At 37.8% G+C, this 119,117-nt stretch overlaps 8 protein-coding genes across 14 annotated transcripts; 3 read left to right on the top strand and 5 right to left on the bottom strand.

Annotated features, from left to right (window-relative positions):
- Positions 1-2,324: 2,324 nt before the first annotated feature.
- Positions 2,325-6,370, bottom strand: nrros (negative regulator of reactive oxygen species). Of its 2 annotated transcripts, XM_088402176.1 has the most exons (4): positions 6,165-6,370; positions 5,108-5,225; positions 4,191-4,315; positions 2,325-4,067 (listed from the first exon to the last, which is right to left on the bottom strand). In XM_088402176.1, the coding sequence occupies exons 2-4, from the start codon at positions 5,210-5,212 to the stop codon at positions 2,378-2,380; spliced, it is 1,920 nt and encodes a 639-aa protein (XP_088258302.1). In that variant the 5' UTR covers positions 5,213-5,225; positions 6,165-6,370; the 3' UTR covers positions 2,325-2,377. The 2 variants fall into 2 exon arrangements, with proteins under 2 accessions (XP_088258302.1, XP_088258301.1); XM_088402175.1 differs by having other exon boundaries at positions 2,325-4,315.
- Positions 6,371-9,119: 2,749 nt separating this feature from the next.
- fbxo45 (F-box protein 45) lies at positions 9,120-11,424 on the bottom strand. The gene is made up of 3 exons (XM_088441860.1): positions 10,957-11,424; positions 10,456-10,812; positions 9,120-10,377 (listed from the first exon to the last, which is right to left on the bottom strand). Exons 1-3 carry the CDS (start codon positions 11,275-11,277, stop codon positions 10,192-10,194), a joined length of 864 nt encoding a protein of 287 aa, XP_088297986.1. The 5' UTR covers positions 11,278-11,424; the 3' UTR covers positions 9,120-10,191.
- Positions 11,425-12,030: 606 nt separating this feature from the next.
- On the top strand, positions 12,031-17,246 carry fam168b (family with sequence similarity 168 member B). Of its 3 annotated transcripts, XM_088402411.1 has the most exons (8): positions 12,031-12,172; positions 13,607-13,691; positions 13,776-13,859; positions 13,990-14,132; positions 14,223-14,247; positions 14,308-14,421; positions 15,444-15,574; positions 15,660-17,246. In XM_088402411.1, the coding sequence occupies exons 2-7, from the start codon at positions 13,622-13,624 to the stop codon at positions 15,560-15,562; spliced, it is 555 nt and encodes a 184-aa protein (XP_088258537.1). In that variant the 5' UTR covers positions 12,031-12,172; positions 13,607-13,621; the 3' UTR covers positions 15,563-15,574; positions 15,660-17,246. The 3 variants fall into 3 exon arrangements, with proteins under 3 accessions (XP_088258537.1, XP_088258534.1, XP_088258536.1); XM_088402408.1 differs by having other exon boundaries at positions 12,032-12,172; positions 14,223-14,421; XM_088402410.1 differs by having other exon boundaries at positions 12,153-12,292; positions 14,223-14,421.
- A 512-nt stretch (positions 17,247-17,758) lies between these two features.
- rbbp8 (retinoblastoma binding protein 8) lies at positions 17,759-24,796 on the top strand. 4 transcript variants are annotated; one of them, XM_088402489.1, is made up of 20 exons: positions 17,759-17,865; positions 18,318-18,442; positions 18,604-18,646; positions 18,749-18,844; positions 19,016-19,107; positions 19,300-19,369; positions 19,517-19,692; positions 19,796-19,885; positions 20,096-20,163; positions 20,263-20,327; positions 20,535-20,664; positions 20,776-20,923; positions 21,019-21,107; positions 21,447-21,543; positions 21,635-21,763; positions 22,117-22,159; positions 22,519-22,606; positions 22,691-22,832; positions 22,902-23,010; positions 24,392-24,796. In XM_088402489.1, exons 2-19 carry the CDS (start codon positions 18,352-18,354, stop codon positions 22,997-22,999), a joined length of 1,755 nt encoding a protein of 584 aa, XP_088258615.1. In that variant the 5' UTR covers positions 17,759-17,865; positions 18,318-18,351; the 3' UTR covers positions 23,000-23,010; positions 24,392-24,796. The 4 variants fall into 4 exon arrangements, with proteins under 4 accessions (XP_088258615.1, XP_088258614.1, XP_088258612.1 ...); XM_088402488.1 differs by having other exon boundaries at positions 20,460-20,664; XM_088402486.1 differs by having other exon boundaries at positions 20,421-20,664; positions 21,022-21,107.
- slc35d4 (solute carrier family 35 member D4) lies at positions 23,193-29,090 on the bottom strand. The gene is made up of 15 exons (XM_088402490.1): positions 28,887-29,090; positions 28,083-28,129; positions 25,938-26,015; positions 25,775-25,856; positions 25,610-25,687; positions 25,427-25,452; positions 25,261-25,312; positions 25,136-25,184; positions 24,842-24,887; positions 24,719-24,754; positions 24,614-24,648; positions 24,445-24,514; positions 23,842-23,935; positions 23,669-23,733; positions 23,193-23,389 (listed from the first exon to the last, which is right to left on the bottom strand). The coding sequence occupies exons 1-15, from the start codon at positions 28,956-28,958 to the stop codon at positions 23,329-23,331; spliced, it is 891 nt and encodes a 296-aa protein (XP_088258616.1). The 5' UTR covers positions 28,959-29,090; the 3' UTR covers positions 23,193-23,328.
- Positions 29,091-29,347: 257 nt separating this feature from the next.
- Positions 29,348-46,813, top strand: nsmaf (neutral sphingomyelinase (N-SMase) activation associated factor). The gene is made up of 31 exons (XM_088402043.1): positions 29,348-29,455; positions 30,760-30,846; positions 31,590-31,668; positions 31,813-31,874; positions 32,115-32,151; positions 32,296-32,346; positions 33,111-33,182; positions 33,283-33,330; positions 33,407-33,459; positions 33,548-33,677; positions 33,772-33,843; positions 33,921-34,029; positions 35,685-35,861; positions 36,275-36,354; positions 37,880-37,970; positions 38,046-38,109; positions 38,541-38,592; positions 38,698-38,818; positions 39,355-39,486; positions 39,552-39,594; positions 40,577-40,743; positions 41,815-41,926; positions 41,996-42,054; positions 42,118-42,185; positions 43,179-43,246; positions 43,322-43,445; positions 43,521-43,604; positions 44,962-45,112; positions 45,963-46,065; positions 46,165-46,274; positions 46,394-46,813. The coding sequence occupies exons 1-31, from the start codon at positions 29,418-29,420 to the stop codon at positions 46,486-46,488; spliced, it is 2,739 nt and encodes a 912-aa protein (XP_088258169.1). The 5' UTR covers positions 29,348-29,417; the 3' UTR covers positions 46,489-46,813.
- A 110-nt stretch (positions 46,814-46,923) lies between these two features.
- On the bottom strand, positions 46,924-56,381 carry LOC148407746 (cyclic nucleotide-gated channel beta-3-like). Its single transcript, XM_088402044.1, has 18 exons — positions 55,936-56,381; positions 55,618-55,774; positions 54,357-54,408; positions 53,230-53,393; positions 52,862-53,161; positions 52,589-52,797; positions 52,463-52,513; positions 52,308-52,394; positions 52,165-52,229; positions 51,927-52,049; positions 51,677-51,818; positions 51,421-51,580; positions 49,707-49,804; positions 48,665-48,748; positions 48,420-48,538; positions 48,028-48,180; positions 47,731-47,860; positions 46,924-47,554 (listed from the first exon to the last, which is right to left on the bottom strand). The coding sequence occupies exons 1-18, from the start codon at positions 56,026-56,028 to the stop codon at positions 47,537-47,539; spliced, it is 2,205 nt and encodes a 734-aa protein (XP_088258170.1). The 5' UTR covers positions 56,029-56,381; the 3' UTR covers positions 46,924-47,536.
- A 275-nt stretch (positions 56,382-56,656) lies between these two features.
- On the bottom strand, positions 56,657-65,133 carry LOC148407745 (cyclic nucleotide-gated channel beta-3-like). The gene is given in 19 exon segments (XM_088402467.1): positions 56,657-56,818; positions 56,909-57,053; positions 57,149-57,301; positions 57,393-57,511; positions 57,596-57,679; positions 57,756-57,853; positions 57,954-58,113; positions 58,327-58,468; positions 59,959-60,081; positions 60,180-60,244; positions 60,316-60,402; positions 60,488-60,538; positions 61,948-62,156; positions 62,232-62,549; positions 62,675-62,829; positions 64,295-64,352; positions 64,543-64,585; positions 65,001-65,084; positions 65,086-65,133. Coding segments are annotated over 19 exon segments (2,160 nt in total). The 3' UTR covers positions 56,657-56,800.
- Between the last annotated feature and the right edge of the window lie 53,984 nt (positions 65,134-119,117).

The following is a 119,117-nucleotide window of genomic DNA, read 5'->3' as shown; positions in this document are numbered from 1 at the left end:
CACACCACTTCTGCATATGTTCACACATGAAGCACACAACTAAGCACATGTTCGCACACAAAGCAGGGCACGGCCACAGTTTTACATTGAGGTACCAAGAGGTTGCGGTTTTAAACCACTCTCCCAACGGTACATGCAATGGGAACTGAGATCTTCTATGTAATGGCTGAAATGTCAAGGCCGATGCTTGTTAGTGTATTACAGTTAGTGGCTGGCCATGCATTTCAACCCTCTGCCTTCAGTGTGTCATATTTTTTTCCACCAAATAAGTCTAATAATAACATCAATGTGACATCACAGTTTGAGAATCCACATATATACGTTACATCATCCTTAATATAGGCTAATGGTCCAACATTATTTCCAGCGCATTTAAAATTGTTGAATGAAAATAAAATTTATCTTTCTTTCTTTCCTCAAAAAGACTTCAATGGATCTGTTGAGCAATTCATCTGTGCGTTTAAGGTCCATCAGCAAGTTTCGTTCTATGGACATGGAGGCGAATACTCAAAGCTGCATCTGTCCGGTCATGTATTTTCCGTTAGTTTTAATATACTTCGATGCCGAAAATGAGCGTTTAATAGTCTATTAATAGTTAATAGTCTGTTTGCCATGAGTTACTGTCCAAAGTTGCCCTTATGAAAATGATGGACGAAATATTTTCCATGTTGGGATAAACTATCTAGCGTGGAGGTTGACCGACCTCTGCTCACAATATCAATTTTTTCTTGGGAAGTCCATCATGACACGAAGTATATCTGCAACCAGATCTACCTCTTCTACTCCTTCTGCCATGTGGGGAAAAAAAACAAAACTCCAAAAAGATGTGTTGTAGCAAGCAAATCTCCTGTTTCAAATTCACTGCATTTTGAGGCAAAAAAAAAAAGTCAGACTCCCAGGAGAGTTTATCTAATCACAGATCATGCTTGTGTTGGTTTCTACTTGGGCCTAGCTCGCTTACTCTCAGATCACAATTTTGCGAGATGATTGGTCCGAGTGCTGCAAACTTCTCTTTTCAGAAGGCTCTGGCTGATTTTAGGGAACCTGGCAACGCTAGTTAGCTGAAATATGATTGGATAAAAAAAGTGTATCCACATTTTTAAATGTAGCACTGGAAGCACTGCCTAAAAGTGAATATAATATGTCCAGTGAACAGACCGAGGAGAATAGTTTTATTTTAAATGTATTTATGAATAAATGCGGTGTTCTCAATATGTTTAGACCAGCAAACAAGGCCTTGCTTGCCCCAAGGACACCTTCACTGAATACAGGACATCATAAGTGACTGGATGTACCACAAACAATTTCACTGATTAGAAATTTCAGAAGTCCTTACAGTAAGTCAATTTTTTCAACAATCTCACCTTTTATCTTAGTGAAATATTAAACTCTCAACATTTTAGGAAATTTTTATTGTTACATTTTGCTCTTTGAATTGTAACCTCCCTTATGCTACCCCCGAACTCAACCCTGTACAGTATACGAGGAATGGGACGAGATGCAAATCCCACGATTGATGCCTCACAACATTGCGTCTTACAAGACTTTCACATTTCTAATCTATAATAATGCCTGATATCAATTTTGCAGTTTTCTCTTTCCTTTTTTTGTTACTGGCAGATTACAAGAAAATTATTGATTTAGCATGAAAATGTAAACATTTAAGAAGGGTCAGGCTAATGTTTCAGCGGCAGCTGAAATCTTTTCTCGACAAAATGATGTAAAAACTACACAAGACACATTTGACTCAGTGTTCAATAGTTATCATTAGCAATAGCATCGCATCAGGAAGTCAGCATCTTCCACTGCCTATGAAAAGTAATCCAACTGGTCTCTGGAGTGCTGTAGCGCAGCTAGCTAGTGACTAACTTATGCGGGATGCCGCACTAAAATGTTAGCTACAGATGCCGTACAATAAAATATTAGCGTAATTAAGTCAATTTTACTACTCTGAATTGGCGATTGAATGTGATTTCAGAATGTTGTGCTGTTTTCATCGGGAATCGAGACTCATGACTCATTCATAGATAAATCAGTCAAGTCACGTCATTAGAATACACAGCCAGGAACCACTTCAAAATAAAAGCATGGCAAGGGGGTCGTACTCATATATTATTTGGTGTAGAGATATCTTTTGGCGTTCTAATATCAAGATGTCTTGAGACCTTCTCCCATTCCTAGTAAATTCCCTCAGAACGCGTTATGAATGCTCGACAAACAGTATACCTAAAAATGATTTGATTACCCAAGACAAATTTAAAAAAGTTTGACTTTATTTCTGACAATCAGGCAATTTTCCTGCCTATTATGACAATGGCTTTGTTTTGAGACTTTATGCTTTATGCTGCTTTAACCTGTATTTTGGGTGCATAAATCATCAATAGGACGTTGGTTTAAAATATTTCTTTTTGATTGGTTTCTGTATCACCTTTGGCTTAAGCGTGAGAAATAAAATGATTAAAATACCTACTAAAGAAACGCAAACGGGTACAAGAAGGAGAATGTACCAAAAAATAGATTCTTCATCTTTTTCATAACATAAAAATGACTGGTAATGCTGGATGCTGCTTTTTCGGAAGAGATCTGTACATTCAATGTCTGACTGTCCCACTATATGAATTGTCTTTGTTGTTGTAAATGTCCTAAACCACTCAGTCTGGCAGCAGTTGAATGGATTTCCTGTGAGGAAAACAGTGTCAAGTGTAGAGGCCAATATGTTGGCCTGGGCTGAGGGAATAGTGGACAGCTTGTTATCCCTCAAATCCAGCTGTTTTAAATCCATACGTGAGACTGAAGCTGGAAGATGTGTGAGGAAGTTGCATGAAATATCCAGAGACTTCAGATTTAGAAAATCTGCAAAGTCTAAATCCCTAAAGTGTGTGTTTCCCAAACCTAAGTGGCGCAACGTTGCGCTTAGACTTTTGATCGATTCTATGCCTCTTAATCCCGGGTTATCAGATAGTTCTAAATGTGTGAGAGACAGCCCAGAGAATGCAGAAGGTGGAATTCTTTCCAGGTGGCATCCCTTTAGGAAAAGCTGCCTTAATTTCACTGTGGTATTCAGTGTTACACTTGCATAGGACTCAACTTCCTCAGGAAGGCATTTTCCTATGTTGTTGTAACTGAGGTCCACCGACCCAAGGTTTGGCAACTTAAACAGTCGACCCAAGGATAAGCAATCAAGATCATTCAGGCTAATGTTAAGGTATGTCAAATTGCTAAGAGTTCTCAGCGTTGAGTCGTCCGCTACAATCTCATTCAGTCTGTTGTTGCTAATGTCCAACTCACACAAGCTTCCAGAGAAATGCTCCGCTGTTAGATTTAAGTCTTTGAAACAATTGGAGCTCATTTGGAGTCTAGACAGGAATGGCATTTTGTGAATAAATCCCTGAGGGAAGTACTGCAACTGGTTTCCTCGTAGGTCCAAAATCTCCACTGAGGAGATGTCGCCGTGAAGGCTATCGTCCCACAGTTTAGCCGTGATGTTGTTAGTGTTCCTCCTCAAGTTGTAGTACTTGACAGTCGTGGTGAAGTTGGGATACATGGCACTGTCCAACAGGTGCTCATAAAAACTCAAAATATTGTGTGACAGGTACAGATTCCGTAAACGGTTCACATTGGGTAAGAACGGAAAGAATAGCAGTTTGTTATCAGATAGATCAAGCGTCTCTATTTGAAAAGTGACATTGATGTCCTGCCTGGAGATGAACCACTCGATGAAGTTGTGGCTGGCGTTGAGGACCACCAGCTGGGTCATGGCAAAGTCAGTCAAGCAAGGTAGATAATTGAAAGCCAAGTTGAGCCGTTGTAATCTGGGAGTACCATCAAAGGCATCATCAATCTCGTACAGGAGATTCCTCTGCAGGTCAAGTTCTTTGAGCTGGTGAAGATCTCTGAAGGAAGTCTCATCCAGGCGGCGTAAGAGATTCCCCGAAAGATTTAGGTACTCCAGCGATGTTAGATTTTGAAGAAGGACAGCAGTCATTTCTTCATCAAGCGTATTCTCTGATAGATCTAAAGATTTGATCCTGGACAGTGTTTTTAAAGCATCGCTGGTTTCAAGGTAGCTATTATACAGATTATTATTTGCCAAATTAAGACTTTGTAACAACATGGAATACTGAAAAGTGTTTGCATGCAATAGCTCTATGTGATTGCAGGCTAAACTGAGGGTAGTGAGGGAGGGATACTGAAGAGCGTCGCCTTGTAGTGTTTTGATGAGATTGTGATTGAGATGAAGCTCTTCAGTGTTGACTGGTAGTCCCACAGGTACTGACGTGAGGTTGCTATTGTTGCAGAGAGCTGTTCTTTGTGTCTGCAGAGAGGGAGAGAGAACACACAATGCTTAGATTTTTAATTCTGAAGAATATGAGCCACAGGTTTAACGAAAAGGGTTCAATGATTGACCCTTGAGGGACTCTACGTTATGGATATTTGAATAATATTCAAAACTTCCACTGTTCACAAAATAACTCCTTTGCTCCAAGTAAGAATTCAACCATTTTAGGAGTGTTCCATTTAGTCCTCCAAAGTCCTTCTAAAATGGCCTGTAGTAGTAACATAACTTAATTGCCATTATTTTGGTTTTTGCGGCACGTCATTGACATATAATGCACATACTTGTGCACAAACATGGCGGCGATACGTTACAGCACCATTGAGCATACATGCACAGTACTCTTGAATTCCACACACTCTGAATGCACATATATTTTGTCTGAATAACGCCTGACTAAATGCAAGATAAAAAGCTGAGACAAAAAGCCAGTTTTGCATTTTCTGTTCAAATAAATGTAACCGATGTCACCTTACTTATCAAGCTGTGTGTTTACTTCATCAATTTATATTTATATATAGTTTATATGTATATTATATTCTATACATACATACATACATACATATATACATATGTGTATATAAAATCTCAAATGTTGTGTCATCTACTAAACTGAAACTTCAGAAGCTTGTCAAGACGTGAGGTAGTAATCGCACAAGCAAAAACAAACTTAAAAACATTTCTATTGTGTTTTTCTATCCAGGGACCCATGTCCAAGTAAGAATCCTAGTGTATGTAACTCACTAAATTGTATGAAAAGAAGAAGCTTACCATCTTGCACTGAGTGCGTTGTGGATGACTTGAGGCTGGTGCAAGAATGGTCCACGTGGATAGTAATAAGTAAAAGAGAATGGAGGAGGAGCTGTGAACTAACATTTTAACATCGTCACTGTTGAATAGAAAAGAAAAGAAAGAGGTCATTTTACAGAACGGTCTATCATCCCCCAATTTTTGAAAATGTAATTTCTAATTGAACAGCACCTTAAGTGTCTTTTGTTTTAAGGTGTTTAGTTAATACCTTAAAATAAAATAGAGTAATATATATTACATAGTATACTGTTGTAATATAGTGGCATACGTCTGGCATCTTATGCCATTATGTATAACGCCAAAACCCGCTAAACCCTCACATCATATCAAATTTGATATACTGTACTGTGAAATAATCTATACTACAATTCATAAAATGTGCCTATTTATCGTTTATAGTTTGTCTTATTTTCAAACCACCAAATTTTTAATCTGTCTTGTGATTGCCACTAATATTATTCTCTGTGATCATATCCCATCATACATTTAATTTACTTGTTGTTGGTAACATCATAATGGGTGAAATGATATTTCAATGTTTTTGGAAAACAAGAAAAAACACAGTTTTTAGTCAGAAATTGGGATTTATGTTTGCTTTCCTATATATTGTATGAAAACACTGAACCAACTGTGTAGGTAAGTAAGAAAAATACCCAATTAAAAAATACCATGCTATACATAATATGCTACATCATAATAATAATCTTACATTTTAAAATATCTAATATATTCAATATTAACTTGCTCTGAAATGAATGCCCTCTTGTGCATTCTACTTAATAATCTTGATATAAAAATCTTTATTTAATTTGATTCATTTCACTTTGTGATTTTCTGAGTAATTTGGAAATTGTATTTCTTCGAAAAAACATAAACCTATGATAACAATATTATGAGACTAGAGAATGAGATCAACAATGTGCATCAAAAGATACACATATAAATAATCATTATGATTGCTTCTTTGTCCATATTTGTTAGTGCTCCGATATTAAAAGTGCATAATGCATGAACTTACAGTGGTGGTTAGGTGTGGATCCCCCAAGCCACTGTTGCCTGCTCCCCTGATCATATCGCTGCCTCCCTCTCCGCCGTAGTACGCGTTCTCGAGCGTGATCTTCATGTGCTGTCCTCTTCGCAGAAGCAGCGACACCTCTGTTTTACTATTCACGGAAGCATGCAACGGAAATCAAGTCACATGGACAAGCTGCAATCAGAGAGAGGTTCTCAAGCTCAAGGGACCACAGGAAGGCAAGTGCTGCTCAACTTTTTTTTTTTCTTCTCACCAGAGCCCAAGCATTGTATCTCACATATTAAGGGTTGTGGTTGTGAGCGCAGCTGCCACCACACAAACCCTGAGAGAATACACCCTTTGCACTCTTTAACACACTCTCGGCCTGCTTCGATCAGCCAACTGGAGAGGAAACCAGTCAACGTTCACACCCTTCCTGCTGGGTTTGAGGCCTGCTGTTACAATAGAAAGAACTGCTAGTATTGAATTATTGGATGGATGCTATGAATTGAACACTTGTAGTCTCAATGCTATTGTTTGACCTCATAGAAAGACACACAGGGCAGTGAGAAAGAGTGAATTACATTAAGCAGAAATCTTCACTCCAGGTGATTTTTCCATTATTGCCTCTGGAGTTTTGACCCAAATTGTTGATCCTTTGTATCCATCCCAAAGAGCAAAAATAGGGAACAAGGAATCGGGAAGTGAAGTGCCTTGCGGGGCATAGGTCATAAGTGTGGCAACAGATGCACGTGATACCTTGTGGTGAATTTATTTTTTTGGGCTTGCTGGTATCTCAACACCAATTGTTCTCCTGTACATATTGCATAGGAATTATGAGAACTTGGGTGTCTAAGCATGCATTTACACCCTCAGTTGAAAATTGCGTGTGATATACATTTTGTACTCTGTCGGTGTCCTCTTAATTTACAATACCATACCAAAATATTTTAATATAGTTAATCTCGTGGTAATATGAATAATGAAGATGTATAGTATCATGAAAAAACTATTCATTGATATGTTGTATTTTATATTAGGTACATTCTCGGTTTCCTTCAGTAAAACAGCAAAGTAAATTGCATCCCACCCAAACACTTGAGATATCATTGGCAAGACCAGGATGTACAGTACTCCAATAAGCACACTGGCATTTAGTAAAATAAACTCATTCTGCAGACCTGCCATTCAAAACAAAGAAATCTCAGTTTTTACAGCAATGATTAGGGGAGCAAAGCAAGGAAGTTGTGCAAATAATCAACCTGGATGTCATTACTTTCCACATAACCTAAATTCACACTTTAAGAAAAAAAAATGGAATACAAAGGGCAACATAGATTAAATATACATGTGTCAAATATAAAACCGACTCAATTACTAGCAACACAAATACTTATGACATAAATTCATGCATTGTGCTATGCAATGCTTTCTACTAAACAAAAAGGAAAGGTTTTTTTTTATTTTAAATAGAATATATTTACTGTCAATGACTGCTATTCTGAAGGAATAGTGACCATGCCAGCCTGTGAAAAGTGAAAATCCCCATTTAGACACCTATTAAAATGCACTGGGAGCTAACAAATGCCAATATTTTATTCGACATACGATATTTATAATTACAGTAATAAAAAATGAGTTGGCCCATCAATTGGTCAACATCCATCCTCCGCTGACTTTGGATGAAGCAGAATACATTCTGTTTTTTTCACCAACCAATCAGGGCATACTCATTCACACATACAGTATACAGGCAATTTTGAACGCAACCTTATTGACAGGTAGGGGAATTGGAGCACAGATTTGAATTTTTAGCTTCAGAATTTTGAGGTGGGTGCGCTCACAAGTAACCACTTGGCAAATGTGCATTTCCAATTTTAACTCCGTTCAGTGTCAATGACAACTTGGGACGTTAAAGATCCATTTTTCAGGGCTCCAATGACAGCTATACAAGATCTATTTTAAAGATTGGCATTGAATGAGTTACCACTGTTAAATTAATTTTCAATATGATCATTTTTTGCAGTATTTTTAGTAGTTATTGTTTTGATGCAGTTGTAGCTTACCTCATTGTTTTGTCTGTGTAATACAAAGTAGCTGTCGTCCAATTTCTTAATATGTTAATTTCCATGCAAATACATTTTGGTTTTCTTGTGTGTGCCTCAATTACTATATTTTTATTTATAGTACTCATTTTAGTTAATATTCTACAGGGTTATACTTTTACTTTAATTGTTTATACTGTTGTTATGTTTGTTTCAGGGACATGACTACAAGAAGTGATGAAGTTGGTGAAAAGTAGTTATTAGGAGAAACTGTAATCAGAGCATGTCTAATGTTGTGTTGACTAAAAATTATTCTTAGGCATTATTGTTTGCTTAGCTTCGGGGATTAAGGCTGTGATGAGGAACAGCACAATATGTAAATCTGCATTCTATTTTTGTGGAATGAGGAGGAGGAATAGTAGTTTGTGTAGGAAGGGTATGGAAGATAATTGCCTGCAGTGCTTTTTTTACTGATGTTTGGTGTTTAAATATACCCAGCAACATATTTTCATTGGTTTATTATTGTAGCAGCAGGGTAAAATCGCCTGCATTGAATCTGTCATGTTGCAATTATAATATGGAAAATATTAGATGATTTTCAAAGTAAGATAAGGGTACAGAACCGTTTTTTTATGGACCTTACTGTCTTTCTTTTTTACTTTGTACGAATTAAGTAAAGGAGTCGTTCATTTACATGTGTGTACTTTTGCCACCTCTGAATGCTTTGATCCAAATTCAAAGGGAGAAATTTATGGAGTTTGCAAAAATAGCTTGCACAAGACAATCGCTGCACTGACCTCTTGTGGAAACGTTCTAAAACGACAGATCCTAATAAATAATTCACGAGTTCAGTCTTTTAAAATGAGTAAACACCATTTCAGTGAGTTCCGTAGAAGACCGTTAGAGTAGCGATACATCTAGTGGCACCATATTACTTTATTCTTCAACTTTTAAACCGTACAGAAAAGTACCATAGATAAAACTGAAATAAATAGTAATAGTGTAATACCATTGTTGCACACTAAAATTGGACACACTGACATGACATTCTTTTTCCACCATTACTGGATGGAAGTAAACTCAAAAATCTTTTAACATTGGTTTTCTTTATGCAGCCACACTTGTCTAAATACAGTATTTTGGTTAATATTCCACTTGTGGAATATAAATTAGGCATGAACAACTTCCTGTTTTTATCCATCTCAAGAGAGCAGCCGTTATGCCACTTGCTGTCAACTGAAGATGGCATCACAGCTGCTCAGGGCGCAGGTAATGACCAATGCTGTCATACAACAAATTCAGAAAAAATGTGAATGATTTTTGGTTGTTACCTGAGTTCTGAACAATTGTGACATCATTTTCAGTCAACAGCATGCAGCACACTGGCCGCCTCTGAGACAGGCAAAAATGGGTGGATTTTGCCCCTTAATAGTTATTGCACAAACATGACATACATCTGAATTCTATGTTTAGACTAGCGGGGGCACAGAGAACATATTATTGGAAAGAACCCTTTTGAGTTGACTTCCTTTCAAAATGACTGATTTCATGCAGAACTACTAAATCGTGGTGTTGATGTGGCATAAATATAATTCAGAATAAACAAGGGAAGGTATATAATAGATTGGTACACAATGAAATGTTTGCTGAAGTCATACAACAGCAAGCTTTAATATTTTACTATTTAGCGATGTAGTGTTTGCCGCAGGCTGATGTTGAATAGTTAATCCAAACCTTCAAGCAGAAGTCAAATTTGTGTTCAGCACTGAGTTGCAAAATAACTGTTTGTATTCTGTGTTTTAATGTCCTACATGTAAAACGTGGCCTGGTATCGAAACTGTAAGTGTTACTTTCCACACTGACATAAATAAACACACAGTCCTTTTCACAGTCAAAATTCGGACTCAGGATTCATGAGCTGCTGAGGCGATGTTGAAATGTCAACAGTACTTGATTTGGCCTTCACAACCCTTAGTTAAATACAGATCCTAGCCATCCAGTGGCTTCCCCAAATACACCATAGTGACCTCAGTGTTGCCATACACTGCAGAGACGGCAGGGAACAGGCAGGCTTTGGGCAGTCCCCGAAATGCTACTCCCAGAAACTCAAAACCCCTCTCGAAGGCTAGGGTCTTGTCATCCATGTCAAGAATCACTCGTATTCTCTCTCCAATCTGCAGGAAACAAAATTAGGCGATGCTGTTAATCAACAGTTAAACCTTATACATAGATAACTGCTCAGTGGGTTCTACCTGATACTTGGGTGCATTGTTACACTGTGGGAAGTTCCCGTTGACCTCCCCGTTGTGGAGCAGGTTGTTGTCGACCAGGTTCCAGCCCCAGCTCTGGTCATCGCTGCCCAATAGGGCCACGTAGCCTTGGCATTGCATAGATGCCCGCTTGGTAGCGATGCCAATCACCGCCACCGTGCCCAGTGGGCCTTCCCACCAAATCTCCCAGGCGTGGCGCCCTTCAGAGAAACCAATCTTGCCCCGTGCTCCATCTGTGCTCTGGGCGATAGGATTGCGGTGCAGGGTGAATCCATTCTTCTTGACGTACACGTTGCGAGAGCAGTCATGGGAGCTCAGAGCGTGCTGGAACGATTTGATCTGGAAACAAATTAGATTTGGAATATTATTTTACACGAGGCCGGGATCGAGATTCGAAATCTTAACCCTGTAGAAGTCATAGAACAGATCAAAAACCTTGGTGATGACCCACGTCTCCCAATGAGACCCAAACGATAAACCCACCTTGCCCTTGTATGAAGGGAGGTTGCACAGAATGTCAGACCGCAGAGCTTCATCGCTTAGTGTTCGAGCACCCAGGCTACGCCATACCTCGCTGTTTTCATCGGCCAGAATATTGTTCCAATGCCAGCACACCAACGCGCATCGAGTCAAATCGGCGAGCTCTAAATAAGAGAAAATATGCTCCAGGACCCGAGCAGGTAGCCTCCCGGCCACCCCTGCTCCTCCCCCGGATGCCGCAGCGTAGTGAGGGCTGGCGGAGCTGCAACTAGCTCCTGCTGCTGCGCCCAGACAAGCTGAGCTTCCACCGGCCGCGCCCGACATAATAGTCCCACCGTTCGCAAACGAGTGAAAACTGTCACCTAACAACACAGAATGACCCCGAATTATTCATTTGATTTCGACATTTTAGCTATTGACAATATACATGGGTGCCACTGGAATCATAACAGTATGGATCCCGATTCCAGTTCAACCGCTGACGGGAAATGATGCGGAAAGTCCTAGAAGACAAAACTACACAAATAATAAATAAAATCATATCCAGCTTTTGTAGTTGAAATAACTCTTTATCATTTTTATTTATATATTTTAAATACTTAATTGATTGTGGTAGAGTGGAGAAACAACACGAATTTGCCGCCACAGTTAAATGTTTTTATTTTATGCGAGGACCTTCACTGACGTCACAACACGCCCCGTGGCATTCGTTGAGCTGTCGTCGGCAAATGTTGTAATCTTTTTTTTTTTTTTTTTTGCACAAATTCTGTCAAGGATTACGTTAGCGAACACATCAATAACGTTGATAACAATCCAGTCATATATAAGAAAAAATACATATAGTAAACAATGAATAAATTTTATTGTATTTTTTCCAAAATAAGGACACGCAATCCCTAAAATACTGAGTGTAACAATCCTGAATAAATTCGCAACACGTCCTGAGAATAACTTGAATAACTTTTTTTGTTGAAAAACAAACAAACTGCTTTGTTGTTATGATACTTTTTTTTAAATAACCGTAATAGTTAAGAACAACAAAAATATGAATTTACTAAATCTAAATACGTTATCACCCTTAATCACGTGACACTACACGGAAGTGACGCGGGGCACTCAAAAGAGTTCAGCATCTGGGAGCAAAACACCAGCCAGCTTCATTTTATTTGCCATCGGGGACTCAAAGAAGCGTATTTGCTGACGGAAATAACGTCTACTAGTAAGTTATTGTATTTGTTTACAGCATTTTGCTTTGCGTTGTGTCGTGTGCCATTCCGGGACAAGCAGTGGTGCAGAACACAGCTGTCCGGCTGGCTGCCTGCTGAGTTGCGGCCTGGCGGTAAGCTGCCTCCTTCTGGCCGCTGTGCACTCTCTCCAGAGGTTGTTGTTGTTGTTTTTTTCTTTGCATAGCCAGACAGGTTGAATGCATGCCCATCACCTGCAAAATTACATACCATGACTATTTTATTTTCTCGTTGCAAAGTACAAATGAAAAACTGAGATTAAACCGCTAGTTCGGTTCACGCGTTGAAGCTAGCTAATGATAACAAAGCGTCGATGGGTTCACCTTCGCACACCTTGCCGAAATTCCTCCACAGCATCTTCACTTCGGCAGGGAGTACAAGCCAACCGCGCTTGAAATAACGCCAATAACGCACATCAAACTGCGATCCCTCGTCGTCTTTGAAGTAAAATGTACAAACAGTCCGTCTGCAGTCAACTTCTTATCGTTTTAATCGAATTCCTCCGTTTGTTTATGGCTGAAAATTGCGATGGTATATGTTTGTTCGTATTTATAAAAAAGATTTAATAATAGGCATGTAACGTTGCATTTTGTGGCATTGTGTCTTCAGACACGATTAGTGTATATTTTGATTTCCACAACTGCGTAACTGACGTGTGTAGTCATTTTAGCTCCCGAGCGCCGTCATCGTCTCAGCTGTCGCGCAGTGCACAATAGCCACCGTTAGAGGGCACGCGCGTCTTTCTTTCTTTCTTTCTTTCTTTCTTTCTTTCTTTCTTTCTTTCTTTCTTTCTTTCTGTCTGTCTGTCTGTCTGTCTGTCTGTCTGTCTGTCTGTCTGTCTGTCTGTCTGTCTGTCTGTCTGTCTTAATCACCTGTGTTACTTAGCGTTAAAGGATAACAACATCGTATCAGGAAAAACAAAATGATCTGGTTGCACTTTGCACTCCCACAGACTCTGTCAGATATTTATGCTTTTTTTTTTCTTTTGGGATGTCTTTGAACAGTGACATCCATCCGATGCCTGTTATTAAAAAACAGCAAAACTCCACGAAGCAAAAGATGACTTATTTGGGTTTAATTCTTTACGCTTTAGATGGTGGGAGATGCTCACTGGAGTTTTACGTTAATTTGATAGTATTTGGGTAACTCTGAACACAGGCACATTTTCAATTGGGGGTTATTACCTTTTTATATAAGGTATACCTTTTCACTTTTGTTTTGAGGGATTTCAGTTTTTCCCCTTTGAATTGTATAGGGTATGTTATTGGTCATATTTCCTATGGATAGAAAAACATGTTTTTATCAAATAACCCCTGGCCTTTAACTAGAATGTGTAGACATTGTATTCTGAGGAACATTGTGAAAAATGTATACTGCATATAGATTTACAGATTTTTTTTTCCCCTCAGGATTTGGTGGCTATAATGAATCCAGTGTACAGCCCTGCACCAACAGGGGTCCCCTTCACCAATTCCAAGGGTATAGGCTACCCAGGTATGGTACTTGCCTCATAAATGTTTTAAATAATGATAATTTGCAATTATTTAATGTTGTCGTATCTGTTGTTTGTAACGATAGCTGGCTTCCCAGTTGGTTACGCAGCAGCTGCCCCAGCATACACTCCAAATGTCTACCAAGGAGCAAATCCGGCCTTCTCAAGTGGTATCTATCCAAGCAATTTTTGTCTATTTTCTTCATTCATATCTACATATGTAGATGTGATGATGTGATGTAGATATGTAGATGTGAACAGTGAGTTGTCTGTGATCCTTTGCCAATTTCTGTGATGTAGGTTACGCCCCTGGTGCGCCATTTAAAGTGTCCTGTTCTCCCAACACCGGAACTGTCCCACCATACTCGTCCTCCCCTAACCCATACCCAGCTGCTGTATACCCAGTCAGGAGCACCTACCCCCAACATAACCCTTATGCACAGGTATGTACTACTTTGTGGTGTTGTTACCTGGCTTTTAAAACACACCAATAAATCACTGTCTAATAAAATGTTCTACTTGGTGTGATGAAGGCGCTGATACCTTCACAGCAGCAAGGTACTTATTTCACACAGCCACTGTACGCGGCTCCACCTCACGTGATCCATCACACAACAGTGGTCCAGCCCAATGGGATGCCGGCAGCCATGTATGCCCCATCTATCCCTCCTCCCCGTAACAATGGGGTTGCCATGGGCATGGTGGCTGGCACCACGATGGCCATGTCAGCTGGTGAGTAGCTTTAGTATAGCCCGGTGCTTGACAAGGCCATGAGCCCCAAACATGACAAATACTGTGAGATCCTGTGTATTACACACATCTGTGCTCAACCCCCTCCCCTGAATCACCTTTAAAAAGCAATTTTTATTCACTGTTTTTGTGTATAATTCATTTCCTTAAATTGCTGGCATTCTTTATTATACTGAGAACCAAATATATTTAAATTATTTAGTTAAAAAAAATGTTTTTATTCATTAAAAACAAATATTTCCTCATGGATTTTTACCTGTGAGATCATTTATGTAAGCTTAGTTCTTTTAAGAAGTGATAAGTCGGAACAGCACCTGTCGAGCTGTCAGCGTCAAAGTGTGTGTGATCCAAGACAAGATTTAAAGTGGTCGTGACGAGTTTTAACTTTGTAATGATGAGTTTAAATCTCATTGTGACACCAATGTAGCACGTTAAAATTGCAATCAATTAAGTTTGTGCAACAGGGAGCGAATGTTTGTTGGGTGGCATGGAGAATGCACCTGCAGCGACTGTTCGCCAAAGTTAAATCAATTTAACTTGTGTTGCTCTTTGTGTCATGGCAGCCAGGTAACTTCAAGAACATTCAATGTCACACACGGGACAGGTTTTACTCATGGCAGCTGGTTTGCGGACACTCAAACACAGCCACCTGAGCTTTCAAATCTGGGGTAAAGCAGGAATTTGGGATATCTGGTATATGCAGTATTCTTTTCTTCTAGCAGCTATTGAGCTGTAGTTACTGTGCCACAATAGCAATTGTGCAGCATTAACCAAAGTATTTGTCACTTTTTTGCCCAACTTGACTGTTTACCTGCTTACTGCTTGCTTACTTACTGCAACTTGACGAAATAGTTTTGTGCATCCATGTATAATCCGGTGGGAGCATTTAATATGAAAAAGATGTGTGCCAAATCAAATGAGATTTTATTGTTGTACAGTTCAGCTTTGTTTGAAGTCAAAATTCTGCATTCACAATGATATTGATTGCGTTTGCCGGACATCAGGAACTTTGCTGTCGACTCCGTCACCAGCACCCGCTGCTCTCGCCCCGCACCCTGTCACCATGCCCACATATCGGCCCGCCGGCACACACAGCTACAGCTATGTGCCCCCCCAGTGGTGAAGTCAAAGCAGAGTGAGTATGGCGGATTGACAGTTAACATGTCCACTAAGTGCAGATTTTTTTCATGTTATGTATCTATGTGTGTGTGATTTTGCAGGTGAGGTAGAAGATATGCATTCACACGCCACTCCAGTGTTTTTAGCGGTGGTGGACCAACTCTGCCAGCATCTGCAACCAGTTTGTCTTCTTCCAGTATAATGTGAATCTAAAATCATATAGGTCCATTAGGATAGAAAGGGGATCAGAGGCGTCCTAATGGAATTAGGTTTCATTCCACGCTGCACCCCCCCCCCCCCCCTCCCCCCACAAGCCTGTTGCATATCTCACATCTAATGGCCTAAGCCTCCATGCGGTTATTTATGCAGGCTGTCATGCAAATTTTAGAGTTTTAACTAGCTTGTGGTGAAATTGGAGTTCGGAGTAGTTTATCCCCAGCTATTTTGGAGATGCGTCTGATGTTGAATGCATGTTTCTGTATGTTGATATGTTAAGTAATGCTAGCTCAATCGACCTGCTGTGACAGATAAAAACTCCTTCAAAAGGAGCACATCCAAAGGACGTTAAAAGTAATAAATCCCCGATGCTGACTTGCCAGTCGCCCCATCTTAAATGTGAAACAAGCTAGGAAGTCTTGTCATGCAAAAAAAAACAAAAAATGGCAACACTGCATCATCGTGTGCAGAATCGAACTTTTTTTTTTTCCATAGCTTTGTGTTAATTAAGTGGCGCTTGTTCGTTTTATTCTATACTTTCAGTGATGCAGTACGTGCACTGTGTTTGACCGTTAGCATATTTTAAGGAGAGGGACTTTGTGGCTGCGGCTGCTTATTGTTCTGACTAAATCATTGAAAGTTGTCAGTCCCATTAGTATCTTAATGAGGAGAGTTCTGAATTCATGCTCAGGCTGAAGAAGCATTTTGGTCTCTGCATGAAACCATTTTGGGTAATGTTTGAAAGAAAACTGATCTGTTTCATCCAAGGACACCGACAGTATTTATAGAGTGAACATGCAGAAACTATTTCATGTGTGTGTTTTAATTGGATACAAAAAGAAAAGCTGTCATACAGGCTATTGAATTGTCTCCTTTAGTTTGTTCTCAAGTAAGTTTAAACACTACACCCTGGGCTCCAGAGTAACTTTTTTTTCCCACTATGTGCACAGTGAACATATAATTTTAGGAGCACAGATGAATAGTAAATTGACTTGCAAAGTAATTCATATTTCTACTCATTTTTATTGTTTTGGGCAATTGGGTAGATTGTGGAGAAGAAGCTTGTCAGCAATAAATATTCAGGACTAAATCAGCAAATGCAATGGTCACTCATGTGCAAATAGATTTTTTGTTTTTGCGTTGCAATGCCTCATACATTAAGGGGCAAAATGGCACCATTTAGGGGCAGCCTGGAGACCTGACTACACCACTGCTAATAACTAAAGTTGAAGAAGCCCATTACTATTAAGCTGCATCCGCAAATAGCACTACTGATGGAAAGCACTAAGTAATTCCAAGCTGTTTTTGACATTGCTTGCCATTGTAGCATCAGCTGACTCCTCAAAACCACTGTCCCAAACTTGCTTTACGATGTCGCCTGAGTTCAATAATCTGTTTTGTAAGTTACTTTTATTTTGGTTCTTGTTTTGTATTCTAAATAAAGGAGCAAAAATAAAAAATATAAGAATGAACTTGCTTGTTGCAATCCTTGATGACAATATTGTTTGTTGAATATTTAAATGTTCATTTCATATCATTTGATTGTTGCATCAAATGCCTGGCTTTAAATTACGTTGACATTTAACATTGTATTGAGCCCTTTTTTGTTAAGAAATGTGGTGAATGTACTTTTTTTAAAGAACAGGCAAGAATTAAAACTAAAAAGTAACGAAGATGAAACTGAAGTGAGATTTGAGAATGATATAAAGGAAAGTGAAGAATAAAACTGCTGAGAAGTCTGATATCAAATGTAATGCAAACAATACAGCAAACAATAAATATTGATATCATAAAAGCAAAAATGTTGAAAATTTTAAAACTGATGTCAGAATGCGGTACAATCTAAAAAACGATCATGAAAATTATTGTATTTTGTTTTATAAAACTCGCGCTTTTGTAATCAAAGCAGTACCATTCCAGATTAATCGAGGGCGCTATTGCCCCATAGTTATTGGTTAACACGATGTAAGGAATACGAAGAAGAACGAAATATAGGTTCTCCAGCATTCATTTCGGCGCGCGAATTTGGAATTTATTTTTGTCAACAACATTCTCATTAATTCAATGCTATATACGACATATGGAATTGACGTAAGTAGTAGCCGATAAAAAGCTTGGCGTTCTTGTCATTGAATATCCGTGTAGAGTCTGGTGTGTCATTTTTTGTAAATAGTACACTTTAACTAGTTGTGTAGAAAATGTTCCAATAACTTTCCTGTTTGTGTTTTGTTGTGTAACAACAACAAGACTGTTTTTAAAATGGTAACTTCTGATTTCTAATAGTCTATTTTTTTTATCACATTGTGTCGTCGTCCTAGTAAGTTAAAAATAACAAGCCAATGGGGAGGCGAAAGTACAGATGCATTTTCTGTTTTCAAATACGAATGAGTAAAAGTACTGTCAGGAAAACAAAGAAGCAAAATACAGTTATCAGAAAAAATACTTAATTACAGTACATAATGAATTATTTGTTTTTTTTCCTCGTGCCGAAAGTGTTACACTAAGAATGTGCTTCCACTGAGTCAAATATTTTGGGCACACAGGACTGATGTTGTCTGAGTTTGCAGCGAGTTTAGGATGAGCAGCCCAACAAACACACCCAAACCAGATGACCCGTTTCACAATTTATGGATACAACTACGGGAATGCCACCAAAAAGAACTTCAGGGTAACACATCTTTGCACTGTCAAAAACATGTCAGTTCCTGACCTCATTGAAATAGAGAAATTACGTTAAACTCATATTCTAAATCTGTAATGACATAGATGATTGCCACTGTAGTCGAACTGTGTTTGTTTGACACTATATTTGGATGTTTCTGCTTTTAGAACTTGAGGAAAAAGTGTGCAGGTTGAAAAAAGATCGTCGTCTGTGAGTATAGTGTTTTACCCTACTTTTAAAGAATTAACACCATCAAGATTATTTCATTTTAATTCCCATTTAACCAAGCCAAACTGACTGTGTTGGTCACAGAGATGCAGAGAGTCTTCAGCTGTTTTATACTCAGAACCAGAAGCTGAAGGAGCAAACCAAAACTCTGCAGGATGCCAACAGTCTCTTGGAAGACAAGTAATCCCAAAGACCGATACATTTTTGCATCCTGTTTTGAAGAAGCCTATACAACACACGTTAACACTTATTTTTGTCAGGATGATGTTTAATAAAAGTAGAATATAAAACATGCAGAAAGCTCTGTAGTGGCACAAGGTGAAGACTAACCACCTTTTATGCTACTTGCAGGCTGAGAACAAAAGAATGTGAACGATGTGCAATCTTGCAAGAAAACTTGAAAAACTGCAGAGATAATAGCGAGCGGACCATCACCAAACTGAGTGAGCGCTTGTGTGTGTTTATTGTGTGTTTGTATATACTGTATGTACGTATATATCTCTTTTGTACTTCTCACTTTATATCTGAAAAACTCTATTTTACTAATACAATAAAACAAACCAATGCAAAACAATTATATGGCATCTGTCTTATATCAGTATTGACAATACTGTATATTTTTTTTCCTACCTCAGAATATGAAAGAAATTGCCTGGAGGATGAAAACCACAAACTGCGCACTGAGCTTCAAATATTAAAGACATGGTGATTCATATTTCTTAAAAATAAATGCACACAAGTTTGATTTTGTTTGCTCTCTTGGCTCTTTAGTGAATTAATTTTAGTTGTAAGCGCCAACTTTCAGTTCCCTAGCTGACCTCTGCAGGTGTGTGATATTGTTGTGGCTTTTAGCTCTGAACCACAGGTGGCCCTCTCCCCAGACCACGAAGATGGCATCATCCCAGACTCACCGGTCCTGGCCAGCTCACTTCCTGTGGCCATCAAACTGAAGAAACGTAAATTCATGAGCAACAGCAAACATGTTGACTTTGAGCCCTCACTCAAGTTCAGCAGATCACTCTTCAAAGGTAACTTAAAAATATTCATGTTTGAACTGATTAAGGTATCTGAAGTAGTACATCAGGTAAAATTAAGGTGAAATTTTGTATTTGTGTGCTTTTTTTTTTTTAGACAAAGATTCAAGTGACGCTTCAAAAATCATTAAACCTGCACACGTGTTTGTTCCAAATACGTGTGAAATGGAAACAGCTCTGATTTTAGGTAAGCTTTGATTCAGCAGTATTGTAAGTTAGTGTCATAAAATTATTTCTGAGATGTACAAAAATCTAAAACCATAAAAATGAAAAACTGTTAAATAAACATGTTGGATGTTAGTTGCTCCCATTGCCAATCAAGGAAATGTTGTCAAATGTCTATCCTCAAATTTTGATCTGTGGGTTTATGTTACACTGGTTGTGGGTCTAATGCCAGAAGAGGAAGAGAATGAGAACGTGATAGCAGAAACATGTGGCCTTGAACTTATTAACACATGTCATATGGTAAGTTGTGTTCGTCCCTTCATAGTAAATATTCAAAGAAAAAAAAAATAAAACCACTTAACAAATCACTTAACCTTCATATTCATTTCCTCTTTTCAGAAAACCACAGCTGCAGCAAAGCGATACAGTTCAAAATCTCCCTTGTTGTCTGATGTTCATCTAGAGTAAGGGCTAAAAAATATTTCTGACATACAATTTATCAAATATTATGAAAACAACCTTCACAATTCAAATTTTACTTGTGTCACCCTGTGGAGGCCTCATCGTAACTCTTCGTCATTCGCACCCATCCAAAGTCCAGATTCAACCACAGGAATGTCACCTGCTGTTCTTTCTTGTGGTAAAAAGCTGAATGATATCGAATCTCTCAGCAAAGAAAAAATCACAAAGGAAGACAATGAACCAAAGGGGCTGGAGAAGAGCAAAAGGTGTGACCAGGTGATGAAACAAAACTGCAAGACCATCAGCACTCAAAGCTCCAATGAGCCACCTGGCAGCAAGGTTAGCTAATATCATCAAAATATGTTGCTATATGCCAACATCAACATTCTGTTTTTACTAGATGTACAGCTAGATCGTATGTAAGCCCTGATTGTAAAATCTCTTTAACAGTTTCAAACGCTCAACCAACCCCAAAGTGCTGATAGTGGAAGTCCAGCTTTTAAGAAGCCGAACATAAGACCTAAAGAACAAGCTAAACACAAAGAAAACCACCTTCAGGTCCAGAATGCTCCACACAAACATGTTCATCAAGAGGATGGTAACTTGCCTTGCTGTTGTTGTCCCGCTTGCACATGTTCAGCCTTTTCAAAATCGTTTAATTCTAATTGTATCATGCAAATCCTGTTCTTTCAGCAGAGATGAAGCACAAAGTGGAGAATATGTGGAGCATTGACCCTGCGCTCACCCTCTCCATGTATGACAGTGACCGAGGAACAGATGAGGTACAGTATAATCACATGACACAAATTGGGGCAGCGTCCTCTTGAGCAACTTGGAGGAAGAGATAAAAATGTAACTTTGTGAGGAGCTGCAGTTGAACCCATTGCTATTTCTATGAATGCAATTCACCAGTAAGTCAAGTTTGTATTTGCACCAGTGCTACAAGTACCAAATAATGCTTTGTTGCCATCTTAAGGCACCTCTAGGCAATTACAGTATACAGTAAACCTTTTTAGGAGGGGCGTCGTCCTCATAACAATCTCTTTGTGTTTCTGGAATTACATCTAAAAATATGATAAATGATTTGACTTATTAAGATTTTTTTTGTGTGTGTTAACAAGCACAATGAAGAATTATTTGATAGCGACTGCACTTGGATCAGTCACAGTGTCCTCCAAGCTAGACGCGAGAAAGCTCAGGATGAACACCATGTGTCAGGTGATGCACTCGAATCCCTTCTCTGGGCAGTTTCAACATTTATTGTCAAATCCAGACTCTGAAGAATGACTCTTGTATTTTATTCCCGAAGGAATTGGTGACAAGGCAAACGACAGCCTGGATCGAATGTTTGAGGCCACTGCCCATGAGGAGTACATATCTTATAACAGCTCACAAGTTGCCGGTCACCCCCGTGAGGAGGAGCAGGAGGAAGAAGATGGTACATACACACTCACCACTAGCATCTGTTTTTAGGGATGTTTAATGCTATTTTTTCCAGACCGATACCAGTATGAATTCTGAACTCTTGAGTGGTCACCTGTACCAATACCACACATACAGTGCTTTTGATGCACAAAATTTCACCCCCAAAAGGAACAATGATCATTTAAAAGAAAGATCTACTCAATAAAAAAAAAACTTCAATTTTCATGAATTTAACAGTGGTTTATCTAATTTGTCATTTCTAGTTTGTGTTTGTGAAACATATGAAACTATATGTGTGTGTGTGTGTGTGCGCATTTGTATATTTCAGAAGTTTCTGTCTTTTTTTTTTTCCACCTCTCCAAATAGAACAAGAGTCTCCAGAAAACTCTCCCCGAGTGCAGAAAATGCAGTGAGAAAACTTTTCATGCTACCAACTACCAATAAATTGAGATTTTCTTAGATGTTTGCTTACATCAATGTGACTTTGTAGATGAAATACCATCATCTTATTTTCACACTTGTATTTCATGTCAAATGTTGTGGATTAACCATTTGGTGGTATTTGTCCTTTTTTTTCACTTTTACTGTCCAAAGAGTAGAGAAAAAGTCATGAAAGGTACCATATGATATGGCTGAATATTTTGAAAGTAAAATAAATAATAAGTTATCACACTTTTTGTTTTCATGAAAAAAATACCACCTATGTATGGGTTAAGCACATTTGACCTCATTTATGTCATATTGTTGAAAAGTTTGCCTCTGGTCTAGGCACCCAACATTTCCACACGTGGCAGTGGTCCGCAAGAAAGATGAGAGAAGGAAATTAAAAGGCACCACTTGCAAAGAATGTGAAGTTGTAAGTCTTTTTTGCATGTCGCCTACACAGCATTCATTGCGCTTTTAAATATCAACATACTGTTTTTGACTCTCCCCCTGCCAGTATTACAACTATCTCCCAGAGGAGGAGAAGGCGAAGAAATTGTCCGAATGCTCTCGGCACCGCCATCGCTTCCTTCCTTCTAACACTCCTGAGCACTTCTGGGAAGTCGGATTCCCATCTACGCAAACTTGCATTGAAAGAGGTATCGGACTATTTCATGTTCTTGAAAATGAGAAAGGCGGAAATGTGACCAGGCTCTCTGTTTTTATAGGTTATATAAGGGAGGAAAAAACACAGCAGTCTCGTTTAAGGAGAAAACAGCCTCTCAATGCTCTCTTCTCCCCAAAGAATAGCCAGCAGAAGAGCTAGGCACAAAGCAGGTCTGTTCAAACTGCACCATTTTGTACATTGTCATTTTATTATTAATAACACAAATATTATTTTGTGAAATGAAATGTGAAAGCTTACTTTTCTTCCCTTTCAGCCTTACATTTAAATTGAGAGTAACTAATAATGACAATTGTTTTCATCTTTTACCTCTAAAATAAAGATACAAATGAGACTATGTAAACAAATATTTTATTTGGTCAGTATCTTATCACAGTAACAATAAGGAAGTACAAATATTAAAATACAACAAATATGAATAACATTTGTTTAGAATTTGCAGATTTTTGGTCCATCCAGAAGTGGTGACATTACTGCGTTTCTCTCTCAAAATATACCAGCAAAGCCTCACTCACATGACTTACTGCCATACTGCAATTGAAAAATGACATGAAAGGAGCTTAATTAAAAAAACAGGAAGTACCCAACAATGATTCTCAATGTGTCATGAAATGCAAAAAAATGCCCCATTTTCACTCTAGTGAAATTGTTACTTACAATTTATATCTTTGTTCAACTATATGTAGTATGCTAGTTACTGTCTCAAAAAAAGGTTGGGAAACACTGCAATTGAGTGTTTAAAAAAAAATCAAAATACACAACTCTTTTAGAGGGGACTTTTCTAATATGTGTCAGCTATTTGCCACTTACCAAATTATCGAAGGGGTATTCATGTCCATATAGAAAATAAGAGGTGACAGGAACATGGCCGTAACCTGGTACAAATAATAGAGTTATTTATATTGTGCTGAAGTATTGAGTACAGTATCACATTTGTCTCTTAGCGCAAGTGAGCACTTGCTAATTGTATATTTTGGTTTTACCTTGGACATAAATATCCACACAGCAAAGTGTTGGAGGGACAGGCCACTTTTTAATTTGACTGTGGCCAAGAGCAGCAAAAATCCCAGCAAGGCACTGTGAAATGACAATTCAGTGAATACAGCGATCCATTCATTCTTCTTTTCCAACTAAGTCTGAATCCAACAGCTATCATTTATTCGTTTTACCTGTACATCACTTGTGCAAAAAACATGGCAAAGTGCACATTTTGTCACTCGTTAATGCTTTAACATTCATTGCCATTGATGGCTATAGACGTTTAAGATTTTTTTTAAGTTTGGCTAGCAGTGAATAGGTTAAAATAACGTTACTTTTGTTGAATGTGATTTGCAGTTATTAAAAAAATGTTTTCAGAGGGCAATGGCCATTGAGCTAAGAGTTATCAGCAGGCTGCAGAAAAAACTTAGAAGCTAATAATTCAGTATACAGTATCTTTTGTAAATTTGCTGTTCAGCTCCTTCCATTAAATGTGAGCATTTTATAGATACAGTATATTATATTTATATACTGTCTGTCTGTCTGTCTGTATAGCTGTCTGTCACCAAGAACCACCTCTGCTAAAATGACTGGATATGTTAGATCACCTGGCACAGCAGCCTCCGCGAAAGGAGTAGGACTGAAGAGAGGGGAATTCCAAGGCACTTGTGAGGTCACCTGTGAAGGAGCAAAGGTCGTGGGGTACATTTCAAATTGCCACTGTACAACATCAGAGAAGAACACGCTCAAACGTGTTAGGAACTAGATCTTTCTCACCTGTAGGGTGAGCGGCCATTGCCAAAAGCAGAACGCTGTTACAAAAAGCTCTGTTTTAGTCTCTATTCTTGTTAAAATGCATTATTCTGAATGGCTTGTTTTTACCTGAACAAGTAGTTAACACATTGCTGCTCAATGTCGCTATACCAGAAATGTTGCAAGGAAAAATAAAGTTGTGGCAAATTAGAATCTGAATCTTCTACTGCAATCAAATATTCTCACCCATACCTCAGATTACTGGATTTGTAGTGAACTTGAAACACCCTGTAAGCCCCTAAAAATGCAATCAAACAAACATTAAAAGTAGTCACGGTTCCCATTCAGGCATGCACAAAAGTGATGCTTAACTCATGCGTGGTATTTTATTATATATTTATGTTTGCTTTCTTTTGTGACTGGCATACCAATCATACTGGTCCAAAAATATTTAATATTTTTTCCCCCCACTCTTTGGATATCAAAAATCTCAAAAATTGACAAATATCTCAAACAGATTTAAAATAAATAAAATTCAAGACTTACCAACACAGACTAGATGAGCGATGGCCCACATGTAACCGGTGAAGTCAAACTATAAAGTAGAACAATCCTGTCATTTTAGCGACAAATAATGATATATGTGGTATTCAAATAAAACAAGACGTTACCTGGGGATCATAGGCAGGGAGGTTGATGGCTGAAATTAGCATGAGACACACGCTAACAGAGAAAGAAGCAGATCAGAATCTTACTTTTGTGTTAAAAAAAAAGTACCTTCTGACCCTACAGTTCATTGACAAATAAATAAAAACAAATTTAGAATAAATCACATACCTGATGAATTTCAGCCATTCAATTTTCTGTGATTAGAGAGACAAATGATATTGTAGAGTTGTTCAAAGTTTATTAAGACTAACCTAAAACCTCTTAAGTATTAAAGAATTTAAGTGTCCTGTATGGTGAGAAAAATATGGAAACACTGTACTCAATTAAACAGCATCTAGCACATAATGTTACCTCTCTATGAACAGCCTTCAAGATGACATAACTAACGACATGGGAAGAGTTCTGCAGAGTGAAGAAGAAGGGAATCTCCTGCAAAGGGAGACAAACGGGACTATTAAATCGATCACTCCGTACTTTGCATTATAAGGCCCAGTGAAAAACCAGCATGTGACTCACGAGACGTGACAGAGCTCTGGATCCTGCATAAATGTTTCCTACAAACAGGAGGGAGCCTGGAAACCAGGCAAAGGCAGCTGATCTGAAAGGCAGCATTGAAATGGGTCACACAAGCCGGGCTGCTAAAGCGGATGTACTTGAATTTGATCCTTTTGTAGTGTACCTGGAGATGCGGCTCATTTCCACCCATCCCAGCTTGCCAGAAAGTAGGAGCAGGAGTGCCCCAATAAATGTCTGCCATCTTAGATAAAGACATGGAATTTTACAGAGGTGGTCCGTCATATACAGTACGGTCTGTCATTTTTAGAGGTTTACTCGAACTGTAATCGTCAGTCCGTCGGCCAAATGTAAATGGCAATTTTGTCATCGTTTCCAAGTACAAAATCAAACCATCATCCTAACACATAATCCAAAGCTAAACCTTCACACAATCATCCTAACAAGGTAGACAACCTTATGACAAAAAACACTACACTCACACCACAATGGCTAGCATGCATTCACCAACAAATATGCCATACAGTGGTTTAATGTGTATCCCTGGCACTAGATTGCAATTAGAAATTATATCCACAAGGGGTCTTTTACATGATTGTGTTTCAGATAGCCTTCATTCTTTGGAGTCATTCTTTCGATGGCCATTCACAGAAACGGTTACATAGGACAAAATTCACATTTTGAGCACACAACATTTGTCACATACACTAGAAGTACAAACAACGTTTTGCTGAGCATTACAAGATAATGTCTTTGTTCAAAAATGTCTATTTTGCATTTCCCGACTAATGCTGCGTTCAAACCGGATGTGTGGTAGATGGAAAAACAACACATTTTGAATTCTTGTTTATGGAGTTTGCGCATCATGGTGCAATAGCGCGTTGGGTGACGCGAAGGACACATATGGAGTGACGCGACACGGAATGCGACATAAAATTCCATTTGTTTTGCCTGGTTGTAAGAAGTTAAACATTTTTAACATTTGTCACACTTCATATCACTACAGCCAATCAGCTTCGCAAACATTCAACAACTCACACGGCAGGAATGAAATATGGCGGCCGGTTTGCAGACACTCATAGCTATGTAGCAAAGCTGAAATTTCAATACAAAAACGGAGCAAAACAAGAGCACCCACCTGGCTTGTAAATAGTTGGAGGAGGAACTTAGAATACCTGCTATGAGCAGTATTTACTTCCTCTTTTTTTAAAACAGCTTTTGAACTGTAGTTACTGTTCTAAGAGTGATAGTGCAGCATTTACAGTGCAGTATCAGCCACTTGATTGTGCCGTTGATTTTTTTTTTCTTCTTCTGTCAGATGAGTTTTGCCACAAAGCGAAAAACTGGTGCTGTAGGAGAAACGATTGGTTCCCCTACATCCTAGAAAAGGAGTGTAAGTTCTCAGTGGTGCTCTCCTTTCCTGATCCACTCCAAACTGCACCCCCCCCCCCCCCCCACACACACACACACACATGCACGCACACACACACGAATATATGAAAAAGCCAAGAATTAACACCCAATGACTGAAAGTCTAGCGAATAAACACAGCAAAATGAGTTTTTGCGTTCGTTCTGAATGCAGCATAATGCTAAATTCACACCGAACATGAAATATCGTGTCGCTACGCTCATTTGCTTGGCTTTTGGCAATACCCTTCTGACCAACAATAAAAAAAAACGTCGCAATCAAGTGTGATAAATACTTGTGCTAAATACTGTGCTGTCAATGCTGCATTATCACTAACTTGGCACTGTAACTACAATGCAACAAAAGGAAGTAAATGCATCCCAGTTATGCTGGTTACCTTCAATGAAGAGAAAGTGTTTCTCATTGCAATTTGTTAAAGACTCTTCCTTAATAGTAGCAGCTACATTCTAGTTCTGAAGAGCTCAGCTCTTTAATCTTGGGTCTGTGTATGTACGTTTGCTATTTGTTTGGACTGAGGTTCCACTTCCATGCTTCCAAGAACATGGCAGTTTACATATTTCTCAGAAATATGGAAGATTCCACTGGGTGAGATGACAAACTGTCACCAACTGACAGGCGAGACGGGTAGTGATCTTATATACTGTAAAATGGATTCAAATGGTGGACAAAATCTACTGTTGTTTTTAAAAGTTTTACAATATTCGGTGGTCTGTCAGCAAAACGTTGGTCTGTCACTGATGGACAGAGAGTCTGTTGATACCAACAAATTACTCATCTCTGAATTTTGCAAATACAACCATGTTAAATTTGTGTTCTATTATTTCAACCATGGATGCAATAAAATAAAAATAAAATATCCATTACAAAATAGACGACTCACCCTTGAAATAAGGTTGGATAGGTGAAGTTCATTACAGACAGGACAAACTGAAAAACAGAGCCATGTTGTTACAAGTGACTGCATTGCTAAAAATGGAAAATAAAAAGCCAATAAAAGTAGTTGATTGAATCTGACAGTTGATTGTCATTGTTGCTCAGAATAGTTTACAGTACAAGTAGGTTTAACCACAAGTAGGTTCAGACTTATAAAAACAATAAATCACTTTTTCAATGACCACAATGCCAGATAACTGAAAAAATGCAGTGGAGCACCATCTACTGGCAAAGAAGACGGTAATTGCACATCCCTCATTATAATTAAATCTAGTAAACCCATTTCATTTTCTAATCTTATGATTCGTTTTAATACATGCATAAAGTTTTAAGATACAACATTAGATTTGAGTAAATAACCGTAAATGCCAATTAAAGTTACATAATCCACTGAATCATTACAATAACTTTTTTTTCAAATGCTCTACTTGTGTTACCGCTGTGCTTTCTTAAGTATACATTATTCATTTTATTCATTTAAATGAGAAGTCGGAAACATTCTTAAAGAAACAATACTGCTAAATTCTTAACATTGTATCTATAGGTACAGGTACAGTGCGTACGTGCAAAGGTACTGTACGAGGAAGTAGAAACTTTCTTTTTAATTAGCCGGTGAAAACCCATTAACGAAAAAAAGTCGATCAAAGTGAATGTGTCTCAAAACGGACTGTCCATTTATAACCAAATTGCTATTTAATGTTCAAATGTCCTCATTTCCTCTAAAAACGTGATATTCGTGAAGTGTACTCACCTTATTTGTGAAATACGAAACAATGAAAAAGAAGCTAAAGACGAGGCCGCTGAAATTTCGTTTCCACTGCATTTCGACCTGCTAAAACGCAGCATGACTTCTGCAGCGCAAACACTAGTATACTAATATTATTCGCATATTTCAACGTACTGTAGATACTGTACTGACATTTCGCAACCTGAAACTTCTCTGCTTTTACCTCACTGACACGTCAAGAAGTCGTCAAACAAAGATCGCCTATTCAGTGTGCACAACTTGCTGTCACTCGTGACATGGGACACTTTGCATCGAAAGATGAATGACTTGCTTCCCCCTCTGTAATGCATGAGTGTAGAATACAAGATTTTATTTATGTATATAATCGTTCGAGTTATTATATTAGAAACATGTCTTTCGAAGTAGTGTGCGGTTTGGATGCTCTTGTCTTCAACAAAGATCGTAAATGTAGGGTCACGTGATGCGGCGGAAGCTTCCTTGTTTACAGGCGTGTGACTGAGCTTCTTGGGTCCCACAGGAGGATGTTGTACAGTCATGGCCTTTATGAAGACTAAAGAGCGAACTAGGGAAAGGTCTGTATTCGTGATGTTTAGGCTTTGCGCGGTGTCACTGTACGTGCTGCAATGACTGAGATGCTACCGCGGCTTCCCGAATGTGTGGATGAAATGCCATTTGAACAAAGTCATACGGCGCGGCCAATTAGATAATGAACGATGCTGAAGGTCCTTGTGCCGCTAACCCAGACATGCTTACCATAATTCAAATGTGCAAGTAGACTGGGTTCTGAAGATAGAGGGGTTATGGGAAATGTAGTTTTAGATTTTAATGCCTAGCATGTTATCCATATGACGCTCAGTAGGACAATATTCGATACCTCTGATGATTTTTTGTTTTAAATTACATTTTGGTTATTTATTTATTATTGCAATTGCAGATTTGCTGGCATAATGCTCTTGCAGTATACAGAGCGATAATTAAGTCAATTATTAGCAACAAAGCGGGCTATTTTATTCTGCAGCATTGCAACAACACAATAGATTATAAACTTAAAAAGAGTAACCAAGGAAAAAGAAACGCATCCTCCTTGCATGCAGGTCTAGTGATCCTGCTCTTGGGTTGCATTAATTGGGTTGTGACGTCACGTGAAACTTATTAGTTTGCCCGATGCTGCCATAATTAATTACCAGTTTAGCAAGGATACGTTTCAACATGCCCATTTTTTGGGGAGTCAAATATTTACTCCAATAATGTTCCAATAAAGTTGCTCCAATTTTTTTAGAAATCTAAGATGTATTTCGAGGTGGGATCTTTTTTTCTTGCTTTCTTTTTTGCTAAACATATTGAATGCAATTAATTTAATCATGTTTAATGGATTTGCAAAAATGATTTTCCTAAAACTGCTTCAGTATCCCATGGAAATGTTCAATAGATTATTGTACAGTTGATTTAGTTTAAAATGTACTCATATATAGAGGAACAAGTACAATCATTTGCTTCGTGACAGAACGTGACAGCAGAAAAAAGCCAGGGGAGAAAAAACTTCTAGACATTAAAAAAAAAAAAAAAAAAGTTTCGGTTCAAGCTGGTATAAAAATAAACTGGCATTACATCATTGTTTCATTTAACTTTATACAAAAGCACTGTTGGAGCAGTTAGAAGCGATCAAACCAGAACATCCAGTATGACACACGCACCCACCTTTCCACAATGAATACAGCGATTGATATTTAATTAATCTCCTATAATTAACCTGACAATGCAAGTTCAGGCTAAATGGACTGGTGTAACAGTAGAGTGTGAATAAAATGACCTAACTGAACGTTTGCATATCTGGAACAAGAAAATGTCTTAAATATTTGTTTTCCCCCTCTTTTAGGTTTTCCCTCTTGTTGCTGGATTTGAAAGAGTATTATTTTGAACAGCACACTGCATACAATGTGACAAGAAGCTCATCAAAAAAGAGGTAACTCCCTTTATCTACTATCACTAGCATCTGGGCTGTTATATTGTTTAAATTCAGGAACATCCATGTGGACAAACTTGAGCAGCTGTTCAAACATAATCCAAACCAGCCATATTTATCTACCCTATATTTTATTTCTAAACTCAAAGTACCACTTAGAATATGAAGTGTGTAATACAAATCGGTCGATGTTTAAACTATCTCAAAATACAGACGTTGAGTAAGATGTTCAGTCAAATGAAGATATGCCGACGCACAAAAAAAAGAAGACAAAAACACAAAGTTTGAGAACTAACCACAATTTTTAACCCTTGAGCAGTTTTTGGACCATTTTGGGGTCATTTTCTTCCACATCATTCTTACAGTAATTTAGCTGAGTGATTGCACACTCCTGCTAGTGTTATAATGAAATGGTTGTGCCAATTTGAACTTTAACATGTCATCATTTGCGTGAAATTTAAATTACCGAGTGACTTCTTTCAGTGCTCTTTCCCTTTCATGTAGAGGTCAACAAATTGGACAAAATATCAAACAAGGGTTAAACATCTAGGAGCGGTGTGCAAAAACAGAAACTGTGACATAAAGGCTGGAGCTGAGATTTGAACCCCAAACATCAATTGCTGAAATTATTTTAATAAATAAATCACATTGTATTTTCATTTATTGTGATTGTTTGCATAGTACGTTTGTGCTGTCTACCAGTCTCGTTATTGAAACAACATTGTCAACTGTTTTCATCCCAGAAAAATCCGAGGCTCATTCAAGGTCTGTTCCGGATCAATCATTTTTGACCCAGAAGATTTTACAGAGCCAATTTTAAAGGTTTGTTTTGTTTTTGTTTTTTCTTTATAAACCATGCCAGTAAACAAGCATCTGTTTCAGAACAACTCAGTCCACTATATAATTTATATATGTCTTACACACAATATAAATTTACAGCATACATATTATTTTCCTTTTTGAAAGATTCCACTGCGGGACTGTAACCAGATTGAGTTAGTGGAAAAAGAGACCAACCCTTTCAATGAGTGAGTATATGTTAAAAGCATGTCTCTTCTTGTTGTTTATTTTGTCAAACTGGTTTCAATCCTTCCAACCATGTTTGTCACAACTATATGCTCAAAATAAGCGCACGCATTTCATACTGATGCAGAATAAAAAGGTCACTGATGCATTAAACATTACCCTTGAAAGCTGATACCGGATGAGCGTATCAGATATTGTAAAACATGTTTACACATATTGTTATATTTGTTTTTCCTTCATAGACCCAAACCCCCTTCCATTTCAATTCAATGTGAACAGGTAGGGTTATCGTCTCAAAAATACGATCGATTCAAAATGTATGCATGGCCATGGCCCAATCATTTGGACCTGTCCACTCTACTTCTGTTTTGCTTAAAGAGTTTTGTATCCTTAAAGTCAACATTTTCGAACATTTTGTTGCAGGTTATTTACATCAAAGAAAACTGCATCATTTCACCCTACAGAAATGAGAGGGTAAGTCTGATGTGAACCTACTGTCGACTTTCAGTGTGCTTTTGCTCTTTTTGCTGAGATTATTGATTTACTGTGTATATATATATATATATATATATATATATATATATATATATATATATATATATATATATATATATATATATATATATATAGAGAGAGAGAGAGAGAGAGAGCTGTACAAGAGCTATACAAGAGCTGTATTGATATACTAAACATTTTGAAAAAAATTAATGGGGAAGTCCTCCCCAAGATTTGGCCCTGACAAGCTGTGATATAATTTTTAGGCACCAGCCAGTGACAAAATGGCCGCCACCCGAGATGGTTTAAAAAAAAAAAACAACTACATTTTGTTGCTTCATTCATATTCCACTAACACAATATTAATAATCATGCCATGTTTAGAATAGTGGATAGAGCACAGCATTGTAAAGAAAATGTTTGCCATCTCATTTAGAAATATTTTTGTAATGGTGGTCATAGTTTATACCGAGCATGTTTGTCTTTTTTTTTTTTTTATATATACAAAAGGTAAGATGAGAAAAAAAAAGCCAAATACATATGCATTGTTGTCTTTGTAAAGGGTGATTTTGATACACTTCTTGTATTGCATCACAATGAATTGTGCATGTGTACCTAATGAATAGTCGTTTTACTGTATATTAAGTCCAGCAAAGCTACTTAAAGCACAAACCTTTATTTCTCACACTGTGAAAATGCAAAATTTTCTATTTGTAACTAACCTCATTTGCTTTGACTGAAAGGGCACAAAGACTGTGAATTTTCAGCTGGAAGTGTGGCGTAAAACAGAGGATGTCGTTCAAACTCTGCATCAAGTATGTAGGACATTCCGGATATTTGGAAACTATTGCATGTTTAGCTGTGTAGAATTATATTAAATCATATTAACATCGATGATTTGTTTTCATTTTCCAGCTGCATAGAGCATCCTGTCTGGAAAAGCTTGGTGACCAGACTGCCATGGTGACTTCATGCACACTGATGTTGGAGTAACAGTAGTCATACAATTACACATTTCCTTGTGTGTGTTTTTTTTTAGATTACAGCCAATCTCCAATCCCGACTGGCAAGGACATCCTTCGACAAGTTCTGGTTAGTGCGCTCAATGAGATTTGAGTTTTATCCCATGAAACGCACTATAAGAAAACGAGTGTCCCCTCCACCAATTTTCTATGTGAAGCTTTCAAAGTGTTGCCGAGAAGCCTCACATGGAGTGTGCGGTGGAGATGGTCCTACCTCTGGTTTCCAACCCCGGCCACGTCTGCATTACTAATGAGAATCTCTACTTTCAGCCACTCAATGGATATCCGGTAAGCTGTCTGATATGCTGAAAAAGTGTGCATACTAATTGTGGGCTGCAGTACAATGCGGCTCAAGAATAATGCCCTTCCTCACTCACTTCAGGAGCAAGTCATTCAGATCAAACTGAATAAAGTCAGGCGGATCTACAAAAGAAGACATGGGCTCAGACCACTGGTCAGTGCAAATACAAGCACGCCTGCATAGCGCACTAACAGAATAGTTACATTGAACGTGTCTATCCTCTCTTGCAGGGGCTCGAAGTGTTCTGTTCGGAGAACGACTTCTGCTCCGACATCTATCTCAAGTTTTACAACGCGGCAGACAGAGATGAAATTTATTACTTCATTGCCACATTCCTGGGTGAGTCAATGAAAGGCTATGAATAAATGCTCTCCTGATAACACAATCCTCATATCAGACACAACAGAACCGGAATCTGGTTTTGTTCACCAGCAGGAATTCCAAGAGTTTATCAATGTGCTACAATGACGATCGCAGAGATGTGGAACAATATGAGTAAAAGTATTTTAGTAATTAACAGAAATGTGCAAAAATGATGGGAAATTTTTCACTTAGGTGCCAATTATTTTCTCATTTGAGCATTACCACATTTTTTTAGCAATAAAAAGTTCATATTTTGTGTCAGTAAATAAACCTAAATGTGATAAAACATTGTTTTGTAATACACAAATTGTACCTACAATGATCAACAAAATAATTGATTATAAAAATCTTGAATTGTAACAGCCCCTCTCATTACCTGAGCCTTGCGCAAATGTAATGTCATTTTCAATATTGGCTGATGGAAAAATGGGATTTTTATGGTATTATGTGTACAGGAAAAAGAATGTATAAATTATATTTATTACAGAGAAAATATTCACTTTTAACCGCTGAAAATATTCAAATGAGTTAATTGTACCTTTAATTTATTTCAGTATAACACAAGTGTGCAGAAAAATCATTTGCGTGTCAATTTTTCTGTCATAACGTTTTTAGTCATCACACGTTAGCATTGCAATCTTTGCAAAGACAGAATACATTTTGGATTGGATCTGGATGTTGATGTGCTGATAATATAGTGAGTACAGTGCATGTGTATGCAAATACAATTTATGTAAAGCTGTAGTTTCATTAACATGGATTATTTCCCAGGTTTTTGCCAGAACCATTTTTGTGTATCAGAAATTTCCATAATCCTTGGGGTATAACAACATACATATTTCCAACGAATAATGTAATATTTTAGTCCATTATTATATTACAGTGGGCCCCCGGTTTATGAACTCCCTCTTTTACGAACTTTTCGATTTACGAGCAAGGACCGCAGCGTTTTTTGTCTCTCTCTTACGCACAAACCTTTCGTCTTACAAACAATCCGACATGCCGACATGCTGGTCAATGTGATCGTACAATTATTTTCGCTTTGCTGCATCAACGAAATCAAATGTTCACGCTTGTCACGGTAACGCTGAACGCTATTGCTCTTACAATGTCACAGTCACTGTCTCAGTCACGGTGGCAGTCACGGAGTCAGTCACGGAGATGCCGATATGCTATTGGTCATTTAAGGTCACAGTCCCGGTCTCACTCATGGAGATGCTATTGGCCGGCGTCACGTCAATCACAGAAATGCCAATATGCTATTGGCCGAACGCCTTTATCTAGCTTGATGGCACAGCTGGTCGGGATGGAAGGAGAGAAAATGAGTGAAAAACGGAAGGAAGGAATGTTGTGAAGACTTTGCAAACTTTATCTGTTAGACATGGCTTCTAAAATTGCAAGTGGCGGTAAAGGAAGAAGTAAGAGGATGATGACAATAGAAACCAAGCAGGAGATAATAAAAAAATACGAAGGAGGTGCACGCATAGTTAACCTTGCTCGTGAGTATGGCCGTAACCGCTCGGCAATCTTCTAAGGGCAAGACTTTCCTTGCCAGGGGGACGGACCTCGCTCGACAACAAAATGGAGAGGCTTCATGAATGTTGTGTTTTATTTTATTTTTTTTCTACCAGAGAACCACATGACAGAGCACACAGCAGAGAGTTACATGCTGCAATGGCAGCGCGGCCACCTGAGTAACTACCAGTATTTGCTCCACCTCAACAACCTTGCCGACCGCAGCTGCAACGACCTCTCCCAGTACCCCGTCTTCCCTTGGGTCATTGCCGACTACACTAGTACACAGTTGGGTGCGTTGACATCACAGGCGTACAACACAGCAATGTACATATCCTAGGAGTTATACACATAGTCTAATTTGGTGGAAAGCAGGGCAGACCAGTTAAACCAGATTGATATGAGTATCGATAATTGCTCGACTTTTGTTGTAATTCAAATAAATACAAGTACAATTAATTTTTTCCCCCATAATGCCACAGGGTGTTGAATTGTGCATGTGAAACAGGCATTCAAAAAAAAAAAACCCTGTAAGATTACTTATAGACAATGTAGAATGTAGGTCAAATATTTTAACACTTTCACTCCCATTGGGACAATGCGTCCCACAGCTTTTCAAAAAAATTACCAGTGGGTATAGGAATCATAGCAATAATGAAATGCCGTAAGTATAGAAATAATTGGTATTCTACCTTATGTTTTTCAGATATGACAAATGCAGCAACATTCAGGGATCTCAGCAAACCAGTTGGAGCATTAAACAAAGAGCGCCTGGACCAACTGTTGGTGAGAACCTTCGTAACATGATGTTTTCAAAAGACTCTTCGGCTCTTCACTGTGAACAATAGGTCTTGAGTCTTTCTAAGGAGCCATTCTATACTATAAATTATAAACTATAAACTGCAAATAAGATTTTTATCTATAAAATGGTATACCTAAAACTGTACTTTTTAATATTAACAAAAGAATTAAACAATAGAAATAATCTTTTACAGCATTCATACAGGTTAAAAGCTAGTCTAAAACAGAAGAAAAGAACCAAATGCATCAAAGTGCCTGAAATAATTAAAGAAAATGTCAATCCTTATTTTATTGCAATTACACTTCACATGTCATCTCCTCGTGTCCCCTGGAGGGGTTTGCCCCAATATTTGAGGACTGATTTAAAATATTGCGATGTATCACTGATTACAGTGTTTATTTTAAGACTAAATCATTGATGTTCTAAAATAAACCAATAAAAAGACAGTTTTTGAAGGACTCCTTTTAGTAAATACAGTGGACCCCCGGGTTATGGCATCCCTATCTTACATTCTTTTTCACGTCCTCTCTTAAAGGCATTTATCCCGCTTTACAATTAACATCAACAATTGTCATGGCCTGTGGGGTTGGTTGTGTTTTGTTGTTTTGCCTCCTTCTTGAGGCCTTTTTAGCTAATTGCTCTTATTTTCTGTTGGCATCAAACTGCCTCCACTGGAAGGCGTCACTACAATGCTGGTCTGCTATTGGTCAGCGTTTCGACTCCTTAATATACCGATCCACTATTGGTCAGCGTTATGAGGATGAGGACGTTACGAAGATGCAGGTTTACGATTGGTCGGCGCACGGGATCATAAAGATGGCTGCCTAAAGGCTTGATCTCCTTAGAGAGTGCATTCAATATCGTATTATGCATTTTAGTGCTTAATTGAAACTTGAATTGGTTATCCATGAGTTCCAAGATTGCTAGTGATGTTAAAGAGAGAAGTAAGAAGATGAATTATATGGAAATAAAGCTGGAGATAATCAACAAATATGAAGAAAGCCAAGGTAGCCTAGCCTAGGCTACCCTTACTAGGGAATATGGCCATAACAAGTGTCACCCAAAGGTAAATAAATCCTTTATATATTTTTATTTATGATCTTATTTAATTGTATGCGTGTATATTATATATAAGTAGCACTTGCTATACTACTATAATATGTATATACAATTGTGATGTTTTTACCTGGGGTTTTACATGCATTAGCTAATTGACATAGGTTTGAATTGCCCGCCGTACGGTGAATTCGCGTTACAGTCCCAACCGTGGATCAGATTAATCTCGTAAACCGGGAGCCCACTGTGAATCACGAGTGATGCTTGTTGCAAAATAATCATTTATGTTGGAAAAATATGATTAGATTGTGATTTTCAGATGTGTAGAATTAGTGCCTTTCACTCTCACATAACCTAAATGAAACATTTGTCTGTTTTATATTTAGCGCCCAATTTATGTTAAATATTGCTTAGGTCAAACAAAGTGAGTTGTGATCCATTTCTCTTTCTCAGTGTCGCTTCAGAGGCATGCCCGAGCCTCGCTTCATGTACGGAAGCCACTACTCTTCTCCGGGTTACGTTCTTTTTTACCTGGTCAGAGTGGGTAAGTCAAGCACCTTGGGATAATTGGCGGATAGTCAATGTTTGATTGCATTTTCTTTGGTTCCCTTTCCCATAGCACCAGAACACATGTTGTGTCTGCAGAATGGCCGCTTTGACCATGCAGATCGCATGTTTAACAGGTAAACTATTTTGGTATGATTACAAGAATGACAATAATCATTTTGGGCTTTGTGTGTTATAAATTTTCCAAAAGACTTGTGTTAAACTCATTCCCAACCAATTAATTACTAAAAAAAACAAAAATTAATACCCTTTCTGTACCAGAAACTTGAACTATTTTTTTCCTTAAACATGAAATTGATTCAACTATTATTTTTAAATAATTTTCGCATGTTTGTTTTATTTAACGTCCGGAGTCCCCCCATAGAGTTCCTTCAAGTACCCCCTTTTGAGAATCACATCTAATCAACTAGGTGAAAAGTGTGTTACCTACGCTTTGGGATGAAACGTCATAATTTATATAACAGATATATTACCACGGTTTGGGTAGAAAAGAAGTTAATGTTGGTTTTCTTGTTGTCATAATGACCTATCCATTTGTCTCTTACAGCATCGGTGAAACATGGAAAAACTGCTTAGAAGGGGCAACAGACTTTAAGGAGGTACAATGATTCTGCTCATTTGTAGAACATAATTAATTGAGTGATGTATCATTTGTACTTTGTCATTATTTCAGTTTGTGGTCGTTTTCGTCTTTTATTCCTTAGTTAATTCCAGAATTTTATGGGGATGACACTAGCTTTTTGGAAAATAATCTGCGACTTGAGCTGGGCCGACGGCAGAACGGAAGCTTTGTCGGCGATGTCCACCTCCCACCTTGGGCCTCAGGTAAGTTTTTGTCAATATGTGATGACACGAGCACACTCCCGTACAGATAATTTGACAATATTGATTAAATATAAAATGAGACCACTACTGTTTCTTAAGTTTCCTGTTCATTCTAAATGTACTACTATGTGGTTTTATTTATTTTTTAATTTATTTGTATTATTTTTTAAATTGTGTCTAATTAGCTTATTCGTAAAATGACCAAAGATATAATTCAATTTGAATTTGTGTGTAAGTATATCTTAAGTAAATGTAGATTTTGCTACACAACGATGGATAAATAGAGATGTGCTGCCAATGCTTATGACAATGTGTCTTAGAAGTAACCATCAGAGGCCTGATAATATGTATAAAAATAGAGAGAGAGAGAGAGAGAGAGAGAGAGAGAGAGAGAGAACAAACTACTTATGCAAAAACCACATTTGTGTGTCCTTGATGACATCTGCTGACTCGTCAATCCTAGTGGTACATTTAAGATGCCTGATAATATGATCTTGAAATGGACTCCCATTGATATCTCTGCCCTTCCGCTCCAGATGCTCGAGATTTCCTACAGAAGCACAAGATGGCGCTGGAGAGTCAATTTGTGTCGGAGCACCTGCATGAGTGGATCGATTTGGTGTTTGGTTACAAGCAGAGAGGAAGTGAAGCAGTCCAGGCCCATAATGGTAAAATTAAGCATCATTATGGAATCGTCAAAAAATGTGCTAAGGGTGATTTCATCCTTTCGCAGTCTTTCACCCACTGACGTATGAAGGTGGCATCGACTGTGACAGGTAAGAAATAAAGAAAATGTGGATTTGTCATGGCAGCTGTAAATTTAAAAGTGGATTTGTTTTACTTTGCAGTACAATGAATGTTGAAATACGGTTGTAACTAGGGTTGGGCAATGAATTAAAGTTTTTTTTTTTTTAATTATTATTATTCTTACTTTGTCATTTTAAAAATTGAAGATTTGAGACCTAGCCAAAATCATGAGATTTGTAATTTTGCAAAAGTGGCAGAATGCAAGATGGGCAGTTTACAAGATGTGTACATTTGGTACTAACTGTTTAATTGTTATTTACACATTTTCAGCAATAAATTGTCCATAATTGACACTTTCAATTCCAGCAATCATTAGCCTAACAGTTAAAAATATTTGAAAAATATATAAATAAGAACAGGGGAATGAATGTCTGGACTCTTAACAACGTAAAATTACGTCTTGTGGTTTGAATTTGAAAACTAAAATGTCATTAATACTTAAACACATTTTTTTTCACTTGCTGTCAACTGAAAATGACATCATATGTGCCAAAGACTCAGGTAATCATCAGTCATTCACAGTTTAGCTAATGAACTTCTTATGACCATCATTTTCAATTAACAGCAAGTAGAAAATGTCTTAATTTTCCATGAAAAGTAATTTAGTTATCAAATTTAAGATAGATAAAATATTAACTTTTTAATGCTGACATGATAAAAAGATGATTATCCTTTTGAAGAAAGATATGCGCAAGGTTACGTTAAAAGTGATTTTAAATCATTATCTTTTGTTTTTCTCAGAATATTTCTCAATACTTATTTTAAATAAGTCAAACATTTAAAGAAATGTTGTTTTGGGATTATTTCTTCAATTTGAATCGTAATCATCCAGAATGATTGAAGAAAATTGAGATTTTATTTTTTCGGCTAAATCGCGCAGCCTTAGTTCTAACGTCACAAAATGTGGGAAAAAAAAGTGTAATTACAACACCGACTTTTATGTTTGTAAAGTATTGAGGACCCAGACCAGAGGGTGGCCATGCTGACACAAATACTAGAGTTTGGCCAAACCCCAACGCAACTCTTCACCATTCCTCATCCTCAGAGGATCACGGCAAAGTCGCAGAACATCACCAGGAGCTCCAGCCTCTCCTCACCAATCAGCGAACTAACCCCAGGTTGCTGTTTATTTCTTCACCATTCTTATTATGGGGCTTATGTTGGTGTAGGCAAGGACATTGTAGTACATTTTGAATAAGTAGAAATGTGAATAGGGGAGGGATTAGCAGTCAATCTTAAATGTTTATGTAATTAAGTCATAATAGTTTCATGAATTCCTGAATAATTGTACAAGGGGTATCATAGTAACAGAATAATTGTGATCAATTAATTACAGTAATAATTATATTGTTTTTCAATTGCAATAATCAGTTTTTTTCTTTCTAACTATTTTTTCTGTGTGCTGTTGAGTTGCGTTCTTATGCACCGGGCTTCTCATGTCTGAGTCATGAGGGTTGGAAAACATGTCAATCTCACCCTGACGTGGACCCTGATTGGCTGCCAAGTGGACCCTGTTTGGCATACAAAGATGCTAAAGTAGCTAACCATAGCAAAGTGCTTTGCCAAACTAAACCTGAGAAAGTTTGAGCAAGTCAGTGACAGAGAGGATGGGCGCTATTTTATTTTAATGTTATTTTCAATTTTTTTGCCGATTGACGTAGGGAAACATCAGCATTCCTCCTGATGGTCAAAACTAAAGATTGAAGCAAACACTTGGGATGCAAATACAGTAGAAGATAAATGGTTACAACTACATCTGTTAGGTTGTTAAATGAATGAAATAAGTTAAGCCTTTGAACTGATAAAGTAAGCTTTACCTTTTTCTTTTGTGTGTTTACAGTTGAACAAGATTGATCATATTTACATTGAGTTATTATGCTATTGAGAGTTTAGACTTATTTGAGAAATTATTGTTATTACTTTGAGTATTACTATATTGTGATTGAAAAGGTTTTAAAATGTCATTGATTGAGGGTGCGCCTTATAATCCGGTGCGCCTTATATGTGGAAAAGGTTTTAAAATATGTCATTAATCCAGGGTGCGCTTTATAATCCGGTGTGCCTTATAGTGCGGAAAATACGGTAGGTTAATTCTTTGCAGATTTTACTTAATCTCTTTTAATCCCTTGACAGCACTAAAATATATTACATGCCAATTTCTCAGTTGTGTCTGGTCTTGTGCTTCTCAGGCTCCCTAAACGAAGACTCCTCCTTCGAGGACTTGACAGAAGAGAGCTATAAGATGGCATGGTCCAACATGGGCCGTCTGGCACCGGCCTCCAGACACAAGATCCACAAAGAGTACGTGAGCTCAAAACAGCGCATAAAGCGGTGGTGATTTATGATGGTAACATTGTCATGAATGCACAGGGCAGTGACAGCCGTCACTGCGACCCGAGATGGAGCGTCTGTTTTCAGCACATCCCAAGGTACAAGTCACATTTGTTAGTGTCTCCCACTCTGTGTTTGATATTTTCTCCATCGTGTTTCAGACTCAACGCTTAAAATGTTCTCCAAAGAATTAAAGGACTTTCAGAGGAGCATGTCTTTCTCCAATGTGGTATGTAGCACATGGACCTCAAATGCCATTCTTTTCGAGTATGTCGACTCCCCCGTTTATACCAGAATTTAGGTGAATTTTACAAAAACTCAAGCGTAAGTTGACTTCTGATTTTACTGCTTACATATAAAAGAGTGAACCTAAAAAATGAACGTCAATCAACAAAAGAAACCCACACTTTTTACATTGAGAGCTGCTCATGCTCAATTATCAAGTAGATTGTTGTCACGGTCATGCTTCTGGGAAGACTTAATCGATTTACTACTGATGGGACAATTTATTTTGAAGCATTGACTGGCTTTCTTGCAACGTTTGGCTATTTTACTAAAATTCAGTGGCTTGGAAGGCAGAACATTCTCCTGTATGTCTCGTTGCACTTCTGGCTCAATGGACTGAAGAAACAAAAACAAAACTGGATCACATCTGGTAAATGTGTTTATCTTGCCTTGGTCATTTTACTTCCCCGCTTGAAAGGAGAAGTGATAAGTGTTTGAAGTAAGCTCTCAGACTGTCCCTCTGAGTATTTTCATTCGTATGTTGTTTACTAAACTGATATCACCGCAAAAGAGGAGCTATTAATCTATTTGTGCTGAGCTGTATTTGCCGCCTTTACGAATTATTTCACAGGTGAGTGTAAAATATTGTCTGGTCTTTGAGTTTATAAGTTGAGCCTCTGACATCGGGATTGAAACTTAAGAAAAGAAACTTGACTTATACTTTTTAAAGTATGGTAAATGCTTATAGGTTAACCTAATTTAATGAGTCATTCCAGAGTGACTGAATGCTAATATTTATATTTTAAAGTATTTAAAATGTACTCCCCTGTTGTCACTGCATATTACTTGTATAGTTGGATGCATGGCTATTAGCACATGCAGATTATTTCATGTGTTCTATAACAAATCATATATGTGAAAATTTACATAAAAAATGACTAGCACTAAATTTAAATTGCAGTTTAAATCATTCCTAAGCTTCTCAACTGTCTTTCAGGCCTTGTCATCATGCCTGGTGCTAGCAGATGGACAAATTGTGGTGTGCTCCTCGTGGGATAATAATGTGTATGTACGGTATAATGTTGTTTATTTAAATTCAATTTTGTGTCATCTGCTCAGCTGCTTTTCCTCGTCCTCTAGTTATTTCTATTCCATCCCATACGGGAGGCGACAGGACACGCTGATGGGTCACGACGACGCTGTCAGTAAAGTGCTTTGGTCCAACAACAAGCTCTACACAGCATCTTGGGATTCTACCGTTAAAGTGAGAAGATTACCACGCAAAAAGTATTGACTTGATGAGAGCAGTCAAGATTGTTTGTTGCCGTTTATATCGCAGGTGTGGCACTGTGATCCTGAGGTTTTGTGCGGTAACAAGAGATCACATTTTGAGCTGCTGGCTGAATTGGAACATGATGCCGGGGTGAGTTGGCTATAAAACGTCATCCTTTGATGACACATACAATAGTAGCACATTGATCTGAGAGTTCGATTTGTTCCCTTTATTTACTTGTATATGAACGAAATTATGCAGTAATAATCTTTGATAATTGATGACTCATTTAGATTTGTTTTTACATTTAAAATCTTCCTCAGAATTTCATCTTCACAATTATATTATCAGAGTTCAATCAAATTTATTATGTTGAAAATCGTTTGCTTTAACTTTAAAAAAACAGTGGTCACCAAATTTGACTATTTTCTGACATGTTACTTTACTGACAACACCAGCAACTGAATCCTAATTCATTTAAAATTTAATAACAGGCTGTGTTTGAATAATGGGATGAAAATTCAACTTTTTTTCATAATCCAGTTCACCTTTTAATCAAACTTGATATATACTGTATTTTTTGTCTGGTCTGACTTAGAACGGGGAAAAATATTAAGAAAAATGGTCAGGTCAACTAGCAATAAAGTAATGGTTATAAATGAAAATCAATGTACGAGTTTGAGTTTATTTTTTGTTTTTTTTCGGGGGGGTTCCTTTTATAAACTTTGTTTCTTTTGTTAAAAATACAAACATAAAATTGTTGTCTTTTTTTTGACTGGTCCAAATTAAAAGGAAAAAAAATATAATATAGAGCAGGGGTCACCAACTCCGGTCCTCGAGGGCACCTATCCAGCATTTTTTCAGTGTAACCCTCCTCCACTGCACCTGATTCATAGGATGTGCTCATCAAGAAGCTCTGCAGGAGCACCAAAATGATCATGATAATTTGCATCAGGTGCAGTGGAGGAGGGTTACACTGAAAAAATGCTGGATAGGTGCCCTCGAGGACCGGAGTTGGTGACCCCTGATATAGAGAATAAACCTGCAATAGAAAAATTATGATCATGAATGAAAATCCGTGATAGAGCGATACCGCCACGTAGTGAGGGAACATGATCATTGTTATTTGCAGCCCTAATAGCACATAAGTTTCCTTAGTTTAATTGATTTTTTTTCCATCTGATTTGCCCAAAAATCGCCACCCTTGACACTGGCGCCATCCTTCCTATATTTTGAAGTGAGTGAAGACATTTGTTGAGTTACATTTTAGCGGAATCTACAGTATGTGCAAGTATAAAAGTTTTTCTCGGAGGAAGCATCAATTACTTGCATAAAATATTCCCCATAGTTTGAGAAAAGTCAAGAAAATCCCCCAAAATGTATCATGGAGTGTTGTGACTGGTGATTGTCATTTATAACCCAAATGACCTTGAATTTCAAAGATTCTCATAACAAATACGGCTGTGTTCCTCATGCTCTATTAATGGCTTTATCGTCCGAAATTCAGGTGAATGCTATTGGATTGAATCCATCGGGGACCTTGCTGGTGTCAGGATGTAAAGATGGGGCCGTCACTATCTGGGACACGGACACCTACGGAACCCTGCAGCAAGTCGACTGCCACGCTGCCACCGTCCACTGCGTGTCCTTCAGTCCGGGTCAGTTGGCTTTTTATCATGCAAAGCGGTCATTAACTACACCACTACTTACTTCTCCATGACGTTCCTTCACTCAATCTATTGTAGCGCATTGAAACAAAAGTGCCACCAGAGGGCAGTAAAGTACAACAGATAAGCTGCAATTTGTGCGTGTTCATGGTTCACACTTGAAATCCAAGACGCGTGTGTCATGTGCAATGTTATGGTTCCAGTGTTTTGGGGTGTAGACTGTCACTGCATAATACTGAGACATTTCTCTGACCGTTTTAAGCAAAAATGATGATAGGCAGATCAAACAAATCATATTGTAGCTTGTGTTTTGCAGAGAATCTGATATAATCGAATTCTGTCTAATCACAATGCACGGGCAATTTATATTTTTCAGAGGCCAACGTCATAGAAACGTTTTATGTTCCTAACGATGACAACAAGTGAATGGCATTTTTCTGGACCTATTTTTTGTCTGATTTGATATCTAGAAGGCTGATGTAATATGTTTAGACAGAAATAGTGGATATTGTGTGTTCTTAATATGTCCCATACTTCAAGTGATTCAAATGATTTTAACATTGGTAACAACTGAATCGGAACTTATTGTTAACTGACCGTCACCTGCTTTTTACAATAACATTTTTATACATTTGATTCATCTGCTCTGCAAAAGCCATCCGCAGGTATTATTATTAAAGGGAGTGATCTGTCTGGCTATTGCGAGGACGTAGCAAGGGAAGAAAAATACACCTTTTGTCTTATATTTAAGAACAAGCTATAATGATATCCTGAAATTATGGAATTTAGTTTTGGTGTGCCTCCCCAAGATTTTAAGTGGGCACCCTCTGGTCCTCTTTAGACAGTCGACATGTCCTCAGCATTGGGGCCGATTTCTTCATGAAGGTCACTGACGTTCAGACAGGAATGGTGATCTCTTCTGTGAAATCGGAGGAGGAACTCAGGTAATGCCATCTTCTCCACCAAGCAAAAATGACTCTCCAAATTGCCCGTTTACGCAAATGCAATATGACTGTTCACTGAAATGAAATGGGTCGCGTCAGGTGCTTTTGCTGGGACGGAAACTCGGTGCTGTGTGGAGGTCAGTCAGGTGACCTCCTGCTGTGGGACTTGATGAGCAGCACTGTCACCTCCAGGATCTCAGCACATTCAGGTGCATCTCTCTTCCCCCAACAACCATACAGTGACACTGTTTAGTCATATAAATGGTATAATACCCTACTGTCTTTCCGTTATATCGTAATATATTGTGTATCTGTTCTAAATGCTCAGGTGCAGTCACAGCCATGTGGATGAATGAACTGTGTGCTACAGTGATCACAGGCGGGGAAGACAGAGAGATCATCTACTGGAAGCTGCACAGTTAGAGCGCGCACTTTGTAGAACATTTGTTGAAAAATAAAGCCATCCATGCAACGCAATAGGTAAACGTCGAAAGACCCTCCCCCCCAAATCCCCAGCAACTTGTTACACCCATAACAAGGTCATGTTAGTATCTTGCCATCTGTATATTGAGAGAAGAATGTCCAATTGCAGTTTTATCCATCACAATAGGAGGCTGCTATTTTTTTTTTTTTTAAATGTGCTGTTTTTCTTCAGCTTTCTACTGTGGGCATTTTTGCAAAATGTGCGATACTCATTGACTGTGATGCTGCTCAGATTTTTATTTGCATAAAAAGTTAGGAAAACAAACCTTTCCCGTCTCTGGTTTATGCTACACTGTATAGGACTTCCACTATCAATTCTTAATATCCAGTTAATCTTTCGACTATTTTGTTGACGAATCGATGAATCTGAACATATTTTAGTTTCCATCCCTTTAATTCAAAGATATGACATTTTTTCAATGAGACAGAAAAAATGCTAACATAGTTTTTAATGATTCAGTTACCAGTTTGATCATCACCGTCAGAAAATAGGAGACAATTTTGATTGTTGTCTTCCAAAATAAAAGCAGATGTTTGTAAATGTTTATTTTGGACTCAACATGATGATAATCAGTCTGTTTCACGAAGGACTAAAGACATTTGACGATATCAACTGAGAGGTTGAAATTCTGAGGATTTGGACATTTTAAAGTCTGAATTGTTCATCCATTAATGAAAAAAAAATATCGATTTAAAAAATGGATCAGTTTTTCATTGTTACACCTCTCATACTGTACTTAAATCAGTCAGTGAGCAGTCAGACCAATGTGTCAGTTTTTTTGGGGTGATTTTTTTTTTTGCCTCCCCTCATACACATCAAGTTACACTGGTGAAAAGAAATAAACATTATACATCCATATAGGCGAATTCAAGCACAAACCACAAAATAAAACAATTAAAATGTGTGATAGCTGTCATTGATTAATTAGAACCATAACCCATAGTCCACATTGAACGAGGCTGCAGTAGAACCTCTTCCCAGTTCGACTCATTCATTCTGCTGTTTCTGTGAAGATGTAAACAAAAGTTATACATGAACTTGCATCTGTCCTTCTGCTCCCTTGTCATCAATTTGACAGCGTTATTACTAAAATCTTCATTGACTAGTTATTAAATGTTTCTTTTTTAAAAGCCCCACTATATTAAAAAAAGAAAGGAAGAAAAACAAAATCTTGACATTACCGAGAGTTTGCGTAAGTTGGCAAAAGCTCTGATCAGTTTTGGTGTTGGTGGTTTTGGGCCAAAGAGAGCCAAACCTTTTGGCTTTTCCTCATCTTTAGCACCTGGTGGAGGCTTGGCCTTGGTCAGTTTCCTTAGGACAAATGCACAGAAAACTGGATATGAATATAATACACTTGCATCAGTATAAAAAAAAAAGCACATTATTCGAGTCAGAAACATCTATACGTACATAGTATGTATACAAACCCACCCAGAAAAAATCTGGAAATTTTGAGTCATATTTCAGATTTGACTCACCTTCCCTTCCTGGCCAGAACCTTCTGGGACTCCGGGTAGTGCACCAGGATGTCAAACAAATCCTTCTTCTCCAAGACAAACAGATTAGCAAAGCCATACGCTTTAACGTTTGCTGTTCGTCTGTTTCCTCCATCTTTGGCAGACTGCAGCAGACTGACATGGATATAAAACAAAAATAAGATTTTGTATATATATATATATATATATATATATATATATATATATATATATGTATATATATATCATTAATTAAGGATCTCCCGAAATATTTAATGTTCACTGCCACTGACGCCTATACACGTCAAACATCATTTTTATACTGAGCTAGCAGCTAGAGTGTTAATTTTTCTGATGCTCTCGTCAAAATACGCCAAGGATCAAGTATATCTGACCTGATCTCTCCAAACACACAGCCAGCCTTAAGAGTGACAAAGACAATACTGTTGTCAGGTCCTCCCACCACCTGCACCGCTCCGCTCTTGATGATGTACATCTCTTTACCGATGTCACCCTGCAGCGAACAACACAAGATGTTTTATTTAGTGACGTTTTATGCCCTACTCTTAACATGGCTTGTTTTTAGTCATCATCCTGTTTGGAGATGCTGCTGAGTACTACATAAGTGTACCATACTCACTTTCTTCACAACAAAATCTCCAGGAAGATAAATAATAGATTTAAGTCTCAGTAGCATGTCCACCATCATCTGCTGGTCACAACCCTGCAATCAACATCATGGGTTACAAGGTTATGAGTTTTATTTACATTCATTACACCTGCAGAAGTACAAGTCAATGAAATTTCACTTTTGATTGTAGCAGCTAGCAGGGTTCTTCTTCCAGGGGAAAAGTCCTGATAAAAGATGTTTTGGGAACAGGCCGACAATCAGTGAGGTCAAACTTGAGTTTTTAGCGTGGCTATCGATGGGGCGTTAATGAGCCAAATTCTCAATTAACAGCAGTTTTGCTTGAGGACTCTAAAACCGCATCCAATTTGCAACTGAGTTCACTCGTTGAATGAGTCTTACTGAGTGTTGATTGCTCATTTGAGACCGACAGCTTCTTCTCCAATCCAGCCGCGCCCGTCTGATGAATTTTGCGATAAATCAGGAACCCACCAACTCCAAATAGGGGAATACCTGTTTTCAAGTTTCCAATAATATAGATGCCCTCTATGGACAAGATCAATAGGCACACCCTCTTTCATTTATTCCAGCAGTATACACCAGATCCCCCTCTAGATGCTCTTCTTGCCCCCAAAATTTGGTCAATTGAGTCGACAGCCCAGCTGATTAATTTGATGATTAGATTAACAAAAATTGGGACAGAAGACAGCACAAGACAAATTCAGCAAAGCTGGGGAACTAAGAGAGAGGAGCAGAGCAATAAAGTTTCCATCTCTGGTGAGAGCCAAGCAGACAAAAATGGTACATAAAGATTGGTTATAGTTATAAATGGATAGTTAAAAATGTATATTTATTGGAAAGCTATTTTCTGCCTGCTGTATAAAATGTTACACTAATGGCCCATCATTTTCAAGCAATGTCCACAGTCTGATTGCTGCACTACCGGGAAGCTCTCAAAGGTAAGTCAAGCTACATTTTATGCTGTTGCTTATTGTTATAAATTCTATGTACAAGGCTATACCTAAGCAGTAAAAGCCTCGGTCTGTTCAGTCACCTGAAAGAGAGCAATCTTCTGGAAGGTGGCCAGGTTGATGTCCACGGCAATGGCAGTTTTCATCACAAGCGGCATCTTATCCAGCAGCTCAGACTCATCTGAAGGTAATCAATGATGTCAGCTATCATACTGGAATAATTTGTGTAATATTGGTTATTCTATTTATTTCTATCCATCCACCGACCAACTGACCGACCAAACAAACAACCAACCAACCAACCACCTTTTTTCGGAATTAAATCAAAGGGGTAACAGCGTCAGTACAGAATCCCAGACTTCTCTCTTCACAGCCACTTCATCTAGCTCCTCCGAGGAAGGAGGGGTTCCCAGGTGTTCCCAAGCCAGCCGAAGGACATAGTCCCTCTAACGTTTCCCAGGTCATCCCCAGGACCTCCTCCCGGTGGGACATGCTAGGAACAACTCATCATGTAGGCCTTCAAGATGCATCCTTACCAAGCCACCTCAACTGGCTCCTCTTAATGTGAAGGTGCAGTGGCTCAACTCTGAGGCATTTCCAGATGACCGAGCTTCTCACCCTATCTCTAAGAGAGAGCTCGGACATCCAGTGAGGGATACCCATTTCGGCCGCTTGTATCCGGGATGTTCTTTTGGTCATGACCCACAGCTCGTGACCAGAAGTGAAGGTAGGAACACAGATCGACTGGTAAATTGAGAGCTTCTGCTTTGGGCTCAGCTCCTTCTTCTCGAGAGTTGGAGATCATGGCGTGCAAAGACCAACAGCACCACAAAATGCAGAGATGCAATGCTGAGAACTCCAAAGAGCACCACCTTACACTTTGGCTCCGCCTTGAAATTGCCACAGAATCTGTGGCAAAAGGCAGCCTTGGCAGAGTCCACCCCTCGGTGGGACGGATTCAGCTTACTGCTGGCAATGCAGACCAAGCTCTGGCATCACTGGTTCAGGAACCAAACAGCCAGTACCAGGGGGTTATGTATCCTTGAGTCCCGAAGCACCCCCAAAAGAACTCTGTCAGGGACACGGTTGGATGCCTTCTCCAAGTCCACAAAACACATGTGGACTGGTTGGGCAAACTTCTATGCACTGTCGAGGGTGTAGAACTGCTCCACTATTCCACGGCCTGGATAAAAACCACACTGCTCTTCCTGAATCCAAGTTTCGACCTCCCAACGAACCCTCATCTTAATCACCCTTGAAAAGACCCTACCAGGGAGGCTGAGGAGTGTGATTCCTCTGTAGTTGGAACACACCCTCCGATCTCTTTTCTTAAAAAGGGGGACCACCACCAATCCACAGGCACTGTGCCTGTTGTCAATGCATTGTTGTCGTGGTGTGTCAACCAGGATAGTCCCACAACATCCGGAATTTTTAGGAAACCCAGGCAGCTGTAACCCATGCCAGGGGCCTTTCTACTGAGGAACTTTTTAACCATCTCTGTGACTTCAGCCCCAGAGATGGGAGAGCCCACTTCAGAGTTTTCAGACTCTTCTTCCTCACAGGAAGATGTGTCGGTGGAATTGTAGAGGTCTTTGTAGTATTCTTTCCACCGGCTCACGACGTCTCAATTTAAGGTCATCTTCACTATACACACTGCCTGAAGGCTTCCGAAAGTCATTTTTCATGTTCTCACCAAACCCCTCCCACACCCAAGCAGGCACCAACCACCTTACAGACACAACTCCTAGCAGGTGCATTTTATTTACAATACTAGATTATAGTTCTGAGAGAGCTCACCAAGCATGCCTTGAGCGGCCCAGGTGTAGTTGTACCAGGTCCTTACTCTATTCTGGACATATTTTGGAATTGTGTATGTGTTCATGTACGCTACACATCCATCCATTGATGCCCGGAAATACGTTTGACCTGCTGTTGCTGCTCCAATGACATCTCTCATCTACAATTTTGAAAGATGAGAAACGTTACTCAAAACATGAAAAAAAAGAAAAACCAACAACACCTGTTGATTCATAATGATAAATACTTTCCTGACCTGGCCAATCAGGCTGGAGAACACAAAGACACCAATGAAAAAGTTGGTCATCTGAAAGGTTATCTCAAAGGTGGTTATAGGTTCGGGTAGCCCACCAATGTTGATCAGGCTGCGCACTGCAAAGTAGTAGCATCGTATGTACCTGTGGAAGAAAAAGGTACATACAAGTCCAAGTACATATCGTGATCCCTCCTTTTTTGCAGTTAATAGGGACTCTTTACTCTTTCTCATCCACACAGAGAGCACATACGCGGTCCCTTTTCCATCGTAGACCCACGTAGTGGTGCCAAGTCCCTGGTGTATGGAGGCAACATAGAAAGCACATGCATTGAGATGGAGGCTGTAGAGCAGGTAGCCTGTGGTGCGAGCCACTCTTTGTTAAAAAGACAAAAACAGATGAGTCTGAATTTGAAAAACACAAGAGCGATGTTTGCGATTATAAATAATTACTTTTAAGAAAATGTATAGGTTATATCTGCATCTCTTACCTCCAGATGTAAGCTTTGGCCATGATACTCTCAAGTCGGTCACTGAATTCAAAGAAAGACTCAATCTGTGACACAAAAAGACACCTGAGGATGGAAGTATGTACGTTTGTTGTGAGTAGAAACAAAATGGGCTGTCCGCCTACCTTGATGAAGCGATTGAGTCTGTAAACGGCAGAATATTCAAAATATAGGCAGAGAAGATCAAAGGGGAGGATGCAGATGATGTCAGTCTGCGCCAGAGAAAATAAAAGATGACAATCACATTTAAAAAATAAATTTTTGAGTCAAGTTCTTTGACCTTAAAGCGAGGCGATTTCCGATAATGTTCCTTTGCCATGGCACCATCTTTCTGCAGGGGAGATAGACGTACTAAAGATGTTTTGCCTTCATATTATATAATTATTTGTACCATAGTTATACTCACAATAATATCTCCGGCTTTGACAAACTGAAGCCGAGGCTGCCAAACCATAATGTCTATGACATTCACCAGGTCACTCAGAAAATCCAAAAGTATCCAGAATCGGTTAGCCGTCTCACCATGTAAGGGGAAGGCCAAGCGGGCAGAGCAGAACCAAATGTTGTAGTTGTATCCCAAGGCTACAATGGCCAACCAAGCGATGTAACGACGATCTGAGGAGCCAAAAATGCTGTCAGAAATGTCATATTCTTGTTCGGGTTTTTGGATCTCACCCACCAGTGAAAGGATCTATGGTGCATCCCAGGACGGTGTCCAGCTTTTTTTCTAGAGGTCGGAAGAGGACATCGAAGCAGGTGAACTTGATATCTGGGAGAACCTTTTGTTTTTTGCGGGCCTCTTCTGCTAATCTCTCCTCCTCTGCTTTTTTCTCGGCCTCCAGCCTTTTCTCCTCATCCTTCTTCTTCTTCTCCTCTGCTTTTTTGGCCGCCTCCTCAGCCTTCTTCTTGTCTGCTTCCTCTTTTGCTCTCCGCTCCTCTTCCTTCAGTCTGTGGTATTCCTCTTTTTTGAAAATGGGCGCTGAGGAGGGAGAGGAACGAATGACACTCCCACCTGTGTGTTTGTCTTGTTTTTTTGTCCATACTTACTGACAGGCGGGGTGATTTCTGGAGAGGTGGAATATGGATCGATAATTTTCTCTTTTAGTGTCTCCGTTCTCTCCCTGAATGTTTTGACCAACCATCTGACAGTTTCATCTGTGTAACGGGAGTAGACGATAGGAGGTGGAGGAGGTGATCCTGCTTTCTCTTCGCTGGGAATATGATAGAAAGGTGACAAATGATTATTGAATCTTCTGCATTAATGAAATATGTAATGCTAAGGTTTGACTATTCATAGTAAAAATCTGTACAGTTGGATTGTAACGGAATCAATGATAACTGTTTTTTTTTTTTTTGGACTATCAGGTCAGTTTCTTCAGGAATCGTACATAAAAGGTCAACTTTATCGTTTTCTGGTTCAACCCCTGGGTGTCCGAGGGATTTTACACTAGCCTGGCCTCATTATCGCCCAACTTGGGCTGACTTTGAAAGGATCATAACCGTCGTCAAATATAAATATTTATTTACTTTCAACCCTTCAAAATGTTCAGTGGCATCAACCCTATCCAGACATGTACTAGACAAAAATTGTAAAAATGCACTAACAGCAACCACATATACGCTGTATGTGCATGGCATATTGAAAGTCGTCATGTTTTGACAATCCCTGCAATATTTTAGCCTCCTAGTGTTGCTTTGGTTTTGGTATGCTTTTCTTTTGATTTCACACACCAAAAACATCAAAAAGCCTAATTTGGGTCAAAATTTCCCCCAGAGGCGGATCAAGGTTTTTCCACTGACGATTTAAACAAATGTTAAATTCTGGGTTTCTGCGCCTTAAAAGTGATTTTTTTTAGTTTTTTTGGGTTAAATTTTTGGGTTAAATTCACTGTTGATAAAAGTTATTATTTACGCCTTATTCTAGTGGTTTCCATTTGTAACTAACGAGGCCAATCACACAAAAGGCAGAATTTAGAACTATCAGAACTGTGCTTTGTGTTTTTGGATTGAAGATTATATAACTTTATAAGTTTTAATTTTAATTTAAAATGTTTTAATTAATTTCACAAGATAATAAATTCATTAACGGAACTAGTTCAAATCCTTTTCAAATTAATTTGTAATTTTATAGCTTCATATTTACTAGATAATGTTAAAAGATAGGCTCTTCCTACCCTCCTGCTTCCTCTGGATTGACAGGATTGACAGGAGCTGCTGGGGCAGGAACTAAACAAGGAAAAAAAAAGACAGACCTGTTGATCATTAAGAACACATTCATTTGCAAGTTTTAGAAATTTACCATCATTTGTAGTATTCCTTTTTAATGAAAAGCAGTCTAAATCTTACACACTGTACCTTTAAAGGTTTAGACTTAAGAGTGTAAGAGATGAGTGCAATGAACTACATATAGAAGGGCAATTTCATATTTCCAATTATGGTGGTGAGAGTAATATAAAAGTAATGCAATAGTACTGTTATGGATTACATTTCCAATGCAGTAATATTGTAATGGAACTAATTACTTTGAAATGACAGTCATGAGTAATAAATAAAGCATTTCAGTTTTGAAACACTGCCCACTACTGCAAAGTCAGCTGCTCTTTTGATCTGTCAGGGTTCATTTAAGGCACAGGTGTCAAACTCAAGGCCCGGGGGCCAGATCCGCCCCGCCACATCATTTGATGCGGCCCGCGAAATGCTGATTCAAATTCAAGTTTCTGGTTAAAATACCACATTTGTCAGTTGACTTTAGCTTTTAAAATTACTACGGGAAAAAAACAAACATTTGTTTGCCCTCTGTCGCTCTCTGATTTCAAAACTAGTTAAGATTTATTTTATCAAAGTCATACCGGCCCGCTGACAGAAACTGTAACTGCAATGTGGCCCTCAATAAAAATGAGTTTGACACCCCTGATTTAAGGGTACCACAGTTGCCACCAGAGGTCGCTAAATATAACCTGAGCGTTGCACGACGCTGACCTCCTTTGTTTATGCTGTGTAAACATGTGTTGAACGTTCATTTGTATTTTTTTTAGGTATTGTTAAAGGATACAATTTTAGGTATACATATACAATTTTATAGGTAATTATCTCATTTATAGTCACCACAGCAAGTCGGGTGGGGGGTTCTGTCTGCCAGGGGAGGGTCTTGTAATTGCAAAACACTTAAAAATCACTAATACACACACACACACACACACACACAAAATATTGGCCAATATCTGACAGCTTTTGGCAAAATTTGACATCATTTTGGGGTATGTTGGTGATCTTGAATGAACCCTGACTAGCTCAAAAGAGCCACTCCCTACACCGACACTCTCTAATAGGGGCTTTACTCTTTCACTAGATAAATCCTGTCACTTCTGCACAGTATTGAGTTAACAGAAGTCCATATAGAAATAGTTCAATTCAAACGCAGTCTCCTTCGTTTACCTGACTTTGGCTGTTCTTTCGTGGGTTCTTCCTTTTTCTTTTCCTCATCTTTTTTGTTCTCCCCTCCTTTTGCTTGTTCCTCTGTCCTTTTCTCTCCTTGCTTTGCATCCGTCTTTGGTTGCGGCGTCGCTTCCTTCATTTCCTTCTTTTCAGGAGGCTGTTGACATAAAATCAAAGCAATTCAAGCAGAGTCGCCTCCATCGATTGGATTGTTAGCAGTTCAGTGAAGCAGCGCATAGGAAAACTGCTGCTCAGGGTTTGCTTAAAAATAAAGGTTGCACCCCAAATGGCGAATTTTCAAAGGCATTCAAGGCTTACCTTGGCTGTTGGAGCAGCCGGAGAAGGCCCGCGTGCGGCCTGGGCTTTCGGCGGCTGTGGAGCCCCTGCTAACGTCTTTAACTTTGCGAACATGGCAATCGTGGAGAAACTGCTGATGTTTGCTTCCTTTTTACAGAAGTCTTTGTGGATCAATGGCTCCCAGGAGACTGAGGTGTTGTCTGACTCTCACATCGACGAACAGCGCACTGACGCAATTAATTCCTTTAACCCCAATAATTCCCTCTGGGCACAGCCCTTCTCTGGCAGTCGGCATCAGATCAGTTGTCACTGTCATCAGTCATCTTTCTTCTTTTCAGGTGAGCAACTGTATTAACATTTACTTTGTGAATCTTTATGTAAAAAGTAACCCTAAACGACAAAAGCTTTCTATTAAATTGTTTCAAGTTTACTCAACGGTCCAAATAATCTCCCTAAATTTATTTTGGTCCTGTGATGTCAGATGAGGTCCCAGTCTGGATAATGGGATTATGGTCAAGCACCTCTCTCTGTCTCGCTCTCTTTCTCCACAAAAGCATGGCAGAGACACACACAAAAACAAATTGAATTAAAAAAAAATACACAGATGCAGTTTAAATATTGGAATTATTTAATGCAGCAGTTATTAGATCATCTTGAGAAAATGGATGCAAACAGCTGTAAATAAGCGACTACGGCGAAGTCGATTTTTACAAGAAATATGTCGCAAAAGCTGGGTCACACGGGAAAACTCGGTTCTCAGGATTTGTGGAAATGTAAATTCAAAAGTGTACAGTTTCTGTCAGTATAAAAGAGGCGGATATGAATCTTCAAATAAAAAATACACTCCCAAAGCGGAGCTGGTAAAACAAATCGATAGAGGCGTCCGTCAAGTTCCGGCAGTAGACTAGGAACAAAAGAACACAAAAGTTTGGATCAGTAAAGAGACAGTTAAGATACAAAAATGGAATTTGTTCAAAATGCAAAGTGAGCTTACCTTGAGTTTGTCAATCATTTTTCTGCCTCCGCCGAAGGCTCGCAGCAATTTGGGTGTGGGCGGCTTGGGTCCAAAAAGAGCCAGGCCTTTTTTCTTTTCCTCTTCTGCTTTAGCTGCTGCTGGACCCTTGGCTTTCATTAGTTTTCTAAACACAAAAGTGTGTATTTGATGTCAATAAAAGTTTGAACAATATGGATCTATAAAACACATTATGATGGGTGAGAAATGCCCCTTTCTCACCTTCCCTTTCGGGCCAGCACTTTCTGCGACTCTGGGTAATGGACCAAAATATCAAACAAGTCTTTCTTCTCGAGGACAAAAAGATTAGCGAAACCGTAGGCCTTGACATTTGCTGTTCGTCTGTTTCCTCCATCTTTGGATGACTGCAGCAAACTGAAAATATCGATCCATAAATGGAATTCATAAATATATGTTAATCGTCCATCCACCCATTTTGTGAACTACTTATCAAACAATATCTGACCTGATCTCTCCAAACACACAGCCAGCTTTAAGTGTGACAAAGACAATGCTGTTGTCAGGTCCTCCAACCACCTGCACCGCTCCACTCTTGATGATATACATTTCCTTCCCAATGTCCCCCTGCAGAGAAAGCAGCATAATTCCACCAATTTAACAGTGGATCAAAAAACTGATAATCCATTCACTTAACAATTCCAAACTTACTTTCTTTACTACAAAATCTCCTGGTAAATAGATGATAGACTTGAGCCTCAATAACATATCCACCAACATTTGCTGGTCGCAGCCCTGACGGAAAATAATTAGGGATTATTATCATCACAAATCAGAAATATGACTTTAAAATTTTTCTGGATGCATTCACCTTGAAAAGATCAATTTTTTGAAAAGTGGTCAGGTTGATATCCACAGCAATGGCGGTTCTCATCACCAATGGCATCTTATCCAGCAGCTCGGACTCATCTAAGTCATCCGTGGGAAGTTCAAAATGAGATTGCAATTTTGCTTTTCTTTTTCACAGTCCTAAAAAAATATTTCTTCATACTAATGAAATCACACCTACCCAGCATACCCTGAGCGTCCCAGGTGTACGTATACCAGGTACGAACTCGGTTCTGGACTAAGTTGGGGATGCGGTTGGTGACCATATAGGCCACAGTGCCGTCCATTGATGAGCGGAAGTAAGTCTGTCCTGCTGTGGCTGCACCGATGACATCTCTCATCTGAAACAATCAGAAACATTTGTGATATTGGCAGTCAAGATGCTGTTAGAATGATTGATGCGAGGGTAGTGATGGGCCTAATCAAATGTCACTCCTAAATGGATTGCTGTGTCTTGTCTATCACTACGCTAATGAGGCGATGACAGGCACATTTGGAGAACATAATTATCTATAGGACGCCCATGCTACAGGAAAAATCCGTTTCTATTTTACCTGTCCGATCAAACTGGAGAACACAAAGACGCCCGTGAAAAAGTTTGTCATCTGAAACGTTATCTCAAAGACGGTGTGGGGTTCATTAAGACCCCCGATGTTGATCAGACTGCGGACGGCGTGGTAGTAACAACGCAGGTACCTGTAGAGAGGTTCAAGGGGTTAAAGAGCCTGCCAATTGATGCTTTGAACCAGAATGGGCTGTTTTATGAATGAATGAAAAAGCAAACCAAAAAAAAACAGGTATATACTCTAGTCCAGAGGTGTCCAAACTATGGCCTGGGGGCCATTGGTGTCTCACTATCTACATTTTTGTGGCCTGGGGCATCTGCTTTAATTACAAGTCCTGAAAAAGTCAAATAAAAATGTTTGATAGGGGACAGTGGTTAGAAGTGTGGACATAAAAACCCTAATTTGTCTCATCACCGCTTTTATGTCAAAAACTTCGAGGGAAAATAACTACTTTATATAGTCAATATGTATTTGCTTGCTTGATCGATTTAACCATGTTTATTATCATCCTTACCATACTGTTTTTGTTTTCCTGAAGTGACTATTTTGGAAGTACAAAGTTTCAGCCCTACACAGATGATAACCATGTTTTGTTCAAATCAACAACTAGATTAGAGTGTATAATATTGTACAGTATTTTCAGATTTTATTTTAAATCAAAACTATGAGTGATGAGAAAAGTATTGTTTGCACTGACAAACAGCATTTCATAATATGATGTTCAAAGGGGAAGTCAAACTGAACATTTGCTTGAAAATTATTTGTTCTTTGCGGGCCCCACTACTCTAAAAAATTCTGATTAAAATAGCATTATAAATTAACTGATAGTTGGATTTGAAATACTGTATTTTCCGCACTAAAAGGCACACCTTCAACGAATGTCCTATTAAAAAAAAACAACAAACAAAAAAAAACATATATAAGGTGCACCGGATTATAAGGCTCATGGAATCAAAGCTACAGGGGTGGCTGCAGCTGCGTTTGCATTCTGTTATGCATCCACTAGATGGAGCTGCACTCAAGGGAATGTCAACTCAATGATCAGAGAAGTCAGCGATTTATGCATTCAGCACATGATATGATCCAAATATAAGGCGCACTGGATTATAAGGTGCACAGTCAGCATTTAAAAGAATGTAAAGTGCGCCTTGTAGGGCGGAAATACGGTATATGTTTTCTGATGTGGTTTCGAGGATGAAAATAAAGAACAAATTATAAATGAATCCAATATTCTACCTGGCCAAGAATGACGGACATAAACAATGCCCCAAAAAGGTAATTTGTCATCTGAAACATCATTCCAAAAATGGTGTCAGGAAAAGGCAACTCAGCGATCATCAGCAAGGATTTCTCCGCATAGAAGAAGCAGGCCAGGTAACTGCAGCCATAGCAGCAAACATAGAACATACATTACGGTTTACATGTTAGGATTTTATTTTTTGCCTTACTTTGCACATTTGGCCTTTGCAATTGATTTCATTCACAAAATAGGCATTATTTTTCAATGGCAAATTAAAATGTCCTTCTTTCTGCCCTCTAAATGAAAAATGTTTCTTTAGGCAGACAATAGAAACACAAAAAGAAAACATGCTTGTGAAACCAAAAATGAGAACTGCTTACGCATTTCCTTCTCCTGAGTAAACCCATTTGGTTCCACCAATGCCCTGGTAGGCTGAAGCTACGTAGTACAAGCAGGCGTTGATGTGGAGCATGAAGAGGAGATAGCCGATGGTGCGAATAACTCTAAACAGATCAGTGAAAAAGAATATATATATATTTTTTTGCATCTAGTTATCTATTTACTCATCAATCCTTCGTTAAGTTCCTGTCTTGCAACTTACCTCCAGATGTAAGCCTTTGCCATGATACTTTCCAGGCGATCGCTGAACTCAAAAAATGTATCCACCTTGGGATACATTTTGAAAAGTCAACCACAGCAGCAATTTAACAGCAAAAACACATCGAAAAAATGGTCACCTTCAGCAAGCGATTAGCTCTGAAAAAGGACTTGAAACCGAACTGGAGGTAGAGTAAGTCGAAGGGTAACAGTGATATGATGTCGGCCTATTGAGGTCATTGAGAAGACAGATTAGTTTAGTTATCTATGTACATTTATTAAAAATATACAATGGGTTGCGGCATACCATACCTTAAATCTCTCTGTTTCTCGATAATTCTCCTTTGCCATCTTTGCATCTTTCTTGAAAAAAACATTTGAGGAAAAAAATAAAACCAAGATCCAAGAGCTTTATTCTCATATGCATAATAATACCACGCAATGAAATTCTTATTCTGTTCAGTTCCCCGAGCAGATTACATTCCGTAATCGAGTAAATAATAAGGTAGGCAATAAAACAAAACACAGTAATAGAATAGAATAGAATAATAGAATATATATATATATATATATATATATATATATATATATATATATATATATATATATATATATATATATATATATATATATATATATATATATATATATATATGTACACACATACATATGTTCCTGTATCGAGTCCCAAGCGTTTACCACGGGTATGTATGAAGGAGAGAAAGACTTTTAACATGAGAAATTTAGGTGGCAATGGCATATGGAGCAATGCTTTAAACTAGTGGTTCGTAAACTTTTTTCAGTGATGTACCCCCTGTGAAATATGTTTTCAGCCAAGTACCCCTTAACCAGTGCAAAGCATTGTTGGGTTAAATAAAAAAATAATAAAACATGCCATCAGTGTCTGATTTATTAAATTTAAGAACCTTTCAACCTTCATTTGAATAGTCCCACAAAAAAATAATCAACCTAAAGGGTCCTCTGTTGGATCATAGAAGAAATGTGTTACCAAAAGAAATAACTTAATTATTAATACATGTTTTTCCACAAAAAATAACAAAGTGTCAGACCTAAATAATTTTTGCAACAGAAAAATACTAAACATAAAGCCTCCTCCTTTGGGATTATAGTAGGTCTGTCCACAAAAATAAATCATTAACTTGACAGGTAACAAGAGGTGGCTGGCTTTTTTTTTTTTAGTTTGTTTTCCTAAAACATTTAATTAATTCAATAATTATTTTGAGAGGATTTTTGCATTTTTGTTTGATCTAAAATCTGGAGTACCCCCTGGAGTTCCTTCAAGTACCCCCAGGGCTGGCCATACCCCCATTTGAGAGCCACTGGTTTAAACCATCCATCCATCCATTTTCTGTCGCCAATTATCCTTGCAGGCTTGCTGGTGCCTATCCCAGCAGTCTTCGGGCAGTAGGCGGGTTGCCAGCTAATTGCAGGGGACAGAGAAATGAACAACCATTTGCACACCCACTCACACCATGGACAATTTCATATGTCCAATACATCTGCTATGCATGTTTTTGGAGTGTGGGAGGAAGCCGCAGTGCTCGGAAAAAACCCACGCAGGTTCGGGGAGAACATGCAAACTCCACACGGGAAGGCCGGAGCCAGCTGGATTCGAACTCCTTAATTGTGAGCCGTACGTGTTAACCACTGCACCCCAATCGTTTTCCCCCCAGTTCCGATCAGTTGAAAATGATCTCAAAATCATGTCATAGACTTCCATATTAGTATTAGGTGGGAAAATGACGGCTTACAATGACATCTCCCGCTTTAACAAACTGTTTGCGGGACTGGAAGATGACGCTGTCCGTGAGGTAGATGAAGTCAGCCAGCAGGTCTATAACGAACCAGTAGGGGATAGCCCAGTCGGTGTGGTAGGGGAAACACAGGCGGGCAGTAATGAACCAGGTATTGTAGTTGAAGGCAAGAGTCACCACACTCAACCAGGCAATGTAGCGACGATCTGTGGAGGCGAATAATGATATTAAACCAAAAGATATCATGTCGCTCGCCCTGGAAAAACAGATCTCTGTTTCACCTGTAAAAGGATCAATGGTGCTTCCTAGCACATAGTTCATACTGTCCTCGATAGGCTTGAGAAAGACATCCACAGAAGTCCACAGTTTCTCCTTGAGGACAGCCTGAAAGTCTTGTGTCTTCACTTCTTGCCCCTCTTTTTCTTCCAATTTCTTCTTCTCCTCCTCCTCTTTCTTCTTCTGCTCATTCTCTTTCTTTTTCTTCTCCTGCTCTTCCTTCTTCTTCTTCTCAGCCTCCTCCTTTTTTAGCCGCTCCTCCTCTGCTTGCCTTTTCCTTTCCTCCACAACTTGAGCAAATTGGTGTTTGTGCAACAGCGGCGCTGAAAGCACAAACATTATACCGTCTGTTTCGAAAATGTCCATAGCACATGCAACATCAGAAGTACTTGAGACATCTGAACCCGACTACAAAGATTTCTGTTGAAAAGATGGAGGCTGTACTCACTGACAGGAGGGCTAATCTCTGGTGATGAAGCATATTGATCAGTCACTTTCTCCTTGTAGATTTCAAGTCTCTCTTTCATGCGCTTCACTATGGCGCGAAGCTGCTCATCTGAATACGAATTGATGATGATGGGTGGAGGAAGGGCTTCCTCTTTTCTGAATTAATACAGTTTACATTTCCCAAATTATACAGTGTATGTTTTGTTGTAAAACGACAAAAATTGTGCGTGGAGTTTTCTTCTTCATTGTAAGACCAGGAATGTAAATAGGATGAACGTATGATGCCCACAAGTGGAAAAGATTTGTTCTCGGAAAGTAGACACGAACTAAAAATTGTAACAACTAGGAACTAAACACATCCTGTAACTAACAATAACTCGGTCAATATCTCTGTGAAAAGATTGTGACAAAGTCACGTCACCCCCCCCCACCCACCCCCCCCCCACCCCCCGACACAATTTTCATGCGTGTTGTGTGTGGGTACCTGAATTTTTTTAAATGTGTAAAAAGTATTTATACTTAACATATTCAAGACAAATATTACTGCAGTGCACATATTCATTTAAATCTTAAATGATTGAACCTTATCCGATAACTGTACAGTTGTCCCTTTTGTTCCCATCCATTTTGTTGATGTTTCACGGAGATATTAGCTACGCCTGGATGTCGAATTAGAGTCAAGCATTTGGTTGACCAAACATGTTTAACAATTAGCGTGTATCATTTTTAGGAAGCACAGCTCTCGGGCACCCTACAAGACACGTGATTGGCTCTTCGCATCCATTTGGCTTTAGTCTCACTGAGAGCTGCGGTTATATTACTGGCGCCTGGAAGTCTAATTAGAGTGAAGCTTCTAGCTGACCAAAGATGATAACAATTTGAGTTTACACTTGAAATTCCAATTTATTACAAATGAAATCTAGGTAAGAGATTTACAACACCCTGCAGCTCAGCGTGTTTCACTTTGAGGAAGCACAGCTAGAGAAGATGATGAGAAGCTGTCTTTATATACTGTAGCTTCTGATCGTCTCTACATCTTCTCAATGTCATTAATTAAAATTGAACAACAGGTCCATTCACATATACAAGTGTTTAAAAGTTCACGGATCAGCTCTGTCTGTCTTTACCTGTCACCCACTTGTTTATATTGGTGTGCCAGAAGCAGCTATGGCGAGCTTCTTAAATCACAAAAGCTGAAAAGCTTTTAATCTACTTTGGCTTCATCCTCTCATTAATATGCTTGCTGCTGCAGGGCATCAAGATCTCACATAGTGTTCTCATCTCTGAGGGCTTTCTCCATCTCACTCTGTCATCATGCCCGCTAATCTGATTAATTAACTACACTCTGAGTGATTATTTTGATACTGTTTTTTTTTTTTTTGATCTTCTTTGATACAGCAGGATGTAACTGTATGCAACTGGCCAAAGCAAAATACAGTACTACAAAATATACAATAAATGCTTACTTGTCCTTACGTCTTGATAATATTTAATAACATATTTGAAATTGAAAATATTCACGTGTTAATAAAATATTGGAGAAAAAGTCATTTCAGGCTAAAATTAGATGTCTCGTGTTGATAACAGAATCGTTTCAAGGCCGAATATTGGTGTTTCTTACCCTTCTGGTCCGATTTGATCGGGGTTGACTGTAGCTGCAGCTAGCGCAGGTGCTGGAGCTGGATTGGAATTATTTAATAAGATTTAGTCATAAATATGTATTTAATATGTCAAATTGATGAAGATTAGCATCTAACAACAACAAAAACATCAAACTTAGATTCTTTTAAAACCCAGCAAGCAAAATTTGAAAATCAAACAGGAGCATTCGTCTTGTGAAGGCATCACTTCACTTCAAGACTTACGTACCCTCAGGTTTGCCCATATTTTCCTTTTCGGGAGAGTTCTTGTCCTACCAGACAAAGTCAGGTGGAAAATTAGACGAATAATTAGATTAATAAATAAATATTTTTACTTGAAAATCCAACAAAAACAAAAACAAGACCTATGGTATTCGCTTGCAGCACTTGCAGCATTAAAACGTGATATTAATATATATATATATATATATATATATATATATATATATATATATATAGAGAGAGAGAGAGAGAGAGAGAGAGAGAGAGAGAGAGAGAGAGAGAGAGATAGATATATATGTGTTTGTGTGTGTATTTGTCCATGCATATACATATATATGCCGTAAATATAAATATATTTGTGGATATATGTGCGGAAGTGATTTAATCATGTAGTCTGCAAGTGTACATAATTCACAGCAAATGTGAATGCAAAAGAATGCCAAGACTTTTTTTTTTTTTTTTTACCTTGCTTATGGGTGCTGGAGGAAGAGCAGGAGTAGGTGCCTGGTTTTGACCAGGGTTAGGATCTCCCCTGATGGTGTCAGAAGAATCCTCGTGCCTGCGGGCCACCAAGAATGTTCTTAAATTTCCCAAACATTTCCACACAGCTCCCTTCTGTCTGAAAGTATGTGCTGATTTTCAAAAAGATGAAAATCCTCTTATTTGCTGCTTTGTTCAGTTTTTTTTTTTTTTCCTCCTCTTGGAATGACTTGCTTGCAGTGCTGTTGCTCCTTTTGGCATCACTAATACTCTTGCAGGGAGAATAGCCCCCGTCGCCAGCGCCACAAGTGACATGTAAGCCCATCACCATCTCATACACGATCCCAAGAGGATTATGGCTGACCACTAAATCTCTCACAGTTCACACACAGTGAATATGTGGATGCACATGCTTGACTACAGAAAACGTAACTAATGAGTCACCACACTTCAAAACACTAAAAACTGTATAGTAATTTATGACTTGTTTCTTCCCTTTTGTGTGTGTGTGTTATATGTACTGTAGTGTTTTAATGGGCTTTCCTATGCATCCATACACTGTTTTTCCTACGTTAAATTAAAAAAAACATCACTTTGGGACAATTTAAAGTAAAGTAAAGTAATTGACATTATTAATCAATTTACAGCCAAAATGCGATAGATTTTCTTTTAACAAAAATGCACATAGTACAAAATTTTTAAGAAATCCTATATAAGCAGCATCAGCAACATTGTTTTTTCTCATTACAACTTCATTTGTGAAAGAAAATGAAGATGTTATTCACAAAATTATCCGCTAGGTGACGGTATTGAGCCAAGCTTGATTACTAACCCATATTCATTTTGATCGCGCACAATGAACAGGTTGATTCTCAGTTTATACCACAGGGGACTCAGTTAAGAGGCCCGAAGTCACTTTTAATGTGTTGCTGTAAAGTAACTTAATCCATAGATGATCCCCACTTGAATTATAATGCAATTTTTGTCCAAAACTTGACATTCCCTCTAGGCCAGCATCAAATGTAATTCATGTAATGCAATCATTTCAGACTTAACTAGCAAAAACTTTGCACTTCTTCCAAATTATCAGTTTCATTTCATTCATTTTATTTATTATCATTTCATTATATATATATATATATATATATATATATATATATATATATATATATATATATATATATATATATATATATTCTATTATTCTATTCTATTCTATTCTATTCTATTCTATTCTATTCTATGACTGTTTTTTGTTTTGTTTCTGTTTTATTGCCTACCTTATTATTTGCTCGATTATGGAATGTAGTCTTAATCACAAAAATAGTGATTAATAATCGTTAATCATTATTTGTTTATATTTACATGTAAGTAAACTACAGGGGGGAAAAACAATACACTTTAATAAAAATGTAAATTGATCAAATTATTTGAAAATCAATAAAATATTCAAAGGAATGATAGATTATAAAAAGTATTAAATAATGGCAGCCCTAGCACAATTGCTTGCTTGATTGTTTTAGTGTGTTTATTAGATTAAAGTTGAAAAAAATTAAGGTGGCCATTTAGCATTATTCTATCCATCTGTCTGTCTGTCTGTCTGTCTGTCTGTCTGTCTGTCTATCTATCTATCTATCTATCTATCTATCTATCTATCTATCTATCTATCTATCTATCTATCTATCTATCTATCTATCTATGTCTCTCTCTCTCTCTCTCTCTCTATCTATCTATCTATCTATCTTTTTCTCTATTTTCTCTATTTATCGCTATCATACAGAAGTATGTGCTCTTAAATGAAAGAGTTTGGACACCCCTCTATTAGATAATTGCATTTATTATTGGATCGATTTTTTAGTATTTGTGATTATTGTAATACACTTCCAATTAGGTCAAAGATTTTGAGCAACAAGAAGAAGTTAAAAATGAACGGACTCGGAAATCTAAAATTCATTCATGAATAAACAAACTCGAATTTGAGTATTAAAAAAAGATGGTTGTTCATGCTTGGCGTGCATGTTTTGTTTGCCTCCTGCTATCTATCTGTGAGCCACATGGTGCTGAGGTGTATCATGTGGATTCATGGCAGCCAGGCTGGTGTATGAACATCAGAATGAGTCCTGCCTATTAAATCTGACAGTCGTAGGCTTGCTACTGTCACAACACTGGCTGCTGAAGCGCACGGCACCCATTTAGCTCAGGTCAGGTTGCTGATAGTACACAACACTTTACCCCCTCCATTTAGCATATTCAAGATCGCACCACCATGTTCACTGTCTTGAGGCATCAGTCAGAAATTATATTGCATTCTTACGCATATGCTGTAAACACATATTAATGTGCAAAAAGAATGTAAGGAGTATGGGAAAGGAAGAAAAAGAAGTATTAAAGAAATAACGGCTGAATGAATGAAGCCAAGAATAGAAAGAAAGCTAAAATGAAGAAAGCGACGATGACACGTTGATGTGTGACTTCTGACACGGTTATCATTGCTCATGAATGTTAACAGCACAATTTCATCTTGGCCTTTTTAATGGCGCTGTGTGAGCTACACCTCATGGCACCGATCACACGTCACATTTTCAAGCCTGCCAGACAGAATGAAGTTACAGGTCACCTCATTACGGCACTTTCCATCTGACAAAGGTCAAACTGTCGTTGAAAAATAATATGGGCAAGGTCAATATAGTTCCGGATTAGCTCCACTCGCACAGGCTGAAATGGCCATTACAGCTGGATTTGCAAAGAATGAAGATATACTGTAAATCAATCAAAACCAAATGAACACAAATTACATTGATTAAATCAATGATATATCTGAATTACAAACGCAATTCATTCCAATGCAAAACGTTTATTAGATGCAAATGAATACTTATCAATGCAAAACGTCTGCATATGCTAACATATACCAAAGGGAAATACCTAACATAAACAAAAATGCTAACGTACTAAACGCATACAAGGTAGCACTATATAACATGCTGAAGATATGAACAAACGTTAGCATGTTATCCACGGTCACAAGTTGTTGGAACAACTAACAAACTCATTTTAGGCATATTATCATGACGTGATATCATGACAGCATTCTTACAAAGAAAGTACAATTTACACACACTCGTGCGCCTGATTTCACAGAGAGAGAGACACAATCTGTGACTGAAGCCGCACCGTCCTTCCTCACAACAAAATGTAATATCAGTGGCAGCCAGAGGTGGCGTCAAACAACAAAAATCAAGCCATGCAAAGCACAAATTGATGAGCTGTTAAAGGATGAACGAAATCACTTACAAAATTATTTATTATTATTATTTTATTATTATTATTTTATTATTTATTATTTTTTCGGGTGTGGTGGACTGCTATTAGTTGATCCATAGACCGGCACCGGACTGCAGTTGGGGAAATCAGGATTTAATAAAAAAAAATATATATATATTGCTTATTATTCACAGAAAAACTATTTGCTGCTTTTGTGCTCAGGCCGGGATCACATCTAAAAATAAAATAAATGTGCCAGCTTATTGGAGGAACCCAGTTGAAGTTAGGGGGGGAGCTTAATTTAATGAGGTCATGGTCTTGTTTAAAATAAATATCACATTCACCTTCCTATTCTTGTACCCCTAACCTGTAAAAAATGCTTCAACTATGAGGACCATAGTGATTTATTGAAGTTAAAAAGTGATGATATTTAAAAACAGATGCCAGTGCTGCTGTTCTCGATTTTTTTTTTTTTTTTTTTTCCTTCAGTGCTCACGGATCCTGCTTTGTCCCTGTGCCCCAGGGGTGTCAAAGTCATTTTGGTCACGGCTGACATTGTAGTTATGGTTTCTCTCAGAGGCCCGTTATGATTATGAATATTTAATTGTTTCATCATATCATCATACTCACAGCAAACTGATGGACCATTGGTTTTGACATGGAAAAAAGTACTCAACATTACGATTTATTATAGATTAGACAAGTTTGGTGCAAATTTGAGCAAGAATCTTAATTCCAACACAACTGAGTGAGACTGTCTTGACTTGACTTCCTACTTGAATAATTGCTTTCAATTATCCATTAAATACTGAGGAACCCTCGACATGAACACTTCTGTACACGAAATATTCACTTCTCAAGTAAAAATTCAGTCAAATTTTTGCCTCTTAATATGAGAAAAAAAATCAGTATGCGAGCGATAACTCGCTATGCAACGGATTTAATTTGTATCTAGAGGTTCCACTGTATTTGAAAAAACTATACATTTGGAAAAAAAGAGAGGTCCATAAATGTGCAGCAGATGGAATAAATCTCAGATTAAATTTAGACCACAAATACATTATTTACCATATAATATGGAGGAGGGTGAAGGTCAACAGAAGGTGTGTCCTTCATCTTGTCTAATGCCACCCTCAACAGATGGAGACATTGATCATATCTTCCCTGCATCCTGGCCTCAGGCTGCTTTCACTTCTTCTGAATAAGAACTCGAAGCCTCTGTCTTCATATCTAGGCAAAAGAAACCAGCAGTCATCTGTCATGTCCGCCCGTGTGTTTTATTTGTGGAGTTCTATCTATGTACTTATACATATGTATGTATGTATATATATATATATATATATATATATATATATATATATATATATATATATATATATATATATATATATATATATATATATATATATATATATATATATATATATATATATACATACAAAAATCCAGCAGATTCCCATGAGTCTTTAGCAGGATGTCATTCAAACATTTAATTAGTAGAAGACAGTTGAGGTCAAGATCTTTCACAAGCATGTTTCTCTATTTGTTTTCATTTAAAGTATTAATGAAATACACCAAAATTTGTTTCAAAGAATCATATCGGGCAAAAACTCGAAACCGTGGCTAATGTGCAATTTCAAATAAAAAATATACCACATTGAGTTTTCAAAACATGACCTCAAAATGTTCCAGTTAACAAAACCATCCTTGAAAGATCATATTTGAGTAATTTGAGCAATTTCTCATTAAATACAGTAGTTCAGACGGAAAACTGTCTTTATTTTGCCAGCCTTAATGCTTTAAAAAGAGCATCAATTGAAAAATGGTATTTACAATTAAATGTTCTTTACACCCCTACTAGTCTAAAAACGGCATTCCAATTAAGTAATTCACCATATATATATATATATATATATATATATATATATATATATATATATATATATATATATATATATATATATATATATGTTCTGGCTCCTTATGAGCCATTGTACCATTTCTGTTGTTACAAAACTGTTCGTTTCATTCATTTAAAAGTTTGCGTGAATGTGAAAGGACAACCGGATCCTGTTGCCTTGGGCACTTCCTGTTTTCCCATCAAGCATGAAGGGAATGCTTGAATGGCGACAACTCACTAGTCCTCAAGTCTTGAGCCAAGCACAGCCTTTTTACACCTACTTAAAGCACCTAAAGTGATTAAAAAGGGGAAGAATCACCAACAGGTGTCTTTTTTTGGAGGAGTTGACTATCTGCCTAGCTAGCTGAAACGTCAGCGAGGGCAGAATATATATATATATATATATATATATATATATATATATATATATATATATATATATATATATATATATATATATATATATATATATATATATATATATATCATTGGGCGGTCATTTTTGCCACTCGCTGTGGACTCTTTATGACATTATAGATACTCAGTAGCAACCAATCTCGACTCACCTGTATTTTTGTGTTTAGACATGTGACATTCGCAAGCTGAGCCCTGAAAATCTCAATTTTACTGTTGACTTCAGTGAAAGACAATATTTTCTTTTCGGTACCCAAACTCTTGATATCAACATATTGTAACAACAAATGAAGAACAACTACAAATATTTGTACTTCTAAAAGACATGACTGCATCTCGTCGGGTGGAAGGTTTTCACTTTCAGAACAGCAGTGACTAATTGATGTGCTCATGCGCACACACACACGCATACGAACACACACACACTTCCTGTCCCTTGTTTCCGTGGAAGCGTTGACTCCATGCCAAACAGGAATTGCATACTTTGTCCGGCTCACTATCATCCTGCTGGGACGTGACACCTGCCCTTCCACTTGGAGCGTGTTGGATGTTGCCTAGGCACCATCCAAGGACTGAAGGTTCTATGATGCTAACTAATACCATATAGAAGAAAAAAACAAAACAAAACAAAAAAAAACTAAATTGGCAGTCCTCTATTTATTCCTATTAGTAGAGCTATATAGTCTATAAAGTGGACCATTCTTTTTTAAATTTTTTACTGATCTGAGCTGTTTGTTGCCCAGGTAATTCTGAGATATAATTCCAGCAACAACATATGTCCAGCAACAACATATGTTAGTGGGGTTGAAAAAGAAGCCCTTGAAAATGGGATTTGGGACAGCCGTATTCCGGATGGAGAATAGTGAAAGATTTCCTATGTATGTGGGCCAATTGTGAAGGGATTGTATTTTTTTTGGCCTGAAAGCTGGGAAAAAATGATCTATTCACAAAGTTGTCTGCAAGATTGTTTTGGACCTGGCCAGACATTTGACTGTTATTTCCAGGAATTGTTGTACTCAACATAAGGGATTCTCACACAATCGATGAAGAAAGTTCAGCTATTCTGAAGGAATATGGTCAACATAAACTGGAGTAATTTTGTCCTCTCCGGTATAGTCGAGATCAAATCCTTTCCAACCAAAAATAATATGACGGTGTCCTGGAGTAATGCCTTCATTCTGTACCTTTTGGAAACGAGAAGACTATCCGATGAACTCAACCAAGAGTCAAAGAACAGGTCATAGAAGAGCAGCATCAATTTGAAACCGTGTGCTCTCATACAGTGCATATGGAAAGTATTCACACTGCCTCACTTTTTCCACATTGTCATGTTACAGCCTTATTCCAAACTGTATTAAATTAATGTCTTACCTCATAATTCTACACACAATATCCCATTATGACAATGTGAAAAAACTTTTTTTTTTTTTTTTTTTTTTTAATTCTACATTTTTTGAATTTCAGGTTCTCCAGAGATTTTAAATCGGATTTAAGTCTGGGCTCTGGCTTTGCCACTTTTGGACATTCACAGAGAGGTTTTGAAGCCAATCCTTTTAGATATTTGCTGTGTGATTTGGGTTGCTATCCTGCTTGAAAATGAACCTTTGCCCCAGTCACATTGTCAGAAGCGTTTTGGTGCAGGTTTTCATCCAGGATTTCTTTGTATATTGCTGCATTCATTTTTCTACTATCCTGACTATACTGTCAGTTCTTGCTGCTTGAAGAACATCCCCAGTGCATGATGCTGCCACCACCATGCTTCACTGTAGAGAAGGTATTGGCTTTGTTGATATGTGGTGCCTTTTTCCCTCCACAAATGACAAGTGTCATTTACATAAAGATTTCAATCTTTGCCTGATCAGGCCAGAAAATTTTTAATTTGTCATTCAGGCAAATTCCAGATGGGCTGCCATGTTCCTTTTACTAAGAAGTGGCTTTTGTTATACAAGTCAGATTGTTGGATTGCTCCAGAGATGGTTATCCTTTTGGAAATGTTTCTTCTCTACACAGAGGAATGCTGGAGTTCTGACAGAGTGATCGAATTCTTGATCAACTCCGTGACAAAGGGCCTTCTCCCAAGATCACTCAGTTAAGATGGCTGGCCAGCTCAAGGGCGGGTCCTGGTGATTCCAAATATGTTTTATTTATGAATAATGGAGGCAATTGTCCTCATTTGGAGCTTCAATGAAGCAGATATTTTTCTGTATCCTTCCCCAGATTTGTGTCTCAAGAACGAATTTTTACGGTGGGCCACATTGTAGTTATAGTTTCTGTCAGAGGGCCGGAATGAATGTATAGTCAAATCAATGTTCACACACTTTGCTAGTTTTTAAATCAGAGGCTGGTAAAAACTGTTCAAAAGAGAAATTGGAAATTTAAAAATCTTGCCAATAGTATTTAGCCATTCAGATGAAAAAAAAAATTTGTCAATAATTAGTTTGATAGCTAAATATGTTCCATAAACATTTTCTTCTTGTTGTCCACTATAAATGACATCACAGGCGCTTTACGGAACGACCAATCACTGCTCACTTGTTTCTGTGTTCTGTGTTTGGTCATGTGATATTTGCAAGCTGGGGTTTGATTGGTTTGTTTCCTGAGCACATGTGATGTCATTTTCAGTTGAGAGGTAGTGGCAAAATGTATTTTTAAAGGCTCTAATTTGAGGTGAAATTAATTTAGATATCAAAATAACAGTAGGAAAATAATGTATTTAAAAGAAATAGCTGAATATGTTTAGTATCCCTGTAACTTTATAACAAAATGACATTTGATGTTTTGGCATATTTTTCCAGTGTTTGGGTGTCAAATGTTTGAATGTCTTAAGAATCTGCTATGTGTTTGGTGCATGGGATCGTGTCTCAATTGGAAGATTTTTCAGTTTCATAAACGTTATGATTTATTTTATGCAATGGCAAACAGGGATATTTTCACAGTCCATTTTTATGCTCTTGGACTTGCATTTCATCCAGGAGCTGAAGCATCAATGTATTTATTAGCATCAGCTACTGGAACGAGTGCAATCGATAGGCCCATCATGTCAAAGTGGATTTGAAAATGTGATACCCAGGCTGCTCTGGCTTCTTGTCTGTTTTGGCTACTCAACTAGAAGCTGTGATCGATAAGGTGTGATTCTTAAAACATGAGAGATCGGGACTCAGATAGAAGATTGTTTCCCTGTATTTTAAGGATTTTTAAACAATCCACTAAATCGAGTTATTAGTTTCATTAGCGATTAAGTTTCTGACTTGTATTTGGGTCACTTGAGCATCCTACTGCACTGCACAGAATTCTGTATACTCTTATTGCTAAACTGATTGGTGCTAAATTGGAGAAGAAAGCACAACTCCCTCCAGAGTTTCAGTTTTCTCCCAAAACTTTCCTGGGTTTTCCCAGAAACTGGATCCTTACTTGGCTGAAGGATTTTGCAAATATACAAAGAGGAGTTGCCAGATGTCCGGGTGGGACTGACACCTTGTGTCATGTGAAAATGATTCAATCATCCGTCTCCCAGATTGATGAAACAAACCAAGGAGCTTCAGGAAATTTACACGACAACAAACAATGCTTTCACATTTTCCTTCACCGAACGTTCGTGAGAATGAAACGCAGAGCTGCTTCACAAAGGAATGCCTGCTAAACTTTCTCCCCTCATCCTCAGGGAGAAAACGTGGAAATCCTTCACATCTCACCGTCACGCTAGACATACTGTGCACAATATATTATTTACTGTATGAACTATTTTGGTTTTCTGGGTTAGGGAGTCATTTGAGGACTCTACAGAAGGCCAAAGGAGGTTGCAGCTCATTCATTACAAATGCATGAACTCCTCAATCCACAATTGCCTATAGAGTGCCTCCAGTGTGCTAATGAAACACGAATGAGACCGAGAGCTCCCTCAGGGCATCAAAAATTACACGGTACATTTTAGTTCCGTTTTTAAAACCCAGATTAAAAACAACAACAACAACAACAAAATGTGAAAAAAGATATTGTAGACATGAAACGAATTGTTGTGGTTGGGTTGTAGGATGGGCAATTTTCTGTTAGGTTGCTTGTTGGCTCAATAGATGCTCATGATAATTATGAATGATATTTGCACAAAAAAAAAAAAGATGGGGGGGGCACTATTGTAGTGTAAAAGTTAACCTTCTACAGTGGTAACTCTCCTTATGAAATTAATTCATTCCGGAAGTAATTTCATGACATGAATCTTTCATAAGTAGAGCGTCTTTTTACATGTCAATAGCCATATCAGTTCCAAGCTCCTAAAAATGCTACTAAACCCTATCACTGAATATTATTATTAAATTATAAAAAATGCAACGATAAAAAAATAGTAAAATTACATTAGTGCATATTAATCAAAATGTATAATGTAAATAATAATAATTAAAAAAAAACCTCCTAAACCCATCTAAATTAATCATATTAATTGTAGCAGTTGACAATATGCACGCAGTTCACTCCTTTGCCTCGAGATGGTGCTGGTATGTTGTTGATGAGTGCAGCAAGAGAGACACCTTTTTAGTTTTTATTTTACATTTTTAGCGATCTAGGAATCATTTACAAGTCCACAGGAGCAATAACATTTATTATGGGATTATTTTGAGCGTTTAAGTTTTCTTAAGTTTTGTTTGGAATCATGCGAAGTACTTCCTTTGTGATGTCATTGCTAAAGTGCTAACGACGCGCAAACAACGCTAACATCAGATGCGACAGCCTAAAGTGGTATGTTACGTACATATATGGTTTTCTGTGAATATGTACAGTGTTAGTAGCTAATGTCAATTTTATGTTTGTTATTTCTGCCGTGTACATTTTTGGTGGGAACTGTGAATGAAACGAGTAAAAATGAAAAGTGGAAGACCACAGTAAACATCAGTGCAAAAAAATAGTGTCTTGTTTGTGGGCAAGACGGCGTATTTAAAAATTATACCAATACATCACAAATCGTAACAAATACAGTAGACATGACAGGTTGTGATAACTTATTACATAACAGTTTTAGTGGAGTGGGCGCTGGTGTCTTGTGTCTCATATTATATCCAACCAATGTCGCCTTTTATATCTTGAATTTTCTCTGGGTCTCTGAATTTTTCGTAACAAGAGGCGTTCGTAAGAAGAGGTACCACTGCATTAATTTGCTTTGAAACTTCAAATGTGAGAGAGACAGAGGTGAGCTAGATAAGGGGCATTCCCAGGAGTAATTCAAATCTTTTTCCAGTGGTGTTAAATCGGTGTCCAAACTATGGCCCAGGGGCCATTTGCGGCCTACTATTCAATTTTTAGTGACCCACGACATATGCTAATTTAGACACAGCACACAAAGTTGGTTAAAAATGTGTGTGGTTGGAATTGACTTGATTTTTGTTGTCAAATGCTTAAGACGTCTTTGAGTAAACTTCAAGTTTACATTTTTATTAGCTCATTACTTGCACAGACAATGGTTATAAAAAGTCACCACACTCCTGTTTAAATGTCAGGTTTTTGTTAAAAAAAAAAAAGAAAAAAACCCCTAATTGTTGATTAGTGTTTTTAAACACAAAGTAATAACAAATAAACTGGGAAAGTAGACTGGGAAGTAAACTGGGGAAAAACAATCTCATACACTTTTATGAAAAATAGAATCGCATCCGTTTATTTGATTGATTAAAGGAATATTCAAAAGAATAATCAATCCTTAAACTAGTCAATGGACACCCCTGGGTTAAATAAGGACAGGACAGTGCCCTTTGGAATGAAAATCTGGAGCAGGGAAGCTTCAGATCACGAGATTCTGTGACAATAAAGAGAAATCTAAGTTACATGTATCCATGCATAGGTAATAAGAGACTTTGAATATCCATGCCACTCTCAATAAGAAGGTATATATCAAGGGTGTGAGCGTGCATCATTTTTGGGGAGACTTCTTTAGATATCAGTATGTGATCAGAACAAAATCTTTTTCTAACCAACATGGCGAGTCAACCGAGTTTTCATTCCATCACCAATCTGCTTTATCTGGCGACAGCTCTGCAGCGTTGTTGCGATAGACCTGCTTCACAGAGAAAAATACATTTCCTTTTTATGTATTGGTGCTCTTGAAGAGGTTAAATATTCATTGTCAAAAAGGTTGTCAAAAATCCCAGGTTCAGGCTCTCAGTAGCTTACTATAAATATATATGAAAGGAAAAAAATCAATTGATTTGCTCATACAGACACACACAATTTTGCGGCTTGTTTCTAAACTTGCAAACTAATAAACGTGAATTCAAAACCATTTATTAAATAGAAAAAAAAATCGAATTCATCTTTAGGATATTCCAGCATTTACAATTACTAGTTTTGTAAGTGCTTGTGTTGCTAGACACAAATCAACTCAATAAGTGTCACCTGATAGCTAAACCGAGCTCTGCAAAACCCAATTTTGGGATGTGTGTTACGGTGGAAGAGTAAAAGGCAGTGACAATAAATCCTATTTTCTAAATGTCATGCTTTAAGTCCTGCTGCTCAGAGATTGTCCCCAAAGCTGACATTTGGCATGAAGCAAGATACACCAGGAAGATATCAATATACCAACGTCAGACTTCAACAAAGCTAAACTGTAATATAGCCGGAGCCAGCACCATTACCAATAAGGAAAAAAAAAAAAATCACTGCTATCTGTATTCTTCTTCATTGGTCAAATCATTCGTGTATTGAAGTGTTCCTTAAATGTATTCTAATTTGAATACAAAATTAAAAGTCACCCAATATGTAAGCACGAGGCATGATTGATTATTCATGTATTTATTTGTGGTAAATTATGCCAATATCACTTGGCTGAAAATCTCACAGGTCTGAAATTCTCACTGAAGAGATGACTTCAGAGCGGTGATTTGGTTCCCGTATAATCTTTGTCAATACTGTATGGCTCCGATGTTGCAAGGCCGCATTTTCATTCATTCATATCTATCGGATAATTCTTCATCATTGCATCAAATTTCTAAAAATCTTCCCAGTTTACCACCACAGATTTTTCTGAAAAAAAAAAAAAAAATCTAGTGCAGAGATACACTTGTTGCTGAAAAAAATCAAAATATTAGGTCTCTGCTGCTTTTCCATAAAAAATCATTGAATGGATGGTAGTTTACATGGTTTCAGTCATTGTACTGTAAAAATGCAATTTACACAGCAATATCTGATATCAAATCTGCCAAGACTTCTATTTCTAAAAAAAAAAACAATCAAAAGGTTGTGAACCACTGATCTCTACCTTCTCCATTTTTCACTATCATTTTAAAAAGAACTTGTTCAAAAAAAAAAAAGGTTGAATGTAATACATGTCATTTTTATGGAATATCGATCTGGAGCTGGGCAAATATTTGTTTTACTTCTATTTTAGTGCCTCAATATCTGTGAAGCTTATCCAAGAGAAACAAGTCTTTATCCTCAAAACTGGGAACAAATTTGCTATTTAATTTTGGGGGACGTTTAAGTACCTACAAAACTAGGTTATACTTGAGCCCAATTCCTTTCCCCCAAATCCGCTGTAATGTCTTTAGAAGCAAATCTACCATTTATTTTGCAGCAAATACGGCAACCAAGGACATAATTTGATCCCGGTCTGGGATTCGTTCCAAGCTGCACCTTTAAGAAAAACCATGTGGAAATTCTCCGGTGTTTACAATAGATTGTGTCTCTGCCCTTGTCGTGCTGTACGAGTCAAAGCATCAGTAAAAGACAACATCAGACTTAAATCATTTAAGGACTATGGAGGACATTCGCCCTCCCCTTGAAACGTTTCCTTCCCTTTAGTCCAAACAATGCATTATCTGGTGACAGAGACGTCCCGGGCCGTGCTCCGCTGTCCGTGATGGATGGCCCTTCCCACTCCTCGGAGGCCTCGGTGATTGGCTTGCGCTGATAAAGCTCTAAATGGCTTCAGCAGGACTTTCATTTCGCCGCAATTCTCCAAAGACAGCCAGGCAACATCTCCTGACATACTCCCTGCCAGGGTGGAATTCAAATTTCAATCGCAAGTCATCATCTCTGATACTGACCTCTGACCTCATGTATGGAGCTGGAACATTTTGAGGAATGGAGCGAGGATAAAGTTACAAAATTTGTAATTGCTCCCTTTTTTGCTTCTGGTTTCAAAAACCAAAACTCATACGGTACACAATCTTGTCAACCAAAAGTTAAAAGTAATGTTTGGATTTAAGTGTTTCGAGAGTTTCTTTCTGGTGTTATTTTGCTTTATAAATATGTTTTACATGAAGAAATTGCTTGCTGATCTGCGGTACGTTTCCACTGGAGGGGGTCACTTTTTCAAGCAACCAATTCCCTGATTGTAGGGACAATGACAAAGGAATACTTTGATTTGCTTTTAGTGTATGTGGCAAATGACATTTCGACAAGTTTAGACAAATGTTAATGAAACCGTCTTCTATAGTTGTAGGACAGGCAGTTATAAATGAGAACTGACATCCATCATTTGAGTATCATATAAAGCATAAAATAATCAATCAATCAATAGAGGATGCTCCGATTACTTGCACATCACCTGTGTTGTGATATTTTGGATTTGTGGGTGAAGAAAAGGATGGCAAACATTTGGCAGAGACTTTTTTATTCACATATGAACACAAAACAAAGTTTAGATCTGCGTGCGAGCTTGTTAATTTTCTTTGTCTACTTGATGAAAAGAAAAAAATGAAAACTGGAAAATTCATATTAGGCGTTATTTTACAGTATAAAATGAACAAAAATATTTTTTCGTTCTCGTGCAATCAATCTTGAGAGACGTTTCGTTGTGTGTCATCCTATCCCTATCTCCTGGGTCGAAAGGCCTTTCTGTTCTATCACCCGATAACGTTTTGTGTAGAACCCTAAACCCATTACCTTCCAAAGTAAAACCCGTAGACCTCAACTTTAAGCAAGATAACTGCTTAACGGTGCATCAGTGACGACGGACTTAGGGGGATAAAAAAAACAACAACAAAAACCTCTCTATCTGTTCATTCTTCCAAGGGCAGCGTTCTTGTTTCTCCTGCCACTTTGAAGACATCATGGCGTTTGCTGTGCTCCAAATGAATCAGATGCAGCAGTCGCTTGTCAGAGTCTTTAATATGAGCACGCTTGAGGAGCAGGATTTGTGGAGGTGGAACCAGTATCACAGTGATTATTAAGGATGACAGATTGATCATGACTGGCCAACAGATTGGCCACACCTACACAGCTCATCAAGGAGATCAAAATGTTTTTTGACAACCACATTACTTACATGATTTTCCTTAGAAGATGATGGACTTTGAGCGTACTGTAGGTTATAACGTTTTTTTTTTTTTTTTTGGGGGGGGGGCGTTTTTAATGAGCTTGAATATCTGCCTGTCCTTCCAACACACACACTCACACACGGACACATACAGTACGCGCACACGCTTCACCCAACAAATTAATCTGCCCCACTGCTTACACGATTCTCTTTTCTGTTTGCTCAGCTCCTTAGTGTGTGTGTGTGTGTGTGTGTTTGAGACCATGCGTCCGCCAACCAAAAATCCTTGACACTGCAGAATATTTTAAGTCCTCTCTTTTCACACAGAGATAAACCTTTCCACCAGATAATTACAAATATATGATCGGATTAGTGGAATTCATTAGGGAAAAGCAAATGACAAATTTAGTATGCTTTCCAAGTGCTGTATGAAAATTGCAGTTAAAACCTGATTTTGTTAAATATGTTTGTGAAAAGGCTAAGGCTGAGCCGTGTAAATGTTAAAACATTTAAACAGCGCAGCATTACCTTAAAATAAAAGTTTGGTCAATTCATGGTATGTATTTGTATCTTATAAATATTGTACCATATTCACATTATTGCGTTATCTTATTATAGTGGTTATCAGCTATTATTTATTATTTTTACTGTGTGGCTTCCTATGGTAGGTTGCTGAAAGTGTTACCTCAAGTTATTAGTTATTGGAAGCTTATTGAGAATCACACATGGCCAATTGTTTAATATTATCCAGATTACAACCGATTCGCATCATGCTTCGCTTATGTATTTTGATGAAAGTAACTTTTAAGTAAAGTGCTCAACAAAATGTGTTGAAAATTGATAATGTGATGAATGTCAAAAGAAAGACAATGTTATTCTGGCTCTTTGACATATATACACAAAAAATCATAAATCACTGATCAGTCTCCCAGCAGGTCGCATTGTGGAGCATTTCCATGATTGATGTGTCCGACCTATTCAGCAAGCAGGTGGCCGCAAACAATTGTCCTATCATCATCATCAGGTTGCACACTCACACACACGCACATCCACACACTTGTACATACTGTACACATAAATGTAAGAAAATCACCACAAAGTTTAGATTTTTGTGTGTGTGTTTTTTTGCATATTTATGATACACCTTTCCTGTTAAGATGTTACGTCTATGTTCTGTCCACAGTGGGAATTTAGAAAATAACATACTGCATTTTCAAACCTGTTTGACCATACTTTTAGGCTAAATGCTAAAAACATGGCATTTGTTCCCATAATGCATTGGGATATTGATGAGCATGCCCCTAGAACTATAGATTTTTTTTAAACATTTAGCTGAAAAGGACAATGCATTTTCTAATAATTTCCAACACATTGCAAAGACGTTTGAACTTACTTCAAATGTGCTTGCAAATTTGTCCATCCTTGCTTGTGGGCTACAAGCAAAAAATGGCATTTGCTCCTAAATTGCCACTCGTGTTGATGTGCATGCACCGTAGAATTTAGAAACACACATTTGTGTCAATATTGCCCTTGGGCAGGGGTGTCAAACTCATTTCTGTCGTGGGCCACATTGTAATTGTAGTTTCTGTCAGAGGGCCAAATAGATTGTGAAGTCCAATAAATATGAAGTCTTTGTCATACACTTACCGACATTTTGAGATCAGAGGCCAGTAAAAACTGTTCCAAAAAGAGATTGGGAACAAAAAGTGTTATTTTTTTTCACCCCTAGTTTTTAAAATTTGAAAACAACGTGCAATTTTAGCATTTTAGACAGCAACTTGAAGTCAAATCAGTATTTCGCGGGCCACATAAAATGATGTGGAGGGCAGGATTTGGCACCCGAGCCTTGAGTTTGATACATGTGCCCCAGGGTGATGATGACCCGTACATTTAAATGCATTTACAAGTACTTTTGCAATATATTTTCAAACACACAAACAAATTCTAAATGACTGTACTTGCAAACTGTTTGAAAATACGCCCAAATATGTACTTGGAGAATAAATGCTGAAAATGTAGCACTTGTTCCCATAGTGCCACTTGGATTGATGAGCATGCTCTACAGCATTCTGGAAGTGTTTTAGCATTCACAAGCACATTTGAACATATTTTTGAACACAATTGCAAATTCACTCAAACATAATTCAAATAGATTTCAATGTATTTGAAAATATGCTCAAAGATACTTGAAAATATCTCAAACGCACTTGCAAATATGCCCAAACGTTCTTGTAGGTTAAAAGCAGAAGAAAACAAAATTGTTCTGAGGACGCCTCGGAATTTTGAGGAGCATGTCCCATAGCATTATGTGAAAACAAAGCTATATTTTAAGCATTTAGCTTACAAGTATGTATGAATGTATTTCCACATATATACAAATGCACTCGCAAAAACATTCAAATTTACTTGCAAATAGGTTCGAACAGATTTAATAATGCACTCAAAAGTAATTGTAATAATACATAAATACACAGTAAATGTGGTTTTGCAGATGATGGCGTACTCTTATTCCATTTGCATTGAAGATTTTTTGGTTCAGGTGCTCTTTAGTCCAAGGTATTCCAGATCCAAAGTCAAAACATTGAGAACAAATCTCTGACTAAGGCACTTCAATTTAAAATGCCTTTATTATTAGAAGAAGTCCTACATGGACAAATTTAAAACAAAGCCCACGCAAAGCGGCATGAGTTCTTTCTTCAGGGCAGTTTCATAAAGACACAAGGACATTTTTGTCCAAGGTATAGGTAAGAACAGGTGGCGGCAATACAGTCAATGTATTTCGAGGTTAATGGGGGAAGCAAGTTTAAGACGAGCCATCTCAACAGACGCAGCGAAATCTTTTGATATTTTATTCCCGACTGTATTTTGCCATAAAGCTTTGATTCCCGTGCCTCGTTTTGAGTCTCCACTTGTGCTGCACAGTTCAAACACGCAAAAACAAACGCATACACTTGCCATCTATTATTCATTTGATTTACCAGAGCCATTTGAATGCATCAAGCAAGTGGGCGGTTGGTTCTCGGTGTCCAGCAGTTTTAGTCGCGGGGATGCAAAGCAGAAGAGAAAGGCTGGTGCATGCACAGGTCTGGACAATGCTTCTGTATGCATAAAGATAGCCGATACAATAGGGAGTGTACATTAGCAAACAAGATAAGGAGTTTCTAAAATGGAAAGATGATTATTTCTTCATAATTTGCATTTGAAACTGTTATGTGTTCACAGTACATATAATGTATCGCTTTTTTCCTGATCACTTATAAAATAGTAAAACAACATAGAATATCTCAATGCTCAGTTTTGACACAATCAGAGAGGCATTAAGTGGACAATGTGTTTATTTTTGTTATGAATATTTGCGTGGCTTTCTACACCACTGTTAACCAAAGCAGCATAATAAAAAAGGTTGTTACATTGGTACCATACTGAACAATCAAGGTAGAGCTTTAAAAAAATGGCATCATGTATTTTTTATGACATTATGAATGATGGAGTTAGTAATATTATTATTATTAAACGTAAGTGTGCCACAGAAGATATTGAAATATTCTATATATAAAAATACTGGAGATATTGGGATCTCCAGTTTATTTCCGTACTTTATTTAATCCATGCAAATATTCATTCAACCAAACAAATGCTATCCAACAACCTGCCTCTATTTGTATGTCAAAATTAATTCTCATTGAGAAAGAAAAAATATTCTTGCTCTTGTAAATGATTTTAAATGAGAGAAAATGACACAAATTGGCGTCATTTTTCCCCAGAAAATTGCTAGATTTGCGTGACTGAAGAAAAGACAAGAGAATACATTTGAAAAAATGTTTTTATGCATTAGATGAAGGTTATGTTATTAAATCCCCCCAGTGATGATGTTTAGTCACAAAGTAGCTGCATTATGACTCACTCCTTGCTCTTCTCCTCAGTGGATGTGACTGGAGGGGTGCAACCCGAACAGAAGGACGTGCTCAAGTCAAAAAGATCTCTAAATCAAATGTGAATTTAAAATATGTGAAATATTTCAATTTTTTTGGATCATTCCATGAGATACGTATGAGAACAAATAATATAACGCAGCAACAAACAACTGTTTAAAAATGCCACTATGTCTTTGTGTAACCTTCACAATTTATTGTAACTAACTTGTTTTGTGCAAGGAAACAGAGGTGAGATTGAAAAAAATAAAATTGGAAAGATCCAGAGATGGATGAATGGAAGGTGTGATAACAACCAGACAAGGGGGAGGTCGATTCGGGCCTTATCTGCACCTGAGGCTGACAGGTGACTGACACCACTGCTGCATGCACACACACACACACACGCACACACACATAAAGTGAATGACGGTACTAATGCTATTTTAATGGCACTCTCTAATTTGTCCGGGCTCTTCATCCATGAAGGAAAAAGTAAGGTGTGTATGCAGGTGTTTGTGTTTAATGACATGTTTCACCTTAGGATGCCCCTGCAGGCATAAAATAAACGACATGCGTCCTCCCGTTTGGGTGAGAAAAGCTCTACTGGAATCCTATGATTCTGCAGGTACACTTTCCACAAATACACAGTGTGTCACAGCCCAGTATTGATTACCCTAGCCTTGTTCACAGAAACCAACTTTCACGCTCTTCTAAACTTGGAGATGACTCTCTTGGAAAGACTAAGGAAAATATAATGTTGGACACATTAGTTTAATATTGTTTCTTTTCTTTTGAGCGATATTGAGTGAAACTTGTTGTGACTAGTTGGGTCCCCGGTGTTCTCAGCAGGGTGTGTTGTCTTTCAGTATTTGAGTTGCTTTAGTCTAGCTGTCATGTCAAGCGGTCATCATAATTGTTTTCCAAGTCTAGTTTCCGAGTCTAGCCTCCGAGATTACTTTCCAATGCTCTTTATGGCAAGTTACTTCAAAACTGTAATGCATTATTTATTATTGTCATTTCAAATGAATTTTTGTACATTACAATATTACTGCATTTGAAATGTAATGCTTTACATTACTATTGCATTAGTTTGATATTACTCTCCCCACTATAACTGGAATTATGGATATGCCATTCTAAATATAGCTCATTGCGCTCATCTCTCACACTCTTAAGCCTTAAATCCAGTTCAAATTAGTTCATCTGTATTGTATTGTAAACCTTTAAAGACAAGATACAAAATATTTTATTTTTTATATTTTAATCCCTTTATAATTCAGCTTTACATCGTAGTGAGTTTATGTCATTTAAGATAACATGCTCAAATTTAGTTTCTTTGTAAATATATATTTATATTTGCCCCCCGGTCCGTCATAAAAATCTCAAGAGTTGACCGGTGATAAAAAGGTAGGGGACCCCTCCTCTAGAGTTATCAAACTTATTCAATTACTCGACAAGTAATCAATTATCATATACAGCAATTTAGCATCTCTTATAATCATCATTTTGAGGGGTCATTTAACTTTAAATTGTCCAAATTTTCTGATTTCACTCTCTCATCAGTAATTATTCTCCGACTTCTGAAGTCTTTCACAAAAGCAGATTGATTATTATTGTGTTTAATCTAAATAGGACATTTACAAAAACCTTCTTTTGCTTTGGAAAACAACTGAATCAATCAGGTTTGGTGACTACAACATCAATCCCTCTCATGTGAGATTGTATGATTCTTACTCAGTTATTGTTTTTCCAATAAGCAATAATTCCACATACAGTATATAGTAATGGTTAATAAAAAGTAATTGGAAGACGAAAGGTTTTGCAACTATGCAGAATCAAATTACGTGGATATGACCGTAGCATGCTTTTATTTTTAAGTTGGATTTCGCTACTGGCTCGCTCTACTCTCCCTCATGACTTTGTTTTTATCTCTATCCTATCACGCATCTACCAACATCAACATACCACCATTAAAAAATCAAAAATGAAGGACGCTGAAAAACTGCTCGTGAATTACGCTGTGATATTATGACATGGGAAAGGTTTCTTTAATTTCCAGCAGTCCGGATACTTATTTCTAGTCATTTTGTTACTACAAGAGGAGACTCTCACAGGCTGGTGACGATATATGAACATCATTCTTTTCCTTATCATATGTGGCACACTCATTTTTAAAAAATGGTTAACACATTAAAAATGCTATATACAGTATGTAACCAGATTTGAATCAAGCTCGACAATCTGGAATTGATCATGTACACCTTGGTCCCACTGGGTGATTGAATATATATATATATATATATATATATATATATATATATATGTAAAAAAACTAATACAAAGTAAGACAGTATCTCACTCAAGCCACAATGAAATAGCAAATTTTCAGCGCAAGCTTACACAGCTACTACATGGAGCCATGCGTCCCCGCAGGGGCGGATCGATTCAAATTGTAAAGTAACAGAGCTGATCAATTCACCATGTCTCCAAGCTGCTTAATCCTGTGATTCCAGCCATAACTTGCCATTCTTCATTATTCTTTTCAATGGGTTGGGCAGGCTCAGTGCCACGGCAGCAGGCTGATGCCTTCAGGGGAACCCTGCTTACAAGCCACTACGTATTGTGTGTGGCTGCAGTAGCATTCTGTATGGTTCCCAGCGAGCTATCAGCGGTCCAACAGCCGTCTGGATACACTAATGTAACGTGATCCATCCTCGGGGAGTGAATTAATTTCCTTCTCAAGCCCGCGCGTTGTTGGCATCTGGCATCGTCTGAGGATTCTCATCTGTCGTTTTCTTTGCTTCTCTTCACATGCAACAAGACACTACAATATGGAGCCATTAAAGCTCTATTGGTAGGGATGGGGCGAGACACAAATCCCATGGGCGGAAATTTGTAAAAAATACATTTAAAAAATGTATAGCATGCAAATGTAAACATAAAGCGGAGTTTCAATTTTCAGGTGCAGCTGAGAAAGTTGAACAAAAAAAAATGTGCAGATTGTACTGGCTGCAGTAAATGGATGGTATTTTTTTTTTAAACAATTTGTCTTTGTTTTAACTGCCAATATTTTATCATTCTTTTCTTCTTCTTCACCACACAGCTTATTTGAAAGTAATACATGCACACAATATTTATCTTGTAGGGCTGCTTCCATTGTTTATTTTGGTACAGGGATTAAAATAAAAAATAAACTTCTTTGGTTGGGGAAAAGCACATTTAAACACAAAAGACCAAACAACACATTTCCACTTATTTCTGAATGGCCAAATATTATGAATTAATTTATTTGATAACAATTTTTTAGCTTAAATTTCAACTGTGATATTTTAGGCAACTCTCTCCCTATACATTTTGCTCATGACGACAAACATACAGAACACACATCTGTCAGCCTCGTTTGTTAAAAAGTGATCAGTGATAATGTCAACCGAGTCAGAATGTCAGTATCAACGTGTTCAAAAATAATTTTCATCTGGTAAACTGCCTCTGAAAAAAAAAAAAACTCACTGCTCTCAGGGGCACTAAAGTGCTGCTAGCTAGCAGCTAATTTACAATAGGCACTGCTAAATGATGGTAACAGGCACTGTACAATAAAATGTCAGTGTAATTATGTTGTATTTTTAGCACCTTGGATTACGAATTGGGGAAGAGGATTTCAGTATAATGATGTGCTGTTTGTATCGGGAGTTGTGACTCATTCCAGGTGCAACGGTTTATGCACTAAAAACCGTCAAGTTAATTGTTGCCACAACATGCTTCCAGGAAGAACTTCAAAATAAAAGTGTGTCAACATGTTTGTGTCCATACATTTTTTTTAGTATGCTAAGGTTTATTTTGAAATGTTGGCAGGCCTCACCACTTTTGTGGTGAATTTCTTTAACGCTTGTAGTGGTTCTGGCCCAGCTGTGTTTTCAGAATCTGAATTTAATGCCGGTTGGTGTTGAAAATGAAGACCTCTTGGACTCAGGCATCTTGGTTGGAAAAAGATTTATTCCATAGTTTCATACTGCTGATATTAAACAGGCTCGCTCATGAGGTCAAGATGGCGAGAGTTCACATTGTTCTTTCTTTTAAAACCCCTTTATCTCCTTCTTTACTACTCAAATTACATGTTTGGTGAATGTTCATTGGTCAAGTGGTCAGATGATCAACATCCCCCAGCCCCCAGGCTGGCACAGGAGAAAGGCTTTTGTTCTCTGTTATCTGACTTAGCAGTTACACTGACAAAAACTACTACAATAAGACTTAGGTATAATACTAAAGAAATTAATCAAAGTAAGCAAACATATTAAAATACACTTTAGTTTGGCGGTGTGTTACACTGTTATGCAGAGCATCACCAAGCAGTGCATTCTTCTGTGTCATGGACTTCTGGTCTAACAAGCAAAAAAAAAAAAAAAAGCTCTGTGCTAACGGGAAATCTCATATTGATACGAGAAATTTCCCATCCGCATATCTATCTAGTATTATTTGCCCATAGTTTAGCCCTCACCATAGTACAGTCAAAGCACTGAACAATATGACGTGTAATGTTATCCTGTTCAAGATAATTAAAACATAGTTAAAAAGTTATAATGTAATTTTTTCACTATAATATTTAACTACACACAATACAAATATTTAGCTTCGTTTCAATTAAGTGAACTCCATTATTAGTCCAAGTATGGTGAAGTGCAGTTATAAACTCCTGAAAACAATATCAGTTAAAAAATAAAAATGCTCAATGATTACTTTCCTGGCACTTAGGGGAAGTAACAACTATGATTAATTGCTGTTGTATTTATTATTAGTCATGTGATGGGGGTGGTTGACTTTTCAGACTCTGTGAATGTGAGTATGCATGGTTGTCTACCTTGAAATGTCCTGCGATTGACTGGGAGTGAGAACAGGGCGCAGCCTACCTCATTATTATTAATACTATTAAATTATAAACTATAGATATCTGTACAAAGCATTTCAAAATGTCATTAATCTAACATTGAATATTAAGAGAATAATTTAAACATAGTCTATGAATGTTAAGTCAGGTTGGGCCTTTGCAGAAACTTAATGTTAGACTTATTTTTTTTTCAGGAATATTTGGCTGGTGCCCAATACAATGCTAATGAGTTTAGCACAGAATTTATAGCATAATATTCAGTCTACTGAACATAGGGCGGTCACACATGGGAAAACTGCAAATTATGTGTACTGGTTTTAAAGCTGGGTAAAAAGTTGATGCTAATAGTTTTGAACTCTTAGTAAGTTTGAAAGTACATAAAATGGTTTATGGAGCTGAAAAAAAAAGAAGAACAATGATGATGAAAGGATGGGCAATACCTAAGTGCCAAAAAGCAGGTGTAAATAGCGTGTGAGGTCATGCCACACCTGGGAAATGTCATTGTAATTAACTAGATGACAGAGTGGCGCTCCCATGGAAAGATCACTGATTAATTGCGGGAAAAAACATTGAACATGCTGAAGCATTTACACAAAATAAATATGTATACATGGCTCTAATAGGAACTTTCCTGGACATTCTACAACATTTAGCACAAGTTAGGCGATAAAATAGTTTGGACTACTTATTTAGATCAGTCAAGATGAATCATCTCATAGGGACATTTTTACAGTGTGAATGATTCAAATGGGTGCAAATTGAAGTGTGGCCAAGGAAGGCAGGAAACACTAATGCAAAATGTTGAGAACGGAGTTAAGCACTGCACTTGTGTTTGCTGATGTTACTGTGTTTAATTGAGTCTCACTGCCAGTAGAGTTCTTCTCATTTCCATGTTTGGATGATTTTTGGTGTTTGTTTATGCAAATCAGCATGTAGTTAGTCCCTTGTAATAAATGAAAACGACTGAGCAAATATATATAGCAGTGCAGTCAAGAGATTACACTTTCAAAATGAACTAATCACATTTTCTATAATTAATAACAATGAATTGCATTTTTCAAAACAATTTCTGTGAAACTTGTTACAGATATTTACTTGAGTAAAATGCTGGAATCAATGCAAAATCATCAAATAAATAAAGTAGGCATTTTTTTTTCCAATGAGCCGTTAAGCAACTTTGAATATTAAAATTATATAAATGTTGATCTCTGTGCTGCTGACTCTCCTCAAATTGGTTGGAAAGTTAGCAGAGTTCATTTGCCACTGGATGTACTGTAAATAAAAGACTTTACCACTTTTATAAAAATTAAATAGCATTCATGCCCACTGGATGACATGATCATGCTTTATATGATACTCAAAAGATGGATGTCAGTTCTCATTTATGTCTGCCCTACAACTATAGAAGACGGTTTCATTTCTGTAAATTTCATATGTCACATACACTACAATCAAAACATATACATTAGATGCTCGTACTTTGTCAGTAGATTGAACTTGCCAAAAAAGAGCTCAACGTTCTTTTTGAAGATGTTTTAAGAAATAAAATTTGTCAGTTTTGTAAACCTTTTCCCTGTGAATTGAAAAGAAATACAATACAATTAAGAGATGGTTCCAAATTTGAAATATCTAAGGTATATCTTCACTCATGCGTTGTGGTAAAAGTCCTTAAAATAACCAAAACATACATCGCAGTTACCTACAATTGATCTAGTAACTCTGTTCTGTCCTTTCAGTGCCCTCACAGTTAAACACACCCAGATGAGTTACACATGAAGTCTTACTTCCTATTAGTGGTTAATCGCTGCCCTTCACAGAGGCCCCGCTAATAATATAGGATTTAGTAGAGGAAAGTGAGTAAATGCTCTCTAGAAATCACTGTGGTAATGGTAATCTGGCCCACACCAATTCTTGCATCATCAATCACCTAATCCTCATTGGTGTGGGTTTTGTTTTTAGTTGTGGGCGAACCGCTGCTGTCATGGAACAGCTTGTGCGGCCCACATGGCAATGGGTGTGCATGGATGAAATAAAATAAGTACAGTAAGTCATCATGAGCTTTGGTGCACAGCCTGAGGGTATCCTATGAGTCAATAGTGGCGACGACTACTTTTCGGGGAGCGATGTACCGAGGGAAAACTCGACAGGTTAATAATGAAGACCAATTAAGTCCAAGGACGTCCAATCTACTCGCTTTAGAAGGCGGGGAGGAAAAATGGTCGCAAAACTGATTGTGGAAGGGTTAGTCTTTTCTATTCCTGTACACTTATGCCAACATTAATGCTCCTTTGAATAAGCTCATCTAAAAAGCGAGCCTAACCATGTATGATTTATTTCTGATGAACCTCATCAAAACAGTCCAGTTCCCTTTCCGACTGAATTGCGTATTGAAGTGCCCCCCCCCTTTATCAGTCATTATAATGATTTGTGTGTATGTGCAAAGATGCCCACTTATTTGTGCATGAGCATGTAATGAGTGCGCAGCATGCATGCTATGACTTCAATTTGAAGCCGCTGCGGCGAGCTTGTTTGTATTCATAAACATAATACGCATTGATCCCTTCGTTTATTTCCACACACAATCATTGCGGCCTTGTGGCATGCCTTCAATTTGCTCTATGATTGGTTATCTGTTTCCTATCATTTTAATCGAAACTACGTGCGCAAGAGATGGCTGAGGTAACGTCATCGCATCGATTTATGTTTTCTCTAGCTCGGTGGTACCCGATGGGATTTGTCTATTCTCAGTGGTCCGCATAAAAATGGCAAGGTTAGTATGTCCATATCACCCGTTCACGGAACAATTGCTTGTCCTTTTTGTTTTGTTTGGAAGCGTTGATTACAGTCAACATCTTGCCCGCCGAGGAAGTGTTGGTCGACCGCATGACATCGCTCTACATTAAGAAAAAAAAGTCATCTGAAAAAGAGTCAACCAAAGAAAACAAAAAACACTGTGTTGTTTACATCAGACGCTGCACTGAAAGGACAAGATTATCAAGTTGAACGTTATCACGATGGTGCTTCGGGATCTTCATAATGAAAGCGTGTCATACGTGTCATACATTACTATACTATAGCGTTTATTTTGAAGCAATGAGTGGACTTCTCACGTTTGGGCACTTTAATATAATGGAGAAGATTGACAGGCAGTGCATTCTCCCCGTGTATTTCATTACCTTTCTGGCCCTCCTTGTATGCAATGTCACTTTAAAAAAACAAAAAAGAACCACTATTAGTTATTTTGTTGTGATGTGTTGTCTCTGTACTATGGTATCGGAACTGGGCCAATTACCAGCCTTTTTTTAAGGTATCTGTTCTCGCAATGATGGCCAATAATGGAATGATGATCTACTGGCCTTTAAATGATTGAGTATAACAGGTATACAATGAAAATAAAGACATTCTATTTTATTCTATTCTGTTTTATTCCAAAAGCATCCATGATGCTTATATATATATATATATATATATATATATATATATATATATATATATATATATATATATATATAGTAAAAAAATTATATGGCATACATTTTAAAAGGACTAAAAAAAAACAAGGAAATGATAGAAATAGACAAATTCTACTTAATCTTTTTCAGAATATTTTCAGAATTTCCATATGTAGGAAATAACGATACATTTCAGTGCAAGTATGCTAACAAACTACAGAACATGTGTAATAGCAAAAGCAATAAAATGCCAAACTATACTGTCCAAAAACTGTTTATAAACCAAAAACTGCAGTATACAGTACAGATATATGAAAAAACTACAGTATACAGTGTATTGTTGTTATGGTGCTGAGCTGCATCGGCGGCCCATAGTTTTACCTCACAGAAATTTTTAAACAAGTTAATAGTACTGTATCATTATTATTTTCAATTTATACTACTATTTTTCTTTTTCTTTTTTTTGACAGTAGTTAGCCAAAATAGGACATATGTATTTGTTTTTGTTGCAGATGCTTGCAGGGAAAAGGAAGCCAGATATATAGAACCAATCCAATATATCAACCCTAAATTGTTGTTTAGTGGCACTGATTCCACTACTGACAACCACTTGAGCTTTCAAAAAAATCTTTTGCGAAAATTTGGATGACACAAAATCTGGTGAATGAAAATGTTTGTGGCCATGATGAATAAAAGCAGTTGCTCTTTTGAAGGTACTTGACCTGGTGACCCATGCTATGACTTGATATTTTCACTCAAATGCTCCAAAAGGGCAAACAAATCCACCCGAATCATCATCAATGAAAAGGAAGCAGACAACTTGACCATCAGGTTTAATGACTTGATATTTTTCTGCATTTTTCACTTTTCACAAAAAAACATCTCGTGAGACTAAAAAAAAAAAAGAACCTTATCCTCCCAAAAAAATACAAGTCTGTTTTTAAGCAAGAAAGGAATTTAGTTTGATAATGTGTAGACATTATAACCAAATCCCTTTTTTCTTTAAACTGCAAATATAATAAGAAAGTACGTATCCCTTATCTTCCTATGTCCGGTGCAAGGGAACACGGTTGAGTTTTAGCAGCGCTCTGCCTCCAGATAAGATCTAGTAATTACGGCTTGAGTCATCACTTTGATGCAGAGGTGGGAAACGGTCCTATCAGCATGAATGGTAGATGAAAGGCAGATATTAGTCAAAGGCAAACGTGAGGTAGTTTGCATCTTTACCGCAGCGAGCCCGTGTTTCTCTGACTCGTCACATGAAAGCCATTCATCTCAATGAAAATCTTTTCTTTCAAGGGTAGTGAGGAAAATGTGTTCTTTTGACTTTTGGGAAGAAAACAAAATCAAACTTCAAATGCCTTGCATGGGTGGGACTTTATCCTAATCTTTAATTTAATTGTGAATGACAAGACTTTAAATAGCTTAAATTAAGCCTCTATATTTCTTGACTTTCTATGACTATTTCTATGACTTGACTATTTAATTGAGCTATGCTCTTTCAGAAAAATGACTTTAATTGCAGATTTGCTTTCCTAGTTGAGATGACACAACGTGATTATTTCCCATCAGTATTACATATTATCATCATTAAAAGTACAAAACAGATACATGCTTTATTTAGAATACAAAAACATGAAGTAAATGAAAACAGTTTATTTATTTGTAGGTTATTTTTTGTCCTTATTATAAAATATGTTTCATATTAGTTATGTTTCATCAAACGCAAACAGATTTGTGACAATTTTTTTTCCAACTGTAAGAATTTCAGGGTGCACCTAAATGAATATTTACAGCTGATATGATTTTTTTTAGGCTGATGCCAATGCTGATTTTTGGCATAAAAATTCAGATTGCCATTTAATCAGCAGATTAATTTATCAAGTGTATAAAAAATAAATATAGTAATTTATACTATAGTATGAATTTTATCATTGTATATTTTATTTTTAACAAACTATGACTCGAGGTTGTGTGCAAAATAGTGCCAGCTTCAATATTGCATGTGAAAATTAAGATTTGCTTTATTGTGAATGACAGGTCCTCATCAACATATTACATGATACATAGATATGGGCAGAAGGTGGATTTATGCATGGTAAATAATTAATAAAGCAGTGTTATTTGAATAATTGTCATAAATGTTTAGTTAACAAAGTTAAAATAATCGTCAAAGAGAAGCCATTTGGCCAATGACTTTGGACCGATGTTTGAAGGCCCATAATCAGCTGATTTTATCGGCCGACCAATTATTCAGTCGGGCCCTCGACACAAGATAATATTTGCGCTTGAGGTGCCGAAACCGAGTTTGGTCTAATATTTAATCGATCAAGCCAGGTTAACCTGTACCTTTTGCGTAATTTCCATGTGAAACAGGAATAAATTGGAAAGTAATTGTGATTTAAGAGCTGAACACAACACGGGGAATATATGTGACGGCTGACTAACGTTATTGATCGCCTGGGGGGGGCATAGTGTGGCATAAAATACAATCTAGATTGAACTTGTAACATCATATTGCTTTGATCTTTTACATGGCAGATTTAGTTGAACCTTGCCAGTGTGGATACGCCGGCATGCTGACATATGAGTGCACACAGGGTGCAATAATAAACAAAGCGTATGGATGGAAACACCAGAGCGTCTCAATTTCCAGGCCTTTAAGGTAATCCATCATCTGGATGCTGACCGGCCAACTTTCAGGGGTCTGACGAGTCAACACACAATATAGTAGTAATTGTCCGGCCGGATAAAGGATGTTTCACGGCCCCTCCCATGACAGACATTGTTTCCCATCGTCTACGGCGTCTGAGACTTGAAAGGATAAACAGAACGGAGCTTGGCACAAGTTTGTCATCCACCCTAATGAAGTGCAGCCTCCTGGCCACCAAACCCCATTCATCATGCTCCTGCTTCCCCTTTTGCATGTGTGTTTGCATCTTGGGGATGCTTTGTGAAATCTGGATATGCATTTTGGGGATATTCACACTCTTAACCATAATAGACATAAGAGAACAGAAGATGTCATTTTGTTAAGTCACTTACCTGCCACCCAGTTACTCCTACACAAATATACTTTGTGAACAATACAATCTTCCTTGTGACTGGCTGTCTCAAAGTTAGCCGGAATTGGCTGAAGCGTCCCTAAAACCCTTCTAAGGTATACAAAATGGATGGACTGATACCGCCTATTCAGCCTTCATGGTGGTCTCTTTTGAAGTAGTAAATTTTTTTATATTATTGCACTTGGCCATCTTAGTGTATTTTTGGGATGATAAGGAAGAGTTAAAACCCTTGAATTTTCTCAACAATTGACTGTGCATCTTATAATCAAGTATGCGTTATATGGATGTTGAGTTGAAGATGAATACAGTGTGACATTGGTTTTACTTTTTTGTTTCCCCCACTCTGCAGTAATGCACTGAATAACCTATAAACCTGGTGTATTTTAAAACCCGTGCACCTTATAACAGGGTGCACCTTATAACCGGGTGCACCTTTTAACCCGTGTGACTTACTGTATAACCCCGTGCACCTCATAACCCACACATTATATAACACACTTTCCCTCTAATCACCTGGTGCACCATGAAACCTCTGCACCTTATAAACCAGTACAGATTTTGGTGCACCTTAAAACCCTGTGTCTTAGAAGCTGGTGCGCCTTCTAACCCAGTGAATCTTTTTACCTTGGGCACCATATAATCCTGTACTTTGCAACCTGATGCATCTTAACCTAATCAGCTGTTGCACCATAAAACCTGAGCACCTTATAACCTGGGACACTTTTTAACCTGGTGAAATTTATACCCCTGTGCCTTATAACCTGGAGCATGTTCTAACCAGTGAACCCTATAACCAACTGCACCATTTAACCTGTGCACCTTACAAACATGTTGCACTCTATAATCCTTGCATTTTATAACTCACTTTTTCCTTAATACCACAGTGTACCTTATAACCAGATGCACCTTATAACCTGTGCAACAAATAACCCAAGCATCCTACAACCTGGTTTTCTCCTAATCCCCTGTTATAACCCATGTACCTTATAACACGATGAATTATTAAAAACATGCACTAAATAACCCATGCCTCCTTATAACCTGGAGCATGTTCTAACCAGTGAACCGTATAACCAACTGCACCATTTAACCTGTGCACCTTATAACCCTGTTGCACCTTGTATTCCGTGCATTTTATAACTCACTTTTTTCTTAATACCGCAGTGTACCTTATAACCAGATGCACCTTATAACCTGAGCAATAACCCAAGCATCCTAAAACTGGTTTTCTCCTTATCACCCAGTGCACCTAAGTTATAACCCATGTACCTTATAACACGATGAATTTTTAAAAACATGCACTAAATAACCCATGCCTTTTATAACTCAGTTCACTTTATAATCCATGCACCAACTAATCCGTGCATTTTATAAAACGGTTTCCACTTAATCACCGGGTAGTGTACCTTGTAACCACTTCATAATTCGTGTGCCTCATAACCCAGTGAAATTGAAAAGATTGTGCACGTTATAACCGATAACCCTTACAACCCGATGCCCTTATAGCCCAGTGCACCTTATAATCCATGCACCTTATCACCTGATGCACCTTAAAACCTGTGCATTTTATAACCTGGTTTCCCTTTAATAACATATTGTACCTTTTAATCTGATGCATTTTATAACCTGCAAACTTTACAACGAGTGTGTCTTATAATCCAATTATCCCCTAATAACAAGGTGTACCTTATTAACCGTGCACCCTATAACATGTGTCCTTTATAACTTTTTTTCCCTGATAACCTTGCGCACCTTATACCCAGTGTTCCTTATAATCGATTGCGCTTTATAACCCGGTGCACCTTTTAACCCATGTACCTTAGAACCTGGTGCGCCTTACAACCCTGTGCACCCTATATGTGGAAATTTCAAAGCAACCTTTTCATTTAAAATCTTAAAATGTGGTGCACTTTATGGTCTGAAAAATATAATGCATGTAATTTTCCTTTTTCTAAAAGTATATAAATATCACAATTATATCTGAAGTTACAGTCAACAGTCCGAGGTTCTTTTGTTCATTTATATTGCGTTCCAGTTTCACACACAAAGGGAAATGATCTGCTCCAGCTGTTAAATCATTTTGAAAAACTGTTATCTTTTGTTTAGTCTCTCTCACTCACACCCACACTCACACACTTTGTGTATTCTTTTTTGGACAATGTTCACTTTATATATATTTATTCTGCATGTATTTATGATAAATACCATGAAAAGCTTAACAAAAAGCTCTAAATTGTAAAAAATATGATAGATTGGGCCCAGCAAATATATTTTCAAAATAGGACTCATTGACGGGGGAGTATAAAGTTAAATAAAAGAAATGTGTACAAGTCAAAGCAGGCCAAAGACGTGTGATATCTTCCATATGGCTGTAAGATGCTGAGCATAACCAGACACCGCTTGCAGCCTACATGGATGATTTCATTTCCAGTGTTTGCATGTTGCAATAGCCAAAACGCAACGAACTGTACTGACTGGAATGTCAATGTCATGAACACTAGGTATACTTTATTGTTTGGAAAGGTAAAGGGGTTTTCCAGTGCAAAAGTAACACATCTGTATTGGAAGTGCTGAATGACGAACACATTTTCTTTTCAATTTTACGAGCGGGGTGTTTGATGCTTTTCAGCATTTAGCCCGCTCAAACAGATTACAATCATATTATTTATATCATGGCGAGTCTTTGTCACTGATGGCTGCTGGGTGTTTGAAATAGACACTTAAAATCCAGCTGTTGTCAACAGCTGCGGTGCTGTTTTGAATTCACCAATTGTGAACTTAGTTTTTGGTAACAACTGGAAATATAAATTGGAATGGTCTTTTTGTTGCTGCTGCTGCTACAAGGCTATTATTTTTCAGTCATAAATATATAAATAAATACATTTATTGGCATTGTAAAAGTTTTATAGAAGCCCCGTGGTAAGGCAATCTCATTGTAACTAATTGCATTTAAACCTTGCGTTCATTTTGGATTGTTATTGTTTGGTAAATGACTTTGCATTAACAACAATTCTAACAGACTGCTATGCAAAACAAATAGGAGCAGGATCCCATGATTGTGTCAAATAGTTTGGCTGTTGGTGGTAACACTTTTGTACCGTTCACATTTTTTGTTTGAATGCATTTGTACAAATTGTATTTTCAAGACCCTAATCTCATACAAACACAAAGTCTAAAACATAAATACATTATCGACTAATCGCCTAAGAAAAGAATACCTTGATCGGAAGTACTTAAATGCTTCAATGTTTCTCTTAATAAGGAGTGGATGCTCACAGCAAAACTTTTAGGAAAATCGTACCAAAAATTGTTAATGTTTTACATAACAGTAAAATATGCTGGCAATGCCATGATAATGCCAACTTAAAAAAAAAACAACCTAAATTTAAAAAAATAATGTATGAACGCAAATGCTTTATAATGCTTTTATTTTGAAGTTGTTCATGTCGAGGCCTAACAACCTGACTGTTTTCTACTGCTACTTTTGACGACTGACGCAAACACCACAATATTGTTCTGAAATAATCGGCAATTGAGGGCACTGACAAACGAGTTCATTACACTAACATTGACATACTTGGTGTTGGTGGTTCGGGCTCCGTTACGGCCGCATTAATTACCTGCGAGTTAGCAGCACCCAATTGCTCCATATAGGCTGGCGTGACAGTTGCAAATGGATCCCTAATACTTTAGTGCTCACAGTTTGACACAGTTGCCTTTACTACTGATCACATTTTAACAACAAACCATGCTCGCTCAAATGCGCCGTTTCAGCCAACAAATTCATCTCTTAAACCCAAATTTATCGGGAGAGATTTGGGGAAGGAAGAGGAAACTAGTGTGCTGCTAAGCAGTTTAAATTTATGTATGGAAAATGTTGATCATCAAAAGTTTAAGAAAAGTTGCTCATTCATAACTAAGCTGAAATTATTCATTTTAGTTTCTGTAAGATATCCAAATGCTAAAAATAGTCAATAGCTGTAGCGGCGGCAGGTCTCATTAGAGTTTGTCATATTGAGAAAATGAGGGGTTTTTTTTTTTTCTAATGCCACCACAGAAGGCACACCAGGGATAGTGAGAAAAAGTGATGAAATTAAATGTTTCATCGTTTTCTTTTTTTGTTTTTTTTTTTGTTTTTATGTTTACCACTAAATCAATGGTGAAAACTATCATGGACCAGACATCATTTTCTGTCCTTTGCTCCATCACTATTCCAGACAAATGTTGACAACTGGCAGCTGTGAAAGGACCAAGATGTGAACAAGTAGAAAGGCAGGATGGCCCTCTAACAAGTGAGAACATCTGGATACAGACCATCAGCCTGAAGTTCCTCCAAGCATCTTGGAACTATTTACCGACATAATTATTACAAAACCAGTTTCCGACAACAAGAAAAAGATATCTTTGTTTAATTAAACTTTTTAATTTGTTTTTCATCGTAATTATCCAAGCTTACCTGAAACTAATATAACTTTAATGGGAAATGATAAGAGTTCAAAAGATGTGGGTCATCCAATTTCACAGATTTCCTTTTTTCATTTGCGGAACATCTGCGGCAACATTGTCTGCTGCTTTGTTCTGCTCCTGTTGGTTTGGACCCAAGGTAATCTTCCTCAGTATAGCTGACCTCGCTTTCCTCGCCGCCTCGCACACTGACGATAAGAAGCTTTCATAATACCAGGTAACATAAGGAGAAATAGGTCATGATAAGGATATGAACTGCTGCAAGCCGTGCGCGCATGTGTGTGCGTGAGTGTGCATGCCTCTGCTCATCTTCAGTCGTCTCCACAGATAAATGTCCCCTATCTCCAGTCCATTTAGTTCTACCGTGCCTTCTCCTAGTCTAGGATCCACCGTCCGCCACCTCGGGGGAAATAAGAATCCGTCTCTAAGGTTCCCAACATACGGGAGCTGTTTCTCATCCATCAAAGATGAATTCATTCCAAACTCATAAGATTAATTTGGCAGACATTCCAAGGCAGAATGTTGAGCAATATCGGCACGTATATCTGCGATTGATGGAAACGCTTTGCCTTTGGGTATCCGTTATATCGTTCATTCTTCTTTGCTACTTAATATTACAATGATACTCCGGACTACAACGTAGTATTAACTCTTTATTAGAATAGCACGTAGTCATAGCAAAAGGTGGTACAATGCAACCCAGAGCCAGGGTTACCCATCATGCAATGCGTGACAAAACTACGAGTAACATAGCACCTCAAAATACACCATATACACCACAGTAGACTGGTTTTGTTCATTATCAGGCATTTACTCATTGGCAGTTTTAATTTAACCTAACAAGCACTTTTCTAGGAACCCCAAAAGTCAAAATTGTCATGCTAACCACCAGACAAATGGTTACAAATGAATTAGTACACAAAAGATCTTTACTTCTCTCTCAACTGCTGAGTCAAATGTGTGCGCAAGGTGAAGCTAAATAAACATTTATTTAAGAATAGGGTGTGAGACACAAACCAATCATGGCTCAGGTTAATAAAACTACATGACCAAATCCAGTAAATAATTGGGCTATGGTAGTTTATTACCTGAGTTGCCTGTTACCTGAGTTGTTACCCTTCATCAATAAAATTAAATCTAGGCTTTTTCCAAGCAACATGAACAACACATCGTAGTAAAATTGCAAGCTATAATACAAAAAACCTATATGGCATGAAATAAAAAATCTGATTAACGTATTTTCCACACTAGAAGGTGCACCGGATTATAAGGCGCACCCTCAATTAATGACATATTTTAAAACTTTTTCCATATAAAAGGCGCACTGGATTATGAGGCGCACCCTCAATTAATGACATATTTTAAAACTTTATCAATTACAATATAGTAATACTCAAAGTAATACGAATAATAACTCAAATAATAACTCTAAACTCTCAATAGCATAATAACTGAATGTCAATATAACCAACCTTGTTCAACTGTAAACACACAAAAGAAACAGGTAAAGCTTACTTTGTCAGTTCATTCCCTATCTACGAATCCCAATCTCAATATGGTTCCATATATAAGGCGCACCTGATTATAAGGCGCACCATCAGCTTTTTAAAAAAAAATAAGGCTTTTAGGTGTGCTTTATGGTGCGGAAAATACAGTAATTTTTATAGCAAACAGGTTAGCCTATTAAGAATGGAACTAATAGCATTGTAATACAACTTATATGGAATCCAGTCATACATATGAGAATCTTGCGAGCATTTATCGTTAAACCAAGAGCATCATCTTGGGGGAAAAAATATCACAGGTGCTTCATGAAACTCTGTAATATGGTATAATGGTATATCTGTGCATGTGTGTTTATACATGTATTCATGTAGGATAAGGGTGGGTCCAATCTGTCTCCATCCGCTGGCTTCAAATGCTTTAAACCCTTTGACTCACTGTTGATCTGCTTCTCAGACAGATGACAACAACATCTCCTCAGTATACATTAATCTGCTCGAATAGGCCTGCCTTCTCTTGGTGCACGCTTTCCTTTGTCCACATATCTCTTTACCCAAGTGTCACTGATGCGCTCTGCTCCCCTCGTCTCATCGTGAGCACGATATTCCTTCTCATTGCCACAATGGCCCGCCTGTCGTCCGGAGGGGCTGTCAGCTTCCTGCGCGCTACATCGCCATCTCTAACTTCACAGTCCTATAGCCCTCTGTGTCATCTACCTCTGCCCGTTTCATCTAACTGTCACTTAGCCGCCGAATCTCAAGGATTTATAAAGACATTGGCTGTTCCGAAGCATGCAAACGCACAAGAAACGAGGTTAGGTTTTTGTAATAAACCCTCTCGGGACAGTCACTCAAAGTGCGGCTTGGCCTTTTGTACAATTGTTACGTTTGATGCTAATGAAAAGCATTCCGTTCGGCTTTTGAAACATTTATTAGAACAGCAGAATATGAAGCAGATGTTCACTGGGGTGACAGCAGCACAATTGTTCAATCAAATGTTTCCCAGTTGGTGAAACGGGCCTAAATGTGGGGACAAATCCGAGAGACGCTCTTCAAAATCTACAAAGAAGTTTGGAAGATGTTATGGCTACAAAATGGAGAGTGTTGAGTCAGCTCAAACCACAGTATGCTTAAAATATTGCTTCTTTATTTCCTTTTTTTTTATTTGTAAAGGCAAGTAAAACTCTAGACCCTTGACTCAGTTATCGCTTTGAACTACAAACCAATTTAATGTCACACTGCAACAGTTTAAGAAGGGATTTTTGCAGACAGTTCCCATTAATCATCCAAGGGCTGGGAAGCAAAAAAAAAAAAAAAAATGAAGCCACATGTTGGTGGCAAGAAAGAAAACGCAAGGATACAGCAACGCAGTTTGATGGATGACAAAATGATAACGGTTAAAAAGAGAACCAATTGCACTGTGCCCACATCCATGTCAAAAACACCCAAAGGGACGACAACAAAGGTAATGCTGCAGCTCAGCTCCTTCCCCAAGTTATGTCGCTTCTAGACTAATTAGTTTCCCCACTTTTTTGCAGGCAAAAAAAAGAATTTAGCGTATTGTAGCGTTTGTAGTCTGGCATAGAAAAATCACAGATGTGTGATGACTTGAAGCAATAAACAATGACAATAAACAGTTTGAATTTTGAAATAAAAAGTAACTCCAAATGGTATTGTTTTGTCTGTAAAAAGTTCATATTTTGTCTACAATAAATGTTATTACAATTTGATGAAGCGATTCCTTGTGTGCAAATGCTGAAAAATGATGGAAGCATGATGTGGAATGCTTTGAAATCAAGGAATATAATGGTTTTGAATTATATGCAATAACACTAAACAAAGTGAATGAAATGAAATTATGAAAATGTATATATATTTATTTTGCGTTTATTTAGAAGTTTTGAGTTAACAATTCTACTAAGTATTAGATGGAATTGCTTGAATAGGTCAAAAAAACGTGGAAAACAAAAAGAAACATTTTGATGTTTGAAAATGAAACAATGAAAAAAATTAGGGATGAGCTAAAGTTGGTATGGTTTTAATTGGTCAGAAAGTAAAAGTATTTTGAAAAGAATACGGAGGGCATAAATTGTTAAAATGTGGTGAAGCTGGAATGGTGATACTTGGTTGTAGTCGAAGGATGAAAATTAGTGGAAAAAGAAAAAACAGGAGCAAAAATGTGCTGGTTAAAATGTACATTTGGGAATGTTGAAAAACATTGCCAATGTGATTTGAATTAGCCGAACATTTTGAAAAGGAACAATACGAACCTTAAACCAAAACATAACCCAGCCCCATACCTTCAGATGACTGATGAATTTTGCTGGTAAAAAAAAAAATCTGCATTCTTAAACTACTGATTTTTTTTTATTTTGAATTCCCTATTGGGAATGAATAGGTATTTTTGCAGTGAAAAAAAATGTTGAATTGTGAGAAAACTGTGAAAGTTAGGAATTAATCAAATTACTTTTTGGTGAAGAATTGTGTAATTGTTGAAAATTGATCACAAGGTGACTTAACTATGCCAAACATTTAGAATTTCAAATGGGAATCATTTTATGAATCCCCTTTTGGGACTGAATGGGTATTTTACCAGTGAAAAATGTTGAATTGTGGTAAAACTGTGACAGTTGAGATTACAGGGGGATAAAAAGTAGAGTATTATTCATACACAATACCTTAAACACATTTTTTCCACTTGCTGTCGGCTGAAAATGACATCAAAACTCAGACAATAATCAATCTTGCCTCAATTTATGGACACAATCAAGTGAGCCGTGATGATTGGTTGTCATTTGACTAAGTGATGTCATTTTCAGTTGACAGCTAGACACAAATTAGCCACCCCCTTGAGATTAATTAACAACAGGTGGAATATGCTGCAAATTTCATATTCCACAAACGCAATATTAATCAGGATGCCATGTTTAGATTAATGGGTTGCATAGAGCATATTTTTTGGAAACAACATATTTGATTTGACTCCCCCTTTATTACATCTTTTAAGGTGTCAAGCGATTGACCCTGGGACAAATATCTGCTACTGTCATTACTTAATAAGGGGAGAATGGATTCAAAAGACATGAAAATCTAGTCAACTTGTAACAAGCCGTGTTGGGAACAAGTCTAAGTTCCTCGTGAATAGCTAAGTGGGCTGGCGCCACTGCATCACAAACCGCAATAATATCTCAACTGCAAACTCAGAAAACCTTTTTGAAAACCTGACAGCTAAAAGTGTGGCCTTATCCTGTAATTTCAATTTAAGTGACAAACGGAAAGAAGTTCATGCCAAGGGCTCCAACGGCTTCAAGCTCATGAAGGTTTCATTTGAAAGCTATGCATTATCTTGTCTTATTACCATCTACAGTTTGAGTGAATGGCCCATCTTTTATGGCCCCTTTTAGCCTGCTGGAACATCAGTAACCTTGTCGACTCTGTTGCCAAGACTGATCTTTTTCTTTTACTTCTTCATTTCCCCTTTCATTATCTTTTTCCACCTACACTTACAGTCCATCCACATAGTTGCCAGTGTGGTGCGCTACAAATTATTCATGATATAATTAGCAAGCAGGGAAATCATATTAGGCTGTCTTAACTTGGACCTCATGAACCTTTTAAGCACTTCAGGAAATAATGGCTCCAAATAATATCCCTGACCCAGTTCTACTTTTGGATGGCCCACATGGTCTTGTGCACTGAAAATGGCATGAAAATGCTCATGGACTACACCATATCCAGCCAAAGGTGTGCACAAAATGGATACAGTCCAATGTCGGTCCGAACATTTCACACTTAGGCCTTCAGGGATGTCCTACCTAGTCCGACAACACGACTGGAGAAGTCACATGTGCGCATTACTGAGAGCTACATCACTTTAATTGTGTACTACACAGACTATTTCACATGTAATACGTGATATCCACTAATTAAATATGAGTGAAATAACATTACAAAAAACATGTTGAAAATGAAAATTAATCAAACGCTTGCACTGACCAAACGCTGTCCCTCCAAACACATATTTCTTGTATATGTATCTGTCACGTTCAACTTGAGCCCTTCTAGCTGGCCTTACTATCTCCAACTCGTGATCTGATTGGCTATCGCCAGTATCTAGCAACTATATGTTCAAATTCATTTTAAGTGCATGGAACCCCGGACTGTGGATTGTGAAGACCTCGGGCGAATTTCATACAGCCCGGCGACACAAGTTAGCTGAATTCTGATTGGCAAAAAACTCGTAACTAACACTATATTATTAGAAGGAGCGTAACCAAGTGAATATAATATGACACAAAGAGAACAGAATATGGAGAATATGAAAAATACATTTAAAATTAAATCGACTGTTATTATAACTATGAAAACGATGTCAGGTTTTTTTAGGCCAGCAGAGAAGTCATTGCTGGCCCTGACAGCCAACCACTGGTGAAATCATACCTTATGGTATTTTGTCAAGTAATTGCATTTTTGAGGTCACTGGTCATGAATATATATTTGACTTCGGACGAGATCTAAACCTCATTCCTCGTAATTCTGGGGCTTTGCTGATCAATGTATCAATCCACCGAATCCCAGCGGACCATGTGATTCTGAAACAGCCGCTTTCTCCTTGTCTTCAGACACATAAAAGTCAGACTTTTTGCGGTCAAATCAACCTAAACATGTTTTATATTTCTTTACTGTAAAAGGCACATGCTTTTATTCATTTGGACTCCCTGGAGGAGGACTTGTACCTCAAGCAAAAGAATTCAAGCATCTGGCCCGTGAACTTAATCTGCACCACAATTTAATCTGACAATATGTCAGAAAAATTGTATGAAAAATTCCACGCACCTGCTTTGGCCATTCTGTTTTATAGTTTGAGTCAAGCCAGTGGGATCAAACTCAGACCCTCTCCCTACGTCAGTGCCTTAATGATAAATCTGCTTTCAACAGAGCCAATGAGATGAACTGCGGCTGAACTTCACATTTTGTTAAGGAAAACACCGTACTCACAGAATGAAGCGCTCTTTATTATTAAAGCTGAGAGAGCCTCGAGTAGGAAAATAAAATGATTCCACACTTGTTAAAGTTGCACTGGCTCCGCTGCATCTAAATGCAAATGAATGAATAACAGTGTGTCAACATCCATTCATGGCTTAATGGGAATAAAAAAAAAAAAGAAAAAGAAATTGGGCCGATGCAAATGTTTGCTTTGTATTACTTGAGCTTATTTGACACTGGAGTATTTACGGCTCTCATGCGTAAAACAGCAGCATATTACATCCACGTTAATGACATTGTTTCCATTCAATTTCTTTCTGCCAAAAAATAAACAACAAATAAATAGAATTCTGCTTTGTTACATATGCACACAAACTAATGTAGGCTATTACAGATTATTTGTATTTTAGCTAAAGTAGCACTAGGGAAAAAAGTTGACCAGGTCGGGTAGGTTGACTTTAAAAACAGGCTGACTAAATAGATCTGCCAAGAAGTTCAGCAGGAACCATGTTTGTGCCACCATTTTCTACATGGATCTTTCTTGCAGAAATACACAGTGTTGCAATGACAATAGACACCCTCCAAAAAGGGCATCGCAAGTTTGGGAAAATGTTCAATTAATAATTGACAAAAATGAAGTGATTATTAATTATTAATATAAATGATAGACCTTTGTCTATTTTGTTGGGGTCCAATAAACATCCATTCACTTCAATTTACGTTCAACCTTCGTAAACTATTAAGAAATGTTTGATGATGGAATTATGCTTTTACTTAATGTAGTAAGTTAGAGGATGATTTATTTAAGAAAGATTTGACAGTGACGCTCTGTTATGAGTATAAATATAACAAAGAATCCTATGTATGATACTGAATTGTGTGAAATATGTGTAATAAGATCACAACACAGTTGTGGAGTGTCTGTATAGTATATCTCTTAAAAATCTTAAAGATCTTTAGTGAGATGAATAATAACTGGAGGAATTAAAAAAGTATAAAGTTTCAGGAGCGCCAGGAAACGACTGCGCCAATGTTTGGTGCAGTCCTTACTCTTCAAACAACTCCCACCTTCCTCCTTCTCCAAACTGCCATTTTCAATAACGTCAGGGCTCCATTAAGACAAACTGTGTAATGCACATCCCGGCTGGTTCTTTTGTACAACGTCGGCGACCATCCTTTCACATCTGGTGAACGAATAAAATTGAGAGGGATTGCTCCTGCAGGAGAAATGAATGTTCATTTTTATACGCTGTTCTAACATCCTGAAAGGTGTGCTATCAAACTGTCCTCTTTTTTTCCCAAACCATATTTAAAGTTCTCAATTCTTTCTTGCTTCTTGTTGAATTTCTCAACATTCCCCTTAGGCCAGAAGATGTAAGTCTGTTTTTTTTTTTTTCCGTGTTAAAAAAGTGCCATAAAATTGTATTAAAGTCTATTCCTTATCTTTGACTGAAATTTAGTATCAACTTTCTTGACCCAAAGCCCACAGCTGCCTCATCCATCTCATTGTCAGCATTTGACTGCAAGAATGAGCAGATGAAATGGGTTGCTACTCGGCACCTAGAAGGAGTTTGTTCCACAACATTACATACATGTCTGCGAGATGCCTCCCATTCCTGCTAGGAGATGAAGAATGGATCCAAACAGGCCTTTCTGGAAATGCTTATATTACATCAATCTTCCTTATGCTGCAAAAAATACATATCCTTTAAAGCCAATTTTAGTGAAAGTGTGAAAGCAAATAGAAGACTAGGGTTTGACATCAAATCGTTCCGTTTATTATAATGACGTTGCTGTCTGTTCCCATGTATTGCAAATTATGCTATTTTCTTTTTGCTAGCCACCCTGATCGCTCTGGGACTTCAGACGCACCTCAAGAACAAATGGGCTATGAAATGCACACCAGCTGGTGTTTTGGTGGCGAAGCACTCGACTACATTCAGCTCAATCTTTTCTCACATGGTTGCTTGAAGGCCAATTCTTCTGAAACATTTTTGTAATGGAACATGTGTGGATCTTCTGATGACCCTCCGGTGGCTGAGTCTCAAACAGACGGTGCAGCTTGATGACGTTGAGAGCACAGTGTGGACTTAATCAGAAGAAACGAAAAAGCGGAAGCGGGAGATGAGGGAATCAATATGGGTGGCAGAGACAGAATTAAGCATATGGTCACCATATTTGGTCATCCAGGCGGATCTGTTGGAAAATGTAGAATCAAAATGCTACCTCAACAACAGCCACCCATGTACATTAAGCTTCCCCTCCATCCAGTTTTTTCTCCCTTTTATGGAATTTCTATTAGCCAGCGAGAATCGGAGGCGACATTCACCTTGAACTGATCAACAAAAAATTCAGAAGCCTAGCAAAAAGATGGTTACATTCACAATAATACTAACCCAAAATGCGTCTTTTGGACTCTAAAAGAATGGCGGTGCAATTGGCAAAAGCAAAGAAAATATCAATTACTTTTATTTGTACACGAGGCAAAGACAAGTCTCTAAAGTTAGTTCCAAATTAAGTATCAAGTCTTTGACCCACAAGACCGAGTCAAGCCCAAGTCTCTAGGTTCCAAGACTAAGTGAAGTTTCACGTCCGGGACTACATAGCCACTAACAATACCTAGAATTATTATCATTATTTTTGGATTGGTTTTAGGCTTCAGATGAGCTTACTGATGAGCTGGTCATTTGAATCAGGTGTGTGGGAGGACAGAGACATCAAAAACATGCAGGATGGCAGCCTTTGAGGACCGGATTTGGGCACATCTGCTCAGGAGACTTGTAAAGTTCACAAATCCCAAAAGCAAAGTCTGAGTCAAATGTGATGAGTCAAAGTCGCGTTGCAAGTCTCAAAAACTAGGAACTTAATTCTCTCACAAGTCCGAGTCTCCATCTCTGGATCCTTCCAAAGACCCCATGGGCACAGTAAATGTAGGTAAAGATTAGCAGAACTTGAACACCAAGGCGACGCCAAGGTTTTGTTTATGTTACAAAGTTTTAGTGTCGAAAATGTCCAAGTGGAAAAAATGTGTGTTTGGTTGCACACAGCTGGACAATCAATGTTTTTAGTCAACAATTCTGTGGGTGGAACTGTCATGAGTCTTAGTTTTTCAAGGGGAGCGATTTAATAGGAGAAATGGGCGTTACTGTGTGTGCTTTCTTGACATGTCTTTTGCTTTGTTGGCAACTCCAGTTCATTTCAATGTCAGTAAAATGCCCGTTTTGGGCTTCTTCATTCATTCCGCCTCTGACATTACTGATCGCTACAACGTTCGCCGTTTTGTACTTATTTTGCTGTGGTGCTCGGCTTTAGAATGACATCATGAAGAGGGCGTGACAGTGTGCCAGACGGTGCGAAGCAGGGTTTCAGTGAACAAGCCATTTTACTTCCTGGTTAGAAATCCAGCCACCAGAAATCCCTAATTTATATGCACATACTGTATTTAACCATGGAAATCCTGAAATACTATGATATAGGCCCTTTAAAATAATGGTTCAAAAGATTCACATTTAGTCTAAAGTTAACTGAAAATGTTAAATGTCCGTCACTATAAGCACTACACACATGCACACCAACCACTTGTCTTTCAGGATCAAATAATTTGTTTCACGACCAAACATTGACATACTGAGATTTACAATTACAACAAAATGTTTCGGCTTATTAACGTACAGGTGAGAGTGGTTAGATCTGAGGTCTGCTTACAAATATTATCTGGGTCATTTTTTACACACAATTCAATGTTTTGTGCAAAACAACCAGAAGGTTCGATCAAACTCAGCCAAATATTTAATTGGTTCTGACCCATGATAGGGTTATTTTTAACCGAACTGTTTTTAGAGTGTACTTTAACTGTCTCCTAGATTCCAAAATGAAAGGCTCAAAATCAGACTGCTCTGAATGTGAATGGTTGGCTTTGTGTGCTCTGTGATTGGCTGACAAATTGTTTTGGGCTTCTCTCCATTAAAGTCAGTTGGGATAGGCTCTAGCTACTAGATGGTGAAAAATTAGAGTCTAGTAGTTCACCTGGCAACCTAGTGAAATTCCCTGTACAAAATAGATAGACTTAAAAGTATGTCCTATCCACTTAACTCGGTAACTGCCACCACAAAACATGGCTGAATGCAAGTTTTACCCAGTTTTAATAAAAAAAATAAAATCGTGTTAACCCTCGGTCACGCTGAGATGATCACTATGGTTACAAGTGCGTCACGGTTCACCCTATATAAACCCCGTTTCCAGCCTGCGCTTGATTGTGGCCATGAATCACCACATCATTGTTTATTAATGACAGACCACTGTCGACACCTGCTGATTTCCGCCCATTATACCCTGCATGAAGGCCGGTCCTTGAGTTTAACCAGACTGTAACGTTCACCTCAGCTCACCCGCCCTCCTTTGCTAGTACATCTTTTATGACTTACAAAAGTGAAGCTCGTCTTTATTTGAACAAGCCTTACCTCTGTAGCGACTGTATCCAAAGTAAAGTAAAACAGTCTCAAGCCTCCTTCCTCACTCTTCCCAGACGTCTGAGATGTGAAAACCCTCTCTCGCCTCGCTGTTCAAATGTGTGCTTTGATATAGGCTCGGAGCTCAGGGGAGGCCCCTCAGGTAACCAGATCTGCCGCTTCAGATTGCAGCGCCGGGCTTTGCGAGAGAGACGCATGTGTCACTGAAGACAGCCAAGCATGACCCAAAGGCAGGGCAGCCAGCCAGGGAAACAAAGGAACCATCATATTTTCGAGTGAGTGTGCACACACAACCTGTGCTATGACTGCGTGACATTCCCAAAAATATGAATTGTACTTCTTTTCTTCTAGGGAATCTGCCTTTTTTCAGCCTGCAAGATGATCAATTTTAGATGAGGCGCATGAAATGCTATAAAAATGCAGAATGATACGATTGCATATTGTTTTAAAAGGATATTTATACTTCTATTGACTATTTTGTATATTTATGCGATGAGTCAGGTTTTCATTTTAATCAAACTTTGCCAGAAAAAAAATCAATGCAACAGCATCATCTTCGCTTGTAATTTAGTCAGCTAAGCCAAGAGCACGTCTCTGTAAGGTGCCAATGAAATGTCTTCTGAAAATAAATGTGAATGCAGCCAATTTCTGGGTAAACACACCAGAAATGCAATGTGTGAAATAGTTGATGACACCAATATACAGTGAAATTGAAACTACCAGAGCACGACAATAATCAAACAATTTGTCATTGTGGGAACTATAATAATGTATAATGTTAACATTTGTCTTGTTTAATACTACAACCTATCCCCCCTTTGGCTCTGCATTCCAATCATGTATAACATGTTCACAGATGATGGCATTTCAAAAATAATGACACATCCCTAACGCAAGCCTTTCTGTGTTTTTTAAGGCTGGGGGGAAAAAGTCGACCAAATCGGGTGGTGGACTTTAAAAATAGATTGACTAACAATATCTGCCTCGAAGCTATGCTGGATCAATATTTGGACCACTGTTTTCTGTTTTCTAATGTCATCAAGGGAGAGAGAAAAAAAATGTGACAAAACAAAGTAATGTTCAATTAAAGAAAAAATCAAAAAAGCTTACCACAAGCAGTACTTCAGAAAAATATATAAATAAATAATTAAACATATGTGTAAACACTATCTTGCTGTAGGGCTAGATTGTGTGTCATGGCCCACCACCTAGTGGCCAAATGGCTTTATGTGCTGAAAAACACTTGTACTAATTAAGTTAGCACAAGTGTTTTTCAGCACATCTAACTACTAAAGTAGTCTAAATTAGTAGTTATGGGCTTTCATTAAAGACATATTGGCACAGCTTCCCAAAATAAAAGAAAGAGCATCCCAAAAAGCATAAGGTGTGTTTTATCCGAGGATATAACCTGCCAATACAAACAATCTATAGCAGGGGTGGGCAACTCCAGGCCTCGGGGGCCGGTGTCCTGCATGTTTTCCTGTTTTCTCTCTCAAACACACCTGAATCAAATGATTAGGATTATTCTCAAGCTCCAGCAGAGCTTGTTGATGAGCTAATGGTTTAAATCAGGTGTTTTAGGGAGAGAAAACTGGAAAACATGCAGGACCCCGGCCCTCGAGGGCTGGAGTTGCCCACCCCTGATCTATAGTATAATGGCTTGGTTTTCAAAATGTAACCAGTAGGGGCAGGCAAACATGTGCTGAGTGTGCTTATCAATATGAAGAAAAAGGAAGTTATTGACATAATAGTTAACAGGAAGCGCCACTCTCAAGTTTACTCATTGAGTATTGTTTAAGCTTTGCTTGTAAATGACTTTAAGGATACTATTACATGTGTAATGTACATATAGTACATATAATATTACGTATGTGTGAACTAAGGGGTGGTTAGTATTTGTTGATCTTAAATGTTATTGCTAGCATGCTAATTGCGATAGCTCTAGTGTTATTATTACGTTTGCAGTCTGGCTTATTGGCTTGAATGTGGGAAGGAAGATTCAATAAGTGAGCCAATCCACATTATACTTAAATGGGGTCAGTTTGGCGGCCCATGTTTGCACTCCTACCGTGTACTTCAACAGAGATCAATAGGACTCATTCTATTCCATTGACTTTCACTCACATTTCACAGAGTTCCCTTGTTCCCTGCCGGTCTGCAACCAACGACTCATTATGAGCTCATGTTAAAGGTGGCTAGCATTTTGCAGTTAATGGTGCAAACAATAGAACGTATTTTGGAAAAATATAAATACTTTAAAAAAAGAAACACCGAGAAAAATATTGAATGAAATAATAAAATTACGTGTGACTCATGATGATAAAAAATATATATATATTTTGCTATGTGAGCAAATAAATTACAACTTGACGTAACAGTCACTTGTTATCAAGCAGTACTATAGGGCGACTGCCCCCAAAGCTGTTAAAAAAATGACCTTGTCTAGACATGCCCATTTTTGAATACCACACTGGATTCTGATGATTCTGTGCGATTATTGAAGCCAGATTTGCACTACTCTGTATTAAATAAAAGCTAACCTTTAACTGATGTATTGCATCCCACCTAATACAATTTGGCACAGATCAATTTGATTTTTTCATTGAGAATTTTTATTACAACCAGCCTCATAATTTCCTCTCAGGATAGAGTCTTGTGAGGTGAACCTGATTTGAATATCAATCTGACTGTCAGGTTTGAGACTAAATCCACACTTAGTAATATTTTATGCCTCGGTGCGTTTCGGGCCTCCATAATATGTGGCTTTAATACATACTACATCTGTTCTGTCGCTAATAACCAATACCTTTGAAGCACAAGTACAGACAAATTGAAACTTAATAACAAGGCCCTGAAGTGCATTTTAAGGTACAGCGAGTCAAGGCAACATTGTCTCAGCAGCAGCTCAGAATGTTAAACAGTCGAAATATGCATTGTAATAGAGCTAATACAGTTTAAGGGTACAAACACTTGCCGTGCAACAACTATTGCAGCGCTAATTTGCATTACATAACATCAAATAAAAACTCAGCTTAATCTGATCATGAATTTAAATCACATTCAGTGCCATATAAAATCCAACATGCTATGTGTGCAATTACTGGTAATCAGGTTAGACTAGATTTAGATGATAATGAATGCCACTAATGTGTACCTAGAAGGCTTAATTTACAACAGAGACAAGAGCCAGATGTGCACAGTCTCGTACTGTATATACTAGGCCAGTGGTTCTCAACCTTTTTTCAGTGATGTAGCCCCTGTGAAATATTTTCAGCCATGTACCCCTTAGCCAGGGCAAAGCATTTTTGGGTTAATTCGTGTCCGATCTATTAAACTTAAGAATCTTTCAAACTTCATTTGTATCGGCCCACAAAAAAAAAAGAAATCGTCAACCAAAAGTGTCTTCTTTTGGATCTTAGAAGAAATCTGCAATCAAAAAGAAATAATTGAGAAATATTTGTCCACAAAAAATAATCAACATTAAGTATCAGAGCTGTTCTCAAAAATAAATAATTACAAGTACTGTAAATATTTGTTGACAGAAAACATTCAACTTAAGCGTTCTCTTTTGGGATCACATTCGAGATTGTTTCCCAAAAATAAATCATTAACTTTACAGGTAACAGGTGGCACCTGACAAGTTGGGTCGAACCATTCAAGGATGGGGGAGAATCTGCGTTTTTGAAATAATGAAATTGAATAACCTACTGAACATACAATTTGTTTTATGAGCTTATATTTTCCTGAAAACATTTAATTAATTCAAATGCTTTTGCATTTGTGTTTGTTTGTTTTATTTAAAATCACAAGTACCCCCTTCAATTCCTTCAAGTACTTCCATCGGTACCCCCATTTGAGAACTACTATTCTAGGCCCCAAAAGAAAAAAAATATGTAATAAAATATACTTCACAGAGGAGGTAAAGATCTTTGTAATGAGGGAGAAAGCCTGGAGAGAAACCTCACGGGCTTGGGGATAACATGAAAACTCCACACAGGAAAGCCGTAGGCAGCTGGATTCAAACTCAGGTACCTTAACTGTGAGTCAAACATGCTAACCACTGCCCCACCGAAGCACCTAAGCACTAATACCGAAGTATTAGTTTCAGTCTTATCTAAATTTTGTCAAAAAATAGCATTTGAAAATCTTGTTTTAGGTCTAACCAGAGTGGTCCAAATTTTGTCCAATAAGTCTTTTAAAACTAAATTGGATTTCGCCATTCAAATGTGATCAAAATTGTTCTCAAAAATAGCAATGGTTTTTAGTTCTTCCATCATTATCTGAATTGTGTCTTGAAATAGCTGAAAATTAACCCTCCAAGTGGCAAAGTAGCAACATTACACCAGACAACATTTACATGCCTTTATCTAGGCCTTATCAAGTGGCAACCATTTCAAATGGTGATGTAAAAATGTATAGAAAAAAACTGTCACCTAAAGGGTTACGTTGTGTTTAGCCTTTCCAAAGAGGCTCAAATTTACTGCAGAATCTATTGAAGATGTATCTGATTTAGACAACAGCCAGCTGTTCTCATTTCCACCATAAAGAATTGGAGGGAATCAATATAATAATACCATCAATAATCAGGATCATTTTGGAGTGCAAGAAAAATGATGTATTTTCATATATAGTATACCCTAAAACTCATTGCTGTCACATGCATAGTCCATTGGCAAAGACTACTGACCTTAAACACAGGGGATGTGGGCTTGATTCCTGGTCAGGTCGAACGCTAACATCCAGAATGATTCTGTGAGTAAGACCCTTTCCATCAAGAAGGTCAGTGCCAGTTGTTGAGGAACCGGAACACACTGAAATGAAATGGGCTACTGAAACAAGAATTCAAGGCGTTCATGGTTAAAGATGTCTTTTCAACAATTTGAAAAAGACAACTTTTCACTTTCCATTCACATTTATACTGTAAAAGTCTTCTTTTTGAAGAAATCTTTTTAATCATTTGAAAATCACATCTTGTCAACAGATTCGGACATGTTGCGGACAAAATATGCCCGATATAAAAATGCACATCCGTGCGTCAAAACTCGGCTTATGTGGCTGACGGATCAATCTTCCTCGAATGGTATTGAGCCATTCTTGAGGGAAAAGAGGCTATTGGCAGTTGGATATTACTGAAAGGTGCACGTCGGGGCAGGTTAGAAGTGGCTCTATAAGAAGTCGGTAATGCTTACTCTAAAAAAAAGTGGCATATGACGTATACTGCCATATACTTTACCACATAATTTTGTATCTATGTGTAATGAAAAATTTTTACATTTATGATTAGATATTGAAGAAGGGTCCACACTGTACTTTATGCAGATATTTCCTCAACTTTGAACAAAAACGGCTTTCACCATATTATTATCTACGACATAGCTTCCATGTAGCTTTTTCATAGTAAAAACTAAAAAGATGTAAAAAAAAAAAAAAGAGTCGTTAACATTGGCCTTGACATCGAAGATGATAATAAATTTGATGTCCCACGCGATGCATATTGACAAACCGCTGTGTTTTAGCACGCACGCACGCACGCACGCACACACTTGTGTAAGTGCTTGTGCACATGATGGAGATTGAGCCATTAAAGGTGTTATCACCATTCCACTCTTGGGGGCAGTTGACGCACTCGCACGAAGACAAGGACATCTTCAACCGGCCTCTTAGCCATACATCATTATTAGGATGACAGTCACAGTAGTCTCTAATAGCTTTTCCCCCCCATAATCCCCCAAGTGACCATGTTTCTAAAAGGCCCCTCTGCTTATGCTGCATGTATAACAAAAGATGCTCTTACAGTATCAGTGATGTCAAGTATAGAAAATATGAAGCAATATTTGATTTCGGCAGGTGTAAGGGGGCGTTGTTGCATTTGAGGCGCTCGGCGGAAAATGGAGCATCATGCAGATCCCTGTAGTATACGTGTCAAAAACCCTCTGGGTCTGGTCCTGGTTGTAGTGTTGAGCTCTGAGCACTGAGTCAGTGCATTAGTGTCATGGCAGATGTGTCCTCCGGCCCGTCTCTTGGCTTGCAGCGCCAACCCACAGAGATGCGTTCAGCTGCAGCCAGCGGCACTTTGCGTGATGAGCCCGGGCAACGGCCTCAATACGGACTGATGGCAACATTAGGGCGGAAAAAAAGGAGGGGTCAGCCCAGGAGAAGAGATAACTTCCTGGAGATGCAGTTATATGCTGGACTGTGTTTGTAGTCATATTGATTTATTACGGGCGATTATCGACAAAACTGCCGTATTTCCTTGACTACAACTAAGAAAACCAAACTATTATCACTCTGGCAAATCTATGATGACACATAAAAGGACAAAATCAAAATTTTACAACACCATTGAATACATAGTCTGGGTGTGTTTTTTTTGTTACCAGACTGCTCACGTTCAAAACTCGACTCACGAGGTCGGTCTCTACAGGTTTTATGTCATATTAACATCATACGCACATTGGGTTTGCCCCATGTGTAGGAGGGTCTTGCCATGAGTCAGTCCTTCTCAAATAGTGGGGCCCTCCTGGGGGGCGTGAGGCAATGCCAGGGGGGAGCACTAAACACCCCTAGGGAGAAGGCTTTGTTTTTGCCATGTGAAGTGCAATAAAATAAGAATCGGCATCTTTTTTTTTTTTATCTTCAGGCACTCGGTTATGTTTTTTTTTTTTTTTTCAGTTTTAGAATAACCTATAACCCATAAAAACGCTGTTAAAAAGTAGGTAACAGTTGCTGGAAATTGATTTATATTGCTTCTTTCTTTTGTAAAAGGATACAGTTCTACGTATACTTATACCACTTTTTTTAATTACATAATTATCTTATTTCTAATCAGTCTGGAGATTATTGATAATCAGTGCAGAGATTATTCATAATCAGTGCGGCGAGGGCAGGGCACGAAATTTTACTCTTTGCTAGGTGGGGCTTTGCAAAATATAATTGAGAAGCAATTATATTAAGTATGAAAATATCAAAATAATATAGTAAGAAATATTAAGTATGTTTACAAGCCGTAAGAGAAAACTTGCACAAATGAATGATGTCTCATGCAAGAGTTCTAAGAATAATATAAGAAGCACAATTTTGATGATCACAATGGTACCGTGAATTTTGGACTATAAGACGCACCTGCATATAAGTCCCAACACCAAAAATTAAGCAAATACACTATTTTCATCACAGATAAACCAGGTCGTAATACAGTAGGCCCCTGTGCCGCTCGATTAATCCGTTCCGCGGTTGAGCTCGTAAAGCGAATTCACCGTGTGGTGGGCAATCCAAACCCATGTTAAATAGCGAATAGCGCTTTTAGAACCCCCAGGTAAAAACATCAAAATTGTACATACATATTAAAAAATGGTACCAAAATAGTATATATATATATATATATATATATATATATATATATATATATATATATATATATATATATATATATATATATATATATATATATATAGTAATAGTATAGTAAGTGCTACACTTATATAATATACATGTATAAAATCAGAAAACATCATAAATAAAAAATATAGATAGGATTTATTTACCTTTGAGTGGTGCTTGTTATGCCCATATTCCCTAGTAAGTGTAGCCTAGGCTAGGCTAGCTTCGTATTTCTTGATTGTCTCCAGCTTCGTTTCTAAATAAAGCATCTTCTTACTTCTCTCTTTAACATCACTGGCAATCTTGGGACCTATGGCTAACCCTTTCAACTTTTAATTAAGCAGTAAAATGCACCATAAAAACGGCTTTGTAACCTCTCACAATCAAACAAAGCTTTACTGTGCCGCCATTTTGAAAGGAGTGAGGCCGACCAATAGCAGACCAGCATTGTAGTCATGCGTTGCATGGAAGCAGTTAGACGGCAATAGAAAATAAGTGCAATTACCTAAAAACGCCTGCGGATGGAGAAAAAAAACAACACAAATACACCCAAGCCCCTAGGGTCATGACCGTTGTTTTTGTCGCAAATCGGGGAAAATACCATAAAGAGGGGATGAAAAAACTCAGTATTCCACATTGCAACATGAAAAAAGACCTAAGACAGGGACACTGTAACCCGGGGGTCCACTGTATAAATTGTATTTCGGAACAACGAATAAAGATGGATTAGCGAAACAGCTTCATATGTTAATGAGATGTTCAAAGGCCTAATTATCAATCAGTTTCAGACGTGAAAAAAATCTTTCTAAGCCTTTGTCACCATACTGTACAATAGACACAAAATCGAAATTATGAACCAAAAACTAGACGCCAACGTGTATAGTAGTTGATTATTTTCAGCACTGTGAATTCTTCCCCACTATTCAATCAACAACAAACAAATGTCTACATTCTACTAACGAGATCTTCCGCTGAAGGTCAATTCTGTCAGACAGCCAGGAAGTGAGCGGTTGATTGCTCGCCGACCTACTGCAACAGCCTCCGACTGATTGCTCGCCGACCTGCTGCAATGGCCTCCGACTGATTATTTCCTGATGCGGAGTTTGACTGCTAATTAAAATGCAACAGGAGAACTTCAGAAGAGGTCCCTTAAAGAATCGGTGACAAAGTAC

The sequence above is a fragment of the Hippichthys cyanospilos genome, chromosome 19 (assembly GCF_059441005.1).
Source record: "Hippichthys cyanospilos isolate Australia breed blue-spotted pipefish chromosome 19, RoL_Hcya_1.0, whole genome shotgun sequence".
NCBI classification, from domain to species: Eukaryota; Metazoa; Chordata; class Actinopteri; order Syngnathiformes; family Syngnathidae; genus Hippichthys; species Hippichthys cyanospilos.
Note: the sequence above shows the minus strand (reverse complement) of the source record. Positions and strands in the feature narration are given on the sequence as shown.

Excerpts from the sequence above, each read along its gene's own strand:
- nrros (XM_088402175.1), bottom strand. The coding sequence starts at position 5,212 with ATGTTAGTTCACAGCTCCTCCTCCATTCTCTTTTACTTATTACTATCC. Across the intron at positions 4,316-5,107 it reads AACGCACTCAGTGCAAGATG|ACACAAAGAACAGCTCTCTG; the intron begins GTAAGCTTCTTC and ends CCCTCTCTGCAG.
- fbxo45 (XM_088441860.1), bottom strand. The coding sequence starts at position 11,277 with ATGTCGGGCGCGGCCGGTGGAAGCTCAGCTTGTCTGGGCGCAGCAGCA. Across the intron at positions 10,813-10,956 it reads TCCCTTCATACAAGGGCAAG|ATCAAATCGTTCCAGCACGC; the intron begins GTGGGTTTATCG and ends ATTTGTTTCCAG. Across the intron at positions 10,378-10,455 it reads ACAATGCACCCAAGTATCAG|ATTGGAGAGAGAATACGAGT; the intron begins GTAGAACCCACT and ends TGTTTCCTGCAG.
- fam168b (XM_088402408.1), top strand. The coding sequence starts at position 13,622 with ATGAATCCAGTGTACAGCCCTGCACCAACAGGGGTCCCCTTCACCAAT. Across the intron at positions 14,133-14,222 it reads AACATAACCCTTATGCACAG|GCGCTGATACCTTCACAGCA; the intron begins GTATGTACTACT and ends GGTGTGATGAAG. Across the intron at positions 14,422-15,443 it reads CACGATGGCCATGTCAGCTG|GAACTTTGCTGTCGACTCCG; the intron begins GTGAGTAGCTTT and ends GCCGGACATCAG.
- rbbp8 (XM_088402485.1), top strand. The coding sequence starts at position 18,352 with ATGAGCAGCCCAACAAACACACCCAAACCAGATGACCCGTTTCACAAT. Across the intron at positions 19,108-19,299 it reads GCGGACCATCACCAAACTGA|AATATGAAAGAAATTGCCTG; the intron begins GTGAGCGCTTGT and ends TTCCTACCTCAG. Across the intron at positions 20,924-21,018 it reads ACATGTTCATCAAGAGGATG|CAGAGATGAAGCACAAAGTG; the intron begins GTAACTTGCCTT and ends CTGTTCTTTCAG.
- slc35d4 (XM_088402490.1), bottom strand. The coding sequence starts at position 28,958 with ATGCAGTGGAAACGAAATTTCAGCGGCCTCGTCTTTAGCTTCTTTTTC. Across the intron at positions 25,453-25,609 it reads TGAAGGCTGTTCATAGAGAG|AAAATTGAATGGCTGAAATT; the intron begins GTAACATTATGT and ends CTCTAATCACAG. Across the intron at positions 24,649-24,718 it reads TGTGTTAACTACTTGTTCAG|CGTTCTGCTTTTGGCAATGG; the intron begins GTAAAAACAAGC and ends TTTTTGTAACAG.
- nsmaf (XM_088402043.1), top strand. The coding sequence starts at position 29,418 with ATGGCCTTTATGAAGACTAAAGAGCGAACTAGGGAAAG. Across the intron at positions 29,456-30,759 it reads AAAGAGCGAACTAGGGAAAG|GTTTTCCCTCTTGTTGCTGG; the intron begins GTCTGTATTCGT and ends CCCCTCTTTTAG. Across the intron at positions 46,275-46,393 it reads CAGGATCTCAGCACATTCAG|GTGCAGTCACAGCCATGTGG; the intron begins GTGCATCTCTCT and ends CTAAATGCTCAG.
- LOC148407746 (XM_088402044.1), bottom strand. The coding sequence starts at position 56,028 with ATGTTCGCAAAGTTAAAGACGTTAGCAGGGGCTCCACAGCCGCCGAAA. Across the intron at positions 53,394-54,356 it reads AATCCAGAGGAAGCAGGAGG|CGAAGAGAAAGCAGGATCAC; the intron begins GTAGGAAGAGCC and ends TCATATTCCCAG. Across the intron at positions 53,162-53,229 it reads AGAAATCACCCCGCCTGTCA|CGCCCATTTTCAAAAAAGAG; the intron begins GTAAGTATGGAC and ends CTCCCTCCTCAG.